The sequence below is a fragment of the Leptidea sinapis genome, chromosome 25 (genome assembly GCF_905404315.1).
Source record: "Leptidea sinapis chromosome 25, ilLepSina1.1, whole genome shotgun sequence".
Classification (NCBI taxonomy): domain Eukaryota; kingdom Metazoa; phylum Arthropoda; class Insecta; order Lepidoptera; family Pieridae; genus Leptidea; species Leptidea sinapis.
This window is the reverse complement of record NC_066289.1, coordinates 3,960,470-4,104,648: the sequence shown is the minus strand read 5'-3', so window position 1 is coordinate 4,104,648 and position 144,179 is coordinate 3,960,470. Positions and strand designations below refer to the sequence as shown.

The 144,179-nt window shown below is 35.4% G+C and overlaps 6 protein-coding genes across 8 annotated transcripts; 1 reads left to right on the top strand and 5 right to left on the bottom strand.

Annotated features, from left to right (window-relative positions):
• Positions 1 to 24,936: 24,936 nt before the first annotated feature.
• On the bottom strand, positions 24,937 to 29,258 carry LOC126972048 (toll-like receptor 7). Its single transcript, XM_050818620.1, has one exon. The coding sequence runs from the start codon at positions 29,010 to 29,012 to the stop codon at positions 25,260 to 25,262; it is 3,753 nt and encodes a 1,250-aa protein (XP_050674577.1). The 5' UTR covers positions 29,013 to 29,258; the 3' UTR covers positions 24,937 to 25,259.
• A 10,640-nt stretch (positions 29,259 to 39,898) lies between these two features.
• On the bottom strand, positions 39,899 to 60,010 carry LOC126972053 (UDP-N-acetylglucosamine--peptide N-acetylglucosaminyltransferase 110 kDa subunit). 2 transcript variants are annotated; one of them, XM_050818629.1, is made up of 10 exons: positions 59,679 to 60,010; positions 59,291 to 59,501; positions 56,606 to 56,789; positions 47,886 to 47,954; positions 46,307 to 46,503; positions 44,583 to 46,224; positions 44,047 to 44,338; positions 42,842 to 43,022; positions 41,596 to 41,700; positions 39,899 to 40,671 (listed from the first exon to the last, which is right to left on the bottom strand). In XM_050818629.1, the coding sequence occupies exons 1-10, from the start codon at positions 59,812 to 59,814 to the stop codon at positions 40,491 to 40,493; spliced, it is 3,198 nt and encodes a 1,065-aa protein (XP_050674586.1). In that variant the 5' UTR covers positions 59,815 to 60,010; the 3' UTR covers positions 39,899 to 40,490. The 2 variants fall into 2 exon arrangements, with proteins under 2 accessions (XP_050674586.1, XP_050674587.1); XM_050818630.1 differs by lacking the exons at positions 59,291 to 59,501; positions 59,679 to 60,010 and adding an exon at positions 46,944 to 47,038 and having other exon boundaries at positions 56,606 to 56,686.
• A 2,893-nt stretch (positions 60,011 to 62,903) lies between these two features.
• On the bottom strand, positions 62,904 to 88,808 carry LOC126972058 (protein inturned). Its single transcript, XM_050818636.1, has 13 exons — positions 88,499 to 88,808; positions 88,247 to 88,416; positions 88,054 to 88,154; positions 86,725 to 87,639; positions 86,340 to 86,581; positions 77,639 to 77,729; positions 74,472 to 74,652; positions 73,471 to 73,690; positions 71,322 to 71,418; positions 68,572 to 68,657; positions 67,260 to 67,442; positions 64,192 to 64,344; positions 62,904 to 63,428 (listed from the first exon to the last, which is right to left on the bottom strand). Exons 1-13 carry the CDS (start codon positions 88,597 to 88,599, stop codon positions 63,323 to 63,325), a joined length of 2,646 nt encoding a protein of 881 aa, XP_050674593.1. The 5' UTR covers positions 88,600 to 88,808; the 3' UTR covers positions 62,904 to 63,322.
• A 1,317-nt stretch (positions 88,809 to 90,125) lies between these two features.
• Positions 90,126 to 99,963, top strand: LOC126972080 (uncharacterized). 2 transcript variants are annotated; one of them, XM_050818660.1, is made up of 10 exons: positions 90,126 to 90,568; positions 90,667 to 90,792; positions 91,384 to 91,470; positions 92,498 to 92,713; positions 92,796 to 92,948; positions 94,380 to 94,605; positions 94,830 to 95,125; positions 95,214 to 95,334; positions 99,368 to 99,418; positions 99,779 to 99,963. In XM_050818660.1, the coding sequence occupies exons 1-10, from the start codon at positions 90,284 to 90,286 to the stop codon at positions 99,835 to 99,837; spliced, it is 1,620 nt and encodes a 539-aa protein (XP_050674617.1). In that variant the 5' UTR covers positions 90,126 to 90,283; the 3' UTR covers positions 99,838 to 99,963. The 2 variants fall into 2 exon arrangements, with proteins under 2 accessions (XP_050674617.1, XP_050674616.1); XM_050818659.1 differs by having other exon boundaries at positions 99,362 to 99,418.
• On the bottom strand, positions 99,846 to 102,223 carry LOC126972100 (uncharacterized). The gene has a single exon (XM_050818688.1). It carries the CDS (start codon positions 101,842 to 101,844, stop codon positions 100,936 to 100,938), a length of 909 nt encoding a protein of 302 aa, XP_050674645.1. The 5' UTR covers positions 101,845 to 102,223; the 3' UTR covers positions 99,846 to 100,935.
• Positions 102,224 to 107,133: 4,910 nt separating this feature from the next.
• LOC126972052 (exportin-4-like) lies at positions 107,134 to 137,101 on the bottom strand. Its single transcript, XM_050818628.1, has 15 exons — positions 136,825 to 137,101; positions 136,466 to 136,744; positions 135,553 to 136,380; positions 134,338 to 134,504; positions 132,795 to 132,962; positions 130,132 to 130,238; positions 124,233 to 124,389; positions 121,839 to 121,995; positions 118,921 to 119,081; positions 118,083 to 118,213; positions 116,384 to 116,535; positions 115,540 to 115,709; positions 113,545 to 113,644; positions 112,343 to 112,525; positions 107,134 to 111,338 (listed from the first exon to the last, which is right to left on the bottom strand). Exons 1-15 carry the CDS (start codon positions 136,873 to 136,875, stop codon positions 110,865 to 110,867), a joined length of 3,285 nt encoding a protein of 1,094 aa, XP_050674585.1. The 5' UTR covers positions 136,876 to 137,101; the 3' UTR covers positions 107,134 to 110,864.
• Between the last annotated feature and the right edge of the window lie 7,078 nt (positions 137,102 to 144,179).

Sequence of the window (144,179 nt, the reverse complement as noted above, 5' to 3'; positions counted from 1 at the left end):
TAGAAGACACACAATGAAGCGACGTCTCTACGCAACGCCAAGAGATCCAGCCGTTCACAGAACACTGAGTCCCCGACAATTCGAGCTGCTCTACGTTGCACGCGGTCAAATGGATCGAGCAGATACAGATACATATCGATGCCATGTTTTAAATAGTATAGTTGCAAGTTGTGGAAGTGATTCAGTAGTTAGATATATGTTTTAATAGTCTACCTTCATCTCTCAAAAAGATTAAGTCGTTAAAAACATTTAAACGTGAGTTATCAGACTTTACTATTATTTCAAAGTTTTTATAAAACACATGTCTGAATTTGTTTGTTATGTGACAGTGACCTGTAAAAGTGTGTAATCATAAATTTTGTGAAGAAGAATAAGTACTATAGTGTATATACTGAACATGTAAAGAACGGCGGATAAATTATTACATCATTTTATGTTCTCATGTAAGTGACAATATTATGTTTTTAATGAGAAGTAAATATCTTTAAACCTAGATATAGTTATGTACTATAATACACCATATTTATCTAATATGTCACTACTTTCTCGCTGGAGGCGTGGCCTCCTGTGAGTCGACCTGTTTATCGCAGCTATGTCTCTTCTTGTACCTTCTTACCTATTTAGAATTCTATGAAGTGCACTAAGATTTCACAGGTGGATAGACAGCTGCAGTGCCCTATAAGAACAATAATCATGGCAAACCGCCCTGATCGCCATTAAAATATCAAACTGGCCCCTAATATGATTAGTGAAACTGAGGAACGATGCATGGAAGAGAAATTAAAAGACTTTTAAGAAAAAAACTAAGAAGGTGTTTTATGAAAATAAGGGACGAGACGAGCAGGACGTTCAACTGATGGTAATTGATACGCCCTGACCATTACAATTCAGTGCCGCTCAGGAGACTTGAAAAACCCAAGAATTCTAGCGAGTGGCACTACAATTGCGCTCGTCATCTAGAGTCATTAGATATTAAGTCTGCCCTTCAAACCGACACACAGTAATTTTTACACATTACTGCTTCACCGCAGAAATAGGCGCCATTGTGGTACCCATAATCTAGCCGGCATCCTGTGGAAAAGTAACTTCCCACTGGTTCCCGTTAGACAAACGTTGGATCTGGAAGGTGCAACAAGGTGTAGGGGAGGTGATATCCAAAGTGAACTTCTGAAGAAAATCGAGCACTTGTTCAAAGTTGTTTAAAATCAAATAAACCTGAGATTGATAAATCATTTATTATTTTTAAATACTCTATATTTAGCTATATTTATATATATACTTCAACGAAGACTGTCTTTTTTCCTAAATTGTATTTATTCCAAAATGTTCATATAGGATTTATCAAACAGCTTATTAAATATTGTAATGAATTCATTTGTAAAGAACATTAGAAAAGTTTTCGCAAATTATTACGACAAATATTAGCAATCATAATAAAATAAAATTACACAAATGCGTAAGCGAAACAGAAAAAGACACAATAATTGGTATGCTTCGGTATACCAATTGCAATTTTCAGATAGATATTGGAACAGAAGAACAATTTAAGACCCCCAATAAATAATATTGAACACAAATCCTATAAAAACGAAACTGTATAGGTTCGGACTGGAGTGAAATTGAGGGGCCGACATAAATTATCAATGTGTGCACCTGTCCTCCAGTCTACGCAATATTACTTCTATCTGCTTACAGGGTTTGAAAACAAGGGTAACTTGTATTCATTCAAGAAGTATTGAATTTGTGAGGAAGATTATATCTACTGATTGTTACTGTATTTCTGCTGTTATTTTTGTATGATTGAGTTGAAGTTTATGACTTCTGGTACGCAGACGTGGTCGCTAGCTATGGGCCTGATAAGAAAGCTCATGGTCGCTCAGAGGGCAATGGAGAGGGCTATACTCGAAGTTTCCCTGCGAGATCGAATCAGAAAGGAGGAGAGCCGTAGGAGAACCAAAATCACCGACATATTCTAAATGATTACGAAGTCTAGAGATGTGGCAGTGTGCAGGGCACATAATGGCCACCATGTACCGGAAGACGCAGTGTTGATAGAGATGATCGGACCCACAAGGTGGACCGATGATCTGGTCAAGATTACCGGAATACGTTGGATGACCAATCATCATCGAGATCTTTTGGGGGGAGGCCTTTTTCGAACAGTGGACGTCTTCCGGCTGATATGATGATGATGATGAGTTATAGTCATGTAGAAAAGAAAGTAAATTGGCTGCATTTCATACGTTGTCTGAAATTGGGAGATCAGTTATGGGAAGTACCGAAAACAGACCAAGTCAAGAGTGCTAAGAATAACAGTATATGTGAAAAAAACTAACAGTGCAAATGACAACCCGTCGGATATTTTTAAGAATGTGATCCTTTAATGCGTAAAAGTAGCTTCTCTTTGGGAAGACCAATTCTTCAACCATCTGCGAGTAGTGTCGAGGAGGAGGTAAAGAACGGCTCTGCGAAAGTGGGAGAATCCCTCTCCCATCTCCATTCTCGATTAGTATTGATTAGATTAAGTATTGATGCGTCCCTTATCATTTCTGTTTTACCTTATAAGATTCACAAACTGAATCCGAAAAGTGCTATTCGTTTTTCATCACCATTATATTATGAATCAACAATTAACGATGATTAGTCAGTGATCATTAGGTAATTAATCTTTTCAACCACCTGATAACCAATATTCATTACTTTTATGAGCCATTTATTTAACCAGGCAAGATTTTTTTTTATTTATTTGATAGTAATCATAACTTCTAAAATAACTAAACTGAGAACAAGAACTGCAGGTTTTTCGAAAACTCTCTAACCCTCTGGAAAAGCTCTTGATATTCCTCTGTTGTTGCGATAGAAAACTAAATAACACAAATTCAATTTTTTATTCACAGAGCAATGGTGAATTATCATTCAACACATCAAAAAATTATTAAACAAATCAGACATCGCGGCGAACAGCTTATTTTTTTTTTATGGAATAGTAGGACAAACGAGCGTACGGGTCACCTGGTGTTAAGTGATCACCGCCGCCCACATTCTCTTGCAACACCAGAGGAAACACAAGAGCGTTGCCGGCCTTTAAGGAAGGTGTACGCGCTATTTTTGAAGGTACCCATGTCATATCGTCCCGGAAACACCGCACAAGGAAGCTCATTCCACAGCTTCGTAGTACGAGGAGGAAAGCTCCTTGAAAACCGCCCTGTGGAGGACCGCCACACATCCAGATGGTGGGGATGATATCCTAACTTGTGGCGTGTCGTGCGAAGGTGGAATTCGGCGGCAGGAACAGCTTATTCAAAAATAAGTTGATATTGTTAGGTAAATCGATACGACGACAAACTACGTAAATCACTTAAATAGCGATCAAAACTAAAAAAGTAATAAAAATATACAAGACTTTTATTTAATAAACACAAAATAAGGTTCTATTTAAGAAAGTGTTTATATTTTAAAGTGGAATGCGAAATATGATGAGTTAGATGACTGATAAGAATTGAGAACGTGCCAAGATATCTTATCTCGTAAATGAAAGTCTAAAATGTTTTCATAACTTTCACAATTTTAAACACATTTTCAGCGCGAGAATTTCTGACAACACAATTTGAAACTACAGTAAATTCTAGATATTACACAGGGTGCTTGCTACCTATACAATCTCACCAGAGAATTGAATAAAAAATATTCAAATAGCAAGTGAAAATTATAATATAAGTATCATTCCTTTGAAGATCTAAGACATAATTAATTAGACATTTATTATAACACTTTCATTGCATTCTGCAATGAAAATCAATGGTTACATTGCTGGGTTATGCTAGAAAGTATTTTCTTTGATAAACGCGAGTGTAGCACATTTAAATGAAACACTTTTTAAAGGATTAAAAGAGGAAAGAGCCTGCAATCATAAGCATTATTATGCTTAAATGGAGACTCTTATACAAATCATTTAAGTTTTCTTTAGTGTTAATTCCGCCAATATTTGTTTTTAAACAATTCAACACGTGTTTCGCCTCTACACGAGGCATCCTCAGGACGTGTTGTCTCGCCAAAATCTGGCACTGCTCGTGAGGATGCTTCGTGTAGAGGCGAAACACGTGTCGAATTGTTTAAAAACAAATACTGGCGGAATTAACACTAAAGAAAACTTAAATCATTTGTATAATTATGGATTTCCGCAAAGTAACGCCTACTTCAATATTTTTTTTTGGAGGCTCTTATGACCATGTAAAGGAAGGTAAAGGAGTGATTGAATACTGTTTGTAGCCCATATCATTTTATTACTTATTTTTCTTAAAAATTTTGAAATACAATGGATACTTTTCTGAACTCGCGACGTCATGCGGAAAAAAATTCACAACGACCAGTTGAGGTGTTTTAGCATGAAAGCACAACAACCAAACTAACATTCAAATTTAAAGTTAAATAACAAAAATAACGTGTTGATCCGATTGCTACCAAACCCACAGGATAACAGAAGTCAGGCACATACACACATCATGGAATCAGACATTTATTATAACATTACGAAATAGCAAATAATAAAATTGTATTCTGCAATGAAAATCAACGGTTACATTTCTGGGATTATTCTAGAAAATATTTGAATAAAACACTTTTTAAAGGATTAAAACGCGTTAATTGTAGCTTTGTTTTTACATTACATTTTTGCGTAAATGTTACATTCTTATTGTTATTTTAGTTAACCCGACATTTCAAGACCTTTCCAGATCTCGTTTTCAAGGGGATTGCAGATTTCTAAGCATTTACTTTTAATTAATTAGTTTTAATCCTTTAAACAAGGAGTAGTAAAAAAATAAGGACTCCGTGTCACCTTACATAACAGTGTAGCACCAAAACAAGCCGATTAACGTGTAAATACATAGCCCTACGCACACACTTACACCACTACAAGCCGATAGGCGGCCATTATGAGAATTGTCATCGTCTGTGACAGATCAGTTTGCGTCTCAATAAAATATTATAAATTTATATTTATATAAGTATTTGTGGCCATATATGATTATTTAAGGGAGAAAAAATTGTGTAACTAGTGTTCCCCGTAACCGCACACACACTAGCATAACGGTGCTTCACTTGCTAATATCACGGCGCGGAGTCGTTCTTTATTTTACTCGTCCGTGCCTTTAAATAGTGATTTATTTAAATTATGATAAAAAAATTTATTCTTCTTTAAATAAAATACGGAAAAGTTTTTAAAGTGCATCGAAGTGCATTGAAGAAAAACATGCTTAATCACCAAAAACAGTAGATATGCTTTTTCTTATTTCCTATTGCAACTATTCCTGGCCGACATATAACAGTTATTAAGTTCCATGTAAGGTTCGGTTCCATAATGTAGAAGCACACGATCAAACGTTTATAAGTAAGTAATAACAATAGAGGTGTGTGTGTCCCTATATTTCACTTTGCAGCTACAACTGCACGTGTTTATATGTCGCAATAGGTACAAGGCTCCCATCGTGCACTATGGTGGTTGCAATGTGGTTGCAAAAAATTTGTGAATGTCATTAATCTAAAATGATTTGGATTATTCTAGAAAATTCTAGAATGATTTAAAGATTTCTAGAATTATTTGGAATTTTTAGAAAATTTTAGTATGATCTAGAAATTTCTTGAATAATCTAGAACATCGATCATTGATCGACCATATTGGAAATGTTCGAAAAATTCTAGAATGACCTAGAAATAGACATTTCTAGAATATTCCAGAATGATTTAGAAAGCTCTTAAATAGATGCCACGATTCTGAAGTTAATGTCAGATGATTTAAGATATTAATATGTACTTACGGCCGTTCCCAATATTCAGTCTATCTCCTACTTGAGATAAAAATCCTAACTATCGTTGTCTTTTCTGTCTCAATAAACTTTTCGACGGTAACTCACCTTATCCGTACACGCTGTCTGTCAATTGGAGGACGTATAACTTACCAGCGATAGAAGTTTGTATGGAAATTGCAATTCACGAATCCCAATAAAAGACAATAAGAATGACTTATCGGGTATATTGGGACTGCTTCAGATTATTGACAGTAGAAGGTAGTAATTTATCTCTATCATAGATAGTATATTGGGAACGTCTATTAGTCGAAAGTTATTTATGTAAAAACAAGTGACATCCTCCAAACCGAAACAGAATACCTACTGCTTCACGGCAATAAAAGGCGCCGTTGTCGGACCCACCCAACCGGCAGCCCGTGCAAACAAGCCTGGCAAAAAAAATGAATTTGTGTGGCAATATGAATAAATAAGTTCGTAAATATATAGACTGAATATAATATAATAAACAAATGATGCAAAGTTGTATCACTAATTTGGATTGATCTCACAAAAACAACCAGATGTTTACGTAATGCGTTACAGACAAGTAGATTTCACTAAGAAAAGCTATTTCAGGGCTTTCCATTACTTAAAGTGGTGTTTCGCAATTTTTGTTAATATTACGGAAACCACTTCAAGAAAACCTCCTAATTATGACTTTCATAATGTATAGCTAATCTATCTATCTATAAAATAAAAAACAAAATAAAATAGCGCACAAGTTGTATTTAAAGGTTAAAATAATTGTTATAAATATTAATGGTGAAAATATTTAAATATAATTAATGCCTAAATTATTTTTTATGAAAATAGTAATTGATACGCCCTGCCCATTACAATGCGATGCCGCTCAGAATTCTTGAAAGAGCCAAAAATTCTGAGGGGCACTACAATTGAGCTTGTCGCTACAGACATAAGTTGTTAAGTCCTCATTTGCCCAGTAATTTCACTAGCTACGGCGCGCTTCAGACCGAAACACAGAAATGCAGTAATGTAATACTGCTTCACGGCAAAAATAGGCGCCGTAGTGGTACCCATAATCTAGCCGGCGTCCTGTGCAAAGGAGCCTCCCACTCGTTAATTTAATTCAATTTAAGTAATGTTTTATTTTATACTTAGTGGTATTTAGCTGCAAATAGTATAATAACTAATATAGGATGTCCCAAAGTTATGGGACATGAAGGGAAAGTACCTTATGGACCGATTAGATGGCCGGCCAAATCCCCGGACCTTACACCATTAGATTTCTTCTTTTGGGGATATGTGAAATATATGCTATACAAAAAACGATACGAGAACGTGGGCGAGTTACAAACAGAATTGTGCCATATCATATCGAGTATTCACCATAAAATGATAATCGGTCCATTCGTACCAATCCAAGTAGGAAAACATTCATTTTACGTTGTTTCTTTCTTTTAAAATACTATGTTACTTAAGAAGAGTTATTAGTTTTTGGCCATTCTTTCGATTGGCATTATAAAAGTAGGGGTGGTTTTTTTTTACATTTCAGCCGGTTCGATTCCCAGACGAGGCAAGTAATTTTTAGAAAATCTTTGAATACAGAAGTACTAACTTTCAAAAATAACATAAAGTCTTCTTTCAGTAAAATAGCCTATATTCGATATTTAAGGTACTTTCCCTTCATGTCCCATAACTTTGCGACACCCTGTATATACAATTCTCATGTCGCGGTGTTTGTAGTTAAACTCCTTCGAAACGGCTTGACCGATTCTCATGAAATTTTGAGTGCATATTGGGTAGGTCTAGAATCGGACAACATCTATTTTTTCATCCCCCTAAATGTTAAGGGTGATCCATGGCAATTTTTTTTAATATTTTTGACATTTTTTTTAAATTTGTATGATTATGAGTCAGCATTAAAAAATACATACAACTTCAAATTTTCACCCATCTACGATCAACAGTTACTTTCGTATCGCGATTTTAATATCGGCAATACAACGTTTGCTGGGTCAGCTAGTTTTATTATAACTATAATGTAGAGAAAAAGGGTTATCCCTAGAGTGAAATTTCAGTATTCAAAGTCAATTGAAGCCTTGAGATTTTCAATTTGACCACATTCATTCAATATAAGTGTGACGATTTAGTCAAACCGCGTCCGACCAAGATTGGTCTAGCCTCAGCTGCACCCTATTTAATATGTTCGATCAAACTGATCTGAGCTCAACTTACACTAGTAGGTAATAAATTTACAAAATAACATTTACCAATATCGTATGTAGACTATTTTGCAGCTATGTTATATTATATACCTATTTTATACTGACATTTTTAGTACATACATACATAAAATCACGCCTCTTTCCCGTAGGGGTAGGCAGAGACCACTTCTTTCCACTTGCTACGATCCTTACATACTTGTTTCGCTTCGTCCACTTTCATTATTCCTTTCATACATGCTCTTCGGTTTAGGGTACTCTTGACCTGGCCTTTTTTCAAGACGTCCCTGATTTGATCTTGAAACGCCCGCCTAGGTCTACCCCTTCCAACACTTTCATTCACACTGACCTTATACACTTTCTTCGTCAATCGTTCTTCATTCATTCTCTCGACATGTCCAAACCAGTCCAAGGAATTTTTAGTTTAATTCATTAATATAACATTACAAAGATTCATATGTAATTAAAGGAACGTTGCGTTTGATACCACGACAGAAGTGAAAAATTTTAAAAAGAGAAGTTAGAGAAAACGAAATAGAATTTTTTTCTGTTATATATTGATAAAAAATTACATTTTCAATGTAACTCTATAAGTCGATATAATAATTGTGAATGAATTACTCTGGATAGTATTTTTTTTAAACTTTTTTTTTCATTGCAAGTTGCTATCTAGCACGATCAGCATTTGTTTTCAAAAGATAATAATGTACAGAAAACAGATTTCATCTCTCTCTCTCTCTCTCTCACACACTCATTGGTAAACTATGCAGAAACACGTAGTATCTCATTCTCGCACAGCCTAATCCTTTATAGTTGTCTCTTTTTCGTTTCATAAAATTCCATTAAGTCCCAAAAGGAGATCGATAAACAATCTATGTATTTCGTTTTTGACAGTTGTCAATTAGTTTGCATTATGCGTAAGTTATTCTATACCATATCAATATATTTGTATGCGGACAGTACCTGATTTGAAACTGTAATCCCAAACGTTTAGCTAACGGAAACCCGATACCAGTGTTCGTATGATAATCCGGTATGTGATATGCATACTGACACCATGATAATTATATTGACTGTGTGGGTGGCAAACAGTAAGTCAGTAACAAGTAAAAAGCAGAACAGTAAACATATGGTGTTTACTGTTCTGCTTTTTACACTTTTTTTTTTCACTTAGATAATCAAAATCTAATCAAATCAAATCAAAATCACTTTATTTATGTAGCTCTAGAAAATAACACTTATGAATAGCAAACGTTTTCTTGAAAGAGCTTTAATAAGAAGAAGTGGAGTGAGAAACTCATTGCCACTCTTTTAACGGCCGTTTTCAATAACCTATCTATCCTTAGTTTAACTTACTAGAGTGAGACAAGTCTATCCTTTTACGCTTACTTACATTTCAATAACCAATGGACAGATAGCATTGCACTATAACTAATAAAAACTATCGGTCGTTCCCAATATTCAGTCTATCTCCGGTTGTGGCCTACTTGAGATAAAAATCCTAACTATCGTTGGATTTTTCTGTGCCAATAAACATATCGACGATAACTCACCATATCCGATAACACTCTGTATGTCAATGGGAGGACGTATAGCTTACCAGCGATAGAAGTTTGTATGGAAATTTCAATTCACGCGTTCCAATATAAGGCGATAAGAATGACTTATCGGGTATATTGGGACAGCTTCAGATTATTGACTTATAATTACTGACAGTAGAACGTAGTAATTTATCTCTATCTGTAGATAGTATATTGAGAACGACCGTATATTGGACATAACTATGGATAGATAAGATCTTGTCATTAAACGTGAAAAAAGTTATTCTTATAGCTTGTACTTTTTTGTGTAGGTTCATTTATTCAGATTAGTAATGAATAACGAGGATTGTAAGCATATAAACTGTTTTCCACCCAAGAATTTTGAAAATATTGGCTTTGTTACATAGATGGCGGGCCGGCAGCCGTGAACTCATATCGCTCAAGGTCGCTGGCATTTAGTGACGCCTTAAGCGTTTTTGAAGTGAAAAATTCTTTAGCGGCGTTGAGCACTTTTCTTGGTATGGGTATTAAATGTTATACTCGCGTCAGGACACGTGGCCTGATCGAAAATTCGTAACACAGTCGTTGAAATTATGCATGAAAGTTGAGAGTTTTCCGAGAGATAAACTTATTAAAGTAAAACTTATTTAGACGCGACTTGGGGATAACGCTCAGTTCAAAAGTCAATTGAAAGAATTTTTTAAGCCATTAAAATTTAATGTTTTTAAAAATTATTTCAAATTGTTCAGTAATATTTTTTTTTATCTCCAGGTCTATAATTTGTTTATTAATTACTACTATTGCAATAAATAATAAAGAAATTTTGTGACATTTGCGATATACGCTAATTTGTTTTTGGTTTCTTCGCCCATTATTAGGACAGGCAAAGGGTTCCAGCCCATACAGCCATATATGTTAATATTCAATAAGAACATCATATTGATATGTGCTAATAATAATTTAAGCTTCAATTTCTTATGATCAATTATTTTATTTAATGAGTGAAATTTTTTAAATGTGCGAATAATAGTATTACATTATAAATAGAATATAAAACGAAAATAATAATCTGTCAAATAAAATGGTGATATCCTAGGAACATTTTACTCTTTCATCAATAAGAATATTTTAAGAAACTCAAGAACCTGATAATGACTTCACCTGTTAAGTAAGTGTTTATTTTCTGATGAATAATTATATCAAGACATAACATTATTGCATTATTTGAAAAATATAATAAAATAATATTAATATGATATTAATGAAGGCATTTTTTTATTTTAGGTAGAGAAATTGCCAACTTTGCTCAAAGATGTAGTTATATCGTCAGCGTTTCCGAGAAAAAAATCTAACAATGCTTCTAGCTCTTCAGTAATACGTGAGTGCTTAGTTGGTAACATGGCTTCGTTTAATGTGTATATAATTTAATATATTATATTTATGTATCTGTAAATTCTTCCTAAAGTTAATTATTATTAAGTTTTACTTCGATCGCGCGGAAAGGTTACACACACAAACTTTTTTTTTAATGTAAAATAATTGTTATAGTTCGGAAGTGTTACATTTTTTATGTAATATAAATTGTCATTTTTGTGTAGGTACGATAGCGCAATAAATAAATATAGTGTTTAACCAGATAAATGCTGGTAGCCAGATAAAAAAAGCAATTCCTGTGAAATTATTCCCTATCCTTACAAAAATATTCAAAAATGGACAACGTTAATGTTCAAGTTCTCACTTCTGCCGTCACTCCCGGAGTGCAACTCGTTGTTTTTTTATGTAAGAGGAGAACAACCGAGCGAACGGCTCACCTGATGTTAAATGACCACCGCCTTTCACATACTCTTGCAACACCAGAGGAATAACAGGAACGCCGGTCTTTTTTTTTAATATGCAAGAAAGCTCAGAAGCTCAACTTGTTCAATCAAAATGGGTTATAGTTACAATAGATTTGCTTACCTTTTCTATCTCGCTGCATCTCCGTTACAGGAGGTATATTGCCGGAATTATTACGAAAGCCGAAATTTCGGTCCGAAACGAAAGAACGACAAACTTCGACTTAAATCCTATTACCAAAATACTTCGGATCCGAATACTGCGGACAGATTTCGTTTCGGAACCATAGACATAACCATAAAAAGTAAATGACAAGTGAATTTGGGAATAACTAAAACCAAAGAAAAAATGTCTTATCGCGAACTTCGTATCGATCTTCAGATCCGTAAACCGAAACTTCGTACTCGATTTTGGGCTCCTGATGTTCTTAACTCTCGCACTCATTGTTTGTATATACGCTAGTCTATTGTAAATCTATAGTAAATACAAACAACTACATAAAGTATTAAAGAGATATTAAGTGTGTCAAGCATTTTTTGCGGTATACAATGGAACGTGTTAACGAGTGTTTACGATCCGAATCAAAACGGTTAATTAAAATGCAGAACCAAGTATGGAAAGCTGTTTAAATATTTTAATTATGTATCTTACCGCTTTTGTGCCAAGACAATCTCTTGGGCTAACAACACACGTTATTTTAGTATATATATTTTACATATTTATATACTACACAATCAAGTATTTAAATATATTATTTCATATTTATATACTTATTAAAACAAAACACAATCGAATTCCACCTTCGCACGACACGCCACAAGTTAGGATATCATCCTCACCATCTGGATGTGTGGCGGTCCTCCACAGTGCGGTTTACATGGAGCTTTCTTCCACGTACTACAAAGCTGTGGAATGAACTTCCTTGTGCGGTGTTTCCGGGACGATACGACATTGGTTCAAAAAAAGCGCGTACACCTTCCTTAAAGGCCGGCAACGCTCCTGCGATTCCTCTGGTGTTGCAAGAGAGTATGGGCGGCGGTGATCACTTAACAAAAGGTGACCCGTACGCTCGTTTGTCCTCCTATTCAATAAAAAAAAAGACATTACACCAAAACACATAAAATTCAGAGATGCATTACACTCATACAAATTAATTATAATATTTATTATTTAATGACAGAGTCGCGGTATGCGCGTAGTATGCGTACCGCGACTAAATAATCTGAAATTCTGCGGGTAGGTAAAAATATTTTTAGTAATAATATGATCATAACTAAATATTTTAACGATATTCAATTTTTAACATTGAACGTATAAACTCACGCATCAAGACTGCTAAGAAGCAGTAAATTCTTATGAATAAGCTTGTTAATTAATTTCTAAAGTATTGTATTATGTTGTATTGTGGGATTAATGTAGTATATATTATCAGTGTTTGCTTAAGTACTTTATATTCTTTATTCTCCTTCTATGTGTGGCGTATTATAATAAGTGAAAAAGTGTTGGTGTTTTTCTAAGGTACTGTACCCAGGTTACATTCACATTCTCATACGCTAAGCTTAGAATTTGCTCAGACTTTAATTACGTAAAACCTAGCTGAATTTTAACGAAAACTTGACTTTTGCATTGGGCTGTCTTATAAAAACGGACCAAAAATTATGGTAAACTATACTCAGCTTAGTTTTTACCAGCGGAGACAACATTAAAGAGTGTTTTACTTAAATGTGTAACACTCACGTTAATCAAAGAAAATACTACCAGTGGGAGGCTCCTTTGCACAGGGTGCCAACTTGATTATAGGTACCACAACGGCAGCTATTTCTGCCGTGAAGCAATAATATGTAAGCATTATTGTATTTCGGTCTGAATGGCACCGTTGCTAGTGAAATTACTGGCCAAATGAGACTTAACATCTTACGTCTCAAGGTGACAAGCGCAATTGTAGTGCCGCTCAGAATTTTTGGGGTTTTTCAAGAATCCGGAGTGGCACTGCATTGTAATGAGAGGGCGTATCAATTACCATCAGCTGAACGTCCTGCTCGTCTCGTCCCTTATTTTCATTAAACTACCAAGATAGTAAATAGTAACTAACGTTACTATATTATTATTATATTTATTATTTGCACAAGCAAACGTTAGTACTAGTATTTGAGCTTTTTTTAGTATTTGTTTTTATTTGTTTGTTACGCATTCACGCCTTAACTACGCAACCAAATTTGATCAAATTTGGCACATACGTTGTCACAGGAACAGGAAATAATACATGTTATCCCGAATTTTCCAAGATTTCCCGAGGGAGCCGATGTTCTTTGTTCGACCAATACGAACCCGTGCAAATGTCGCAGACAGAAGCTAGCCCCTGTAGTATTAAGCATTATGTATCAATTGGGATTTGGTGCAATTCCATTGTTTGGTTGTACTGGAACCCTCAGCCTCGCCTTCATAGCTACTTGGAGCCGTCTATACTCCATCTATTATCATTCATCATCTGCAAAAGGCAGGAGGATAGCAGTAATCACTTGGTGAAAAAACCGGTCAAATCCGAGACAAACTGGCGACCGAAGGGTTCCATGCCCTCATACAAGGTACAACAATAAAACTTTTTGTAAAAGAAACATTTTTATAATTTCCATGACGGCCCATCACCAACAACCAAAACCATCGGCAACACACCGGATCAGACGGATTGAACTACAGCTCACAAGTTAGTAGAATAACAATGTAATGTGGGTTATTAATTTCTTCCACTTAAAACAGGAGGCCTGGACGGTAATTACCCGGTTACTACCACAATACAGTAATAGTAACAGTACTGTAACTTCATACCAGTGCCCTAGAATCAATGCACGCACACATACAAACGATTTACACGGCCACTAAGCAATCTTGGGAGGACAAAACTATTAAGTGGGACGCCGTACGCCGCCGAGACTGGTCGCTGTCCCTGTTAAATTAGCTGCACCGCGTTGTCCGTGTCGTCAACCTTTTTATATGTACCAACCCTAGCTTAGTACATATAGGTATAAATTTCAAGGACACCGCTGAGTAACGCTAGTGTTCTATTACGAGTATTGTGTTGCTACAGTGGAGTGACACGGGGCTGCTCTCCGTGCGTTTCACTGCTGCACGTATCGGTAGGCCAAGCTACCGATGCGTACCACTCCAAAGGAAAGTGAATGTAGTATTTATTCCATGGCGGCCATCTTGGAACCATTTTGTATCTTAATAGCGACAACAGATGATACACACTAATCCAGAAGTGACGGTTATCACTTTAAAAACATAACAAATTGTTTAGATTAGCAAGAGCGACATCTCAAGACAATTAGGTACCTAATATGCAAATATTGGAGTCGAGCAGGTTATCAACTGTAAAGTAGATCCTGTAGATGAAGCCACAACCTGAGAGTTTAACAAAGCATAGAAGATTTTATGACGATGCGTCACTCGAACGGTTAGCTCAGTTGGGAGCGCACTCGCACGGAACGCGACAGGTAGTGGATTCGAGTTCCGCATCATTCATAAAAAAAAATATCAAATTTTATTTGCTGGCAGTGATCTTAAATCGAAGTCTTACAAATAGCGATCCCGTTGATTACTACGTTTCGGTTACGGAATTCGAAAAAGCATCGATAGCTGAAACAATGATCGACTCACAGGACTATTTCTGTCCAGAATTATGTGTGGCTAAATTCCCGTGTATAAAGCCATTGTGATCCGGGCGACAAATGACGTAAGCGTGCATGCAACAATCTGAATAATACCCGTTGTTTCGACTTCATTTGAAACAGGACACGTCTGAGACACGCGCTAACGATTCATTCATATCACTTTATGCTGCTTATCGGAATGCTGATTAAGTTTCATTGAATGTCTTGATACATACAGAGGTATAAATAAAAAAAAAGTGTGTGCGCGTAATCTTTACGTGCGATTGAAGTAAAACTTAATTATAATTAAGTTTAGGAAGAAGGGTGCGATCTGTGGCAGAATTGCTGTCTGTAATCTTTGCAAAGCGCTTACGTTCATTGCTGTATTTCAAAAGTTTGTATATCTACATATATTTAGACAAATTGTAAGTTAATGTACTTCAAATTCACTAAAAAAAACAAACGACTTCAAACACACTATTCCAAAACAATAGATATAATATGCACTAAAAAGTATAAAAATAATTGCGTATTTTTATATAATCTAATTAATTAATCTAATTTTAGTTACGATTATTGTTATTTTTGGAATCGGTGTCCTTCCGCTGCGACCCGCTCTCGCCTCTCGCCTCCTCACGAGTCACGACTCAAGCACATATCACCTATAACTATGTATGTAGTTACAAACCTATCATGGATGACACCTCTGGACCACACGGGGAGCACCAGCTTTCAAATAAAAAATGAATCATCAAAATCGGTTCACCCAGTCGAAAGTTTTGAGGGAAGTACTAACGTTACTTCCGTCAGAACAATATTCTGAGTTACCCCCACGCCGAAAGAAGTTTTACTTCAATAATTAGAATCTTATGAGGATCTATATGTAATATATATTTTTACTATTGCTATTGCGAGCAAGTTGCGTCTCTCACTAACGCACCCAGGTACTCCTGGTTCATTCATTCCAATTTCTGCCGTGTATTGTGTTTAGGTCTGAAGTGCGCCGTAGCTAGTAAAATTACTGGGAAAATGAGACTTAGCATCTTACGTCTCAAGGTGACGAGCGCAATTGTAGTGCCGCTCAGAATTTTTGGGTTTTTCAAGAATCCTGAGCGGCACTGAATTGTAATGGGCAGGGAGTAACAAATACCATCAGCTGATTGTCCTGTTCGTCTCGTCCCTTATTTTCATTAAAAAAATACTAACAATAGTCTGATAATATGTTCATTCATGTATCAAAACAGTTGTCACTCTAAATTGGAAGACGCCCCGTCTCGAACAGATGCCGCTATGTGAGGCTACATCTTCAAAATATATAATTACTAGCTGACCCAGCAAACGTTGTATTGCCGATATTAAAATCGCGATACAAAAGTAACTGTTGATCGTAGATGGGTGAAAATTTGAAGTTGTATGTATTTTTTAATGCTGACTCATAATCAAACAAATTAAAAAAAAATCCAAAAAATTCAAAAAAAATCTCAGACATACCCAATATGCAATCAAAATTTCATGAGAAGCGGTCAAGCCGTTTCGGAGGAGTTCAATGTTTAACACCATGACACGAGAATTTTATATATTAGAGATTATTGTATGCTCTACATACTGGCATGAACAATAGTAACTAAGAAATTTTACCGTCGTGTTTTTTTTGTCATAATTACTATTCATAAATTTTCTAAAAGCAGAAGATTGCAATTTTAAGCCAATTTTTTTACTTTGTGACTAACATTTATAAAGGTTAGATATTAAGATATTTCCAAATACAGTAAGCGAAGATATTTGCATTTTTTCTACATCTAAAATTGTGATTAATTTTGTTGCAGGATGTATATCTGCTTTTATGTATAAATTTTAATTCCTTCACAGTTTTGGTAAATTCAGTAGGAGTGTCAAAATAAATATTTTTTGAAGATTGAAGATAACTACAAAATTACATTTTCCTTCAACTTAATATTTTTTTATTCAAAATGGGATATTATATCACTTATTGAACGTCAAAAACTATTAGGTTTTCAAAAATATATGCCTCATATCTGAAAAGTATGAGCACACGAAACTCTGCGGGTCTGTTTCTTCAATAAAATTTCTTATTTCACAGCTTGAGACCGGTCACTCCACCACTCCTAGTGTGGTTTCACTATGAAAGTCATTAATGTTCATTTCATTTATTTATTTTTAATTCTAATTACATACATTGTTCTTCATGCCTAATAGAAATTACAATCAGTCTCAAAAACAAAGAGGCACCTTAAATGTATTAAATTTCTCTAGATGGCTCACTAGGAAACCCTCTGCAGAGTCAACCAGTGATTACCGTCTGCTATGTAATTTTATTTAATGTTTATAATGCATTCATTATTTCATTAAATCAAGCTAAAACTGACAACAAAAATCAATATTTATCTGACTTTAAAGTATACTTTATATATAAGAAACTTTATACTATTTATAATGTTAAAGTTACATTTACAGAATAAACGTTATTAACAATTCAACACATTTTATTGAATATTTTGTAGGATCATATAATTCAAATTCAAATATTTTTATTCAAAATAGGATGTTACATCACTTATTGAAAGTCAAAAAACTACCACCCATTCCAAAATGAATGCCTCAGACCTGAGAAGAATGGGCGCAACAAACTCAGCGGGCTTTTTTGTTTCATCGAATAAATATGTTTACAAAGTAATATTGTACAATTAAACTTATTATTTAATAGCCCGAGGGCGGTCACTCCATTCCCAATCTGTGGTATCATTAAGAAAGTCATTTATGTTATAGTAACCTTTACCACACAAACGTTTTTTAACAAGTCTTTTGAATAACGTAAAATTTTGAACATTTTCTGGGATCTTGTTGTAAAAGCATATACATCGCCCCACAAAAGACTTACTAACTCGACTTAGCCGAGTAGTAGGCATCATCAGTTTATGTCTGTTCCTGGTGTTAACATTATGGTTATGACAGTTTCTGGCAAATTCACTTATGTGCCTATGAACATACATTACATTATCAAGAATATATTGAGAAGCAACAGTCGAGATGTTAATTTCTTTGAATTTTGCTCTCAATGATTCCCTAGGACCTAGGTTATAAATAGCGCGAATAGCCCTCTTCTGCAGCACGAATATTGTATAAATATCGGCAGCGTTGCCCCATAGCAATATATAATAGCTCCCAACAAACGTCTTAGTCGTGTAGTAGGCATAATAAGTTAATGTTTACATCATAATAAATCGTCATGAGACATATTTTGTAATCGTAAGACATAGCTTGTCACGCACACTAAACTCATATTCCTGAACTGTTTTTAGCGGTTGTCTAACAACAAGAGACTATCTGTACGTATAAATTATCTATGCTTAAGCCCTTAAACAAGAAGATGCAAAAGTAAGTAAATGAATCTAACCTCTGAAAGTCAAATATTTGCTTCCAAATCCATCCAAGTCGATAACTCTATATACAGCGTAGCTCTATAATTAGGATAATATCATTTAAATGAACACACGGATAAAGTTAATTAACTCTAATCATAAAAAATAAATCTACAAATATAAAATAAATAGTTGAAATATTCAAATTTTGATATAATTTATTTAATATTTAGGAAAGAAAATTTTATTATTTTACGTGGTCGCACAAGCAGAAAAGCAGAAGATTTTAGTTTTTACGCTAGCGCGAGGTTACTATATTACTTACAGGGCGCTCCAAAATAATATTATAATATACGGCAAACGTTGTATTGCCATATAAAATATTAAAAAAAATTATTTTTTTTATTTTTTAGAGTATAAAAAATAGATGCAACCGACTCTCAGACCTAACAAATATATTGTACTACAATTATTTTATTCGATTGCCATCTTGCAACCCTATAGCGGATTAGTGGATGGAACAGAATAGTATAAAAATTGCGATACAAAAATAGTTGTAGATCGTAGAAGTGCGAAAACTTGAGGTTGTATGTATTTTTCAATGCTGTATCATAACAAAAAAAAGAAAACAATATATATTTAGAGCTGGGGTACCCTAAGCATTTAGGGGTATGAAAAACAGATGTTGGTCAATTCTCAGACATACCCGATATGCACACAAAATTTCATACAAATCGGTTCAGCCGTTTCAAAAAGAATGTTTTTTTTATTTTTGAAATATTTTTAATGGTTACGGATAAGTAGCTGTATCATGTGATTATTTAGTGTCGCCATTGAACCGACACGCTGTATAAATACATTTTTTACGTCTCCATTGAAGATAGTCTTACAGAGATTCTTTCTATATATCTGTATCGACCACTTTCAAAAATATCACTAAGATATAAACTATCCAAAGCTCTATCCGGTAATAGATTACTTATCGGCTAGATCTCAACAATTTTACGACGACAAAGTGATATTTTCATATAAAATTCATTAAGCAAATACCTTACAATGGCTATTCTATAAAACGCAATAAAAACATGACAATAGACAGATATTCAGATGCCATAAACAACAAACACTCCCGTTGGTTTATGGCGGCATTATTTATACACTTTATATCCGCTGTTAATGTTAATATTCTTACATTCTCTTCCCAATTACGTAACGTTGTTGGCATTTTATATATATATCTGTGGACTGTGACACAAAAAGCGAATCTAGTTCTACAAATATTGGTTTATTTACAAAATACATCTTTAAAACCAATATTCGTGGGAATTTACTAAAATAGTTTTAGTAACTTCTTATATAACGGCATATTTTCAACATAATATCGTACTATTTAACGTTAACATTCATTTTGTACAATTTAATTAATTTGCTCAATTAGAAATCCACTATTCTTTTCATGAAAATAATAAAAATATTTTCGGCATTTAACTCTATAGTCAAATTTGCCCTCTTTCGCCTTGTTTAAGTGTTGTTGCAAGAAAGATATGCGAATTGTATACAATCTATATAAATTTTACAATCCGCCATAATTATTTATTAACTTTGAAATTAATATAACTGTGTTTCGGTCTGAAGGACGCCGTAGCTAGTGAAATTACTGGGTAAATGAGAATTAACATCTTATGTCTCAAGGTGATGAGCGCAGTTGTAGAGCTACTCAGAACTTTTGGGTCCTTCAAGAATCCTGATCGGCACTGCATTGTAATGGGCAGGGCGCATCAATTACCATCAGCTGAACGTCCTGCTCGTTTCATCCCTAATTTTCATAAAAAAATATATTTTAAGATCCTTACTGAGTATTGTAATGTCTTTATCGAAAGTTTGCTCAAGTTTACCGATGACTCCATTCAGCACGTTAGCACTCAACCATTTTCCCACTGTTCTTCTCTTAAAGTGCTGCGATGACTTAACGAACGGACATGGTAAAATATTCTAGAAGGTATCTTGACTCCGTTAAAACCATAGCAAGGACTATTATTTATTTAATGATTATGAACTGTAAAAATGCCTACTATCGTACATTATGCTCAGACTTTCATATATTTGTTGTCCATTCATAGCGACTCTTCGTCGAAGCATGTGGTTTTTGCGTGATGGACACCTTCAATTATGACCCCTATAGCCCAGTAGTTAGTGAACCTGCCTACTGAGCTAGACGTCCCGGGTTCGAATCCCCGTAGGTACAAACAATTTATATGATGAATATAAATGTTTGTTTCCGAGTCATGGATGTTTACAAGTATATTTATATGTTTAGGTAAGTATATTGTATTAAATTATTATTAATTATCTCAGTGAATTCACAAGGATTGCAATGTGGGCTATATGTTATGATAGTTATGCATAATAATTATTAGATAAGGTTCTTTAGTATTAATTTTATAATATAAGATTAAGTGTATATAATTAGATAAGGTACCGTATGTTATTTTTTAGTTTCTGCTCATTTTAAATGTTAATTTATTTTTATAAGATGAATGTTACACTAGCGCATTAGGAATAATCCTGTAAAGCTAGATGTAAGTGTTGAAAACAAATAAATAAATAAATAAATAAATATATCGTTGTCTTGTACCCATAGTACATACAGCCTATGCCTAGTTTGGGGCAAGATAATTTCTGTAAAAGTGTGTCAAAAGGTTTTAAGATGTTTGAAAGGATTAATATAATATATAGAAAAACTACAAATAAGTTAAAAAATAGTTCATTCGTTTCATAACTAAACTCTAACAGAAAATTGAAAGTCTGAAGACTGTCTTAGTACTGCTTCAAATCAAATCAATCAAATCAAAATCAGTTTATTCACGTAGGTCACGGAAATGACACTTATGAATGTCAAAAAAAATTAAATATTTTTCTTATTCAATCTACCGCTACTTCGTAAAGGGTTGAGCTAATGAGAAGAAGTAGCAAGAAACTCATTGCCACTTTTTTATATCAATATTTACATTTAAGTACATCGATTTACAAATCATTTCAAATTACAATATAATATGTAAAATGTAAAATGATGCAACAGACAGGCTTCTGTTTATATATTAGTTAATTTTTTATGAGATATCACGTCTGTATAAAGTGACAGAAATTATTCCAAGGCTTACCCGATTGGATTGGACTCCTTAGGTTATGTACTCTGTGAAATTACATTAGATGTGATTCTAAATTAGCTCCTCGTTTTACAAGCAATAAATTTAATAGGCATTCGCGAGGGGCGACTAGTCATGCTCAAAATTTTAACTAGGCGACAATTTTGTTTGTGCGTCAAGTGGGGCGACAGAATCAAGCTGGCTAATCTATTTTAGGCGTTTATTGATTCAAGTAACCCCAGACAACTGTAACATGTTGTTTAAGATAAACTTAAGTGTAGGTTAGGACATAATCGAGATGTATATATATGATCAGTGGTTGACCTAGATGATTTTTGTAGATTAGATATGCTTGTTGGATGCGATTAATAATTGTGACAGTAATCACGACCATCATTCACGTAGCATTCTTACACAAACAATGAATTCAAGCTCTAAAGGTTGATGCATCCAATATACGATAAATTATATTTATACAGTTTATTACTTCTAGTTTCTTGTATGTTCTTCTCACGAGCTCTACTACTTTTTCTGAATATATGGTATATTCAGAAATTTATAAAAAATATTCATAGAGACGATACAAAACCGCTTAGTTTAAGCTTAATTGAATAAAGTTTATTTGACTTTGATCATGAAATACTACTTTATATACGTATCAAAGAAATCATCATATCTATAAGAATGACGGTAGTTGTGGAAAATAACACATAATTATAATCACGCATTTCTGTCAGAGGATAGGCAGGTGATTATTGACCACCACATTTTCTTTTACATTATTAAATGTTACAGGAACCGATATTTATATAAATAATTCTTCTGTACGTGTGGTGGACAGTGAACTCCTCCTAAACGGCTGGACCGATTTGAATGAAATTTTATGTGTGTGTTCAAGTGGATTCGAGGATGGTTTAGATTTAATTAAACTACCTCCTGGATCGATTTTGATGATTTTTTTAGAGTGTTCCAGTGAATTTGAGATTGGTTTAGTTTCTCAGGTACGTTAGTGATCTCCTCCTAAGCTCTGGACCGATTTTCAAATTTGACACGTGTGTACAGGACAAGGTCTGTCGGGTCTGCTAGTTGAATATATAATTCAAGTATCAAAAATTAAGATTTATTGATCGAGTTGTATGGGTCATAATCACGGCAGACCTAACTAGTAACTGGATCATTAAAAATGTCTTAAATACTTACTTCATTTCCTTGCTTATTAAAAGCTCTAATTCTTGTTACCCTTGCTCCTTTTTGTACCTTCCTAGCCGTCGTGGAATGAACGCTTAAAAGCACACTCCCCACTAAATACTCTATGATCATAAAATTTAGTTTTTTTTTTTCGTTACATGTTTAGTCAATTCAACAGAGTCAGATTTATTTATGTAGGTCAAAAAATTTACACTTGAATGTCACAACTTTATATATTTTACCTTTTACCATCACTTCGAAAAAGACCGAAGTTTAATGAAAAAAAATGCTTACAAACTATTTGCTTCGTCATTTTACAATCTATGCGAAACAATGCATCTGAAATACTCAAACGTCATGACTTATACGAGGAAGTTAAAGAAAAATGTAAATTAATTTAAAAAAACGGCCAAGTGCGAGTCGAACTTGCCCATGTAGGGTTCCGTAGCAGACAATAACATAATATAAAAGTTATGTAGAAAGGAAAACGATATTAAATTATTTAAATGCAAAAGGCAAAAACCATTGCTCAAAATCATACAGTGCAAATGAGCTCTCATCATTTATACGTATTAAAAAAAATATCTTAATAAATCTCGTTCAAACCAATTTTGCGGTGGTAATATGCATGGTAATGTACACCATATATTTTTTAGGAGCTTTGTGTATCCCCCACATTTTACCACTTTGGAAGTGTCTCTCCACATCATTTTTTGAGACCTTGGACCCCAAACGTACGAGTTTGATGAAAAAAAAATTTGAGTTGGTTATAGGAGGCCCCAAAATTTATTGTTTTTTTTTCTATTTTTGTGTGAAAATGTTAATGTGGTTCACAGAATACATCTACTTACCAAGGCTCTGGCTGTGGCAGGATCATCCAACTATCAGAACTATTTAAATTATTAGTAAAGTATATTCCATCTAAACCCTTTACTTAGTCTGATCATAAATACTGTTACAATTAAAAATAAATAAAATATTACATTTGAATTTGGAATCTGTCGTTTTTATGTCATTGTTTATTGAGTTCACTCATTTTGACGCCAATACATTGTACAATATTTTCCAATTTTAAAATGGAGCAATTTTTAAAACTCTCCTTACGCTTGGTCATAGTAAAATGATTGTGTACCCAGCTATTAATAGGTACAATGAGACCTCCTGTCTTTGTGACAGAAAAAGACCGTATTTATGAAGCTTCCCAATGAGTGCAACGTGGGCACTATCCGACTTCAGTCATGGTTTGGTGGGGTATTAGCTATGAAGGAGTGACTGAGCCATACTTTTGTGAAAAAGGGTATCAAAACATCGGCACAAGTATCAAGGTACCATTCTTGAGAAGGTAGCTAAGCCCCTTAACAACACCATCTTTAATAACCAAGAATGGTCGTTCCAGCAAGATTCGGTGCCGGGTCATAAAGCTCGGTCTATGCAGTCTTGGTTGATCAGAGCTGAAGACTGGCCCGATCTTAATCCGCTGGATTAAAAGTTTTTTTCTTTGTTTCAGTATTTATGGCAAGACTAAGTATATATAATAATAATATTGACAATAATATTGACACACTTTTTTTTACACAAATTATCTTGCCCCAAGTTAGCATATATAGCCTGTGTTATGGGTTACAAGACAACGATATATTTAATACAATATACTTACTTAAACATACATAAATTCATATAAACATACACAAATACATTTAAACATCCATGAGTCGGAAACAAACATCCATATTCATCATATAAATGAATCATGAACCAGCCATCGCTTCCCTCCCACGACGATTAATATTTAGGAATAGTGTAGATATTGTGGCCAAACAATTATTCAATGTCATATGACAAGTTCGATGTGCAATGATAAAACCGAGCTCGAAATAGCGCAATATTATTCTATCTTCAAAACCATAATGAAAGTGCTCTGACAGCTGCGACACAGTTTTAACTAGTTTAGCTGTCTCTGTTGAATACTATGTAGAAAATATTGAGAAAATATAATATATATTTGTATTATTATAATTGATATTCAATGATCTAATAAATATTATTTTTAACTTTTTTAGTTATGGTCCAATAACGACCTAATGGCGTTCAGAATATTATGGAATTTTAATGTCTAATGTCCTATCCTATGTTTATGCATCAAGATTGTCTGAGTAAAACGAAACACAAGTTATAAACATTTTATTTTTAATCTATACATACATCAGCCATTATTCATAAAATCTACAATAATTTACAGTCTTTCAAATTAATACTTACAAAAATTTCATTTCAAACAAATTTAATAAATAAGCAAATCGTTTTGAAATGCGAAATTTGGTATCGTTATTGTACAAAAGTTACACAACTATTAACACTATGACGTTTATTTACATTTAACAACATGGAACGACACATTCCATTCACAAAATTAACAAAGCGAACATGCCTACCAATATCCATTATCAAAATGAGATCTATAACATTCCTACTTACAATATACACATTGCTCATACCAGGTAGGTTTGTACAGTGTGTTGGAGAATAACAGATTGTTGGTGATTGTGGCGACCTTGGATGTCATTAGACGGGTAATCAGAATCAATTGTTGAATATATATGTTCAGACAGTGGCCGGTCGCAGGGAGATCTCTCAGCGGAGTTTGCAGACTTGCCGCAAAGCGTTTGACACGTGCTGTTCAATACCGAAGCGTCCATTGTATACGTATTTGAGTTTCTCCCGTAATTGAGTCTTTTTAACTTGTGACCGCGACGCTTCGACGACGGCATCGCGTACCGTAACCTTTCCCAAAACCGTTTCTCCTTCCATGTTATCTCTAAACCAGTTTTGAAATACGACTTCAATTCCGGATCGCGCGGCACGGGCCCTACGGTGACAATTAATAATTTGTGTGGATTCTTACGAAGCGCTCGCTGTAAGGCTTGTCGGAATTCTATCTGAGACCACTCAGTTAAGATAAAATTCTTTGTTAGAACCACTATAATGCGCCGCGAGGCTTCGGTCGCTTCGACTACCAAGTCGGGGAATTGAGCGTATGTCGCTTCGAATTGTGGAACATCTCTATAATGCAGACATAGATGGTACGACGGATAGCCGTTCTCAAGCTCGCGCGCCAGCGTTTCTATAATGAACTCTTCGTCTTTGGGGCTATAACAAATATAAGCGTCATAAAGCTTATCAGCGTCGTTAAAGGCGCTCGCTAGGGGAGAGAGCTTAATGCCGCAATTTGAGTATAACCACATTCTGCAGGCATATCTAAATGTGAATACTAAAGCTAATATTAATAAAACAAGCATGAAGCCAGTGAGGATTGAGGCCAACAATGGTATATTGTTAGACACGAAAAACGCGCTTATAACCGAACCGTCACTTATTTCACTACAAGCTGTAATATTGAGATTCAATGGCTTCTTCAACAAACTCTCTTTTTCATTTGCGCACCACAAACTACGAATATCTACAACTTTCTCAACATTCTGTGATATATACGTAAGGAAGCCCTGTAAATATTTACAATTACATGACCAAAGGTTGTTACCGATAAACAGCGTTTGTAATTTTTTGTTATTGTCTAAATGCCACAGGCCATAATTTACGAGTTTGTTACCGTCCAAACGTAAAACTTCTAAAGAGCTTAGATGTGTGAATGTTAAATTAGAAATGAACTCAATACCGTTGTTCTGTAAGTACAATTCTCTTAAGTTGTTCAATTTGGAAAACTCAAGGCCTTGTAACTGTTTTAATTTGTTATTGTCTAAATGCAATATTCGGAGGTCAACCATTTCACGAAACGTATTATTCTTTATGTTTAATATATTACTCGAGTTGAGGTATAATACCACAGCTTTTCGTATCAATTCGAAAATTGTTTCATTTAATTCAATGTAAGAGTTTCCATCTAAATAAATATGAGTTGCAGCTATGGGAATGTCACGAGGCAGCGTATCAGTTTGTTTCGCGGAACAGTCAACCACATTAGTAGCCTTTGTTGAATCATGATAACAGGAACAACCAACGGGACACACGGCTTTACAATTACAGAACGTGAAGTCACAACAGTTACAATCTTCGGGACAATGTTGGTCATATTTGCAGAGAAAATCCTTTGCATGTAGTGTAGTGACGGGTTGGTTTTTAGCACCACGAACATACGACTCTTTACATGCAACATTATTCAAATCCATCACGTAGGGATACTGTCGGGAAGAAACGGAGTTTACGAGTAAAAGCCATTTCATCGTACAGTCACACCGAAAGGGATTACCGCTCATATAAAACTGTGGTAATGCTTTATCTTTATCAGAAGATCGCGAAATTCGCAAGCTATTTGCATCCAAAGTTTCAATTTTATTCGAATACATATCGACACGTGTTAAATTCGTTTTTTCAGTGAAGGTATCCGGCTCAATATTTGTTATTTCGTTATTGTTTACAAACAATAACTCAACACTATTCGGTATGGATAACGGCGCTAACGAGACTATCCTATTATGACTCACGTCCAATGTTCTCACGCGTAACTGGTTTTGTATTTTATAGTAATTGCCTAGAATTTCAATAAAATTCGCATGGATGTCGAGCCACTTCAAGTTAGGAGGAACAAATGCATAATCAAACCACACCAAATGGTTTTCGGATAGATTGAGCCATAACAATTTTGTCAATGACACAAATACTCCATTTATATCGGATATGAAATTGGTATCTAGACGTACGGCTTCCAATTGAGTATTTTTCTGAAAGGTTTCGGTACCGATGGCCTGAATTTTATTTTTAGCTATATTGAGCACTTGTAGACTAGGCATGTCCCAAAACATACCGGCTGTGAGATTTCCTATTTGATTGTCAATTAATCGTAGGCCAGTTAGCTGTGATAAATTTTTAAATGAACTGTTAGTTATCTCTGTCAATAAATTCTCACCTAAATCCAATGATTTTAAAAACGGCAACTGTAATATTGCTGCGGGTATTTCGGTTAATTTATTAGAGCTTAAGTCCAACTCTTTTAAATCGGAACAATTTTTGAATGCATTTTCGCTTACATAGGCCAATAAATTGTTATTGAGATTCATTTTATTGAGAATAAATAAACCATTAAACATGTGATCTTCGACTGTTCGTATTTTGTTTAATCCCAAATTTAAAGTATGAAGATTAAAAAGTGGGGAAAATGCATTGCCTTCTATAAATCCTATGGAATTGTTGCTTAAGTTAAGAATTTGCAAGAAGAACAAATCTTTGAACATATTTTTGGATATACGAGCAATAACATTATTGGACAGATCTAGCACAATTAATCTAATTAGACCACCAAATGTTTCAACTTCTATTTGGTCGCCCTTTAATTTATTCACTGAAATATCTAAAACGAGTAATTGTTCCAACCTGTTAAATATCCTTTTCGGCAATAATTCCAGTTCATTGTTCCTCAAATAAATTTCACGAATTTCCTTCGAATTTTGAAACAAACCCTCTGGCAGATAATTTATGGCGTTTTCAGATAGGTTGACAACTTTTAACGATAGCAGGTCGCTGAAAACTTCTGTAGGTAGCTCGCTTATTTTGTTATTTTGCAGGAATAGCTGAGTAAGCCGCCGCAAATGTAATATTTCAGAGTCAGCCGGCAAAGACATGATGTCATTGTGGCTTAGATCAATAGTCTGCAATGTAGAGCCACACTTGTGACCGAAGCCTAATTCATCAACAAACTTTATTTTATTGCGGGTTAGATTTAAGGTTATTACATTTTCGAGCGCGCAGAATAAATCTGATGGGATTTTCCTAATGTTGTTCTGGGCCAAATCCAACGTATGCAATTCTCTTAATCCGTTAAATGCGCCAAAAGACATTTCCAGTTCTCTATTGTATCCCCAATCATTGTTCATTGTACGCAGAGAGAGCGTCTTTAGGCCCCGAAGACCTTCAAAGACATTTCCAGGAAGACGAAGTATTTTGCAGTTGGCGATATTGATTTCTGCCAAACCTTGCATTTTTCCGAACTGGTGGTCTTTTAGGGTGCTCTCAAGAAGGTCGGAGGCACAACTGATAGCGAGTTTTACCGCGCCATCCGAGTGCATCGAACCGACTACATCCCGGTCCGACGACAGGGTCCTCACATTGCACTCCACACTCTCCTTGGTCACTCGAACACAATCCGATGCGTCGGGCGCTTCTGTAAGCGCCGCACCCATCACTAAACAAAACAATACCACGTTCATAATCATTTTAAACACTTTATCCATTTCATTTTCACTTGTCAACTCTTTTTGATGAATGAAAGTTTAGTTCGTTTGCGGCATACAATCATGTTAGCGCTGTATACAAATGATGTGCGATGAATGATCACAATTCAATATTAACGAGACCGTGTTAACTAGAGCATTGCGCGACTATTATTGCAGCACACCGGCTCAGCTGATACGTCGACCCCCCTCGGCGGCGGGTCGGCAACTGCCGCGTACCGCGTTGCTTATAGATATCTAAATGATGACTGAACAGGGAACAGTGAACACTGCACTCGCGTAAAATGAACGGCGAAACACCATGAATGCGCGGCTACGTAGAGAATGGGGAGTACTTGTAATATTATTGTTATTCTTTGCCATGAGTCCATCATATATCGGTTTTACCGTTTTGTTATGACAAAAAACATTATTCCACAAATGAATGTTCGTAATACGTAGTTAATTCTTTGGTGTTATTGTTTGAAACTGGTTCTTGCAAGTGTCCATTCACCGTTGTAGGTAATTTTATTTACTAACTAAATAGTAAGATTACTGATTTAATGATTTTTTCATTCTCATCATTGAATAATTAATAAATTAAATTTTGAATTGTCATAACTATATAGAGGAGGTTCTTTATTTTAACGGCGATGAAAAATGATACGTCTCTTTTCGCTCCTATCCTACCTTTATGGATTTAGGTACCTAAATTCAAAACTCCGTCAAAGTCAGTCGTTTACCTAACGGTTCGAAACACGTGCGAACTGCGAAAGCTTTTTTTCGTTGTCTTGTCAACAAGTGTTTTCTGGTCAACTTAAATTAATTTATCCCGGATAAATATTATATTGAATAAGTTATAAAACCTTATTGATTATATACCTACTTTTAATATCGAACAAAAAAATTAAAAAAGGGTAGAAAAATTTCTAAGAGAAGGTCGCAACTTATGCGAGAAAATATTATTAATTTAATTTTTAAATATTATGTATTCAGGTATATAGTTAAAAAAACTGATTTTTTTTTAATTTTTCAACGGAGATTCTGAAATCTTAAATATTTTCAGGTCTTGTCAACATAAAAAACAAATGGCGAACGAACGGTATCCCGTTTTTTCACTCACCTCGCTACATATACTCGGATCCATTTCGTTTAAAGTATATAATTTCGCCGAAGTTATTATAAGTGGAACGGTCCAGTAAATTCTCTGACCCGGCCTCACACTTGCAATGTTCATGTCATGTCAAGCAGCAAAAAAATTTTAATTAAACTGTAACTTATTGCAAAATTGCGATAAATTTTTTGGATGGATGTTTATTCATTCATCTTTCCGGTGCCTGATTGGTTCATTTTTAAATCTTCAAATACTTTAATTTTTAAATAATTTGCGTTTTTAAGTGTCCAAGTGAGCGCGGCTTTCGCAAGCGTCTGTTGTTTGGACTCATTATAATGGAATCCGTGAGGATTTAGGCAACTCTCTGTAAGGGGAGAGAGATTTTTTTATTAAAGTTATTATTTTATATGTTATGGGTTTAATAAGAATTTAAATGAGTTTCTGGTGTTTGCCAGAATATGACCTATGTATAGGTATAGGTGTTCACGGGCTACTTTCCTCAACTCGACGACTGCTGTGCGCCTATTTTGCGTCATAGGGTTGGGTGGCTAATCTTGCCATCCCAACTCCTCAAGGAAGTTACTCAAACCTCTAATGTCACCCATGACCTCGGGGAGAGTCCTCGGTGACCCCAGGTGTTTGGCCCGGTATGTGGCCACACTGCGGCACTCCAGGATGAGGTGTGTGGCCGTTTCTTCTGTCTCCATGCAAGCCCTGCACAGGGGACTGTCAGTGACACCTATATTAAACAGATGTTTGTTAAAGGGGCCGTGACCCGTTATTACATGAGTTATCTTACGTAATCTTGATCATGTGAGTTTCACCAGCTTACGAGATAGCCTCTGATCTATGCCTGATGACCTATGTATCTATAGTAACAATAATATAACAAGGTAAGGTATTGGTAATTCGACGTATTCACGTTATTAACAGGTGATAGGCGTGACAAATTGCGATATTAAAACCCCATGTGCATTATGCAGAATTAAGAGAACCATTTATGAGTTATCGAAAAAAGACATATATATCTATAATCTATATAGAAAAAATCTTAAAAATATTATGAAATAATATTATAATATATTGAAAAAAATAAATTTGGACAGATAATTGTTGTTTCAATGTTAATAAATAGGTTGTAACCGTAAGCTAAATAAATATTTTTTTATAAATCGGAAGAAAAATCGTCGGTTTACTGCACGAACTTATTTACCTTAAATAAACCACTTTTAGTTTTAGTATTGTTTTCCCTATATCATGTGAAATAAGATTATGTTTGTTTTTGAATATTTACAAGTAATAATTAAAAAAAAAATTAAAGGTAATGAATTCTTGCCATTTGGGCCATTGTTCGAGGTTTGAATTAAGTATTTCTTAAAATAGAAGTCTATTTAAAAATACCTACTCTTTGAATAGAAATAATGATTTTTTTTGCGGAAAAAGAGGGCAAACGGGCATGTGGTTTACCTGATGAAAAGAGATCACTGCCACCGATGGAAAACTGCATCACTGGAAGGCTTGCAGATGCGTTACTGGCCTTTCAGGAAAAGGTGAGGGAAGGGAAGCAGAGTGGACCTACGGGGCTCTGGGGAAGAAAAGGGAGTAGACCAAACGAGACACGATAACATAGCTGCCACTTGACGCCGATTGTCTTCGCATGGAGATTTATCTACAAATCATCCGTGCTCTCTTCAGAGACAAACAATGAAGCTACATTTCTACGCAACACCAGGTGATCGAGCCGTTCACAGAGCACTGGGTCCCCGCTAATTCAAGCAGCTCTGCGTTGCACGTGGTCAAATGGTTCGAGCTGATACTGGGGCGCGCCAGACCAGAGATGACAGTAATACTTATATATGGCCGGACCTACGCTTTGAAGAGTGCTAGAATGTGGGCTGGGTGGAAGTACTGCCATGCTCTATTTATGTACGCCCAGCTTCTTCGAAGCTGATTTGCCTTTGCCCTCCAGATGACCGCGGAATTGGCAATCGTTCGAGATTTCGAGCCAGTATTCCCATACTGGGCGAGGCATTAAGGGAGGTGTTGTCGAAAAGCGGTGATACGACAAATGGGATTTTTTTAGTAGTAAACAAACAAACTTGATTCTTCTGGGAGTCAAATTGGACAAGGTTCATTTTACCCCATTCCGCGACATTCTCAAAAGAGGATTCAATGGAAGACACAAGTTTCATCTGGCACTGTTCGACAATTTCCCGAGACAGACCTGCATGGCCCTTAAATACGGCATCACCAGTACTGTCGTTTGCATAGCAAAGTATGTCGGAGGTGTCCAACATATCACTGACATACAGAAGAAACAGTGTAGGAGATAGCACATAGCCTTGGGGCACGAGAGATGGGCCTTGTGCCATACATGATCAAAGGCCTCCGCTTTATCCAGGCGAACTAACAGACCTTCTCCCTTCCTTTTGATAGCCGCATCTACAGTTCTGTCTTTTTCTCTAATTTACTGTTTGATAAAGCTAATCTTACAACATAACTAGTGGCTAGGGTGGCTATGAAAAATGGTGTTAAAAATGCATAAAAAAATATTTTTGTATTTTTTTTTTTATATGAGAGGGGACAAACGGGCAAGAGGCTCACGGGATGGGGAGAGGTGAGGCAACCGCCCATGGACATCCGCAACAACAGGTGTGTCAAGAAATGCATTTCCGGCCTTTAAGGTGGGAGTATGCTTTTTTCTTGAAGGTCCCTAAGTCGTATCTGTTCGGGAAGACCGCTGCCGGTAGTTGATTCCACAAAGTGGCTGTGCGAGGCAAGAAATTTCGAACAAAACGCGCGGTTGTGGAATGCCAGACGTCTACGTGATGCGGATGGTACTTTGCACGTAATGTCCGATAGTGAAATTCGGCCGCTGGAATCAACCCGAACAGCTCCTCTGAGCACTCCCCGTGATAAATGCGGTAAATGCAGAGAGAACCCACATCTCTACGCAATGCTAAAGAATCAAGCCGATCGGAGATGACTTGATCGTCGATGATTCGAGCCGCTCTTCGTTGTATGCGGTCAAATGGAAGAAGCTGGTACTGGGGAGCACCCGCCCAGAGGTGAGAACAGTACTCCATGTGAGGCCAAATTTGCGCCTTATAAAGTTGCAGGCGGTGGCTTTTAGTGAAGTACTGTCTCGCCTTACTGAGTACACCAAGCTTTTTAGAGGCCAGTTTGGCCTTCTCTTCCAAGTGACCACGGAACTGAACGTCGCTCGATATATCGACGCCAAGTATGCCTATACAGGCTGTGGCAGTTAGAGGAGTGATCTCGAATCGAGGGGATACGACAAAGGGAGACTTTTTAGTGGTGAACGCACAAACTTGTGTCTTCTTGGGGTTGAATTGGACTAAATTTTGTCGGCCCTATTCCGAGACTTTGCAAAGCATAGTCTCGATTTCAGACACAAGTTTGATCCGGTTCTCGTCGACGCTATCCCGGGACATGTTGGCACGGCCGGTGTAGGAAGCATACCCTGTGGTGTCGTCTGCATAGCAATGAATATTGCTGATTTGCAGCATATCATTGATATGCAGAAGAAACAGCGCAGGGGATAGCACACAGCCTTGCGGGACACCAGCACTCCTGCTTTCGGCGAGAGGCCATTTTGCAGGAGATTAAGTCCTCCTCATACCAATACGTGAATTTTTGCATTTTATAAAGCTCGTCAAGTCGATGTTCGCGCAGTTGTTAACTATACTTAATGTTTTTTTTGCCATTAGTAAGTTCTTGCAGTAAACCGATGAAATGAGGATTAGTGCTATAAGCCATGAAAACTCAAAAGTGGATTACTTTTGCATTATGCATATGGGGTTTAAATTTCACACATAGTCACCCATATCATCTCCTAACGGGAATACGTCGAATTACCCTGTAGGTACCGTTGTAGGTATTGAGCTAACTGCCACTTTCAATTGTGAACAAAGTTCCTATATTCCTAGCTGAATTGGTGGAGATTTAGAAAAAAAACTCAATGTCAATACTTAATAAACTTTAAGGTTCCGGATAACATTCATCTACTTGGTTCGAAGCTGGAAGATAGACGTCAGAAGTCCATAATAAAACCAATATGTTTCCTAGCTGTACTTAGGCTTATTATGAGACACATAACTCATATTCGTAAACAGTGGCACTAAAAGCACTTGTTTTCAAATCCAAATAATTAAAAAGTTTAGAGACATTGCTTTGATCACCTCCATTGTGTGAATTATATTAGTCCCTCCTATTAGAAACTTTACAACCCTACTTTGGCGAAAGCTATTGTCAGTTAATGCTCAATTGTAGATCCTCTCCATTATTTTTGATGCCACGTTAGGTACCTACCCGGGTCTAATATGGCTACCTTAACGTTTCGTATTTACTTTTTTTTCTAATTTGTGTAGCTTTGTCTGTTGTAACATTTTTGTAATAATAAGCATTTTATAAAAATACTTTGTACCTAATAATAACCTCGTAATATTAGGTACATACCTAAAAAGGGATTGAAGTTGGGTTTTGAGATTATTTGCATTAATATATTTTATTGCCTAACATTTCGCTGAACAACTAACTGAACCTTAGTAAAACGTATTAATTACGTTTAGAGAAGTTGCTACTTTGCTTTTCCATACACTTTGATCTTAGCCAAAAAGCCGAGAAGCGATAACTCATATATCTTCACGGCAAATCCACTCGATTCGACGCACCCTGCGATGAATACCTAAAACATACATCGTTTGAAGAGGAAACAGACCAATCAGGAGTAAATGAACTAAGAATTTACACAGACGGCTCCAAAATGGCAACCGGAACTGGCACCTTCTCACAGGAACCAAACATACACACACCAATACTCTTTGGCACACACAGCTCCATCTTGCAGTGTAAGTGTGTAACCATCGAGGAAACTGCAAACGCTATACTAAGAAGGAAAGTTCACAGACACAAAATCCGAATAACACCCGATATTATGGCGGTGCGGACTGCGCTGGGCAATACCTACAACTCAGCGCTACTATACGAGTGTCATCTGTCCTTGGAGCGAGTTGCCTCTAACAACTGGATAACTCTGCAATGGATCAAGGGACACAATGGTTCGTTGGGGAATGACGCAGCGGACCTAAGTGGCTGGCCCTTTACCGCTCCTGCCATTGCCCTTCAGCCAAATGCGGTCATGGATACGCTCTCTCACCAACATCCTACACATCAACCCGATGGATAAATGTCTCAAGCTGTAGACAGTCGAAAGAAGCGATTACTGCACTATCGCCCAAACTGACACTTGAACACTTAAACAGACAATTATGGTGTTAACGGGTCAAACATCAGTCAACAAGCACCTTTTCACCATCGGCGTAACGGACAGTCCTAAGTGCAGAGGCTGTCTGGCCGAGGACGAAACGGTCACTCATGTAATCTTGGAATGTGCTTTGGTGGCCAACCAATAGACAAAAACCGTCGTGAATACGAGGTCGCTCCAAAAAGTATGCGAACACCCCGGGAGTGTTTGGAACTGGGAAGGGAAGCAGAAAGCAGGTTATTGAGCTGGACTGGTGGGAAAGACTGGTCAACACTGCACGCGAATTGGGCTGCAAAAAGTGGTCTTATGGCGGTAACAGGAGCCCATGTACCATACTGAATTTTAGCATATTTACATAATGAATCATAAACTGCTCTATTTTTGTTCTAAAGGTGTTTTTTCTTTGATTAGGCGGTGAAAGTGCTTAATACACAACGAATGCCAATTGTTTTTATTATAGTCTAATCAAATCTAATTGTATTTGTCGTATTCCATTTAGTAAATAACCACTTGCTGCCAGACATACCTTATCTTCTCCTAATCCAGATCAGGAAAAAAATCCAAAATTCAATAATAGCTGACCAATAGTCCTCAAATTACGATGTCGCTCCCAAAACTGCGAATATCCGAACAGGATCTGAACTTCTAGATAGTGCCGAGCTCTTTGGAGTTACCAGAGAACCTTGCACGCACAATGGACTAATCGAGAGGTTTAATTGCGGCAACAGGTGCCCCTTTACCACTTCATGCCACATCATAATAGCATGTGTATTCCGTTGTTGAAGGATTGTAGTTGTAAATGATAAAACAGTGAAACAACATTCAGTTTTTATGTATGTATTTATTTAACATACCTACTTATCAGAACGTATAGCAATATTTACAAGCTTAGGTATCAGAAAATTCGTAAAGTCAACAAGCATAGGATGGATTATCTTAATAAAAAGATAACTAATAGATCGCATTTGACATATAGACAAATTTACGCAAAGTACTTTGTAATTACTCTAATTTGAACACAAAATATGATTAACCTAGGTAGATTTTATACTAATAAATTCACAAATAACGGAGTTAATAGTGTCAAGTTGAATAATTGTTTCTACATGGACTTCACAGAAATGGAAATAATATGTATAAACATTCTGGATTACGAATGCTGCTGACTAAACAGACATTTGCATATAATCACCACGCGTTGAGCGAGGGATAGGACGCCATATTAGTGAGCTCCAGGAAGATATTTCAAAAATTACTGCAAACTGATTAGGCTGCATACCGGCGTCAGTTTGAAGCCGCGTACGTACGTAAAAACAAATTAGGTACGTTACGTGATATGCAGCAATGCTGTTGTCATGTGTATACCACTAACGAACATCTAAAACTGCACACTACACGCTCATAAATGTGGCGCGTATCACCGCAACTAATTGGTTCAAGGCTCCACCCTTGTTCCAACTGACGGAGATCATACCAGAGCGCTCAGCGAATGTCACAGATGTAAATTAACTTTCCCATCAATGCCCCCACACCGTCTTGGAGCATATATGGGCATAGGATGTCTTGCCCCCAGACCAATAGGTCTTGGGACAATGTTGGAGCATATCTGGGCATAGAATGTCTTACCCCTTAGACCAATTGGTCTTGGATCAGTCTTAGGGCATAGATGGGCATAGCATGTCTGAAATGGGTTGCACTCTCTACCAAACAGAAAAAAGTGCAGCTCGCTTGGAACGCGAGTTATAAATTCATCCTAAATGTTTTCGACCGTGTTATTTTATAGCCAATACTGATTCATTCCGATTAGGTAACGGGCTATAAGTCTAAACAATACAAGTGTACTTACCAAAAGGTAGACATGTATGTATGCCCGTTTCGTGTAGTGATGGTAATCAAATTAAGACCAGTCTAGACCGGTTTATTCAACAAAACCTCGTATATTATAAAGTTACGAATGTCATATATATATTAAATCAAATATTTCTCTATAAATAGGTACCTGTTAGTTTTTCTTTTTTGGGTTTCAATGCTTGTTGGCTGACAAAAACATCCAACGAGCCCTGAGAATCCAGGCTCATTCAATATTAGCTTAAATTTGTTTGAACAGAACATTTATATACCCTTTAAAAAAACTATGTTTGTGGCTATCAAGCGCGTCACATAAAATGTGGCCAGCTTTATACTAAATTCCTAATTTTGCCGCACCAATACTTTAACCAAGAGTTGTTTTGCCACGCACATAATAAACAAATTGATCACATTTTCGGCTACACTTAAATTTAGTGAAATATTCACATCTTAATGACAAAATCGCTCAGTTCATAATTATAATTTAGTGAACTTATTTTACATTTATTGCGTATTTTATTATTTTGACACTAAATAAATTAAATCCACATCGGATTACAAACCATTAAAACAAATATTTAACAATCATTCTAATCTATAAATATCTAATAAAGATAATTCAGTCTTAGATAATTCATATGTCTAGATAGTCTCTTGCTGTAAGACAACCGATAAAAACAGGCCAGGAATATTAGTTTAGTGTGTGTGACAGCGTCACATGTTTTACACTCGCGATTTGTATGACACTTTTGCGTTAGTGTGCGTGCATTGCTCAAAATAGAGGTTAGTTCTATTTTTTTTGACGTTTTCACAGCTGTCATATTCTATCTAGATGTATAAATGATCTAAGTTCATAGTTATGAAACTACATGAAGCTGCATACCATTCACTCTCATACTCAGTCTTACATAATTTAATTGGTATATTAGAAATTGGTGTTACAGAACATACATTAATGATAATGAAACACAATTTAATGTTTATACATGTCAATGGGTGTATAGCTCATGCAAATAAATAATGAAACTATTAATTTACTTAAACAATTTTGAAACGGCAGAAAAATTTATTTTATCATATGTAAATACAATTTGTATTAGAATAAAATCAATGACAAGAGAAATATTGCCACTCTTTGACAATTAAATCAACATTTTACCTTCGCTTTTTAGCTAATTGTCATACTACTAGTACACCGCAGTCGCTCGTCATACCGCTCCGCTGCGTCGTATATTTGAGCGAAGCGAGGTAAACTAAGTCTGTGTACAAAAACTGATGCTATTAGATCATGAACACTCGAAAATGATCAAAGGAGAGCAATGTTACATTTAAAACTTATTGTGATTTGATCAATGGGCTCAATTTTTTAATAAACATAAATAGCGCGTGCTAATTTAGAATAATGTATAATTTAAGTTTGTTTGTAATTATAATAATTGAATCAAGTCGAAATTAAAAATTCTTCAATTTTTTTTAAATCGGTCCAGAAATGGCCGAGAAACAATTTAACACAGAAATCAATTGGAGTCACCCGGTGGGAGCTCCGATCAGCTTCGCTTCGCTCAATTAAACATGTTATTAGAACATATTCAATATTGAATTCTCACAATTTTAGTGAGATTCTTTAAATATCGTTTTTATAGTCAAAATATCTCAACCTTTGCTTTGATTTCTTAAAAAAATATATGTCAATTTCATTCCTAGTTCATCAAAAGCTATCATAATAACTTGATACAAATTTCATAAAGAACAAGACTGTTATATTAGAATCTTGTCAATTGTGACTTTTTTGTTATGGCAATGTTAAGTATTTCGCTTAAAGATTTTTAGCGGTGGGAACTAGGTTTATGAATCACATCCTATAAATTCCTACATTTTTTATTTAAAAGATTCATGTAACTCTACCAATAAATTCAATTAAATAAGTCATAACTTTACCAACATTGAACTGTTGTCTTAGTGTCTAAGATGATGAATGCATAGTGTTATACAACACTTATAATCGAATTATATAATGATCACACTATATTAGTTCATATCATCATCATGACATCAAATAAAAAACTGTTGGTTATGGTGGCTTTACATTCTTACTCAACTTATTCAACCAACATTCATTCATGTTAATCAAATAGAAGTGAAGAAGGCCACAATATGCTCAAATTATCAGATATACCGTCATTAGGACAATTTGATTTCATTTATATGTTTTGTCTAAAAAAAAATTATTTACTAAAGAATAGTATTTATTTGAAAAACTTTTACTCATTCATAAGCCGAATGAAAATAAAATTTAAAAGAGGTTCAGCAATATGTAAACTTATTTTTGTAGGTTTTTCACATAGTTCTGCATTTATTTAATATTGCTTTTTACTTTAGTCTTCTGCGGAATTCTTAGCAATTTCCACATAAAACAAATAGTAATAGTTGCAACAAAACATAGAATTATAATAACTTAAAATCACATATTTGACTAATGAGTACTTAGTTAAAGTTAATTTTAAAAGTAGATTCTATTTAGTTTTCCTAATGGAAAAGGCTATAAGTAACACAATAATAATTTAATTCATCAGCTTTCTTTAATAAATATTAAAATCGTTATGTTCTTTAATTGTATTTCTATAAGCCTCTAACATTCATTGCTTCTTCAGTTTGTAAGGTGTCTTGTACATCTTTATTACCACAATATTCAGTAACTTGTCAAACCAGTTTCATGAATGTCACAAACCTTGAGATATTGTCCACTATTTGGTATATCCGACACATATACAAGACAGAAGATTTATATACATTTATGCATTACAACACTGGTACATTACTTGTAACTGGTTATCGCTGTCTGATGACACTGCAACACCATGTTATCGGCAGCAATTGTTATTTGCCATCTACTCTGACTTAGTATTACATTTCACATTGTTGATACCACAGATGTTTGAATAGTCATACGGCTTATATATTGTTTCCAAGATCCCGGCGCTCCGCAGGAAGAATTTCGTACTAACCTGTTATTAGCTGACCCTGACGCGGGGGGCTGCGTAAATATGCGTCTCATTTAAAGCGAGCAAGACGCATTATATTTACGCGGAAGTGACAGAGATAGGTAATACGAAATTCTTCCTGCTTCGCCGGACTTTATACCAACAGAACACTAACCACAAGTCCACCATGTACAATTCTAATTTGTCACACATTGTTTGTAATCCAAGTCTTTTCAATCTTTTCACATTCTCACATATTTAATGTCGCACTACTCGTATTTGTCACAGGACTTCATTTTGATAGCTTGAACATGGTCAGGCCGGTCTCCACACGCGTGCCTCGACCACATCTTGCAGTAGAGCATCTCGAGTCCCGATGCGTACGCCTTGCAGTCGAACAATGGGCTTTCAGTACGCGCTGCCCATACTTTTGCACGAATAGCCTTTAGACTGAAAATATAACAAAAATTTGTTTTAGGTAAACAATAGAGAATAATTGTGATATTAATACCAGAAATAAATAAAAAACTTGTTCTTGCAGTTCCAACGAAAGTCGAATTAGAAAGAATCTCAGAAAATGCAAAAATATATATACATAGATAGATAGATAACTGTAACTAATTAAAAAAAATTAACAGTGTGCGTGGTTAAAGGGTTTCTATAACAAATATGATTTTATAGATGATACCACATTTTGAGATCTCAAACAGATTTTTAGGCTTATCTCTCTTGGGACGTTTGACCATTAGATGGCCACTACATCATAAGTGTAGACCTATGCAGATTGAAATAATCTAGAGGTGTCGGGTTCGCATCCAATGGATGTTTGTTAGTTATCTTGCACGCATAACCGAGACTATGCTTAGTTTGGGGTAAGATAATTGTGTAAAAAAACTTGTGTCATTAATAAATTGACGTCAGTGCTATCATATTCGTTAAAAAGCCTAGTCCCGGAACCATGGTGTTAGCCATGTCCATTTGATTCTTAAAATCAGTGTCAGCTCAGGTCCGGCTAACTACAGGCTTAATGCTACTCCCCCAATAATAGTATAGTATTGTTCGACGAACAGTACTACTTTCGCTGTTTCTTCTGCACACCAATGATATGTATGATGCCTCCAACATACATATAGTTATGCATATGCAGGTCTCTCCTACGAGAGCGACGACCAATGCCGGAAGCAACGTGTGTCGAGTTCTCTCTTGAAAAGGTCGCGATACGGAGTACGATTAACCTCTTTCAATTAAATTAAATTCAACGCTGTTCAACAACACTCCCCTGAATGCCTTGTCTAATATCAGTCTTACGATTGGCGGATCTGAGATACAGACAGTCGCTTACAGATAAAGGTTTAAAGTTGTCAAAGTACTCACTATTCTTTATCAGTTCCCAGTCTCACTGCAATGTCTTGATATTCCTGTCTTGTTCTTGCTATGAGGTCCGGACAGCCAAGTGTGTTCAATTGTGAGGCGGCAACACTGTGGACAAATGATTGAGAATGAATTATTTATGATACAAGACCACCTGTCTAGTATGTTATTATAATTCTCTTTTTTTTTAATGTGCCAAATAAATTATAACTTCCAATATTTTTTGAACTAACGTCACCAGCATAAACAACTCTCGCGATCTTTACTAACGGGTGTCTCGATAGGCTAATCGTCCTGTGACACATCGTACGTAACTCTTGGGATGTTCGTTCAACTCATCAGTCGCTAGCAAGTTAAGCAACAACAGGAGCTACTCTACAGTTTAGAATGTTCGAATCATGCAATTATCATAAATGTTGGAACAAATTAAAATTATGATAATATATTCCTAAAAAATTAAGAAGTTATACTTCTTTAGACGCGTTATGAAAAAATTATGAGTGAAATTTTAAGATACGCGCGCATCACTGTAACACAAAAGTAACAGGTTGATTTTGGTTCCTAAATTATTCTGACGTTTTCTACATTAGTAATTTTTTTTTGTTTCTTCGTCCATTATTAGGACAGGCAAAGGGTTCAAGCCCATACAGCCGTATTCATTATTTCATAATTAATTGTCAAAGCCATCATTGCAAGATTTTTACAATATTGTTCTTTCTACAAACGTAGAATAGCAGAAGCAATAAATAATTTTAAGGATTTTTGCTTTGTTACGCCAAAGAAGTATAACTTCTTGCGTGCATGCAATATAAGTATACACACACTCTTTTTTTAATAACTAGTTGACCCGACAGACGTTGTTCTGTATATAATAAATAAAATACTGTTTTTTTATGAATTTGTCAATAATATTTCATAACATCAAGAATTATTGCGTTAAATATGCTCCCTGTTGTTGTAATGAAATTGTATCACAGCAGAACTGTCAAACCGTGCGTCAATAAATTCTCTCATAGAAAATATGTCCGTACAAAACAGATATCGGAGAACGGGGGACACATCAAAGGAAAAACAAAATTGTTGTTTTTATTTAATTCCGAACACTTTCATATTTATTCACATTTTAAACCTTCTCTGGAGTTCCACGAATAACTCAAGACCAAAATTAGCCAAATCGGTCCAGCCGTTCTCGAGTTTTAGCGAGACTAACGAACAGCAATTCATTTTTATATATATAGATAAGTGTTACCGTGAAGCTAATGTCTCTCCAGGCAAGGTGACTACTGGAGTCCCAGTCCACAAGATGTCCATACTGGTGGTGTGACCGTTACATAGAGGGGTGTCCAAGCACACGTCAGCCAGTTGTCCTCTACGGACATGCTCCTCTTTTGCTGCCACGTTTGAGAATATAATGCGGCCTGGCGGGAGTCCTGTAATTTAAAATAATATTCAACTATGTGTACACTCATGTGATTCAATGTAACAGTATTGATGCGTGTAAGTTATATTTTTGTGTGAAATTGCAGTTGAATCATGGCGCTATACTGGCCACATTAAATTAACGCACGGGTCGTATCTACCCTTTCGAAAAAAAAATCTCAAAATAAAGTAAATAATTAAAATTTTGATATTTTTCAACAAACAAATTATAAGAATAAACTAGCTGAACCGACCGCCGTTGTTCTGTATATAAAAAATAAGAAAATCAAGAATTACTTCGTAAAATATGCTGCCTGTTGTTATAATGAAATTGTTTCACAGTAGAACTGTCAAACCGTGCGTCAATAAATTCTCTCATAGAAAATACGTCCATTCAAAACAAATAATGCAAATAAAAATAATTATGGATCCCAAGTCGAAATAAAAACTATCCTATCTCTGAAGTTGGACTAAACTGCACTCCCATAACCTGGACAAACCCCATTAATATCCATTCATTAGTTTCGGATTTCACTGGAAACAAACATCAAGGCACCGGATTTATATATATATGTGTATATATATATAAGATTTAGGAAACAAAATTATAATCACCCTTACGTAGTCACATAAAACGGCACGTGGGCACGAAGTAGCTGGCGTGCGACTACTAGATTTATTACAGGATGTTCCGAAATGATATGGAAAATTGATTTATTTAGGTGAATTATGTATTTTATTTTTGAATTTATTTTTTTATGATAATGGTTAAGTAGATCTACCCGTGTTTTTTATTTAATGTCGCAATAGTGGGGCCACGCTGTATACGTATAAGTATATTTTTTATATTTTCAAATTATTGTAATTTTAACAATACAATGACTATTATATTTTATGAACAAAATTACAAAAAACTGAAAACTAGCATTATTTCACATTCGATAGCTAGGCTGATCTGTTAGTTAAAATAAATGCCAGAGACAGATTAAAAAAGATTAGTTTTTTAAAGATTTTTCTAATCAAAAATATTATTACCTAATTGTTGAGCTGTAGCTTGTAGATTCGGTTCTCCAACAGCAGGGAATCTTAAAAGCCAGAGCACACTATTTGGCACATGTTTCAGTATATAAACCCACATGTGAAGTGTCAATGGATCAATCTTGTAGAGTTGGTTAAAGTTGCAGTATACTACGGCATCATCGGGCAGGCCATACTGTTGTCTGGTTGTTATGACTATTGATTGGGGCACTTCTTCTCCTGTCGCTGCTTTGTTATTTGTTTGTGTGGTAGCTAATCCATTTTGTAATATAACACCATTCACTGATGTCTGAAAGTGAATATAAGGTTTAATGAATGCTGACTTAATGGATTAAAAGTTGGTAGAAGTCTACGACCACTATCTAGCCGTATTTTACTTGGATAAACATGGTGTTGCAAGGAATTTGTAAAATTCCCTATATTTATTATTTAATAATATTGAAATTTTAGGGAAACCTCAAAAATCCTGTTTCAATTATGAAACTATGCCCTTAAGAGTCGACAATGACATTTAAATTATTATTAATAATTACCTGTATTTGTCCAGAAGCAATCATAGTTTCAATTGGTGTAGTTGTGGGCAATTCGGCGACTTTCATTGATATTTCGACAGGCCTTGCGGCTCTTACAACTTCTTTTATTTCCTTTATGTCCGTATTCTCAACTAAAGGCGATAAATCTGTAGCATTGATGACGGCCACATTATCCGCAAGACCACCCAAGCTATTATGGGACTTTATTTTGTCACTGAGAATCAAGCGCTCTTGCAAATGCGGAAACATTTGCTTGTGGTCTCCAACGAAGTATGTATGAGGCATGTAGGCGAGCTTCTCACTGTACTGGCTTGCGAGTTCTAATGGTGAAGTCACCGCATCGGTGACTATATAGTCCATATAGCTAGCTCCACTGGTACCTGGATAGCCAAGCCACATGACTTGAACTGGCGCAGGCCGCAAAGCGAATATCTCATTCCGCGCTCCCTTTGTGTAGCCATTCATGTTCACCAGAATATGTATTCCATCGGAATATATCTTATCTGCTGCTTTTCCATTACAAGGAACTAAAGACAAGTCAGTAAAATGTTCAGCTTCTCGTGCTATCTTCGAACGGAATGTCGTCCCATCGTCTGTGCTTAAAGCGTAGCAGAATACCTCAACTTTGCTACGATCATGCAGGCCGGGGACAGACTGCATCAAATGAGAAGTAGGATGATTCCCGAAGTCACTGCTTACGTAGCCTATGCGTAAACGTCCTTGTAGTTCCCGAGGGAATTTGTAAGGAGGCTTATGCAGGACCTGAACCTTCTCTAGGCATAGATTGGCATGACGAGCGGCAATAGCCTTTCTGAACTCGTGAGTCAATGGATACAACATTGAATGATGTGGATGTACTGAAGGCAGTCTATTCTTCTCAAGCTGTTCAGCAACGATACTGACCAATTTCTTCATTCTGGCCTCATAATCAGTCCAATCACATACGATTTGTAAACAGTGTGCCAAGTTGCAATACGCATCAGGGAAGTCAGGTTTCAGCTTGAGTGCAGTCCGGTATGACTGAATAGCTTCCGGGATGTTGCCTGAATCCTTGTGAATGCTGGCGAGGTTGCTGTGTGCATCAGCGAAAGCTGGGTTGATCTGAATAGCTCGTGTGTAACATTGCAGCGCACCTGCGACGTCTTGCATCTCTTTAAGAGTATTTCCCATATTACTGTAGGCATCAGCAAATGTAGGCTGAATGCGGATGGCTTCCTTATAATGCATGAGTGCTTCATTGAGCTTTCCTTGCTGTTGCAGAACGGATGCCAGATTACTATGAGCTGCGGCAAACTCTGGGAATACTTCCAAAGCTTTGAGATACAGCCGAGTCGCTTCTTCTATATACCCTTGTTCTCGTTTAATGTTTGCTAAATTATTAAGAGAATCCGCGTGCGACGGACACAGTCTTAGAGCGGTGTTGTAACATTCTTCAGCATCAGAGACTTGTCCCTTCTCTTTCAGAGCATTGGCAAGATTACAATAGGCATCTGGGAAATTTGGCTGTAGTTCGATAGCTCTTCTATATGTATCGATTGCTAGATCAATTAGTCCTTGCTCATAATAGACACACGCCAAGTTTCCGTGTACAACGGCGTTGTTAGGAGATAAGTTAAGAGCGCGTAAATATGCAGCTACCGCTCTGTGGAAAATAAAATAATTTTATTACTACACATAATAATAGTCAGAATGAGTTTTAATGTTGTAGTAAAAAATCGTCTTACCTGTCGAAAATCCTAGCCTCTTTGAGAACGTTTCCAAGGTTTATGTATGCATCCAAGAAATTCGGATCCAATGCAACGGCCTTCTCAAAATGATGAATGGCCAACCAGATTTCACTTTGAGCGTTAAACACGCACCCTAAATTACTCCATGCGACAGCGAAATCTGGTCTTGTCTCAATTGCTTTCAAGTAACATGCCTAAACACAGAGAGGAAAAATGTTACTAAAAACGAATCTCATATAAATAACACAGTGATGAAATTCGAGGTGTTCTTTACGCAGACTTTGAAATTACACCAGAGCTATGATTGGTAAATGGGTGATCTGCGTAAAACTGCCTATCACCGATTTCCAGCCACAATCATAATAAATTACGCCAAATGCACCCTAAAAGTAACGGTAATGCGCCAACTGCGAGGACATCATCAGTAGGAAATGCAAACGAACAGAAGTACCAAAATCCAAATAAATCAAGAGTCATCATCACTAAACCCAAGAATGAATGCAAAATTTAGAGAATACGAGAACGCTTCCACTTCCTAGCCGACGGAAGATGGACGACAATGAAATCAAAGAGCTACGCGTTGCGTCGAATAAACCTGCAGTAAACAACATCTTGCAAACCTTGTACACTTTACCTGAAGTACACAGACTGTGGTCATCGGGGCGTGATAGCGTGTCGTACCCACCGTAACACAGCAGCGGTCACACCTACTGTCTTACCAGACAACACCTTTTGAAAATATAATAGAATTAGTCCATTTTGAGTCTATACTAGTTCAGCCGTTGTTCATCTATCATCAATTCAAAAAACATTACATGTCTTATGGTTCGAGAGGATCGTTGGCATCTCACGCTGTCATCAGAGAGAGTCGGCCAGGCATGATGTGTATGACAAAATATTCGTACAAAACAACTCACTACGTCATACGGCTAATGATTACTCTACTTCGATCCTCTTTTCATAAAAGAAGTAATAGATCTCTACAAGCAAGATATTTGAGTGGTTAATTTGGAGCAATCAGGAACGTGGTCATTTTCATCAGTTTACATTTACTTTTACCATTAGAATACTCTCTGTTACACTTAGGTAAATCTACCGCACAATGTTCATGATTCCACAAAGGATATAATTTCTGTTAAATAATCAATTATGCAAATATAAGTTGAATAACATTGTGTGGAAAATTTAATAGGAATTTTTACGCAACGTCTGTCACAGAATACCTGTGTAAAATCAAATCGAGGTATTTCATTACAGACGCTAATATGAGAGAAAGAGCGAGACAATATTGGCTTCCACAACATCTCGCTTTTTCTGATACAAATGGTTTTAACAGAGTTCTCATTCGCTACTCAATTAATAAATTAACAAATATTAAATTCGGACATAGTAATTGTTGAAACCATTATGTAGTTTACGCTCATGCAGACACAATGTAATAAAGTTCTACGCAATTGCAATTGTACGCTGATGGAACAGAAAGTACTCTAATTTAATAGCAGACAAAGGCAAGAAACAATTGAATCCCGTTTACTCCAGTGTAAAACAAGAAAGCGCAGAGCTAAATTCTATTTACCTTTGCCTCGTCGAGGCGTCCTAGAGCCTTGAGCAGATTGCCCAAGTCGCTTCTAACACAGTAAAGTTCCTGAAACAATATTACATTATTGTACAGCGGAAGGGGATTAAGACGTACTTTACAGGGAAATCTAGACTACTGTTTCTTCATACAGATATATCGTCGGGCCATAAATATTGTTACAAATTGAAATCTGCAAATTTCTATTGAAATTTTTATTTTCTTCAATAAAAATTTTGAACGCGTTTATTATGTTTAAAAACTTAGATAATTTACCGCCATCTCACATATTTTAAGTAAGCCTCACTTTGATTGAATAAAGTTTATTAGTCAGAATTTATTTAAAATAATTTCCTTGAAACTAGCTGTGTTTAGGAAAATCATTGATAATAATACCAATTAAAGTAATCAAGAACTTGGCTCAATTATTTTCTTGTGGTAAAAACTGTATTGTTACTATTGTTATTGTGAAATACAACTAGAACAATGTTCTTTGTTCTTTTTTTACCAATGTTTCTGTTCAGAATTCACAAACTTAATTTCAAACGTACGGCTTGTTTACACAGTACGAGCTACTGCCTAGCTAGTGCACAGTTTGATAACCTACGGTTTACGCTAGTAGCTGTGCTCACCTGAGCTGTCTACACGACACATAGTACCTACTGCTCAATCTTACGAGTTAGATATCGTCAGCGTCCTTTAATTTAAATTCAGTTATAAAAATTGTCTCTTAAAACTTTAAAAAAGTAAAGAGGGAATGTAAATGGTTTGGAAACATAATATAGCGTCATCATCATCATTTCAGCCGGAAGAAGTCCACTACTGGACAAAGGCCACCCCAACGATCGCCTTGACGATCGGTCCTGCGCTGCCCTCATCCAACCAATTCCGGCGTTTTTGACCAGATCGCCGGTCTTACTTGTGGGTGGCCTACCAACACTACGTCTTCCGGTACGTGGTTGCTATTCGAGGACTTAACTGCCCCAACAGCCATCTGTCCGTCGAGCTACTTGATTTCAGTCATTAGTAATTACCACTAACTTCAAAATGATGCAGCGAAAATAAGTGTTTACTATACAAATGTTTGAAGTCAATATTTTTTTAATTCTTTTTTACATATTTTAGTTGCCTTAAATGGTTGGATTAATTGATTAAGGCAAATCAAATCCACACATAAAAACATTACATGTATAAAAAATGAGTATACTACAAGTTTTTATAGAATCGGGCGTTTCGTATTCAGGGAAAAGGGGTTCAGTTCGAGTGGGGGTAAAACAATTTCATTAGACAAAATTCTGATATTAGTTGTGTGGGATTGTTCAGGTACATGTATAACATATAACATATATTGCGTGATGTTAGCTGATGATTGATCCTATTCGCCACCCGAACTTTTTAAACCTAAAAATGTTTTTATTGCATTTTTTAATTTAGAGATATGGTAAGTTTTTTTGCCTGATTAAATTATAAATTACAGCAAAAGACGACTGTATTATATATCCAAATTTGTTTAAAAAAAACTTCAGCGAATATTGTCATTGCCCTATATTGCAAACAAACGCTTGGTTAACATCATGTAGAAAATAAGAGTTATAAAATATTACGGCGTTATTCAACTACAAATTTACTTAAAAGTTTTGAAGTAATAGCTTAAAACTTTTTTTTTTTTCAAATTAAACTACGATTGCTACCAAAATGTAAGTTATCTAACACTTTATAATAATAAATAAATCATTTTATTTCAGGCTACAATACCCATAAAATAAATACCTTATAATCTAACATATATATTTTTAAAACTTAAATCTACGTCAAATTTTTGCGTCGATGTGAGGCGCGGGTTCGGTAACTTCCGGCGGTCGGCGACGTCCGCGATACTTGCGGCAACACGACCCCCTTCAGCCACAGCTTCACGTCCAGGAAGGTCGATATAATATGTTCTGTCTGGACGCGAACAACAAAAGAGTTAAAGTCTACTGCGTGACGCGTCATCAACTTTTCGACCCCCAACCGGAACCTTGTCTTCTCCACCTGAGTACTGAATAATGTCGGAGGCCTTGGTGGTGTAGTGAAAGCGGGAGACGTAGATATACGTCGCTGGGACTACGGGACGCAGGGGCTGGTTCTGTCCTATCGGTGCTGTGCCACATTGATTATGACTAGGAGGTCTCTTCTTCCGCTCCACCTTAATGAAGCCATCCTTATCGGTCTGACCCTTCGACACAGTTCTACAAGCGGGTTCCTTGCGGGCGTGCCCGCTTCCACTTTCTGTCCTCAGCACTGTCCGCTTTCCAGGTTGCTGGCGGATGGCACTTTGTTTATATTTTACCTCAAAACGTAATCAGTTATTACTTTTTCTGAATGATTTTGTTCATTACGTATTGTGATAATACCTCTTTAATATTGTAGAACTCATAGGCATAACATCCGTTGTTGTTTTATCATGAAAATTTATAATTTGTAACATGGTGTAATTTTTTTTTAAACAAACTGTCTGCATATTTTAGGAACAAGTCCTAGTCATAAAGATGACCATGTGAATACATAAAGCACAAATCTATCTAAAGGCACAAACAACACAGAGTTATTTACACATGAAACTTTTAGTAATTCATTACCAGTACTCCACACTGAAAAACATAAATTATATTGCTTCACCGACAATTTTATTTCCCGTAAATGAAGCTGAATTACCAGAATTATCTAATATATTATATCAATTATCAAGTGTTCAACACCTTCAAAGTACATCTGATGAACCACAGCAACAGGATATAAATATAAATACTCTAGATAATCTTAGCCCGCCACTTGTTGATCCAGCTACTGCAATATGCAAACATCCTTTACAGCGTGTTAGCCTACATCTAAAATATTTTAGATATGGACTCTCAAATAATGATTTCGCCACCATCTAATTCTTTATCAGCACAACCTCTGAATAATGCAAGCTCTGCTCGAGCTAAGACATCAACAGGGGTTCCTGTTGATTAAAGCTCAGTTAAAGGACGTTCAACACAAAGAAAAAAAAGAAAAAGTTCGCCAGAAAAAGGGTCAAGAAAAGGTACATTTTGATAAAGTTTCACAAACTCTGGCATTATTACATATTCCTCAAACAGAAATGAGAAGTTTTTATTACAAACGAAAATATCCCATTTCAACTTTTCATATTGACCAAATTTGGGTAGTGTTATTTATGGCATTTCCAAATAGCGAAGAGAGTGGCTGTTAAAATAGCTAGCTGCCTTTTACACTATCTTAAGCAAGAAGCTGCTAATGGTAAACATATTATTTCTTTTTGGCAAAACTATATTTTTGCTATGTAACAATACGCATCTAATATATTTGGTGTAACAATTACTCAAAGGCTTTTCGTTAAAGGTCATTCTCAGTCAAAGGGAGATAATATAATGCACCCAGTCATAGAGAAAGCCAAAAAGCGACACATAATTTACACTCCCGATGCAAAAATTAATGGTGAATAGTTTAAGCGAAAATAGAAGCAACAGACAGATATTTACGATTTCAAGAAGCTGGTTTCCGATAAATCTAAAAATATGTTACAGGATGATGCTGGCAATTAAATTATTCAAATAAAGGAAGTGAAGACTACCCCAGACAATTTTTTTAGGGAATAATCTCGAAGATTAATATCTTTGCGAAGAGTTTACTTAATAACAGACTTATGAGCATTTACCACCTGTGCCAAAACCATTGTACAATGAATTATTTATTAGTTTTTTGATTAGTTTGTGCTTTCTGAAGCTATTCCAATTCAATATCAGTGTTTTTATATGAATTTGATACCACAAATTCAGTCTTTAGTTACTACAAACAATGAAATAGATGATAGTAATGTTAACGAAGAGAAATAAAAATAATAATAACAAAAGTACTGATTTAGTTACTGCTTTGGGCAAACTAAAAACTGTTTCGCAAGAAAGATTTTAGTTTGGCCAAAACTATGATTAGTTTAGGTAGTTTTTTTATGTTATTTTATTGTTTTATGTTTTGTATGACTAAAGAAGTTAAGTATCTTTAACTTGTATCTTTATATGTATGTTCATAGGCACATAAGTGAATTTGCTTGAAACTGTCATAACCATAATGTTAACACCAGGAACAGACATAAGTTTATAATACCTACTACTCGGCTAAGTCGAGTTAGTAAGTCTTTTGGGGGCCGATGTATATGCTTTTACAACAAGATCCCAGAAAATGTTCGAAACAAAAGTATTACGTTATTCAAAAGAATTGTTAAAAAACGTTTGTGTGGTAAGGGTTACTATAACATAAATGACTTTCTCAATGATACCACAGATTGGGAATGGAGTGACCCTCAGTGTATTAAATAATAAGTTTAATTACAGTATTACTTTGTAAACATATTTTTCGGTGAAAAAAAAAAGCCCGCTGAGCTTGTTGCGCTCGTTCTTCTCAGGTCTGAGGCATTCATTTTGGAATGGGTGGTAGTTTTTGACTTTCAATAAGTGAAGTCACATCCTATTTTGAATAAAAATATTTGAATTTGAACGTAATTAAAGTAAGTAAGAAGTGCGATATAACCGCATTGCGGACAAGCTAATCTCATAGCAACTATACCAGCAATTCTAGTAAATATATGATGGTGATACACGCAACCAAATTCATTTAAAACTATTGGATATGCTCATACTACCACGTATTATGTACATATACAGCACATAAAAGCGACATCGACGATATAATACGACACTCTTGATTGACATTGATCGTAAATAGTTATGAACTGTATGATCTCGGTGAGTCGTGGAGTATATAAACAAAAGGGACACGGCAAAAGCAAGAAAAAACGGATTAGGTATCATTTTTTTAGGAAGATTACGGTATATTTGAAGTTGAAACTTTATTGCGCGTGAGGGTAATTTTTTTACAAATTAAACGCAATATTAGTGATAGGAAAATGTGGGACATCTTGTCCAAGAGGGAGAAGGCGTAATAGAAATGCGTGAATAGCATGAAGCACATAGCCATGGAGCGTGAGTAGGGAGACAACGAGAGAGAAAGGGAGATCGAGAAAGAATACACGCTATTGGTTGATGTATTCGTTTAGTAGTTAAATATTAGAACTTTAAATAGCAATTCTGTCGCATAGCATCTTGTAGTAGTACACGCAGTAAACGCAGATCTTTTTTTATTTTTTAACCGACTTCAAAAAAGGAGGAGGTTCTCAATTCGTCGGTATTTTTTATGTTTGTTACTTCAAAACTTTCGACTGGGTGAACCGATTCTGATAATTCTGATGATTTTTTATTTGAAAGCCGATGCTTCCCGTGTGGTCCCATTGTAATTTGGTCCAGATCTGACAATGGCACCCATGAGAAAACCATAAAAGTCTTAAATTTGCTATACATACGTGGATGATAAATTTACGAATAACTCAATATCGCGCCAACCGATTTCGATGATTATTTTTATTGGAAAGGATATAATTCAAAGATAGTTTGGTGAGAGTTTGGTTAGGTTCTGATTACGGAATCCATGACAAAGTAACGGAACTCTTCAATTCTTAGGAGCAAATTAACGATACTCGGCCGAATCTTTTTTATGCTATCTGGATATTTAAGTCATCTACCATAACATAGTTATGGGTCAAGTAATTACCGTAGTCGAATATGATGATCAATGGGACTCCTTAACGATTTACAGTAAGGGTGCAATCTGTGGCAGAATTTCTGTCTCTAATAAAATTGCAAAGCACTTACGTTGATTGCAGCATTGAAAAATTTAGTGTATCTACACATATTTAGACAAATTGATAGTTATATGTAACTGTAAGAGAGATGAACTTGAGTCGTGGGTAGGCGAGAGGCGAGAGCGGGTCGCGGCGGAAGGAAACCGATTCCAAAAATAACAAAAATCGTAACTAGAATTAGATTAATTAATTAGATTATATAAAAATACGTAATTTTTCATAAAATATAAAAATAATATCTCTTCTCTTAATTCGAATTTAAAAAAAATAATTAATAATTTCTAACATTGACAAAAAGCATTAAATTTAGAGAACAGATTATTTAGTATTAATATAATCGAGATTTAAAAATTTGTTAGCCAAAGAAGTTTCACTTGTGACATGATGTGCAGTATGTACGCACGCTATTTTTTTTTATTTAAATAGCCTCAAAATTCACCTATACTCATTTCTACGATCACTTCGTTCATTTTATGGACCTGTAACCAACGGCCGTTCCCAATATACTATATATCTACAGATAGAGATAATTTACTACCTTCTACTGTCAGTAATTAGCTTTTTTTTTATGGAATAGGAGGACAAACGAGCGTACGGGTCACCTGGTGTTAAGTGATCACCGCCGCCCACACCCTCCTGCAACACCAGAGGAATCACAAGAGCGTTGCCGGCCTTTAAGGAAGGTGTACGCGCTTTTCTTGAAGGTACCCATGTCGTATCGTCCTGGAAACACCGCACAAGGAAGCTCATTCCACAGCTTCGTGGTACGAGGAAGCTGTGGAATGTCTGTCTTATATAGCTGTCAATAATCTGAAGCTGTCCCAATATACCCGATAAGTCATTCTTATCTCCTTATATCGCGTGAATTGCAATTTCCATACAAACTTCTAGCGCTGGTAAGCTATACGTCGTCCCATTGACAGACAGCGTGTACGGATAAGGTGAGTTACCGTCGATAAGTTTATTGGGACATAAAAGTCAACGATAGTTACAATTTTTATCTCAAGTAAGAGATAGACAGAATATTGGGAACGGCCGTTAGAGTACTTACTCGTTACCTTCTTAGATTCTTAGTTAGATACTTATTTTATATACCGATATACAAAATTTATAGGCGATAGAATAAGAAAAAAAAAATATCTAAACTAAGCATTAATTTATTTTTCAATTCCTTTTGCGTAACAGCTAAGAGTTGCAATTTCGAACACTGCCTGTAAATCACACTAGTCAATTACGTCTCCGATTGGTCAAATACTTTAAGGCGCGCATCGTGCAACCTTGCCTACACATGTTATGGAAAATTGTCAGCGCGTTGAACGAGACAATGGAAAAATTACATAGCCGCCAATAACATGATAAGGATTATATACTTAAAATTGTCAACGTTATTTTCCATTGGCAACGCTTCTGTGATGCCTCGGGTGTTGAAGAAGAATGTGTTTACCATCGGGTGACCCTTACGCTCGTTCGTCATTCTTTTCTATAAATAATGTTAACAATAAGTTATGTTTTTTTAAAGTGACAACCCTCACTTCTAAGATTAATACACAAATAAAATTGATGATGTAGATTGTAGATATAGCCACAAACTGAGAGTTGAACAAAGCAAACAGAATTTTATAACGAGGCGGTACTTAAACGTTTAGCTCATTTGGTTAGAGCACCGGCACGGAACGCCGGAGGTCGTGGGTTCGAATCGCGCATAGTTCATAAAATTTTGTTTTTCAAATTTTATTTGTGTATAAAGAATGTTGTCACTATAAAAATATGTCTAGATGCCTGCGACACCAGAAGCCATTGATACTGCTTTACTCTCTTTTTTGCTCTGCTAAGAACATCATTTTTAATATAAATAAAAGTTTCAAGGACCTTTTTTTTAACTAAATAGTATGATTGCCAGTTAAAACACCTATAGATAACTAGTAGGTTTTTCCTGATTATACTTTATCTTCTTACATTTTTCCTCCTAATTACTGGATGAAGTAGGAAAACTTAGAAAATATTGGAAATGAATTGAATGTATGTTTGTTACACTTTATCATGTAATTGCAATTGCACACACTGTCACTTTTGACAAGGGTACTGGAGAGCATTTAAAGCTTACATTTGATCGGGAAAAAAAATCTACTAATATTATAAATGTGAAAGTTTGTATGTCTGGATGTATGTTTGAACTTCTTTAACGCAAAATCTACTGAATAGATTTTGATGAAACTTTACAATAATATAGCTTACACACCAGAATAACAAATAGGCTATAATTTATAAAACTATAGTGTGAATTATACAAAATATAAAAGAAGTGTGATTGTTACTAATGAATACAACTAGCGCCATCTCTTATCAACTAGCAAGGAACAGATCAATACAATTTATATGGCAAAACAATGTTTGCCGGGTCAGCTAGTTATATATAAACTAGCAGTTGTCCGCAATATTGTCCATGTGGACACTATAAAGCAGAAAAAGTACTATACTTGCAAATAGGGTGATAATATGTAGCCTACCGATATGTTGTACCAACCCCATGTTAATATTCATGCAAAATAAAATCATCTATTCAGTACTTTTTAATATATAACTACTTCATTATAATATGTACATATTTACAAGACCAGAGGGTTAATATAATAATTTTTAACTGAGTCAAAAGTCACATGCAGAAGCTAGTCTGTAAAAATTTTTTAGTATCTTTCAAGGAAGTTTATCTGCGTGCTATGTTTAAGTACACAGTAGAATATATTAGTTGTTAACCTTTGTGGTTTTTTTTAGATGCTAATTTGACCTAGTTTTATATCGGTATATGTAATATGATAAATAAATAAATAAAAAAAAAAAAAAAAAAAAAAAAAATAGCAAAGTATCAGTGTCAGGCTGCAAGATTAATGATTCTCTTATTCCACATCTCCTGTAAAGTATGTTAGTTGAAGAAGAACCCGCTGCAATAAAAGCCACCTTAAAAAATAAACAAAATATGACAACTCACCGAATTGTATTGTAGAGCAGTGACATAAGCTTGAACAGCCTGCTCCATATCCCCAGCCGCCACAAGAGCTGCTGCCAAATTGATGTATCCATCAATGAAGTCTGGCTTTAGCCGCACTGCATGCTTGTAGTTGTCCAAAGCGTCTTGGAGTTGACCCCTCTCTTTGTATACATTACCCAGGTTGCTATGAAATAAAAAAAATTTAAACATAAAAAATTTACTTTTTAATGTACTAATTTGCTTCTTAATTATGAATGTTATTTGCGCCTATAATTGAAGTAACATGCAGCTTGTATTTTTGTCAATATTATTTTCTATGTATTAGTGTATACTTAGTTGGTGCAATAAATAAATGAATAAGATTATAAACAATACATGTGAAATATTTATTCACAATTTTTTTTTTCATAAAAACGAGATAAGCTGCCTGCTAAATTTGGGGTGCTAGCCTCAAACACACACCTGATGAGGTTTGAGGTGTGGTATAATTTTCATCATAATTATTTCAGAGCTTATTAAGGGTTTCCTGGTATACACTCAAACAGCAGAATTATGTATATTATATAAAGATAAGTATATTGCTGGCTGGCTCGAGTTAACCCACTTGAGCCCTACTTTGAGACTTTATTCGTTGCTGTACTTTGCAACTGTCCCTGTGGTATCGGTCGAGGTTGTAAAGCAGCAGAGACCAATCTTTAATCTAAGACAATCTACTTCAAATTTCATGAATCTTAATAAATATCAGAGATCATAAGATACAAAATTTTACCAATATTGATATTACTCGCAAACAATAGTGTAATGGCCATTATATAATTTTAGAATGATTCATAAACTAGAATGTAACATTATTTCTTTTGAAAGAAGTAAAATACAAGCTCTAAAAATATATTATAATTTGAGCCATGAGCAAGTCTGAAAATATAATATTTATTTAGAATGACATTTAGTGTCATCTCAATGTCATGATACATTTGCCAAATACAATAAAATGTAAAGTCTACTGCATATATTTGAATAAATACAAAGTGAAGCTACAATTAATAATAATATAATTAGTATAAAATTTTGAGATGTGGCTGAGCATATTTTGGCCAGATCAAATCTACTGTAGTTTTTTGAACGAGTATCTACTAGAATGACCTCTAACAGAGTGAGAGAGATGGCGAAACATTGTGAGGTGCATCACATCTTTCCCCATTTAACTTCTTGTCAACCACAACCAGTCTGTTAAGAGTTTATCAACCAAGAAGAGATGAATCATGTTTCCAAGCTAAATATGCTTAGTTAATCCTTCAATATATTTTATCTACTGCAACGTCCGATTAATGACAGCTGGCAGGTAGCGGAACGTCCGATGACGCGATTAAGATTATCCGACGGCGAGCGCGAGATTCATCATTATTAAAAGCGATATAATTACCTAACGACTCCACCTATGGCTATATAAAAAATACATTCAAGTAGTTAAAAGTATAGAAAATCAACGTGTAAAATCATAAATTATGTTTTTGAACACAAGTTATATATAAATAAAAGGTTAAAGCTCGAGATTATAGGTAGAAATGTGATAACATTTTCATTATATTAAGTTTTTATGTAAAATATTAGCGCACACATTAATAAAACTTGATTATTATTGAAATAGACTATATAACCTATTTTTTGATATTAATATGTCATTACTTCGACTTACGGGATTGTTGCATTAAACTAAAATAAAGCACCCATTCTTAGTATATACCTACAATTTATCTGCGGAATGCACAAGTAAAACGTGAAATACTTGGTTGTCTCAATACATCCAGATTATTGAATATTATAAACATTATATTTATGATATTTTGTCCCTATTACAAGCAATGATTTACTGTTAATTTATTGGATTACAATAAAAATTTGATATTTAAACCAAATCGATAAAGTAGTATCGATCATACTGTTATAACTTGTCGATTTAATGTCGTAAGAAGAATTTTATATGTAATTTGTAGATAAAATCGGAAACTAGATATCATGAGGATTAATTTCATATATAAAACAAATATAATACGTAATTAAAATATTACACTTACATGATAAACAAAACAATAACAAAACACTTGACACTACAAAAATAAACAAATGACAATTCCCCCCGCAAAGCGATTTTCACTTAATTATTTCTTTTAATTTTTGCTCGGATACTTGATATTTAAAGATAAGCCTATTACAATTACTTACCATAGAGTCTTAAAAATCGTATTTGACAAGCTAATTCACTCATACTACAGATTATAACACAAAATAAATACGCAAGTCGACTGGGCCACTCTGGTTGCCTGGACGTTTGACTGTCTAAAGAAAAAAGCCGCTCTAGTTGCCCGGACGTTTCAGTAGTTATTAACATAAAATAACCAACCTTTAATAATAATTTCACAGATTATTATATATAAATAAAGATATATATTGTCTGCCTCAGCATGGTGTTAAGAGGGAGGAACAGTAGTAAAAGTTAAACAAACTCCAAAGTTACACTTTTGCTGAGAAAATAGCACATAAAGACACTCATTATATCATAGGTATTGTTGATATTCATAATCACAACAATACACTCCATGAAGTCTGTCTCAACAACTAGTAGCATTACATTAATAATTTTTGCAGATTGATAATATTATTATAATGGGATATTAATTATATTACCTGTAAGCTTCTGCCAATAACGGATTCTGTTTGATAGCAAGTGATGAAAAGTGGGCAGATTTGTCCAAACGCCGACATTGAAAGTGTATTGACGAAAGTAGTAACAGCACACCAGTGTTAGTCGAATCCTGGCGCCACAGTTGCATGCAATGCAACTCTGCGCTATCGTAGTCACCTGCTTGGTATTCCCTATGCGCTAGCTCCAAAAGACCTATCGTAACAAACAGAGCATAGAATTAAAATATAATTTAAGCCATGACGCGTGAAACGTATTTGCATGGCACTATGCGAACGTTTAACATTTACGACAATTTGGCGAATATTACGTTGATTTATTGACGTCAAGCGAAAAAACAGTACTCAAATTCTATTATATTGTTGTACTCACCCACAGTAGAAATTTGTTGGATATCCGACATCTTTAAGATTACGGCGTTCGCTGGAACACCTACAATTTGCTGAGGTTGCGTTGTGACAGCTTGTGGCACGGCAACATTTGCTTGTGCTTGCATCTTTGTTATCATATTGAATACGATCACAATGAAAAATAATTATGAAATACTTTAAAACTATACACAACAAAAGTATACTTGTAAACTTATTTGTTTTCCATTATAACAGTCCTAACCCGTTGTAAATCTTCCTCATGAAACTTCAAACTTCCGCAAACTGAAGCGCGTTAATCGACTTTTACAGACTTTTAATTTGCTATTCAAGCGTTAGCGACCTGCGAACACGAGCAGTAATTTTTGACATTGACATTTGATTTTGGCGTTTGCCCTTTGCATGCTATAGTCCGCACAGATTAACGGATACGGATAGCACAAAGAATATAATATTTATTCTACCGGGTTAGAAATAGTAAGCAGATATTTATGGAAACCTTCAAAAAAATTTCTTCCTCTTGATATAACAGGATAATGCACGATTAATTTTCATACGTTTATAAATAACTAGCTGACCCGGCGAACATTGCTCCGCATTAGAGGCAATAAATGAGGAGATTTTGCATTTTATTCATTTTAATTTTTTATTAGGGTAATAAATATAAGTAAATAAAAAATCAAGTATTTTATATAATGATTCTTTATTGGCCATGTATTATGGTGCATGGGTTGCACTCTTCAGTAAATCACCTTGTGATAGATGACATTTTTTGTTTTATTAACATGCGTAAGAACAAATAACGCAGATGATTTTCCGACCCATGAACATGACTTATTAAACATAAATTTTCTAGATACAGGCCACAAACTATGTGGTGAGTGGACTTTAAGTGAGTGGAGTTTAATTTGTTAATGGTCCTGGTAAATGCATGACGGATCGGAAATTGAAGTCGCAAACACATTCTCTTGCAACATCAGAGGAATCACAGGAGTGTTGCCGGCCTTTATGGAAGGCGTACGCATTTTTTTGTTAGCTGTTTGTTTAAGATTTCTTGCTACTGGTGATTCATATTCTTCTCTATTTGCATCGGATATCAAAGGCAAAAAGTAGTGTTAAGAACATGCATGTTTTATGTTGGTGTGAATGCTGTCAATATATTAGACTGGTACAAACATGTCATAGACCTTTATGGGTTCAAACTTCAAGCGCCAACTTTGAGCGGCAAGCACACGCCAAGCGCCTCGGACAAAAAAATGGCGCGCGTGCCAAGTGGTTATATAATCTTAGAATGGAGCTTAATTTTGATAATCAGTGATTTGAAATATCGTATATAGTAAAAGTAGTTTTAAATATGAGAGTTAAGAACAAATATATTTATGGTCGGAAATATAATTCGAGATCAAAAATGTAAACAATGGTGCTGCCAACAACAAATAATAAGCTTTTCCATTGTGCGTGTTGAAATATACTAAAATATCATTTTAAAATTATAAGCGTAGTCTATATAAATATAATTAAATATTGCACAACGTTTTCTTTTTGTAATATAGCATAAAATGCATCCAAAATTTAAACTGTAAATTTATTGTGCAAACTTTGCTTCGACACTGGCAACAAGATAGAAGCTCTAAACATTTGGCTCGTCTACAGAAGAAATATGTAAATAATGTTACAACAAATCTTGGTAGTAGTGACAGGTATAACTGGTCGCCATATTGTTTTGTACATTCGGTTTCTGACGACCATTATGATTGTATGAGCTCTTCTTGCTTTTCATTTATATATTAAACTTTATTTTATATGTTTATATAATTAATATGGGTCAATGAAGAGTGGGTATTAATACGATAATCCGATACTATATATATATATGTTTATGCAGCGGTATATTGTGTATTTGCAAAAAAGTGGAAAGTGAATTTTTTGCTTTTATACAATGTGAAGATTTTATGATTACAGTTAATAATAGTAAATACTTTTACAGGTAACGCAACATCGAAAATATGGTTTGATATTCAAATTAAAACTCAAAAAAAGCTTACATAGAGTGCCTTACCACAGGCGTAAAAGCTCGAAGAAGGGGTCTTATAATATTTCATATATGCAGCGAGGACGGTTTTGTAGATGAAGCATATTCGAATCCAAAAATAAGACTGAAAATTCACTCATTATGAAAAGTGGTTAAAGGGCACACTGTCAAAGCTAAAAACCAATGCGGTATTTGTTTTATTTCCCTTACCACTCCCAAAGGTTAGAATCGAACCGCACAACTGCCCTACGGACAGCGCAAATTATTGAATAACTCATATCCAAAAATAATAGAATAAAAGCTCAGTTACTAGAAATCGTAAAAAGATAACAACTGAATTATCGAGCTTTTGCTGGGGACAAGTTGGCTGTGGATAATAAAATTTAACTATTATAAAAGTAACCAATTCCGATTCGTCGACATCAAGCTATTCAGACCCCGAATCAGAGAGCGAATATTAATATGAAAATTATTTATTTTATGTTTGGTAACCATTATCAAATTAAGACATTTGTAATTAATAATACATAAATATATGTTTATATATATATATGTTTTGTGTATTATTAATCAAAATAAGTTTATTATTAAACTACCTAGAAAAATGTTGATAGTCTCTGAATTGTCATTTTGACAATTACTCTGATGATTGATTTTGATCTCGAATTACATTTCAGACTATACCTACTCTAACGATTGTGAACGATTTTTTCCCTTATTACCTATATCAATGCAAGTCATATTTAAAATGTTAAACATGCTCTAATCGTCTTGAAACTGCTAAAGATGGAACAAATTGTACAAAAACTTTTAAGTGGTCAGCAAAACATATTTTGATAATCAGTAATTTTTTTTATGTAACACCTAAGAAATGGCGTTCTTTCAATTCGGAGAGAAAAAACATTCCTACTGTAAAATCCATCCCTACAAGCGTAGAACTCCTACCGTGATGTGAACAGCTTTCTCAACATTCATGCAATTCCTGTTCGTTGCAACATTTGCGCAATATTGATAACTGATGAACGATTTTTTAATTCACACTGGACGCACCACTGGAGTTACATTCTGTGGCAGGCCAACAGAAGGTAGTTTATAAGTACTTACTGATATAATAACATAACGTATTTTCATAGACATGGACATTAAATTATTTGTTGAGATTCAGAATTAATGAGCAATAAATAAAAGTCATTAAAATTATTGTATAAAAATATAATACTTTTTAAGTACGTAATAATTATGTGGACGGATTGTGATTTCAGTCACAATTAAAATGCCTAAAAATATAATTATTTACACATATCATATAAGCTTATATTCTAAATACGGGACCAATGTAACTCCCGTATTTAGAACCTTCAAAATTATATGTAACATGGCTTTCTGTTGTCTCATTTATTTTCTATAATACAGATATGATGGTATATCACAACGCAAGTTCGATGTGTATTTTGAATACTCTTGCCATGCTGCCAGATGTATTACGTAATCCATAGATAGATGTGACCGGATATGTCGGGTCAAAAATATTTCCAAGCCGTTAGCTGTCAAAAGGTGCTTGGTACTTTAGATGGTGTTAGTAGTTTTTCCGGCGAATCCATTGTGCACCGAGCACATTATTCTAAATATGATAGCATATATGCAACTTCTGTCAGATCCTGAGGAACAGATTCGTGATAGCACACATATAGCTCCCTTGGTTCAGGCTCACTAAATACCCGGCTGTAACAAAAATTAACAGATCTGAGTTCGATGTCATGTAGACAAAGCGTGCAAAAGAAATGAACATTTAAAACGGAGATATAGCAAGATAGGCCAGCAAATCTATTGTGAATGTAACCGATTTTGATGAGAGTGAAATTTTAAGATGGGCGCGCATAACTGTAACACAAAAGTAACAGGGTGAAGTTGGTTCCTAATATTTTCTGACGTTTGCGACATTCGTTATTTTTTTTTATTTCTTCGTCCATTATTAGAATCGGTAAAGGTTTCAAGCCCGTACTGCCATATTTGTTATTTAATAATTTATTGTCAAAGCCATCGTTGCAAGATTTTTACAATATTGTTCTTTCTACAAACAATAATTTAAATAATTTTAAGGCACTTTTTGCATAGTAACGCACTAGCTAATGCACTTAATAATGTACACATTGACAAAACAAAATTGGTCACGCATCGTCTAGTGCATTAGAATTATATGGTAAGGGTATGTTTGGGAATTTGAATTTTGCAGTAAAATGTGATATTTTCAAACAATCTAGGCCAGTTGTGAAGTATTCAGTTATTGTAAGATTTTCATGTAGTTAAGTATTAAGAACTTAACTGTTAGATGTTTTTCTATCTATCAATGATGATTTTAATATTTAAATGTAAGTCAAGCCTGTATCACAATAGGTTAGGTACCCTGTGAGGATAGAGAATTTACGATTGAAAGTGTCAAAAAGAAAAGAAGTTATTCAAATGATAGTGTTACTTTTAAACATACCCAACAACCCAAAAAGAGAATGTCTCTGGATGTTTCTTACTAACTCCACACTGGTTTAATATCTCCTGAGGTGCTTCAAACAATATGCCATACTCTTTAACAGCGACTAAGATTTTATTGAGACACTCTGAAGCAGATTGGTTGATTTTGAATCTGAAATTAAAAACATACCTTCGAATTTTCACTGAGATCATCAACCTTATAGTCCACACACGCTTGATAAAGGGTCACCACTTTCCGATGCAACATTATGAACACAGATCGAATAGTGACTATGAATGACTAACGGCCGTTTTCAATAACCTATCTATCCTTAGTTTAACTAACTAAAGGTAGACAAATCTATCCTTTTACGCTTATTTACATTTCAATAACCTATCGACATAAAGCATTTGACTATAATAATTATATTGGACATAACTATGGATAGATAAGATCTTGTGATTAAACTGGTGACAGCAATGTATCCGTAACTGATACGATACGTTATTGAAAACGGCCGTTAATAGATAGCATTACACAGTTATAATTAAAAATGCATTCCTAATTATAATATTTATAATTTGTGTCATTTACGATCATAAAAATCAAATAATATACATTTATCAATTATTTATATGAGGGTTCTTAAAAAAGTGCTTAAAAATTACTTTTTACATGTAATCTTTTCAAAATGATTTTTTTGAGGTCCATTAATATCACTAATACACCTTCGGAACTAAATGGCTCTCTGAAAGAGAAGAAATAGCGCAATAAATTAGGATATTATCCCCACCAACTGGATGTGCGGCAATCCTCTACAGTGCGGTTTTCAAGGAACTTTCCACCACATATTAAAGCTGTGGAATAAGCTTCCTTGTGTGGTGTATCCGGGATGATACATCATAAATCTACCTTTAAAAAATGCGCGTACACCTTAAAGGCCGGCGACACTTTTTTTTTATGAAATAGGAGGACAAACGAGCGAACCTGTTGTTAAGACAACAGGTGACCTGTTGTTAAGACAACAGGTGACCTGTTGTTAAGACAACGGGTGATCACCGCCGCCCACAATCTCTTGCAACACCAGAGGAATCACAGGAGCGTTGCCGGCCTTTAAGGAAGGTGTACGCGCTTTTTTTGAAGGTACCCATGTCGTATCGTCCCGGAAACACCGCACAAGGAAGTTCATTCCACAGCTTTGTAGTACGTGGAAGAAAGCTCCTTGTAAACCGCACTGTGGAGGACGGCCACACATCCAGATGGTGGGTATGATATTCTAACTTGTGGCGTGTCGTGCGAAAGTGGAATTCGGCAGCAGGAATCAGGTTAAACAGCTCTTCGGAACACTCCCCGTGATAAATGCGGTAGAAGACACACAATGAAGCGACGTCTCTACGCAACGCCAAGTGATCCAGCAGTTCACAGAGCAGTGGGTCCCCGACAATTCGAGCTGCTCTGCGTTGCACGCGGTCAAATGGATCGAGCTGATACTGGGGTGCGCCAGACCAAAGATGACAGCAATACTCCATGTGTGGCCGGACCTGCGCTTTGTACAGCGCTAGAATGTGGGCCGGCTTGAAGTATTGCCGTGCTCTATTAATGACGCCCAGTTTCCTTGAAGCCAATTTGGCTTTGCCCTCCAGATGGCCACGAAATTGGCAATCGCTCGAGATTTCGAGACCCAGAATTCCGATACTAGGCGAGGCTTTTAGGGAGGTTTGTCGAAGAGCGGTGATACGACAAATGGGGTTTTTTTTGTGGTAAACGCGCAAACTTGAGTCTTCTGGGGGTTAAATTGGACAAGGTTCAATTTACCCCATTCCGCGACCTTCTCAAGAGAGGACTCGATGGCTCTAGGACTCGGAGTTTTATGCCCCGGGGAAAGTACAGGGCAACTCCTGTCATTCCCCTGGTGTTGCAAGAGAATGTGGGCGACCGTGATCACTTAACATCAGGAGACTCCCACGCTCGTTTGTCCTCCTTTTACATAAAACAACAATCTCTCCCAGTATTCTTTCTTTGCGCTCTTTTAATAATATTACCATTACATTTCATAGTTTGCAGTCAAGTGACATGATTTACTGCAGAGCCATTACTTAATTTTTTTAATTCATATAGACACATTGTGTGCGCATAAATACATAAATATTTATAAAACCTTTTATATTTCATTTGCATGGCGGCCATATTGGTTTTCATTATTGCCTGACACATTCCATCAAACATTAAAACATTAACTATTTAGTGCAAGAGGGAAGATAGAATGGAGATACAGCAATATAGAAAAGGAAAGGGAATCTATTTTTTACTGTAACCGATTTTGATTGACAGATCGTAAGCAGTCAGCCACGCTTGGCACACTAGGTCGATAGTATTCTTTTTATATAAGAGGGGGTAAACGGGCAAGAAGCTCACGGGATGGGGAGTGGTGAGGTAACCGTCCGTGGATATCCGCAACAACAGGTGTCAAGAGATGCGTTGCAGGCCTTTAAGGTGGAAGTATGCTCTTTTCTTGAAGGTCCCTAAGTCGTATCGGTTCGGGAAAACAGCATCTGGTAATTGATTCCACAAAGAGGCTGAGCGAGGCAGGAACTTTCATGCAAAACGCACGGTTGTAGAATGCCGGACTTCAACGTGATGCGGGTGAATTAGGCCGCTGAAACAATCCGAACAGCTCCTCTGAGCACTCCCACGTTATAAATGCGGAATCCACATCTCTACGCAACGCCAAAGAATGAAACTGATTGGAGATGACTTGATCTACGATGATTCGAGCCAGTCTTCGTTGTATGCGGTCAAACGGAAGTAGCTGGTACTGGGGAGCGCCCGCCCAGAGATGAGAACAGTGCTCAATGTGAGGCCGAATTTGCGCCTTATATAGTTGCAGGCGGCATTGCGAATACTTTAGTATAGAAGTGGTTTACCAGTAGTTAATGTACACATTGACAAATCAAAATTGGTAACGCTTCGTCAGATGATCTACACACTATATATATTCTACGTCTATGGTTTGAGACGCAGAGACGGAGGAATTATGGAGTTTTAATAATACAGTTCAGTTATGGAGCCCAAAAAAGTATACTTACTTTATTCCATGTTGCAGTAATTCATGTATCCTTTTACAAGCCGACCTAAAAGTTGCCACTATGAACGAATACAGAAGGTTGTTCGCTTGGGCTTCGATACTTCTGACTGGCGCAAGCAAAATTCCACGTTCAGATTCGAAATTCACAAAATGGAACAGTACGTTTTCTTGTCCAGCTGTTATCCTGAAAATTAAATAGTCTATGTAAAAAAATCTTGCTAAGTTTAAGAAGACAGCACCTACAAGTAATTACCAAATTTAGTTTTAAATATTGCTTTCTTTTGTAATAAAACGGTAAAACTATTTTGATGTTTTTTTTACATTTGTTAACAACAACCAAAATTGTCAGCAGACCATAATATGAGACATAGGCAAATAATTTTACGTATTTTTTTACAGTGTAATATGCAACCATTATTGTGTTTATCCGTCTAATTCTGACGAAGCATCACAAACTACACAAAGTGTTCAGGTACACTTAAAGAAACGGAACGCACTTGTAGTCAGACTATTTGATGACAGATAAATAACATTTATCATCTATTTATCACGAACGAGTAAAAAAAGAAGGACTCCGCGCCGTGATATTAGCAAGTGAAGCACTCTTATGCTAGTGTGTGTGCGGTTACGGGGGATACTAGTTACACAATTTTTTCTCCCTTAAATAATCATATTTGCCACAAATACTTATATACTATCGTTTTTACACTTTACGCATGACGGCATCATTAAAATATTTTATTGAGACGCAAATTGATCTGTCACAGACGATGACACTTCTCATAATGGCCACCTATCTGCCTGTAGTAGTGTGTGTGCGTGGGGCTATTTACACGTTAATTGGTTTGTTTTGGTGCTACACTGTTATGTAAGGTGACACTGTGTCCTTATTTTTTTACTAGTCCGTGCTATTTATAATGTTCTATATGAATATAATCAATCCGATGCAAAAGTCACAAAATAGAGGTCTAACCTACATCAAGATTTTTTAAGCGCACTAACGTGACGGGAGTTTTATATGGAACCGAGTATGTTGAAAACTTATTTAAATATTCTTCTTTTATTGTATTATGGTTTGAGTCTTGTTACCAAATATTTAGATATTTATTTATTTATAAATTTTAGTTTTTTTTTCTTTATTCTTTAATCTATCCCTTAGACACACCTTAGACAAGCTTCGACTCGTGTTTAAATATAAGCACTTTTTTAACATAACTTATTTTAAACAAGTGTTTAACTTTTTTGTAATAACACAGTAAATGTTTAATTCAAATTGCATTTGATTATGTTGTATGTACGCCTCGTACTCTTACCATTTGACAGCAACATTGTCCAGTTCATTCAACAATGACTTCCTGATATCCGACATGTTATCCATGTTACTCGAACGGCTTCCATCCTGAAACAAAAGATTTAAAACTTATTAAAAGTGAAAACACATTTGCTGTGCTGTTATCTATAAATGAAATCATAACGACAGATATCTCACGACTATTTTAGTGAAACTATAATTATAATTTCAAATTTGAACATACCTAATATTAGTTATAGATCGTTGGATAACTTTTGTAGGATTAAATAAATACAGACAGTTTCTAGTTCTTCTGCGTAGGCCCCCCTCACGGGCCCTGGGGTAACCGTATGGGGCGATGGCCCCTTTCAGTGATGTCATCGCCGCCTGGAACTACAGGAAGGACTCTGGGTGACACCAGTTGGTCCGTGGTTGTCGTATCTGGTGGTAGCCTGCTGCAGTGCGATCGAGGCCGTGTAGTGTCGCGAGCGATCTGCGGATTACGTCAGGGAAATAACACTGAGCTGCTCAGGTAACGAACGAAGTCGTCCAGGCTGTCCATGCGCAGGTCTCTGGAGATGACCTGATTCCGTACAAAGCGTGGTGCTCCGGAGATGGTGCGGAGCGTCAGCGACTGCTGCGCTCGCAGCAACTTGCAACCCCTCTCGCTTGTCAGCGCTAGGCGGGGGTCGCCTAGGTGAGTCGCGTGCGAACGTACGCCTTGTAGACGCACAACTTCGTACGGAGAGGCAAGTGGGACACCAGCACGGGGCGGAGAAGGTTCCATGCGGCGCGCGTCTGGGCGACCACGTTCTTCTCATGGAGCCGCATTGAATTCGTCCTGTCGATGGTCACGCCGAGGTGTTTGGCCTTGAGGGACCATTCGACGGTCACGCCCATGACAGTTTTGCCGCGCCCGCGTGGGCGTGGTGAGGGAATGCTGATCGTGACTTCTCGTCCTCTGCAGCAGGTGTCACTCGCCGCCCGTGGGGACGGGCGGGTCATTGGGGTGGGAGCGGTTGCTCCCTGCTGTCGTCTTATTCATTTCAGCACGGTTTATTTCTTTGTGGTCATCCTTTTAGAGCTGAAGGAGTGCCTGTTCCCTCAGCTCGGGTGTCAGGTCTGGTGAGTTGTCGCCGGTTTGCGCGGGACCTGGCTATCAGCCTCCAAGAAGAGAGAGATCAGCCGGGCCAGGCGCAAACACGTCACTCTTCATCCTCGTCCCGCACGATATCGCGCGGGTAGCGGCGGCCGTCAGGTGGCCGTGCGTGCCAGGGGGCCAGATCTCGCAGGTGATGGAGATCCGACGAGTCGGCACCCTCGAACATGTTGACGGCGAGACGACGAGTGAAGTCGTCCAAGCTCTCGACTCTTAGGTCCCTCTGGATTGTTTGGATCCTCAGGTACCATGGTGCGCCCGTGATGCAGCGGAGGATCTTGTTCTGTTGATTTGTAGGGTTTGCAACCTTTTCCGGTTAGTTATGCTCACGAGCGCGTACAACGCAGGCGCAGCGTAGGTGGGTCTTGTACACGAAGACCTTCACCCTCAGAGGGAGGCTTGAGGAGAGCACTGGGCGAAGAAGGCCATCGCGACGTTTGTCGACGCAATGGTCTTCGTGACTTGCTCGTTCATGTTGAGGCGAGTCATGACAGACAGTACTACTCCTGGGTCATCCGCGTAGCCCTTCACGGGCCTCGGGGTAACTGCTCGGGGCGATGGCCTCTTTCATTAATATCATCGCTGCCTGCAACTACAGGCGGGGCTCTGGGTTGGACCAGTTGGTCCATAATTTCCTGTCCATGTCATATCCGGTGGTATCCTGCTGCAGTGCGATAGATATGGAGATAGGTTTACTTGCGCCCGCCGCTCAGCGAGGTCGAGCCCGCTGGTAGTGTACCGGTGAGCGCCCATCGGCAAGCGGCGAGGGAGCAGTCGTGTCCTAGGAAACAAGGTGACGGTGGTAGTCCTCCAGTAGTCCGGTTTGGTCTTAAGCACAAACAATTTTTTTTTGTCCTTTCCTCCAAATGATTTGAGTTTTCTTGAGTGTTAATTCCACTAAGAGTCTAACCAATTCGACACGTCACGAGGCATCCTCACGAGATGTTCACTCGCCGAATTATGGCACAAGACAATTTCTCATTTCTTAAAAAAAAGTTGTATTAAGACATCACATCATGCAGAAAGTACAATTATTATAGTAAGTAACAGTATATTTTAAACAGGTTCTTTATTACTTTTTTCTTTCGACATAGTTTTAGTCTTCTAATTTTTGATAAAAGACGAGTAAAATGTTAACTTGATAGTAAGTAATACACCCGACCCACTACAATGCAGTGCCATTCTGCATTCTTCGCGTTGAGCCTCAATATTTTAGGCTCCAGTAGGCCAATCCTTTCACTAATGAGTGAAGCGAAGCCCTTCAAACCGAAACACAAATAATGCTTTTGTTTTAAAATCAATATACTGTGAGCTAATGCCAAGCATGGCTGACTGTTTACGACTTGTCAATCAAAATCGGTTACAGTAAAAATTCGATTTCCTTTTCTGTCTCACACGCTTTGTTGGTCTATACGCTAGTATATTTTAAATCTATGGTAGACACAACAAGAGGATCAATAGAGGTAGCGTAGAGGCGGCGTGGCGTCATGAGAGAGCATCATGCCGTTTGCCGTGACGGTTAAATTTACTGCCAAAGCAAGCCAATATCTTCAATTAAAACTTATCAAACTTAGTGTATCAAAGGAACTAGGACATGTGTAGTATTAATATACCTGTTTGTCCCAGTCAGAATCAGATCCAGATGAATTTCTTCTGCTCTTCTGTTCTCTGTCTGCCCGTCTGCCAGCCACACGGTCTTCACTTACTTCACTAAAATTTTACATGAAGTTTATATTGTGTTATTAGTGACTATATTTATGGATTTTGTAGATTTTATTCAGTTCCGATAATATACTATTTTTCTTTATTACTATCTTATATATATATAAAAATGAATTGCTGTTCGTTAGTCTCACTAACACTCGAGAACGGCTGGTCCGATTTGGCTAATTTTGATCTTGAATTATTTGTGGAAGTCCAGGGAAGGTTTAAAAGGTGAATAAATATGAAAGTGTTCGGAATTAAATAAAAACAACAATTTTGTTTTCCTTTGATGTGTCCCCCGTCGTCCGATATCTGTTTTGTATGGACAAATTTTCTATGAGAGAATTTATTGACGCACGGTTTGACAGTTCTGCTGTAAAACAATCTCATTACAACAACAGGGAGCATATTTTACGAAATAATTCTTGGTGTTATGATATATTATTGACAAATTCATAAAAAAACATTATTTTATTTATTACTAGCTGATACCCCGCGAAGTCGTTCGCGTACGTATTTTTACACCTTGGGTTACATTACGGGACTTTTAGAAGGGATCCCTAATTTTTTTGAAAATATTATATAGCCTATAACACTCGGAGATAATGTAGCTTCCCAACAGTGAAAGAATTATTCAAATCGGTTCAGTAGTTGCGGAGCCTATTCAATGCAAACAAACAAACAATCAAATCTTTCCTCTTTATAATATTAGTATAGATATACAGGACAACGTCTGTCGGGTCAACTAGTAATTCATAAAAAAGTTTGATCAAAATTAATTTGAATTCGACAAAAAGTTGTTTAACCGGTATACATCACTTAATTCGAGCCCATTAATAGATCAGGATAACTGAAAACGGTTACGATTCAACATTTATTTTTCTTCTCATGCAACTAATTTCGATAAAAAAACCATTTATGTATTTATAATTATTATGGTCGTATCACCATGGGTGATTATTTGGCAGTTCTTCGTAATATCCTCTCCGTTTCAGATCATTCAATTTTTTTTTTTTTAAATAAGGGACGAGACAAGCTGGACGTTCAGCTCAGATGGTAATTGATACGCCCTACCCATTACAATGCAGTGCCGCTCAGGATTCTTGAAAAACCCAAAAATTCTGAACGGGATTACTACAATTGCGCTCGTCACCTTGAGACATAAGATGTTAAACCAGTCTCGAGTTTGGGTGTTCGAAAATTAGTTAAAGCCAACAAAAATTGTTCGTTCACGGAGTGTTGCAAAAAAAATGGTGGCCACGTTTGTCTCCAAAACCGGCCATGTTGCGACTATTCCTCTTGAGGGACAAAGAACAGTTAATGCAGAATAGTATCCTAGCATTTGTTTGCCACAGGTCGTTTCTGAACTCCGCGAAAGAGAACTGCAACCGCCGTATCATCCTCCATCACGACAATGCGAGTTCTCACACCGCGCACAGAACAAAAGAGTTTTTAGAGCAAGAAAAGATAGAATTATTAGACCATCCGCCGTACAGCCCCGACCTAAGCCCTAATGATTTCTATACTTTCCCTAAAATAAAGAATAAATTGCGTGGTCAGAGATTTTCCTCACCCGAAGAAGCTGTGGACGCCTACAAAACGGCCATTTTGGAGACCCCAACTTCCGAATGGAATGGTTGCTTCAATGATTGGTTCCATCGTATGGATAAATGTGTAAAATTTCGCGGAGAATACTTCGAAAAGCAATAAATACGTTTTTAAATAGTAATGTTGTGTCTCTTCCTTGATTCCCGAAATTATCAGTGCCGCCCACGTAGTAGATAAACACTTAGGTATTTATATAGGTAAAAATTCTTGCAACACAGTATATACATATACAGAATTCAAAATAGCTGTACCGATTTAGATGAAATTTTCAGATAAGCCTTTTGAGTGATTCTGTGAAGTTTGGAAGCGATCTGATCAACGGAATTAAAATAATTATTATTATTAGTGAGATGCAATAATAAGCCTACCAGCTTCAAGCCTAAGGCATACTACTACATAACGTGAGCCTCTTTTCCATTTCCCCCCTCTTATATAAAAAAAAACACTTACCTAGTACTCTTGAGGCTCCCTGAATCCTCAGAATAACTGACATCCAAACTAGAATGTCGGTATTGCTTGCCATACCACTGCGCGTACAAGTTGTGATGGCTGACACTGTGTGTATGATGGATGGGTTCAGCGGTGTTGATGTGTTCAGACGAGTTGTGACGACGTTTGTCGGTGTGGGACTTCGACAGCTTCAAAGTTGCTGAACGAATTATTTCTTTTGCTGAAATACAGTGAGGAAACTCAATTTCAATTTAACTAAATACACTTTTTAAAAGATTAAAACGCGTGTAATTGTAACTGTGTTTTTACATTAGATTTTGCTTAAAATATACTTTTTTTTAATTTTAGTTAACGCGAAGTTTGAAGACCTTTCTAGATCTCCTTCTTAGGGGGACAATGTGTAACACTCGCATTAGTCAAATACTACTATTTTAATGTTCACGATATTATAAAGAGAAAAGCCTAATAGCCTTAAAAATAAAATTGGCATAAAATTATAATTGGAATAAACCATGAATATGCTAAATGTTTTCAAATAGGCATTTTGCCTGCGATTTGTTTATGTGGACGTATAACGTTTCCCGCGTTTATTTGCAAGGCTACTTGACTTTGGAAAAACTTCAGAATTGTCATTTTCATTTTTTTTTATTTAGGGACATATGATGCAAGTCCATAGGCCAAGAATTGTCGTAGTATTGACAGTGTTGTCAGCGATATAGTCAACGTTTGCATATTCTTGGATTATTCTCAGGTATAACTATATGCCAAGTTTATATTTTGTAACTGGCCGATGATGTTTTATGTATTTGTTCAGCAGTGTTGATGACGTCATGTTTACCTATAAAAACAGCGCGTAATTTAAAGACGAACAATTGTTTGTATTTCGTCTGGTGTTGTAAGACCGTATATGGTCGATGACCAATGTACACACCTCCATATTTATATTTAGCATAATAACCACAAGTTTTAGTCAAAAACAATAAATTAAAAAATTTACTTACAAGCACTGTCCTTCTTTTTCCCCTGTTTAGTTAACGTTTCTGGCGACGTCTGCACTTGAGGTTGCGTGTTGGAAATAAACATGGTAAACAGGTATTTGTCAAGGCCCATGTCGAAAAGGAGTTCCAAGCAACTTTCACACTCTTCAACGTAGAAAGGCGAGGGTGGGGTCACTCCAACGGCCTGTAATCATGCAACCCCAAAATCAAAATTCAAAATATACAGGAAGTTCCAAAAATATTCAGCGATTTGACATTGTTTCGAGTTTCATATTATGTAACTCAATTTTGTTTCGTGTTTTTGGTCATATATATTTTTCTGTATACTAGGCATACTGAATAGTATGGCGAATACGGTGAATTCTATTCCGAACATAAATGACGACTTGGAGTGTAATTAACAATGAAACTGGTAGATCGAATTGCCGTAACACCTCTTTAAATATTAATAATCGCGTTATAAATTCGAAAATAGAAATTGCAAATGAATTTGATAAATACTTCTCCGAAATCCCGATTATCACGACCAAAGACCTTAACTCTTCACCAAAAGCAGCACATGATATGCTTAAATTACACGTACCAGTATCTTCCCCTGATTTGAAATTTAAGTATGTTACAGGTAGCGATATAATAAAAATCTTCAAATTAATTAATCTAAAAAATACATAAGACCTATGGGGCCATTCGACTAATATTGTAAAAATACGTACTTGACATTAAAGCACCTGAATTAGCAAAAATATTTAACGAATGCATAGATGAGGGTGTGTTCCCTCACCTCATGAAATACAGCAAAGTTGAATGAAATATACCATTGTTTAAATCAGTTCTTTTGACCCTGCTAATTTCAGGCCTATTTCAGTGCTGCCTGTTTTTAGTAAAAAAAAATAAAAACTTTTGCTTCAGCAGCTACAAATGCACTTTTGTAAATTATTGAACAAAAATCAATTTGGTTGCACTAGGGTCTTATCAACAATAATGCGGGTACTAGACTCATTGAGCACATCTTTGACGCCTGGGAAGAGTCACAGGATGCATTGGGCATTTTTTTGTGATTTGTCAAAAGCATTTGACTGCGTCCACCATGAAACTTTACTCCTAAAACTAAAGCATTATGGAGTAAAAAATAGAGCCCTTAATCTGTTAAAATCCTATTTAAGCGAAAGAGTTCAGATAGTCGATATAAATGGCAAACGGTCTTCGGGTAAACCTGTGGGAATAGGTGTTCCGTGGGGTTATTTTCTCGGTCCTTTCTTGTTTCTTATATATATTAACGATCTACCGTTTGTGGTAGATGATAGCCATGAGATTGTATTGTTTGCTGGTGATACTTCACTTATTTTTAAAGTGAAACGAAGTGCAGATATTGATGACGAGGTAAACAATGCACTCTCAAAGATAGTGAGTTGGTTTGAGACGAATTATCTGCACTTAAACAGTTAAAAAACCAAGTGTTTACGGTTCATTACACCAAACACAGCGGAGGTACAAACCAACGTACTTATAAATGACCAGAAATTGGAACTTGTGGACACTACGGTCGTTTTGGGTATCACGTTAGATAAAAAGCTTCAGTGGGGTTCACATACTGCCAACTAGCAGATAGATTCAGTTCTGCGGCATATGCTGTTAGAAATATTAGAGGGTGCACTAATGTTGCGACCGCTAGATTGGTGTACTTCCGTTACTTTCACAGCATCATGACGTATGGTATTTTACTGTGGGGTCATGCTGCTGACATTGACATAGTGTTTGCTCTGCAAAAGAGAGCTGTTCGTGCTATATATCAGCTTATAGACAGTCTCTCAAAGAAAAATTAAAAAAAAAAATATTATGACTGTTCATTGTCAGTACATTTATGGAAACTTAATATACGTTCACAAAAATCGTCACCTTTTTGCTCTTAATAGTGATTTTCATTATTATAACACTAGAAATAAGGGATTGCTTGAAACTAATTCTAGTAGGCTTCATAAGATACATAATAGCTTTAAGGGTAAATGTATACACTTTTATAATAAAGTCCCAGCCACTGTTCAGGCATTATCTATAAATAAATTTAAATGTTTTATAAAAAAATGCCTCTGTCGGAAATCCTATTACTCCACAGCTGAATATCTAAGTGATCGGAAAGCCTGGGACTAGATTATGATTATTTTATAGCTATTGCTATTGCAATGAAAGTACAATATTGTATATTTTTATTAAAAAGAGCACAAAAAAGGAATGCTGGCAGAGTTTCTTGCGCCGCTTCTTCGCTCTCAGAGCGCCATTTGTTTCCGAAGCGGTAGTAGTATCTAGCCCATTAGAAATGACATCAAAAATAATTCTAAACGAATCAATTTTGAGAAAATATATGCCTTTTAAAACAAGGACATATCTTTATAATAAATAAAATAAATTAATAAATTTCGTTTACTCAAAGATTACATATACATTATTAGTGGTTGAGACTTCCCATAATGAAAGGACCTGTCTTGTGTAGGTATATTATAAGTGTTGGAATAAAAGGCATTTATTTTCTCAAAATTGATTCCTTTAGAATTCTTTTTGATGTCATTTCTAATAACTACTAGATATTACTACCGCTTCGGAAACAAATGGCGCTCTGAGAGAGAAGAAGCGGCGCAAGAAACTCTCCCAGCATTCTTTTTTTTCTCTTCCCAGGCGTCAAAGATGTGCTCAATGAGTCTAGTACCCGCATTAATTGTTGATAAGCCCCTAGTGAAACCAAATTGATTTTTGTTCATTAATTTACAAAAATGCATTTGTAGCTGTTGAAGCAAAAGTTTTTCAAACATTTTACTAAAAACAGGCAGCACTGAAATAAGTCTGAAATTAGCAGGGTCAAAAGAACTGCCCGATTTAAACAAAGGTATAACTTTGCTGTATTTCATGAGGTCAGGGAACACACCCTCATCATATGCATTTATTAAATATTATTGCTAATTCAGGTGCTATAATGTCAAGTATGTATTTTACAATATTAGTCGAATGGCCCCATAGGTCTTTTGTATTGTTTAGGTTAATTAATTTGAAGATTTTTATTATATCGCTACCTGTAACATACTTAAATTTCATGAATGGTCAATGTGCCTTTTATTTTTCAATTATGAAATTACAGTATAAGATGTATGAAGAGTACCATTAAAATTGTTAGATCTTACATCTTCAGTACAGCCTCCAGCTTCCATAAGTGTAGCCAATACAAAATGTCCTTTACCAACTATAAGCATAAACCAGCGGCCATTTGGAATCCTGTCAAAAAGACAATGCTATCTTTAGTCTAAGATATTCAAAATATTTTCAGAATCATCACAAAACCTACGATCTAAGACCACTTCTCCGGAAATTTAATTAAAAATTATAGTGAATATGTTATAAAATTACCTAAAATTTATAGGTATTTTTTTTTAAATAAACAGGCAAACAAGCCTACAGGTTACCTGATGGTTAGTTGTCAGTACTCTTTTATAATATCTTCCATTCTCATTTGCAGAACCAGAGGAATCACAGGAGTGTTGCCAGCCTTAAACGGCTGATATATATCTAAAGATAGTTGTCAACTCCTTTTGAAGGTGTCCATATAATATTGTCACGTCAAATTTCCCGAAACTTTTACTACGGAAGAAAACCCCTACATCATGTTTGTCATGTGATGGCAGAATTGGAGGCAGAAATCAGGAAAACCAGCTCTTCTGAATACAAACGGAGATAAATGTGGTAGAAGACACACAATGATACAACATCTCTACACAATGCCATGTGCTTCCCCGGAGCGTAAAAAGAATAGGGGAGGAACGGTTAGCTCAGTGGATTAGAGCACCGGCACGGAACGCCGGAGGTCATGGGTTCGAATCCCACATCGTTCATAAAATTTTGTTTTTCAAATTTTATTTGTGTGTAATGGCTTTTTAGAAGTGGGAGAGTCACGCTGCCATCTTATGACGTCAGCACAATCGGACCAGATTCGTCCGGGTTAATTACCACACTTGCACAGAATACCGGCGTGAAGTATGGGTCTAGTGCCGCTATGTTTCGCATAGCTTAGTGTCGAGGACCGGAGGCCAATATTTTTTGCATTGGTGTATGGTCTGTCCCAATTGTCAACGACGATGTCAACCAATTTGTTGACTCGCCAACGCGGCTCCCGGATGTGGATGGCCACATGCCGTTATTATTAGACTTCTACTGACTACAAATCCTAGTTACTAGGTTTCTGTCGACGCCACTGCCACCAGCGACCCGCCGCTTTTGGCACTACAAGTCAGATATTTTCATTCCAAGCTCTGTAATACGGATCGGTAGTAGATCACAGCCCTGGTTAGATGCATCAGTTAAAGCAACATCTGAATGCAAAAAACAGGCGTATCGAACTTGGATTGGCGCTGGGCTCTAAAGAGGAAATATAACCAATCCTCCAGATTCTTTATGCGGCAAATCACTCGGGCGAAATCGAAGCACGTTGTCAAAATCGGCGAGCAGCTTTAAAGTTACCCGACCGGAACACGCAAGTTCTGGTCGTTATCGAAAGCTGCTTTTGGTAACTTCAACCAGCCGTCCCCGCCGCAGTTGCACATGAGGAATGACACCCTGGCCCATACGGCAGAAGATAAGCCGATCTTCTTTTTGCCTCTAACTCGACTCTTGACGACAACGGAAAAACACCGCCGACCATCACGCGGTGTCAGAGTTCTATGCTTGAAGTACAACAGTTCAGACGGAAAACTGTTCGACGAGCTCTGTTTTCGATGAACGTCAGGAAGTCGAGCGGGCCGGATGGCAGTTCTCCAATCGTGCTCAGAACGTGTGCCCCTGAGTTGACGCCGGTGCTAACGCGTTTATTCCGGCACTCTTTTTCAAAAGGCGTATTCCCTGAATCATGGAAGTCAGCCCTTGTCCATCCGATCCAAAAAAAAGGAGACAGTTCGGATCCGGAAAACTACAGGACTATTGCTATTACCTCCCTGCTCTCCAAAGTCATGGAGAGCATAATTAAGCGCCACCTCTTGGTATACCTAGAAGGTCACCAGTTGATCAACGACCGGGGGATTCGCCGGTTCTGCCTCCCCGGTTCTGGCTCACTCGTTTGGGATGCCAACTAAAAAAAAAAAAAAGTTTGGTGTCAATCTGGGGGTTTTGCTGTATTTCCGAGCGATTGCGCTGATCCGTTTTTCGATATCTCTTATAGTTTCAAAGTTAGCTTTTTAAGTTAAACAGATCCATACTCATTACTAATCAGTGGTAATTAGCCTAATGATTGGTGAGCGACTCAATGTCGATTCATTGAAAGTGATAGATGTAATTAGTAAATCACCTCTCACATTCGTTACTACGATTAAAACGACAATTTTGTGCTGTGTTTATTATTAAATTAACAGATGATATAAATAAAGTATATAATAAAACATCGTTGCAGATTGTATCATTTTAAAAATATTTGATGAAACCAACTCTTCTTATTAAACTTAAAGTATATTTAGATACATAGATACATTAAACAGTACTCGCAACACATGCTGCGGTAAATAAATTCTTTACTCTTGTAGTATTGTAGATATACATTCTGCAATTGTTTTGTAAAAACCTCAGCTTGAATCCCTGAGCTGGACGATCATATGAATTGAAGTATTGTCTAATACCCTGCTCACCAATGTGTATTTGCAACCCAGTGAGAGCCTGGCTTATTTTCACTATCTACATGGCTAACAATATAACAGGGCGTTACAACGTATATCGACAATCGGTTTGCTCTGTAAACATTATTTTGAATACTGAGATCAATTTTGTTCAAATAATTCTGTATCTCGATTGTATTCATATTACCTTAGAATAATGTATTTAAAAGTTATTGGAATACAACTAACAATAAAACAAAACAACATTTTAAGTAAGTACATATTTAATTTCAAGTAGTAAGTTTAACTAACACTAATACACACCCTTACAAACGATCAAACATAAACATAACTGCGGTAATCTACTGAAATATTATGAGTTTTATCAATTTTATTGTATAAAAGCTTATTCAAAATGAACTTTGATTTATGAAATATGCAACTTGAGTTAAGTGATAAAGCTCTTTGTCATTTTCTTAATGTAACAAATTTTGAGATAAATAAAATACACTTTAGTTTCTGTCATTACTTCCTTTCGCGAATATATCAACAATTCGACCATCAGATTTTCTCATCGGGCCATTAATTATTTTTAGTATTAGTTTAAGATTTTTCTTCTGCCAAACATATTATAGAGATCAGGTTGTTATATCTTAAAACTAATTGACATTGTTGAGATTGTATAAAGGTTGCATTTCATCTAAGCATCAGGTGATTTAGACACAATTTGTGTCACTGACATCATTCAAAAATATTATAAAATTATTTACGAAAACTGATTTTCCACACCCACACACAATGCACCCTCTACTACAAAAAGGTTTCATATAATATAATGAGACGATTTATTGTTAAACTACCATTTACTGATTATATTTAAATAGAACAATTTATAAGTAAAATAATATACAGTACCTACATCATAACTTACTCCACAAGTCATATATCTAAATAAAATATGTATCTACTCTCATTCTTTTCAAAAAAAAAATCAAACTTAAAACTTATATAACATTTATTTTATTTTATGATGACTCCAAGGTAAGGTATCAATATAATTTGCTTAAATATACCGTTTGGTATGACAAACTAGATTTATTTATTCGTTGAGTGAAAATATTATGCTTTATTGACTTAAGTCTATGCATTGAACAATATTCAATCTTATTTTTAAATATGCATTATTCATTTTCATATACTTACTTAGTCACACTTATAAAATTTGGAGTTGCATTTTCCTGCAACATCTTACGCATATATTTAGATCTAAGTCCTAGGAATTCATTAAATATGTTAACTTTGTTCCATCTTTAAAATAGCCTAACTTCTTATTATTGCGTTTTAGATAACAAAATATTTCTTCTGCATTGTCAGATGTTTCGAAACGCAAATGGAAATCAGGTTTTATACCTCTTTAAAAATTTATATTTTAAAGTATAAGTATCAGTGTACAATAATTTTAATATATTTCGAAACTTATTTAACATATAGTTATAGTAAAAGTCATCGTATTAGAGTTTTAGAAAAATCCAATATACCTGCAATATACCAAATAAATATGTTTATTGAGGAACAATTTAGTCTTTTGTAATTGAACTGCAACCAATTTTCTTTTTAAAATAGATAAACTATGGAATTCTATCTTGGCAATTAAATCATACAGTGCGATTTTACATTTACTCTTTATCAATATTTTCCATTGTTATTTAAATATTTGGTATTATTAATAAGAATTACTTTAGGGCTTTGCACAAATAGCTTTTATTGGATCGGGTATTTGAGACTGTATATCTCAATGTAGGAATCGTTATGAAAAAGCGAATTTAAACAAATAAGTATAGGTTACAATATTATAAAACGAAACCACTGAAATATTTGCATGTCTCTCATGACGAAACATGTGCCTACTCTTAAATTTGTAACAATTTTACTTGTGAATATTTCTGGCAAATAAAGAACTTTGACTTTGACTATGCGAGAACAGGACAAAGAAAAACGAAAGTCGTTGATAACTTATTTTGATGCTAATAACCTTTACGGACGGGCTATATCTCCATTCCTTCCTACAGAAGGTTTTGAATGGGTAGATGTCCCTATAAATTTTGACGTTCCGGATGATTTTGAATTTGGTTTTATTTTAGAAGTAGACCAAGAATATTCAATTGAACTGCATGATTTACATTCTGACCTAACCTTATGCCCCGAGAATATAAATATATATATAGTATATGAAAATGGAAAATTATAAGATATGCCTATTTGAAAATAAGAATGAATATTGTTCAATGCATAGATTTAAGTAAATAAAGCATAATATTTTCTCTCAATGAATAAATAAATCTAGTTTGTCATACCAAACGGTATATCTAAGCAAATTATAGTGATACTTTAGCTTGGAGTCATCATAAAATAAAATAAATATTATATAAGTTTTAAGGTTGAATTATTTTTTTTTTTTTGAAAAGAATAGATTAGATATATAACTTGTGGAGTAAGTTATGATGTAGGTACTGTATATTGTTTTATTTATAAATTTGTAATATTTAAATATAATCAATAAATGGTAGTTTAACAATAAATCGTCTCATTATAAAAAAATCATAGAATTTTAAAATTCAAACAAAGCGCATGGTTATAAAATTACATAGATTTAAATACAAACATCCATAAACAAGCTACCTACATCTGATTTCGAAAAGATTTTTATAAATTAATGAATACCTTAAATATTTAAATAACAATGGAAAATATTGATAAAGAGTAAATGTAAAATTGCACTGTATGATTTAATTGCCAAGATAGAATTCCATAGTTTATCTATTTTAAAAAGAAAATTGGTTGCAGTTCAATTACAAAAGACTAAATTGTTCCTCAATAAACATATTTATTTGGTATATTGCAGGTATATTGGATTTTTCTAAAACTCTAATACGATGACTTTTACTATAACTATATGTTAAATAAGTTTCGAAATATATTAAAATTATTGTACACTGATACTTATACTTTAATATATAAATTTTTAAAGAGGTATAAAACCTGATTTCCATTTGCGTTTCGAAACATCTGACAATGCAGAAGAAATATTTTGTTATCTAAAACGCAATAATAAGAAGTTAGGCTATTTTAAAGATGGAACAAAGTTAACATATTTAATGAATTCCTAGGACTTAAATCTAAATATATGCGTAAGATGTTGCAGGAAAATGCAACTCCAAATTTTATAAGTGTGACTAAGTAAGTATATGAAAATGAATAATGCATATTTAAAAATAAGATTGAATATTGTTCAATGCATAGACTTAAGTCAATAAAGCATAATATTTTCACTCAACGAATAAATAAATCTAGTTTGTCATACCAAACAGTATATTTAAGCAAATTATATTGATACCTTACCTTGGAGTCATCATAAAATAAAATAAATGTTATATAAGTTTTAAGTTTGATTTTTTTTTTGAAAAGAATGAGAGTAGATACATATTTTATTTAGATATATGACTTGTGGAGTAAGTTATGATGTAGGTACTGTATATTATTTTACTTATAAATTGTTCTATTTAAATATAATCAATAAATGGTAGTTTAACAATAAATCGTCTCATTATATTATATGAAACCTTTTTGTAGTAGAGGGTGCATTGTGTGTGGGTGTGGAAAATCAGTTTTCGTAAATAATTTTATAATATTTTTGAATGATGTCAGTGACACAAATTGTATCTAAATCACCTGATGCTTAGATGAAATGCAACCTTTATACAATCTCAACCATGTCAATTAGTTTTAAGATATAACTACCTGATCTCTATAATATGTTTGGCAGAAGAAAAATCTTAAACTAATACTAAAAATAATTAATGGCCCGATGAGAAAATCTGATGGTCGAATTGTTGATATATTTGCGAAAGGAAGTAATGACAGAAACTAAAGTGTATTTTATTTATCTCAAAATTTGTTACATTAAGAAAATGACAAAGAGCTTTATCACTTAACTCAAGTTGCATATTTCATAAATCAAAGTTCATTTTGAATAAGCTTTTATACAATAAAATTGATAAAACTCATAATATTTCAGTAGATTACCGCAGTTATGTTTATGTTTGATCGTTTGTAAGGGTGTGTATTAGTGTTAGTTAAACTTACTACTTGAAATTAAATATGTACTTACTTAAAATGTTGTTTTGTTTTATTGTTAGTTGTAATCCAATAACTTTTAAATACATTATTCTAAGGTAATATGAATACAATCGAGATACAGAATTATTTGAACAAAATTGATCTCAGTATTCAAAATAATGTTTACAGAGCAAACCGATTGTCGATATACGTTGTAACGCCCTGTTATATTGTTAGCCATGTAGATAGTGAAAATAAGCCAGGCTCTCACTGGGTTGCAAATACACATTGGTGAGCAGGGTATTAGACAATACTTCAATTCATATGATCGTCCAGCTCAGGGATTCAAGCTGAGGTTTTTACAAAACAATTGCAGAATGTATATCTACAATACTACAAGAGTAAAGAATTTATTTACCGCAGCATGTGTTGCGAGTACTGTTTAATGTATCTATATATCTAAATATACTTTAAGTTTAATAAGAAGAGTTGGTTTCATCAAATATTTTTAAAATGATACAATCTGCAACGATGTTTTATTATATACTTTATTTATATCATCTGTTAATTTAATAATAAACACAGCACAAAATTGTCGTTTTAATCGTAGTAACGAATGTAAGAGGTGATTTACTAATTACATCTATCACTTTCAATGAATCGACATTGAGTCGCTCACCAATCATTAGGCTAATTACCACTGATTAGTAATGAGTATGGATCTGTATAACTTAAAAAGCTAACTTTGAAACTATAAGAGATATCGAAAAACGGATCAGCGCAATCGCTCGGAAATACAGCAAAACCCCCAGTTTGACACCAATTTTTTTTTTTTAGTTGGCATCCAAACGAGTGAGCCAGAACCGGGGAGGCAGAACCGGCGAATCCCCACTACTGTGAGCCAGAACCGGCGAATCCCTACTACTGACAGTACGGCTTTCGCCATGGTCGGTCGGCAGGAAATCTTCTGGTATACCTAACACATAGATAGGCGGCGGCTATCGAAAGCAAGGGGGAGGGCCTGGCAGTTATCCTGGGTATAGCGAAAGCCTTTGATCGTGTATGGCACAAGGCGCTCCTCTGAAAATTCATTCATCATTTGGGCTTCCCGAGAGCTTATGCAAGTGGACCTCCAGCTTTCTCAATGGGCGCAGAATAAAGGTCGTTGTCGACGGTTATTGCTCGAACCCAAAGCCCGTGAACGCTGGAGCACCTTACAAGCTTACACCTTACTCCCCCAAGGCTGTGTGCCATCTCCCACGAATTTTACTTCTGCATATCAATATGTTGGAAACCTCCAACATACATTGCTATGCAGACGACAGCACTGGTGATGCCGTATACACGGGCCATGCAAGTCTCTCTCGGGAAATCTTCGACCAGTGCCGGGAGAAACTTGTGTCTTCTATAGAGTCCTCTCTTGAGAAGGTCGCGCAATGGGGTAAATTGAACCTTGGCCAATTTGACCCCCAGAAGACTCAAGTTTGCGCGTTTACCACCACAGAAAACCCCATTAGTCGTATATCACCGCTCTTCGACAACACTTCCCTTAAAGCCTCGCCTAGTATCGGAGTACTGGGTTTCGAAATCTCGGAGGGCAAAGCCAAATTGGCATAGCGTCATTAATAGAGCACGGCAATACTTCAAGCCGGCCCACATTCTAGCGCTCTACAAAGCGCGGGTTCGACCACACATGGAGTATTGCTGTCATCTCTGGTCTGGTGCACCCAAGTATAAGCTGAACAGCAAATTTGCTGTATGCAGTCAGATATAAGCACTATAGTAGTGTAGAATGCTTTGTAGCAAAAAGTTACCAGTTTTCTTCTAATTTATCTGTGTCTTACATATGTTCAGAAAAAGTTGAGCTCTTGAGAAGAACATACAAGAAAATCAACTGCAACTCTTTTCAATCAAATAGAGTATTTTGCAATGGCTGTAATATACATAACAAATTAGTTTGTAAGGTGCTGCATTCAATATATGAATCTTGTTTAAGAATATCAAATATCTCATAAAAAGTAATAAAGATAAACAGAATAGATATAAATTATCACATATTTGATGCATAAACCGCTTGAAATTGTTTGTGTAAGGATGCCTCGTGAACATGATGATGTCATAATTAGTAATTTACCTGTAATCAGTATTGTCAGAACTACTCTGATTCCTGTGCTCGTGTATATACACTTCACGCCACATTACAAGTTTCTCAATCTCTTTATCAACACTTAATTGCAGTATTCCATTCAATCTTAAATAAGCATTAATTTCTTTCAAATCGTTGTCTTGTAAATGTGAGCTTAGTAAATGTCCAGAGTAATACAAACAAGCACCAATAACTGTGTAAAGTCTTTGAAAGTTTTCAATATCATCAGTCTGAAAGTAAAAGATAGTAAAGTTTTATTTCAAATTCACACATTTTATTCATCGTTGCATTTTGAAATCACGAATAGATGTATGAATGATCTAAGCTTTTCTGCATAAAAGTAAAGTAAAAAAAAATATTTTTTATTACATACCCATTCTTGATAGTCTGCTGCTTCTAATTCCGTTATGGCATCATCAATCTGTATTTTGACTTCAGTCGGCAAAGACACTGTAGAGGCTCCAAGAATATCTTCAACAAATACCTCTTTATTCAAATTAACTTTTTCCTTATCAATTTTGTACATTAATGATACAAACATCCGTGAAAATAGACAATCTAACTTGTCAACATTATTCGGCTTTGTAAAACAGGATTTCAAAGAGCCATATAGAAACTCTATAACTTTCACTATGCTGACAATAAGCTTTTTAATACTGAATACATCTACAACATTATTTGGAATTGCAACAAGCAACAAGTCATTATAATTTCCTGCATATGCTATGTTAATCAATTTAGAATTGTATAGAACTGTAGAAGCAAGAGGAGGACTAGTACCTAATGATTTTGGGGCTAAGTGATTTAGAGTAACATAGGCCCCTCTTGTGTTGTATAAAAAATTTTGACCGTAAGGTCTTGGATAGCAATACAGAACTCCATTATCATCATTACTCTGATATTCCATTTCATTACAACATAAATATAGCACAGAGCATAATGATGACTTTATTACATTTGTAACAGATTCAAGTACAATTTTTTTTGTTAGAAGTTTTTCTATATCAATATTGTGTTCTTGCGAAACCACTAGGAATGTTAGTTTTGGGCTATCAACATCTTCACTGACTCTCTGGAGTACTTTATTTATATTATATGAAGTGACTTCAATGCCATTTATTTTGTGTAAATAATACCCGACTTTGACTTTTGTATAAAACTGTTTCGCTTCAGTCATAAAATCATCAACAATTAAAGTCTTTCCATCTATGTGTGTTGCTAGCCTAATGCCAAAAAGTTTTTCAACTTCACAGTTTGTTTCGCTATTAAATATCATATTCTTATTCACCTGTACAGAAACAAATTAAAATTGTAATATGTTATAAAATGTATGCATTTAAATCAAATATTTAGGATTAAAACAAATAATATAATTATAACTGAATTTTCATATTGGTGATTTGGTGAAAGTTAACATTATTTATTGAGCTTAATATTTGTCGGCATTCCAGAACATATTTTTATGAGAAAGAGCAGCAAGAAATTTGAAACATCCACCTGATGATGTGTGTTACCCCCAGCCACAGTGTTACTTAGGATGCTTGAAAACCCAAAAATTCTGAATGACATTGCAATTGGGGTTCTCACTTTAAAATTTAAGATGTTAAGTCTCACTATCAGAGTTATTTCATTAACTACCTTTGAAACCAGTATGAAAAATAGTGCTTGATGGCCAAAAGAAAATTCAATATAATATACATACTTGAATAATAACAAATTTATTGTTATCTTCAACATCCTTTTTAGTGGCACTTATATCTTTGCCTCTGCTCTTCTTAGATTTAAGTACCTTGAAAATTCGACCTGACAAAAATCAAGTAAGAAATTAGTTTCAATCAATATTATCCACTGGAAAACATAGTTACAAAAAATATAATTCACATGAGAAATTATACCTCTGGTAGATCTACGAGTTGATGATCTTTTGAAGTCAGTACGAAATTTAAAAGGTTCATAGTTCTCTAGGAGTGCACCGCTCCTATCAGTTACCTCATTAGTGTTTTTCAATAATAGGTAAATTAATTCACCATCTTCGCCGATGTCCGAATCCCATTCAGGTACTGAGCTATTTGGAAAAGTTATGATCATTATAAAAATATATATGTAACTGATGAAATCCTAGCGATCAATTGGGTATTTTGATATACCTCTCTCGGTCAGAACACTTTGAATCATCTGAGGATTCGGTCCAATCGTTATCAGAGTCGCACGGACTTTCGTAGTTCATTTTGCTTTTATGACTTAACATTTTCGAATAAGAAATCGAATAACTTTCCGAAGGAAGATTATTACAAAATAAAATATTTTTTACTTAATGTGATGTAAAATATTTATTCTATTGTTATTTGTTTATTAAACATTTTATCATTATTTATCATAGCAAATTGCACTGAGCTCTTGAGTTTTTAACTATTTAATACTAATTAATAAGTGGTTTTTATTTTTAGCTAACCTCGCCTAACATGACAACAAAACAAAACAAAAGGTAAACAAATTTACTTTTTAAATTTAACATTACTGATGATGTGGATATAGGTCAATCAGCCACAAAACATAAAAACATTCTATCATGTAATGTGTAAAATGTAAATGTGTACTATGTAAAATGTAAATATGCAAGTAATAATACAATTCGGTATCCCGTTTAATACGCCAACAACAGAAAAATAAGAACGCCCCAGCCCCTGTTACCGCAGGTTTTTCCTGAATATTCTTCCATATTGTTGTGGCACAATGAATAATTGAAGATCTTATTGAGGATGTGAGTAACACACAAAAAGGAGCCCTAAGTGAGAATGATAAAGACGAAGAGGAGTCAACTCCGATTTTGTCAATCACCCAGGCTGTTAGTGATTTAAGATGCTTTGCAGCTTCTTTGAATCAAAGCAAAGACACACTGTAAGCTACTATAATATTATATAAATTATTTTTTATATTACAAATTTATATTTTACAAAGTCCAATCTACTTAATTATCACAAAAAATTACGCATACCGATTTATACCAAGCAAGATAAGAATAAAGTTACTTAGATCGTTCAAATCATAAATGTTCATTTAACTCTAGATCTTCATTGAGAATGTTCTGATAAATAATTTATACCATGCTTAGAGAAGTGAAATTCTTGAAGAAATTCAATAAAAATCACTTGATGGAGTCGTCCTCATTTATTTCCAAGTCGGTATAAAAGTATTTTTGTTGTCCCTTGCACGTTAAAATAAGTTTATCATTTTATTTTTTCGATATTTCAAGAATTTACATCAATCACGTTTAATTTTAAAATGCCCACTCAAAAGCGATTACTATCTTTATGTTACAGAAGAGAGCTCATAAGAACTTAACTGTGGCTTCTCAATCTTTATAAAATCTAAATAATGTACTTAATGTGTACAGGCATATTAGATAATTTACTAGAAGCTGTGATAGTTATAATGTCGAGATAGTTGCTTTTTATTGGGCGATGTAGCTACCAACAGCATATAGGACAGGATCCCGGAAATTTCACAAAACATATTGTGTTGCGAAATTGAAAAAAATATCAGTCATATTTTGGTTGGAAGACTTTGAGTTGAATAGCTCTGTCCAGCATCAAGATAATCCTATACATAGGCCAAGATAATTAATTACTTACGCCTTAGATCAAAACTTTTAACATCTTCGACAATAATTATAGTGTATGTAGCAAAAGAGGTTTTAATAAAAAAGGCCGAGAAAAAAGAATATGATCCGACAGAATATTTCTAGTACCTTTTTTATTCTACGCTTGTTATTACGCTACCTGTAAACATGGCGTAAATATAACGAAATTTTGAGCGACAAGCATAAAAAAATGTATGCTACAAAATTTATTTCATTGCTTAACAACAACAAAAATAATATAAATTAATGTGGAAATACAGACTAACCTCAAATTACACAGATATCCCTTTAAATGGGATTAACATTTAAGATAACTTTATCAAAAGATACATTCATTCCCATGAACCATGAGAGATACGAAGAAAAGAATTGTTCTTTTTATACATTTCCAAAACAAGAAGCGTTTAAAAGTAATGAAAATAATATGATTTGTCCAAAAATACTAACTCCAATTGCTAGCATTTCTCGTGCTTCAAACGATTCGTTACGTTGTATGGTATCTTCTGCTGATGTTATTTCCACTGATTGCGATACAAATAAACATGTTTATCCAGAAATGGGGTTTTACTTAAAACAGGTTTGAAATTTCACTTTAATATTTCCGTTTCATGCAATCTCAATTGCAAGCCAGCCTGCTTACTTCATGCGTTGATATACTTACTTATGTATTTTCAGGACACAGTAACCAAATTGAAAGATAGTACTCGAAAACTAATACGAATTATAGAAGAAATACAAGCGAAGACACGTAAACGACCAGCCACAATTGATGGAGATACCAATTCTATCGCAACAGTTATCGTATGATTTATTTTATATTTATATACCAAGTAGAATTTCTTTTCAATAGTAGGTACGGCCTATGATATGTAATAAAATGGTAGGTACTTAAATACGAATTAATATTAGGAGTTAGGACTAACTAATTAAGTACTTGAATTAATAGGTAATTTACAATTATTCTTTTCTATACTCACTATTATATTATTTTAATTTATAATGTATACTTCTATATCTCTGCTATATTTTGCTGACGTCATGCATTAATGGATTACAATTGTGATTATGTAGATACATACACTTGCGTCTTAAAAGACATTTAATTTCTTACATAAAAGAAAATTACATATTATTGTATGATTTGTTTTCAAACTCTCCATAATTCATTAAATTAATGCTAGATCTTATGACGATAGATAATGTCTCATACATACACACTAGCACTCGCTCGGCGATTAGTTGACTCGAGCCGACCTACTCTGAACGAGTGGTACATAGCTTAACGTAACGGCTCAGTCTCATGTAAAACCCCAAAATTCAATGCTTATTGCACATATAAAAGTGTTCAATTCAAAATCCAATGGATAAAAAAATGCTCTTCTTTATGTACAGGATGAAAACAACACGGACCACTTTCCATGTGATGAATTGAAAAGTCTCGAATATCAAACGAAAATGTTACAAGCAATTTGTGTAGAGGTATGACGTTTATTGAATTATGCGATTTAGATTGTTACGGTAAGTTAAAAACATTTTTTTTATGGAAGAGGAGGCTAAAGAGAGGAGAAATCCAGCAAAATTAACCAATATTTTTGACTCTCGGGTGTTTGACATTAGACTGTGATAATATGTATAATATTTACTAGCTGACCCGACAGACTTTGTTCTGTACTACATAATAAATAAAATAATAAATTTGTCAATAATATTTAATAACATCAAGAAATATTTCGTAAAATATGCTCTCTGTTGTTATAATGAAATTATTTCACAGCAGAATTATCAAACCGTGCGTCAATAAATTATCTGATAGAAAATGTGTCCATACAAAACAAATATTGAAAAAAATTATTATAGGTCCAAAATCGTAATAAAAATTATCCTATCTCCCACGTTGGATTAAACTGCTTTCCATGTACCCATCAAAATTCGTTCATTAAATTAGGAGTTCATTAGAAACATCAAGACACTGGATTATTATATATATTAAGCTTTAGGTATTGGTAGGTCTAAAGAGTACAAAAATGTAGGTCTATTAAAAGTTAAACATCTCAATCCCATCTGATTTTGATATCGACTTGGAAGTTGTTTTAGTAACAAGCAAGTGCCTGCGACAATTCACTCAAGTTGACCGTTTTTCACAAAATTAATTTAACAAGTAGTTCTTAATACTTTCAATATTATAGTGTATCCTATAATACGTCGGATCACTGTTGTAATTTTTATTTTTTCAAATCACATGTCGTAGTAACTAAAAAAAAGATAGACTTCGGATATTAAGTTTAAACCTAAACGTTCGTTTATTACTCCAAATAACATAATTTATGTTCCCCAAAAAGGTAGAAACCAAAATTACATCGGGTGGTTATCTTTCTTTTTATTTTGTTTTAGTTATTCTTAATTGATAATTATTTTAACCTGTAAATACGACATTTACACCCGTCACCCAGAAGGTCACTGGCATGTATTAACGCCTTATTAATGTATAGTTTTGTTTGATTAATAGCACGAAGAGGATGACTGCTCAATTTATAAGAGACTTACTAGGAAATGTAGCTGCTTAAATAATGAAATTTTTAATGATTTTGTTATTCACTTTAATGAAAAATCAAAATACACAACCAATAATTTAGGAGAAATTGTGAAGAACTTGCATATCCTTAAAAAGTTTCTGTATATTGGTGGCGAATATACTAAAAATGCGCTTATGTTCTTAAATCAGGTAAGTGTATTTAAGCTATGCTTTTAGTCACATTAGAAATAAAAAGGTATAAAATATTTAATTCCGATAATTTAATTTTAAGGGCTTGGCTCTATCGCAATACACGGAGAAAGTTGAAATTGCTCAAGGTTGTGCTCACGCAGACATTTGCAATATTTTCGAGGAGTACTCCATCGTAACAGCGTGTATATCTTGGCCATTCGTGGCCGAATATTACGGAGACGCAACCAGCCAGGTTAGTTTCCAATGTTACGGTGTCTAATTCACGCTGTGTTGCTCAAATATGTCATTCAGTGCTTCGGAAATTAACACCGTACCTGAGGATGCGTCACGTGCGGTGGTGATGGAACTCATTTCATTACCACCGCACCAGCGATGCAAACAAGCGTACGAGTAATCTCAATTACGCTTTTTTGCATTTCTATTTTTTTTTAAATAACTTTTTTTATGCACGTTTTCTTCTCCAAGTTGTTACTGGTATTTAATTCAGTGACGCACAGTTTTCATCGCAATATTAGGTCCTTACATATGAAATTGGCGTTTTGTATGGGAGGAACAAAAAGTTGAATATTTTTAAATATAATATATTTAATTAATCAAAGTATGAACCATTGTTTTCTATGCACTTTTGCCATTTCATAGGTAGTTCATTGATCCCTTTACCAAAAAAACCAGTCGGACGGGAATCAATAAAATCTGTGAAGGCGATTTGGACTGCCCCATCAGAGTTAAATTTTTTCCCTTCCAAGAAGTGGTCCACATTTCGAAAAAAATGGTAATCTGTTGGAGCAAGTTCCGGGGAGTACGGAGGATGTCTTAGAAATTCCAATTGAAGCTCTTCTAATTTGGTAGCCGTCTGTTGTGCAGTGTGTCGTCTAGCGTTGTCGTGAAGTAGCAGTGGCGTGGAGCGATTGACCAGCCTAGGTTGTTTAGCCGCTAGCTTTTCCATCATGGTTTGCAATTGCTGACAATAGACATCAGCCGTAATAGTCTGGCCAGATTTGAGAAAACTGCAATGAACAATACCGGCACTAGTCCACCAAACGCTTACAAGTAACTTTTTTGGGGTTAATTTTCGCTTGGGGCAGGATTTGGCTGGCTGGCCAGAATCCAACCATTGCGCTGAGCGCTTCCGATTATCGTAAAGAATCCATTTTTCATCACAGGTAATGATTCGGTTTAAAATACCTTCATTATTGTGCCGGTTCAGTAATGTAACGCAGCAGTCGACGCGCGTTTGGCGGTTTGCTTCAGTCAATTCGTGAGGTACCCCCCTTTCAAGCTTTTTAATCTTCCCAATTTGCTTCAAGTGAATTAAAACAGTTTTATCACTAACACCGCAGCCTGCAGCTAGCCTCGGACGTGGTTTGCGATGGATCCGCTTCCACAATAGCCTTCAATACTTCATTATCAACTTGGGTCTCAGGCCGTCCACGGGGCTTGTTCTGCAGGTCGAAATTTACAGAACGAAAAAGTTGGAACCAAAAACGAACTGTGTTTTCTTTTGCAACATGACCGCCATACACATCATTCACCCTTCGAGTCGTTTCCGCAGCACTAGTGCCACGGCGTTTTATTCAAATAATATAATTTTTTCTCAAGTTCATTCATATTTTCTAATGCTTGATATTAATTACTTACTAGTTGATAGTTACTATTTTTCTAGCTTTGGACCGCTCAATTACTAAATAAACTTGCCGAAATCGAAGAAGGCCGCAGATACTTACGCTTCAATTCCAAAATATTAAACGACATTAGAAAAGTATTGCGAAAAAAAGGATCAAACTTAGATATGAACACAGTCGATGCCTTAAATGCAACATTGAACCTACTTACACCATCATTTGAGAAGAATGCGGATATAAAATATTTTTGCAAGTCAGCTCACGAAGGTAATATTAATAAAATGAAGTTTATTAGCAGAGGTCAGAACACTCAAACAATAAGGCTTCGCAGATATGAAAGACAATCATTTCAGGCAGATATTACAAATAGGAGAAAAATTTTGCCAATTTACACAGAATAGAAATTTGGAAAGCAAAAGCGTAGGTATTTATTTTTAATAACATTTCAATTGCGCGTGGTGTACTGAATTACTTTGTAAACTTTATTTTAGGAATTGGGAATAACACGATAAAACATTTACTGGAATATCGCCAATATATGACGTTAGACGAATTAAGAATGCATCTGGAATTATTGAAAAATTTTAGCAAATTGGAATTTGGCAAGGAGGAACTTTCAGGCATTTTAAATGTAATGCTGGTACTTTTTAGGGCGATAATAACAGACTATAATAATAGTGAAATAAACATACTAATCACAAGTACATTAAATAACATTTTAACCAAGCATGTCCGAAGGAATGTAAAGGCTAATCCTATTGTGACTTTAAGGGATACTGGCACAGAGGTAATTTATTAGGAATTGTTTATTTATACTTTCAAATATTTGAGTGTTGTTAAATTATCACAGTATGATTACACAGTATTATTTGTAGGCAATAGAAATAAAAAGTCCAAAAATGACAAAAAAACATAATAAGAAATACAAACGCAGCAATCATAAGAATGGAATGGGTTATTCGCCTGTTAAGGATATAAATATGTCTAAATACAGTGGTGAGTGGCAAAAACATTACGTTAAGAATTAAGTTACAATTTTTTTAAACACTGGATATAATATTTCCGAGAATAATCTCGCAATATTATGTACCACAGCTAGTCTATCAAATACCAATTTGTAAGTTTGGTCCAAAACAAATCAAAATTGGCAAAGGAAAAAAATCAGTAGGTCAAATAAATGACGTTCTATACATATGGACATATCATTCGCAGTCTGACAACGAAACGGCAAAAGTGTGCTTAAATAATAATAATAGTCTTTATTAAAAGGTACCCAATACAATGTAACTTAAAAATTAAATAAAAATAAAAATTAATAATTAAAAATGCCGATGGTAATAAGCTTATCATAATGAACATTTTGTCGTCACTCTTAATGCAAATTGGTCGTACCTGTTTGGTACCTGTCGTATCAGGGCTATTTTTTATTCGCCTCCCGGTGCACTGAGTGCCAGTTCCTGAAAATGGAACAGTTCAAATCCACCGCCAATGTACTGAGGATCTCGTTACTAGAAGTACGGAGACGACTCCAAAAAGATGCTGGTCGTGATCTTCTGATCGCGAAGAAGTCCGACGTGCTACAGTAGCGTGGCAACTTCATCAGGATACGATACGTGTCATTGTATAGCACCCTGATGTTGTTGACAGCACGCCTGGTGAACTTGACCCAAAGTTGACATGTATAGAAACATAAACAATATGCTCTAAACAATGTCACCCTTACTTCGTCACTGCACTTTGCGAAGCGACGTGCGAGCATGTTGCATTTAACGGCCAGAGCACGAGGTTCCCTCTCTATATCTTCACCGTCAACCAGATCCTCCGTTAGTATATGTAAAGACTGCTTAAAGACAATGTAAGCACACTTTTCTCATTAGTCATGTGTCAACTGTGTGTCAATCAACAAGCCTAAGTATGTTTTAAAAAGTGCTTAAAAATACATTAACGACTCAAAAAAAAGATGGTGTGACTTATCATCGGCAAGGTTATTTTATTTAAATAAGATAGATATTCAAAAAGCGGAAGAAATTTAATAAAACGAATATATTTTCAATAAATATGGTACAATATTATTAACAAGTCCCCAAACAAGACCCGCTTGTCAGAATGGGATAGATGAAAGGACAAAGTCAGAAATGAAAACAATAGAGTCGCTCTTTTTAACCGACTTCGAAACAGGAGGAGATTCTTAATTCGTCGGTATGTTTTTTATGTTTGTTACCTCAGAATTTTCTACTGGATGTACCGATTTTGATAATTATCTTTTAACGGACTTCAAAAAAGGAGGCGGTTCTCAATTCGTCGGTATATTTTTTTTATGTTTACCTCAGAACTTTCGATTGATTGAACCGATTTTGATCATTCTTTTTTTAAAGCTGTTGTTTCCCGCGTGGTCCTATAGCAATTTGGTCCTGATCTGCCAATGGCAACCATGAGAAATCTATAAAAGTTTTAAATTTGCTATAAGTATGTGCACAACAAATTTACTTTTTTTTCTCTTTTTATTGGAAAAGATATACTTCAAAGGTAGTTTGGTGATCGTTTAGTTAGGATCTCCATATGAGATCCATGACAAAGTTACGGAAGTCTTCAATTCTTAGGAGCAAATTAACGATACTAGACGGAATCTTTTTTTGCTATCCAGATATTTGAGTCACCTACCGTAACGTCGTTGTAGTCAAGTAATTGCCGTAGTCGAATATGATGATGGTCAATGGAACGCCTTAACGACTTACAGTAAGGATGCGATCTGTGGCAGAATTACTAACTGTCTGTAATAAAATTACAATACGCTTACGTTCATTGCTGCATTGAAAAAATTTGTAGATCTACACAAATTTAGACAAATTATCAGTTAGTGTAGTTCAGATTCACTAAAAATGTAAAATTTAAAAAAAAATACAAAAATACAACCGACTTCAAAAACACTATTCCAAAACAATAGATATAATATGCACTAAAAAGTATAAACATAATGACGTACTTTTATATAATTCTAGTAACGATTTTTGTTATTTTTGGAGTCGGTTGTTTTTTTTTGTTAAAAATTAATATTTTTAAAGGCCTAGTGAACAATGATTAGCAATATTGTATTTTATGTAATGTGAACGGCTTAATTGTACTTAATACGTGAACAATTACATGCTGGTGCTATTTACACGTTATCATGGAAGTATTTTTACCTAGTGAAAATTGATACTTATTTGCATCGCAAACATGTAAAAGCTAATATTCTTCAGCTTTCCCGTACACGAGATAGTGAAAGAGAATTGGCGCCAGTTGGTAGCAAGAGAGAGAAGTGAAGAAATTTACAAACCATATAAGCATATTTATATTTCACCACTACAGGATTTAAGTTTTTTGGATTTAAACACATTTAAAATTTGACAAAAGCTGTCACACAAATATATGTTGATGTCCACTTACACCACATTTTTTTATGGAAAAAGGAGGACAAACGAGCGTATGGGTCACTTGGTGTTAAGTGATCACCGCCGTCCACATTCTCTTGCAACACCAGAGCAATCACAGGAGCGTTGCCGGCCTACATATACCAAAAAGAGGGTATCTTTTTGGTATAGGAAAAAGGAAAAGATATCTAAGTGTAAAAGACAAATTTTATTTAATTCAAGGAACTCATCACTTAGATAACCAGTTTAACTACTTATTTTATGTAAATAAAAATATTATATTTGAGTATTAGTTTCTCTCATTAAAGGTTACCTTAATATATTAAATCCAAATCCTTTTAGAACGTAAAGAAGTAACAAATATAAACACAAGCCAATAAATAAACATACAAACTTTCTTATATATGAGTGTGACATTTGATCAAAAACGTAAAAAACCTCCGACTGAACAGATCTTGATCGGAAATTAGGGACAGACTGACGAACGTAAAACTTATACCAACCCTCTTTTTCGCCTGGGTTTAAAAAAATACCTAACCGCTACTCCACTGATGTCACTGTCCAAATCGGGTTCTAATGTCAAAATACACACCGGAACTGAAATAGTGTTTACATTGCTGCCTATTGACCAAAACTATTTTAAACAACTGGAGTACACGCAGAAATGTATAAACATAGCAGTCGAAGCTTCTTATGGTGTCATTTCACATTTGTAGCATGTGCCATATTTCGGCTTTGATTTTGTATGAGGTGCATTGTCTGTATAGAACGTCATTGGGTCAAATGGCACTTATGAATGACAAAGTTTTTAGTTACCACCATTTCGGAAAAGTCGAGCTTTAATCAAAAGAAGCGGCAAGAAACTCATTGCCACATTTATTCAGCATTTTACATTATATTTTATACTCTGTATTTTAAGTGATGCACCAAAATTACTCAAACGTTTTGAATTGAACGTAACGTTTAAGTTAAAAATAAGAAATAGAAGTAATTAGTTATAAAAAACTCGAAAGAGTAACGAGTGAAGATGTATGTGGGTACTTATAATAATAATTAGCAGTATAATGCGATCACTTACGTATATATTTACACGAATCAAAAATAAAAATGATATAGGTATATAAAAATGAAAGTCCCCGAAGACAAGACCGACCAGGCACCACAAGCAGCACCCGTTCGTGACCATGACGCATGGACCAGCCACACACACAAAGATGCTTTTAGTAGAGAAATCCTTGTTTTATCAGTTATAAATATCCGATCGTCCGCAATCACAGTGTGTGTGAGTTTGTAAGCCCTTCCCCCTACAATATAGTTAGTAATTTTAGTTGCGTTATTTTGAAGCGTCAGAAATACTTCGATGTTTTATATGCGTTAAGTGAGCATGACCTATATGAAGAGAGAGTAGTGATCCCATACCACACATTCCTTATTTATTCTCGCGTCCTTTAGTACTTTTTTACAAAACCTTTGAAGTAAAGATTCAGAACGTCTACAATTTTATTATAAGTATAGATGAGACTACATCACATACGGAGGGATCACCACCAAAATCTTCTCGCTAACTTATTGTATGTGTATGTAATTTAAGTATAGAACTAACAATATGTCAGTTTCAGGATGGGAAACGTCGAGAAGTACAGTTATTAAATCAAGAATACTCCCAAAAGGTTAGAAACAAATTATGATTTTTTTGGTTGCAATATAACTAACTGTAAAAAAACGGAATCCTTATAGCATCACTTTTTTCTCTATCTGTCTGTTTGTCCGTGAATGTGTCGAGGTATCTAGTTGAAATTGTTGAAAAATGATACACTGAAGTCTTCAGTCTCTTGTGAAAAGAATCATTTATGTTAACGTAAAAAGGATACTGCCCTTTATGTCACAAAAAATGTATATTTCAGCATTCTCAAGGGATTTTCCTTTAGGGAAAAGTATCTTACAACTAAACATAAAGAATATTATGATATATTCGACATAGAAGATTTTTTTGATATTATAATAATTTATAGCATATTGTAATATTTCAGACATGAAAGACGAAGGAAAGATGAGGTCTCCAGTTATAGTAGTGCCGATGGAAAAATAGCCAACAACCACAGTAAACATTTTATTGTTGATAAAAATTATGAACCACCTACAAAAACAAAGTTAAATACTTTACAATAGTTTATGTACATATTTTTAAATAAATAATATCACAACAATCAGCTCAGTCTAGCACTGTTTGAATCTGATATTATTTCTTACTGTTTTGGTCAATAATGAGTTTGTCATTTCCTTTTTTTTGTAAGAACGAATGAGACAAGGAAAAGCATCATGGTAAGTGACCCTGTCAATAATGATGCAGTGCAGATCAGTATTCTTGAAAAACCTGATTATCTGAGGGCAATTAGAATTGTGTTTGTCACATTGCGACACAGAGAACATATCAAAGTCACATTAGCTCAGTAATTGCCCAGTGATAAAAGAGCTATAAATATATTATAAGCTGCTTTAAGAGTAATTTTATAAATAATAAGATAATAATTATTCTTATCACAGCAGGACCTCTTTAATCATAACTCTGAAACATTTCCCCTTTTTTTCGGATTTCTGGAGTGTTCGGTAATCCAAATATACTATAATTAGTACAGAGAACCTACATTTTAAATTTATCTAATATTATTGAGGATCTTTAAATGTATGTTAAATTTAAAGATCCTCAATAATATTTTTTTTATTTTTTAATTAATTTTTAAATACATTCAATATTTTATTTTGTCTATAGGTAATAAATCATAGATAAGTGTTGTATTGCACTTTACGTAAAAGCATTTTTTCTGGCAGGAATGTTTACTTGGTCAGCCTAATCAAGGTATTAATACCTAAGTATGTGTAATTAATAAACGAGAAGTAAAGTAATTCAAAATTTTAATTTTTTTGTCTATATCTTGCCTTTGTCAGTACAGAATAACATGACAGGCAGGGAGGACAGACATTTTACACTTGCAGTAACTTTACATCATATGTATTAATAAGACAGGGTGAGTAGTGCTCGGTTTAGAAGAGGTTCTGATTATAGAGGCCCTGCTGTACTTCAGGTGTGTGAACATCTGAGTTTACTTCCTTCAAACCCCATAAATCAAATTGTAAATTCAACAAATTGAGATCTTTATTTTATGTGCTCCATGTTTCACTTAAAATATTAATCAAGGTTTAAAGAATTGCTATTGTCATTGTAATAATTATATCCACCATGCTTATTGGGAACCACAATATCTCTTTTGTTTGGAATATGTACTGGTCTACTTGGTTTGAACATCATTGCCATTAATATATAGAAACCACCAACTATTTTACTTATAAAATCAAGGAAACCCAATACCAATGGAGTTGAATTATTCACAAATATTGATATCTCTCTTAATAACCCCAATGTGAAGTCTCCAATAAAACTAACAAATGAAGTACCTCCTGTAAAAATTGCCACAACTAATGCAAATATAAATTTTAGAAATTCCTTAACATTACTAATTGCTACTACACTTTTTAAAATATCTTTCAAACTGTCACTCGAATTTGTTACACTATTCCCTTCAAGTGCCAAATCACATTTTACTATAGGTTTCTTTATGGGACCTGACAAAATTGGCTCCAGCTCTATGAATGCATCAGTTATATGCCTTAAGCAATTTAAGGCAATACATATCTCATTACATCTATATTTAAGACCTTTTATTTGAAACCAAAATGTACCAAATGGTTGATTATCTATTTCAGTCCAAATGCAGATGCTTGATGAAATACCAAGGTTCAACAAATCTGAATCTGTTATACCTATCCAAAGTGAGCTTGTACCTGTAGTACAAAGTTTTTCATGAGCTTCATGCAAATCTCTCTTCAATTCCGTTTCAGCGGCACTCAACAAGACAATATCTCTGTAACCAACACATTCATTTACAAGTCTTCGTTCTAAATACCGACCCAGAAATATTCTTGATTTCAATAAGTCTTTTAAATACGATTTCAAGCTTGTAGTAATAGTATTTTCAGTCAGTTGGGAAGACATCGGTGATGAGTTAATCGACGATAGACTTTGTGTTCTGTCACCCATTTTGTTATAATTCCTTGTTACTAATTATTATGAATATTAAATTATTTTAAAAACCAAAATCATAAATAAAAATATGTAAATAGAAATCTATTTAAATTATTTCTTTGTTTTATGTTAGATTTCGCAAACATCTAAAATATTGCTATCAAAACAAAATTGTTTTTTTTTTGGGTTCTTCGTCCAATATAAGGACAGGCAAAGGGTTCAAGCCCATATAGCCATGTCTTCTGCGTTTTCATTGCTTTTTTTATCTTATAAATTCTTCGCAGTATTATGGTAGTTTTCCAATTAAAGAGCATAATGCGACTCAGTACCGCACAATGCCGAATTGTGCTGATGCTTAAATGGAACATGAATTAGTTTTAACCTTTCCGCATCGGCGCGCTCCGGATCTCGCTGTACACTGTAGATCGGCAAGCTTCCGGCATTTTCGCGGCAATTTCCCCGTGTGTATTATTTTACGTGTAGTTATAAAATACACGTTATAAAATGCTTATAACTAGGGTGATTTGGGTGACTGTCACTGAAAGCTATTGAAACAAGCTATAAGACCATGTATAAATTATTCATATTGTCTTTCTTTTTTATTTCACAAAGACTTTTCATTCGAAAAAAAGTGTAAAAATAGGTATATTTTAAAATAAATATTGTTATTATTGTTAATTACTTGTTTTATTTATTTCCTTTTATGTTTTTGTAATGAATAGTATATGTTAATTATAAAATTAAGCTTTAATCTCCACAAAGAACGATCTTTCTGTAAAGTCTTGATAACGACCGCTCGCTGCGCCGGCCGGGAACAAGTGCACCAGCAGAGTGCGTGTGTACTAAGTTCAATGTTGAAAAAATAATATATTAGTATTGAGTAAGCAATCTAATAAGAAAATAAGATGTTGTCTTCTTCATTTTGATAAATATCTTTATTTCCACGACAACATTTATGATGTCTGCTTTATTAAATGATTCGATCAAGCCATTGCAATTTTGACAAGAGTATATTTCTGTTCAATAAATTTGTGTATACTTTAGAATTCTAAAATGAAATACTTGTATTCACATTTTAAATGTGGTATATAAAATTAAATAGTTAGTGTTTGTACCTTCATTAGATCTAATTTTATTTATTTAGAGCATTGGTAACCAGACCATCAGCTCAAACCAAAATACAATAAACGAAGAATATTGAAATAATTTTTCAGTAAATTTGTGGCGAAAAATATTTTTACGCTATCACACGGCTTTGTAAATAGTAGCTATGACACTCTTTTTTTGTTTTAAAACTACCTTCAAAAATAACATCGAATTATCGGTAAATTCAAGTCTTACCAAATTAAGTGAACTTGAATCCTTTATCCGAGCTTCGATGAGCCTCCGTATTGTTTTTTAAAGGTAAAAATGTATATGAAATAGTGGAAAACAGTGCCACCGATGAGGAGCTATATATCTTGATGATCGACGGTACGGTACTCTACGGTGATTCACAGTGTGAGGACGTAAACAGATGGTGTGAAACTTTACAATTACATAATAGTGGTCAAACAGAAAAATTTAAGCTCGATACCGGGTCGGACCTTAACGTTATGTCTTTGGAAAAGTTTAAACAGCTAGGATGTCTCATGTCATCTATAACTCGAAATAATATTAGTGCCCCATCCTTTTGTGGTAATAACATTCCTATATTGGGTACATGCTACATTATTTGGATGTATAAGAATAATGTATATAACCTTAATTTTTGTATTTGTGAGAATGAATGTCAGAGTGTATTAGGTAAATATGCCTGTGAAAAACTAGGTATTATTGAACGGGTGTTCACTATAGATATAGATAGGTATTCTGAATTGTTTCGAGGATTAGGTAGGTTACCGGGAACGTATAAAATTAGTATCGATCCAGCGGCACAACCGTCGGTCTGTCCGGTCAGAAAAATACCTATCGGTGTTCGTGATAAGCTACAAGTGGAATTAAAGCGTATGGAAGATATGGGTGTCATGAAGGAAGGTATTACATCCTACGGAATGGGTGAACGCGATAGTAGTAGCAGCCAAGAAAAACGGTACTATTCGAGTGTGTCTCGATCCGCCACCGCTAAGCCGAACGGTGCGGCGCGCGCACTACCTGTTGCCGACCCTCACAGCAGCCAAGTGGCAGGGCGCGCGATACTGGACGCTCGCTCAGGGTTCTGGATGATCCAGATTGATAATGAAATTGCGGATCTGTGTACGTTTGGAACGCCCTTCGGGCGATATCAATTTTTACGTTTACATTACGGAATCAATTGCGCCTCTGAGGTATTCCACGCTAGGGTGCGGCAACTCTTGGAGGATCTGGAAGGTGAAGACTCGTTCGTAGACGATATCTTGGTATGGGGAGATACTATAGCGCAGCACGATGAAAGATTAAAATGTCTATTAGAAAGGGCCGGGCAGGAAGTATAAGATTTAATAGAGAAAAGTGCAAGTTTAAGGTCGGAACGCATTACAGCGGCGCTGCGCGGCCCATCGCTTCACGTCGCTAGACGGTACCTACCGCACTACAACTGCAGTAAGCGGCAGCTCGCGTCATTACTCATTTCTATAGCACTCCTCTTCGTTACCGCCATTATTGATGTGAAAGTCAGCCTCCGCTAAAATTTAAATTTAAAATTATAACTATTGTTAAATTTATGTTACCTCAGTTTTCAAAACGTTGATTGGTGTCCTTGCTTGAACATTCGTTGGTGTTGACCCATATTTTCCAGTGGATCTAGCACAAAGCACAATCAAAATAATACCTCACTATCAAGCCTACGGGTATATTGTGTGATTAAAGCAGAAGACTTGAAACTATGTAAAGAGATACGTAATCGAATCAACGCTTGGAAGTTATTTACCATAACGCGAAACCAATCGTCGCAGTGTATATAATACGTTACTGTTAAATACTTTCTCAGTTTTGTGTACAAAAACTCAAGTGAGCCGTTCAGTGTAGGGTACTTTTAAAAGTGTAAACTGTATAATTAACTTTGTACCGATGTGCCATCGCTAGGATTATTCATATTCTATAGAGGTACTTCGAGTTTATTAATAAGTATTCTGTGGCAAAGAGACGTAAGCGTAAAATATTGATAAAACGTTCATTTCCTTAGTTATGCCGTATCTAATTTGAATAAAATAAAATAATTTTAATAAGAAATTAAGAATAATTTATACGTTACTTATTCGGAAAATCATATTTCATTGCTAAATTACTTATCAGTATATTTTAACAAAAAGTTAACAATGTAAGTCGGCACTGTCTGGAGGCACTTACATAGCTTTCTTGCACTGCTGCAACTTTGCTATGGAATTTATGGCAGGTTCTAAAATGAATATTATTTTTCTATATACATATAATCCTTGAAAATAGAGACGCGCTTCTAGGACGTACTATTTATATAACCTTTTATAATGGTTGAGTCCTTAAAAACTATAAAAGAAATAGTCACTTTCGAACTAGCGCGGTCTGTCTGAGTGATCTGACTATTGTTTCTCAAAATATAAGAAGTATATACTCTAACTTTGACGACTTCATATTAACTGTGTTTCACTTCAATTTTGATCCAGATATACTTGTTTTAACATAATGCAGACTTAGTAGTAACAAGCCCATACCTCAACTTCCTAATTACGACTCTTACTTTACTACTCAACAACTGAATCAAAATGATGGGGTTACCGTCTTTATAAAGTCATCCATAAAAGCTAAAGTAAAGGAGATTAGATTGACACATGCATATCTTGTATACAGATTGATATTTTAAATAACTCATTACTATGTATTTATCGTTCTCCATCAATATCGAACATTGAACCGTTTTTAAATTCAATATGCTGTCAGCTTAATACAATTAAAACACAAAACAACATAGTTATTACCGGAGACTTGAATATAAATCTTAGACCAAGAAACGATCTCTCTCAAGAATACAGGAATAGAGTAAATTATCTCAATACACTCTCAGATTATGGAATACTTCCAGGTCACACGTTGCGAACTGGGAAAATTCATGTTTGGATCATGTTATGTTAAAAATAAATAAACAAAAAGGCTCGGCTTTTATCGCCATATTACATTTAGAAGGCGTCCGGGGATCATCCAAGCGGGGTTACAATTGTAGTCCGGGTCTAAAAAACCGACTCTTCAACAGCACAATACAAAGGATTAAAGAAAGAAATATTTGGTTGAAGACAGAAACAGTCACATCAAGGATTTAAAAAGATCAATTTCATAGATTATAACTGATAGAAGTTGTGTAACTACGGCAAAATTGTTAACTTTATGTATAGATTTTTGGATGTAGACCTACATATATTTGTCCCAGGCATTTCATATACTACAATACAAAATATAAACCATTACTTACCTAATATTACAAATGTTATAACACAAGACGAACTGGCGCGGCGCGAATTTGTTATAACGAATACGTAACCAAAGAAATAAGAATGAATGAAAACGTTGATGCTGTGCGTAAGCTGATTGAGGAAGATCGACATGTGACATACCGCGAAATTCAGGTAACTTTAGAAATTGTCATAACTCTCGAAAGATTCCACGCAGGACCCTAAAATGCTGTATACATCGTATCAGGTGACGAATCCTGGATATACGCGTACGAACCCGAAACAATAAACCAGTCACGAGTTTGGGTGTTCGAAAATGAGTTAAAGCCAACAAAAATTGTTTGTTCACGGAGTGTTGCAAAAAAATGGTGGCACGTTTGTCTCCAAAACAGGCCATGTTGCGTTACTATTCCTCTTGAGGGACAAAGAAAGGTTAATGTGGAATGGTATGCTAGCATTTGTTTGCCACAGGTCGTTTCTGAACCCCGTAAAGAGAACTGCAACCGCCGCATCATTCTCCATCACGACAATGCGAGTTCTCACACCGCGCACAGAACTAAAGAGTTTTTAGAGCAAGAAAACATAGAATTATTAGACCATCCGCCGTACAGCCCCGACCTAAGCCCAAATGATTTCTATATTTTCTCTAAAATAAAGAATAAATTGCGTGGTCAGAGATTTTCATCACTTGAAGAAGCTGTGGACGCCTACGAAACGGCCATTTTGGAGACCCCAACTTCCGAATGGAATGGTTGCTTCAATGATTGGTTCCATCGTATGGAAAAATGTGTTAAATTTAGCGGAGAATTTCGAAAAGCAATAAATACATTTTTAAATAGTAATGTTGTGTCACTTCCTTGATTCGCGAAATTTTCAGTGCCGCCCTCGTAAGTATAAAAATAGGGAAGTAAGTACATAATGAAAATAATTTTTATGAAATATTTTATTTAAAGTTTGGAGTAGACATCAATAGAGCAATATAATAAATCGATGACAAATATATTTGGAAAAGTAGTTACTTAAGTACTGACAATTTTAAAATTCATAGCATCTAGCTCTAGCCATATCTATGTACATTAATATATATAGTGTATATAAACCGGAGCATGTAGGTATCATTACAGCAAATCACCTGAATTAAACAAGACAAGTTCAAGGCATTATAATCCACGCGAATCAAAATAGGACGACACAATATCAAAGAAAATAAAAAAATATATTTCTCAAGTGAAGTTTTTCAAGCTTTAGCAAAAAAGTTCTTAACAGTAAGTCTCTACTAGCAATAGGTCTATCCAATGTGTCAGATTTAGCGTAATCAGTTCTTTAAACACGCCTTCCATTTTGATCGCGCGTGAAATATACAGGAAAACATTGCTTTGGCAACCATTATACAGAGATATATTTTGTATTTTACAGCGAATATAACATACAAAATATTTAACCTTAGATTAATGATCGGTTTATTACTCATTACCGACAAACAAGACAGCGAAGGACTTACTTTCAAATATACTCGGTAAACTACTCGCGAATGATTTTGTTGTGCTCTCAATAGCACAAACCGCAGATGTAGGAACTTGCACAAACTTATTGACAATCATAATATTGATACTAAAAGACGCGCTAATTTACCGGGCGCATTCCACAAATTTATATTTTATAGGTATCTTGCCGAAGCCGCTAGATATTTTATTAAAAAGTGAAACTTAAATAAAATAATGCGTTTTTTGATACTTTTAATTAGTTAACCGGCTTCTAGCCAATACATAACAAAATCAGGCAGAGGGAAAATAACGGCTCTGCAGAGCTAATCTACTAAAAATTTCACTTTAGCCCGACACCTGTCAAAAAGATAAACTTTAGACTTATCGATATTCCACAAAGCAGTTATTAGTTAGCAGTTAGCAGTTATTTTGTAGGAACGTTGTTCTAAAGGAATATCTATTCCACTAATAAAACGGCACTGCAACTGCAAGTTAGCAAAGTATTCTGCTAGATTATTTTGAAATTTGTTAGTAATGACTGCAGTTTTTGTGTAGTTATTTTGCACTGTTTTTTTAGGAACTTACAAGTCAATAATATAAATAATTTTTGGATTGATATGACAGGATGTTGCCGATAGATAATGGAGAAATTTTAATTATGTTAAATATAAATTATTAGACTCAATTTTACGCATTTTTAGATTTAAATTTAAAATATATTAGTAATATTAAATCTTAAATATCAACAAATATTATCAGAACAAACTTTATCCCAATGAGATTACCTTAATTTAGGATGTTTTCTAATAAGATAATATGTTTCTATAATAACATAGTTTAGTAGCAAAGTAAGAACCTTCAAAACTCCCTCACATATATTAATTTAAATGCTTGAGCAAGTAGATGGCATCATTCGGTGATTCATTCATTGCTAGAATGGAAAATCAATTGATTATATGGTTATTGCAGGATTGGTGCAGTTGCAGTGCAGTATAATTAGTAAAATACGTCAACTAGTACTGCACTGTGACTGCACGACTCAAAGTAGTGCAGTTGCAATTACTTAACAGAATTGCCCTACAGATTAGGATTGACGTAACGCGCGCAAATTAAGGTAGCACCTGAAAAAAAAGTAAATAGCCAAAATTAGAACAAAACAGACTAAAGGATTTCTATGACCTTTCCCTGTAAATGAAATGGGTCCAAGTTAAAATAAACACGCTCTAGTTTCTACATCTGTGGTAAACACCCTGTCTTAATTTTAGGCCTAAGTTATACACAAGTAACATTATACAATTCTCCCTTAAAATCTTACATCACTGCATTGCTTCTGTCAAAACTTAAAAGTGTGCACTAATATAATATGTAATTATGTACAAATTGTAAATAAAATGGCGCCGTACACTTATAAACAATATTAAGCCCTTGTTCGCGAACGACTAACGAAGAGGTAGGTAGAAGAGGAACGAAAAAAGCCAGATAAAGATCTCCTATCTCTTTCCCTCGCACCGCCCCACAATCTTTCGTTCAACTCAGCCTTAGAAGTAATACTCTTGTTTAGACAATGGTCGTTATTTATATATTCGTCGGTATTTTACAATATACAACTTAAGTGTGCTACATCTTGTTGCACAGGGATTCTGTTTTCAAAACTCGCAATAACCCGTAATGGCGCACAAGTCTTTTAATAAAATAAATTATTATAGAAATGCTTTAGCTTTAATAACTAGTAGAAGAATTTTTGGCAATTTTTTTAAATTCATGAAACAAGAGTTTCGTTGAGGCTTGTGATAAACAAGCTGTACGAGTATTTTTGGGAAGCCCGTGCAGCAACCTAATACCACCAAGGCAATACCAATGTTGATAATTTTTGTGGGATATTCATATAATATGTACCACATACCAGAGAAGATTGTTTATGTCACGCGGTTTAGAAAGCTGTATTCAATTCACACAGTCTATGCTATGTGTTTGCAGCAATACAAATATATTTGAGTAGCGGGTTTTGTTTAGAATATGGCTTCGTGTGTATTGAGATACTGTTTTATTAACAAGTCAAGACACAAGTAAAAGTCAACGAGTGACCTGACACGACTAAGTTCAAATAATCTGTCATACTAATAAACGCAGTGTAAAGTTACTCCATGTTTAAAATTACTTCTCGTCACAAATGTAAGATTAGGGCAAAAAGTTTCAAACTCGGAATAACTTCACTTCGCATTTATAAGTAACACAGAATATGTTTAAATAACGCTTAATTGAATTGTATTTTGTTGATTTTACTGACGACGACATGTCGTCGCGGTGACAATTACCGGCAACTTACATATAAACCATAAATAATTTATACGCCTATATAGAGCCTCTAGATCTAGCCTCGCGATATGTATGTGCTATACATTTTGTTTTTGTGCACGCAGCGTTGCTGACAATAGAGGCTAACAGTTCGCCGCTGTTTTTTTTTCGACGTTTTCACAGCTGTCACAGTTCATCCTAGACATATAAATTATCTAAAATATTAACATTGAATGAATGTAACTGTCAAAGCGCTGAAGCTCTCTAAGTTTCGCCCTATATTTTTTTTTAATGTCTTTTCTAGTACGTAGTACATATTACTATATAATACTATAATGTGTGGGGAATGTTTTGTATAATTTTAATTTTGTTATTATGCTTCCAAAAGTGGCATATTTACACGTCAAAAGAAGTAAAAATTTAAAGATAACGACTTATTCGAAGAGATTAATTACTAAACACAGCCCATGGAAGGACTTATTTAATTGCACCTAATTAAAACATACTTCAGTACTTTTGTCATAAAATTGCAGTTATTTAAAAGAACTTAAACCTATCATCTTCTCATCGTCGACATAAACAACATTATTACATTAGAATTGTGTCAACTAAATTAAACTTCTGTGGAAGGCGAAAAGAAATAATTAATAGTAGATAATATAATATTTACAAATTGTAATGTCAATATTTCGTTAGCAACAAACAACTGCTCGGAGTAGAATCACCTTGTCCGCGCCAGTGGTGCCGCCAAAGGCAAGGTATACCAGACTTCCGTCGGATTCTATGCCGTCATTCACAACTCTTACAAAATTCTCATCATCTTATCATTGGGCTGGTATTGTACCGCCAGCACCTTGATAAGAAAAATACAGAGTATTTATTTTATGATTAAAAATCCGTGCACACTCGCTAGGAACTTATCAAAATTGTCTTGAAACCGTACTTTATGTGTTCTGTGGCCGTCGAACAGCACACGATTCGTTAGAACACGGAACGCCTCCTCCAACTTGGGCACATTGGCCGGATCGTTCATAGCGAAGGAATCTATGAGTTGTCTCGCCAAGCCTTCTAGTAAAGCCGGTTTCACACAGGTAAGCGCATAAATCGCTCCGCCGGCGGCCGGAATTGAATCGGGAGGTATTTCCATTTTAATAATCAGCATTAACAATAACTCTGCTAGTGATAAGATGGAGTTTGCGTAAGGATTGTCGGCGGGCATTGTTCGCACTTTGTTAGCGACACCGACGATCGTGTCGCAGCAGAGAGTCGACACGTCACACGACACCGCCGTCAGACCGACGCGCAGAGCTGTCACCACCATGTTGAAATCTTCTATGGGGAGGATCGTTAACTGAAAATAGAACTATTATTGAACATGTGTCTATCAAAATATTTATTAGTGATAATTTCAAATTTATTTATGTATTTTTATTCAAAATAGGATTTAAAATCACTAATTAAATGTCAAAAACTTAAACGTAAATTTATACCTCTATTCTGAGTAGAACTTGCGCAAGATACTCAGCGGGCTATTTTTTTTTATAATAAAATTTTGTCACTATGTAATTCCGTGCATACAATAAAAATATATTAATTTCCATAAATTTAAAGTATAATAAAAACATAATAATTGAACATTTGTTTTTCTAAATATTTAGTGGTGACAATATCTCCAAAAATTTAATTTGTTGTGATAATTGTAAGGGCCGTGCATCAACTTATCATACATACATTTATTATATACCAGCGCAAATAATAAAAAAATATTTATTCCCATCCACGAAATCTTAGTGCGGTCTATGACATAATACAAGTAATAGAACAGTAGCGTAACTCAGCCCTAAATCTGAGCGGAGCCTTAGGGTTGGTACAATAATATTGACGCGGACAACGCGGCGCAGCTAATTTATCTCGGATAGCGACTAGTCTCGCCTGCGTATGGCGTGGCACTCAATAGTTTTGTATACCCAAGATTACTTAGTGGCCGTGTAAATCCTGTGTATGTGTGCGTCGAATCGAGCTCACCAGTATAAAGTTAAGGTACTGTTCTATTACTGTATGTATTATGTATTTTTTTTTAATGAAAATAAGGGACGAGGCGAGCAGGACGTCCAGCTGATGGTAATTACTAATGCAGTGCCGTTTAGGATTCATGAAAAACCCCAAAAATTCTGAGTGGCACTCCAACTACGCTCGTCACCTTGAGACATAAGATGTTAATTCTCATTTGCCCAGTGATTTCACTAGCTACGGCGCCATTCAGACCGAAACACAGTTATGCTTTCACATAACTGCTTGACGGCAGAAGCAGGCGCCGTTGTGGTACCCACAGTCTGTGTGTGTGAGTGCGGTCACCTGGTCGGTGGCGTCCAGGTCCCGCAGCACGCGGTAGGCGTGGTGCGCCAGCGCCGGCATGGACAGCAGCGGCGGTGTAATGAGCGGCAGGACCAGTCGCAGGCCGCGGGTGCACGTGTCCTTAGTGCCGTGGATGCCGCCCCGCGCGACACCGCTGATGAGTTCCATCAGAGCGCAAATGTCCTGTAATATGGATATCGACATTACTACACGGCCACATTACCTCTGAACCTCGCTGGGACGTGAAGCGCCCCTCCCGTTACCCTTTCACCCCGTCGCGCTCGTCCTGTTGTACCAGTACGGCTTGCAGTTTCATTGCCGTTAGGTACATGTGATATTTTCGTGCTATGACTGCTTCGTTACGTTTTGATTTTTGTTGTTAATAGTTCGTTAGTTGTTTTGTGTCGCACTAATAGTACCTCCTGCCACAAAAGATTTTAACAAAAACAATAATTGACTTAAAAACACTATTCCAAAACAATAAATATAATATGCAATAAAAAATATAAAAATAAATACGTTTGTTTAACCAATTTAATTAATTAATCTAATTCTAGTTATGATTATTGTTATTCTTGGAATCGGTGTACTCCCACGGCTTCGCTCTCGCCTCCTCACGTTGCGCGTGCGACTCAAGCACATCTCACCTATATCTATGTATGTAGTTCCAAACCTACCTAGGCTCACACCGGCTTTCAAATAAAAAAAGAGTTATCAAAATCGGTTCACGCAGTCGAAAGTTCTGAGCTAATAAAAAAAAACATACCAACGAATTGAGAACCTCCTCCTTTTTTGAAGTCGGTTAAAAATAAATAGTTTTTTACTTAACCCTGATTCTTTTATTGACTTTTCATCATTATAATAATAATAATCAGTATCACAACACAATACCTGTATCTGTAATACTGAAATAATAAATTGCTGTTTATTTATTAATATTATCGTAGTGATGCTTATTTTGCACACCCTAAAAAAGCGATGATGTGACGTCATCCACGTCAGCGCCAGAAACAATTTAATCGAGTAAGTGTAGGTTATGACTTTTGGCTAAATAATCATAATAAAACAGCCTACAACAACATTTACAATGACAGAAACAGTTATTATGACATTTCAGCGGATTTATAAATTAGATACGTATTACTGGAATGCTTACGTAATAATATTTTTTTCTTGTATCAATGTGACATAAGCATATTCACCTCATAAGCTTCCTCTTCAGCATCTTGGGGTATACTTGAAATCTTATCTGAATTCCATAAATTATACACATCAAACGTTGCATTGCACACTTCGAGAAATCTGAAACAAGAATTCATTTTGAAACAGATTTTAGTTTAGATATTTGAATTTTAACGAAGGATTTTTTATTTTTAACATTCCTATATTTCATAATAGCAATTATTTATAATGCCTGCTCCACAGAGGTAACTGCTGCGACAAACTTATTTTTTTGTTTTTTAATTTGTCAATGGATAATTCCATCAAGGTGCTAATACGATTTTTTATATCCTACAAAACCGGCTCTGCTAGAAACTATTCTAGGAATGTCAATTATAATTCGGTCGGCCAAATCCGGCTCATAAATAAAACGCAAAACTATTATAGTCGAGGAGTCGCTCGCTGCCGACACTGAAAGACATGCGAGTGTGGAGTCATTAGAAGCTCTCGTCTGATCTCGCGTTCTCGCGAACTAGCGTCAACTGGTCTTAAATTAATCCTGTGCTATGCAAAGTCTGGGAATAGAACCATCAAAATTACTCCAGTTTAACCATAAGATTTGTGCGTTCACCGCTAAATCAACTCCCTTCATCGTATCTCCTCGATCATGCGTTTAACTACTACAGCCTAGCGACATTTACTTATGAAGTCACATAGAAGAGAGGCAAATTTGCCCCAAAAAAGCTAGGTGTCCTACTCAGTAAGGCGAGACAGTACATCACTTCGACGGATTCATCATTCTTCGGACGGCGCAAATTTAGACTGGCTGGGGTCGTGGAAATCATTCTATTTGATTTCGTACAGCGGAGCTCGAATCATCAACGATCAAGTCATCTCCGCCTTATGGTACTTGGTATCTGTGTAGAGATGCGGGGCTCGCTCTCTCTATCAGAGGAGATGTTCTGGTTAATACCGGCCACTAGATTTCATTACCAGAAATGCCATCCGCATCACGTTGATGTCCGGCATTTCACAAACGCGTATTTCGCCAGAAAATTTTGCCCCACGCAGACAATTTATGAAAACACCGTGCAGCATTCTCGTAACAATATGACTTAGGCACCTTCAAGTTTAGAACATACTTTCACCTATAAGGTCGGCAACGCATCTTTGGACATCTGGATTCCCAATTTCCATTAAGTTAACCTCTTGCCCGTTTGTACCCTCTTACAAAGAAGGCACATTAATGGATGTGGATTTTAAAAGGCATTTCAAAAAAAAATTAGGCATCAATAACCAGAGGACCCCAGAGAGTCAACAAGAGTAAGAGAGAAAAATACAAAGATCATGTTGTTATCCATTTTTGGGCCTATATATCGCAAAAACTTTAAAAATTCCACGTAATGATGGTCCAAGACATAATTAATGTAACGTGAGTAATGAAAGTCAAACGCCACTGTGCGTATTGATTGATGTCTGTAAGCATTCGGAATGTCGAATAAGAGAGCGGAATGATCATTACGCTACACGTTAGGTCGTTGTGCTGCATTGTAAGAGACATAGATGATTCCGCTAACACCTGCTCTTTTTTGCTTTTTTTGCATGAATATTGACAAGAGACTGGGACAATATAATAAGGTTACCATAGTATCACGCTAGATGCAGACAACAGCTAGTATTTTATAAAAAAAATATAGGAAAACAGTTGACCCTAAAGGACATCCCTGCAACTTCCCGCTAATTGTACTTATGACGATTTTGTTTTTTTTGATTGCCGCACGTGACTAGGGATAGTAAAAAATGTTTAATAAAATCTTAGATAATACGAATACACAATATAAAACCGGAGTTATTTTGATGTAGATGGACATAATAAAATCTAACAATGTCGACTGAACGCTCAATTATTTTTTCACGTGGCATAGTTTTTGCTCGTAAATATGCTGTGTGGGCGCTCAAATAACAGATATTTTTTTAGAGACTGGTTTCGGGTAATTCGGAGTGGCGTTACTTAAGTTATTATTGCAGGTGCTCACTTGTTATAATTATCTTGTGGGCCAGAGTGCAACACCCGCCGGGCGCTCTTGCTGAGCAGGTTAATCGCCGGCAGGACCACGCCGGGGTAATTGTGGTATTTGTACACAATGTTAGGGATGCGCTCCAGGGCTGCCACAAGCATTGTGAACTGCTCATCCACTGCACGTGTCTGAAAATTATTAGTCACTGAAATAACAAAACGGCATAGACTATAAAGTGTTGTGCGTGTTCTAATAATACCCACATCATTAAACTGCTCTATCTATTCATTCGAAAAATTATGTCTCAGATCTGGGAAGAACGGGCGCAAGAAACTCACTCAGCGGGCTTTCATTTTTTTAAATAAAAATATGGTTACAATGTAAAATCGTACAAAATATTTATTAGTTTTTTTAATAGCCTTATTGTATAGTAACATTTACCACCAAATATTTTTTAACAATTCTTTTTAATTTCGTAATACATTTGTTTTGAACATTTTCTGGGATGCTTTTGTAAAAACAGGCAACAGAGGATTAGATGAATGATTTTATCTGATTAGGTGAAATAATAAAATTCGTGAGGTGTGTCATGGCCACAAGGAAATGTATTACACTAAAACGGTTTGTTAAGAACAACCGATTTCTTACAGTTGTAATGTTTTAAGTACTTATGTTAAATGTGAATTTTAAGTACTAATGGAGGTGTTGGGGTTTTAAAGATCGACTTACCAATGTGCCACGTAAAAAGGTCCCATTGTATTTTATCTGCGATCTAAATTTTTTTATCAAATGATTATCGTTCTTTTTGTTTGTCGTTTTTGAACTTCCTTAGTAGTTGAATTGAGTCGCAAATAATATCTACCTGACTGATACCTTCAGATATCCCGGTGAAACAGTCGAGCGTGTCTGCGAGCATGTTGCGGACGGGTTCCGTATCTGACTCTATGTTCAGTATGTTCTGTAGTTTCACCTGCAGAGCCGCAGTGCTCGACAACAGTCTATTCCTAGCTTCATCTGCAAAATGAGATCGTACAATAAAGGCACATTGTTCATGAATTTTAAACAATTTGTTATTTTTAAAGTGCTTCTGGTATTAAATATACAAATTAAATTTGTAACCAAAATGTATACAACTACTAGGGCCTAAAAATCAAAAACGTTTTGTCGCATAACATCGTATATAAAAGTATATTATGCATATAACAGAAATGAAAAGCACATCGTCAGAAAGATGCACGATTGTTAAACTTACAATAAAATCCACTAATTGCTATTTTTAGATAAAAAAAAATGGTTTTAGTAGCTTATGGTGTGGATTTATAGTCTGCAATAACACGATAACTTATGAAAATATTTTTTTTTAACTCAAACAATTTTTTAATCTCTTCATTAATTATGTGGGATGCCATGGAATGTAAATGGCAGTACCATTTGGTTTAGTTTAGTTATAATCAATTATTTTTCGACTGGGACTTCTTCAGACATTGAGGAGTCAAATTTTATATTTTATTTTTTAAATAGAGCTTAAAGATAGTATCAGCTGGATACTATACAAACTTATTTCTTTTGCTTTATTGACGTTTATCGCAAAATTTTCAGAAAATAAGAATTAAAGTAATAAGGTTATATATCAGTGAAACCTTGTCTGTATTTAAACAACTTTAAAAAAATACTTATAATATGAGCGCTTAAGCACAATTGGATTTACAAATTTTCCAAATGTTTTGAGTTTTCTTTAGTGTTAATTCCGCCAATATTTGTCTTTAAACAATTCGACGACAACAATACGAGTGTAGAGTACACTGGGCATCCTCAGGAGATGTTGACTCGCCAGACTCTGGCACGAGGTGGAATTAAATGAGCCGGAAACCGCTCTTTTATACCCTCGTCCCATGAAATGAAGCGCTGTGATTGGTCTCCTGTTGTTACGTATTACCCCCGGAAGAGATACCTAACAATGGTGAAGGGACCATATTTGTTTGTTCATTCAACAATTAACACTAGAGCAAACTCAAAACATTTCGATAATTATGGATTTCCGCAAAGTAACGCCTACTTCAATATTTTTTTTTGATCGGATTCGGAGCAAATTTGACAGAGTGATACGGGATGTATGATGTTTCTCGTACTCGTGCATAGACCTAGAAACTTGGGATGCAAAAATGTTGCACAGCACACTGTTTGCTGTACCCACGGTACATTTGGGAATTCAATACATACAGAATTCAATACCAGTGGGAGGCACCTTTGCACAGGATGCTGGCTATTTTATAGATACCACCACGGCGCCTATTTCTGCCGTGAAGCAGTAATGTATAAGTATTACTGTCTCTCGGTCCGAAGGGCGCCGTAGCTAATGAAATTAGTGGGCAAATGAGACTTAACATCTTATATCTGAAGGTTAATTTTTCACGAATCCTGAGCGGCACTACATTGCAATGGGCAGGGAGTATCAATTACCATCAGCTCAACGTCCTGCTCGTCTCATCCCTGTACTGTCATTAAAAAAATGCATCTTAACAGGGTAAAAAAAGATACTTTAAATTAATTTTCTGACATACCTTTAGCGTAACCTACTGCTATAGCGAAGGCTCTATGCAACTCTTTCCTCAAGTCACCGGGCAAATTATTCCCAGCCGCCTCCCAAGCCACCAAATCCAAGAACTCTTTGCAATTGGGCAAAGGTCTTTCTCTGTAATATATATTCCAATGAGTACAACATTTTGAACAATTTGAACAGGAACAACAAAAATTTAAAATGAAAAAAGCTTATTTCAAAAATAGGCTGCGAACTTGCTTTTGCTTATTTTTTGGGTTACAAAGTCTTCTGAATAATAAAAAAAAACATTGTTTCTATAGTATTTTCTTTGATTAACGCGACTGTTACACATTAAAAAAAATACTTTTTAGAGGATTAAGACGCGTTTTCAGTTCCCTTCAAAACGTGAACTGGAAAGGTCACGAAACATCAGGTTAACTAAAATAATAATAAAAATGTAATGTAAAGTATAATGTAAAAACAAAATTACACGCGTGTTAATCGTTTAAAAATTATTTGCACTGGAAGCCGGATAACCTATATGGGTACCACAACGGCGCCTATTTCTGCCGTGAAGCAGTAATGTGTAAGCGTTACTGTGTTTCGGTCTGAAGGGCGCCGTAGCTAGTGAAATTACTGGGCAAATGAGACTTGGCATCTTATGTCTCAAGGCAACGAGCGCAGTTGTAGTGCCGCTCAGAATTAATGGGTTTTCAAGAATCCTGAGCGGCACTGCATTGTAATGGACAGGGCGTATCAATCACCATCATTTGGACGTCCTGCTCGTCTCGTCCACTAGTTTCATAAAAAAAAGTTTGATTTCAAACAGTTTATAGGTATCAAGGGGAAATCGTACTAACTCGCGCGGTATTGATGCGAGGGTAGTGAGAAGGCGAAGCGAGTGCCGGGCGGCCACGGGCTGAGACGACAGGTGGCGGAGCACGCAGGCGGCGCGGGACGCGGCGCGACCCATGACCCACGTGGCGCCCCAGCGACTCGCGCCGAAACACTGCTCGTACACCTGCGACGGTATCTTACAATACACGGGGCAACACGCAAATAGTTCATCACATGTGTAAACGAGTTTATCTACACCCATGCTTTAAATCCTCTATTAAAGATTCTGAAACAGCTTATTGCCAACATTAAAACACCCAATGTTCTAATAACCATTACATCATCCAAAAGAGTGTTGTAATGTACTGAATTTCATAACAACACTCCTATGTTTTTTTTATCCCTTCATGCGCAAAGAGTTTCAACGGACAGCCACATTCTTATTGCTCGATGTGTGGTATCTGTATGAATTTAAAAAAAGAACATTTTCGTTTACGCGCGTTTCACACTACCAGAACGTCGCGCGCCGTAAAAAAAAAAGTAGGTTATTCGAATCCCCACCATTTTTATTCGATATTTTTATTGTTTTGTTTACAAAAAATGAGCGATTCATTTTAAACGCTGCGAAAGAACATTATATTCGAGTGAATTTTAATTATTGCACTATACAAAATGTAAATTACTACTAAAATAAATAATTGTTTCATTAATACTTACTTTATTTGTATATAATCAGTAATGAATGATTTTAAGTTACTACTAGGACGGGTGTTTTAATGTTAGCAGTAAGCTAACTGTTCCAGAATCTTTTAGAAGATTCATATTCTGGGTGTAGATAAAGTCTTGTATGCAACTGTTGATAATTAGGTATTAAAACACTCATGTGATACTATTATCAAACTCGGCTTCACCTCGTGTGATAAATCCACATTCGTGTTTTAATACACCTTATTACACAACAGTTGCATAAATAACTATTAAAGCCATTTATATTTCATAATCTGAAAGAAGAAAGGATGTTTAACGTAATTATGTGAACTCATTTAAGAGCTGTCACGAGCTTTATTGTTTTCAGTTTGTTAATACCAAGCTGGCTGTGGTGACTCTAATAGTCTCAGGCAGATCTGCTGTGAATATTAGATATACCTAACATGGGTCCCAATACTGAACCCTGTGCAATACCAGCTAACTTTATATAACTTTTACTTTGTTTAATAATAATTGCTTTATTTCAGGCTACAAGGCCCATAAATAAATACCTTATAGTCTAACATACATATGATATATAACTTAAATCTACATTTTCGCGGCGATGTGAGGCGCGGATTTGGTAGGTTCCGGCGGTCGGCGGCGTCCGCGATATTTGCGGAACACGACCCCCTTCCGCCACAGCTGCACGTCCAGGAAGGTTGATATATGTTCTGTCGGAACGCGAACAACAAAAGAGTTGAAGTCTACTGCGTGACGCGCCACCAACTTTTCGACTCCCAACCGGAACCTTGTCTTTTCCACCAAGTACTGAACAATGTCGGATGCCTTAGTGGTGTGGTGAAAGCGAGAGACGTAAATATACGTCGCTGGGATTACGGGACGCAGGAGCTGGTTCTGTCCTATCGGTGCTGTGCCATGTTGGTTATGACTAGGAGGTCTCTTCTTCCGCTCCACCTTAATGAAGCCATCCTTGTCGGTCAGACCCTTCGACACAGTTCTACAAGCGGGTTCGTTGAGGGCGTGCCCGCTTCCACTTTCTGTCCTCAGCACTTTCTGGGTTGCTGGCGGATGGCAGCAACATAGTCACGTTGAGGTGTTGACGTAACGACAGCAGGCGACACCTCCGAGAGGGGAGGAGGTGAGGGACGGGCGGCAAGTACATGACCGCTTACACGTGCGGGCACAGCGGCCGGTGTCGAGTCGAATTCCGCTGATTCAAAACTCGCTGGCGAAGCAATGCAAGCCCCACGTCGTGTGTTGATGTTATTGGCCTCCATTGACCTACTTACAACAGTATTGTTGCGCAAAGTCGCAACTTCAGCTTACAGATCCCTGATGATGTTCTGAGATGCCTCTAATTTCTACACTACTTCTGCCAGGCCTGCCTTGAGGTTTGTGATGTCCTTCAGCAATCTGGTGACGCCGACATGGTCGAAGGTGACGGGCGGTAACTTATTCAAGTTCCTTGCCACGAAAGACGGACGTCAGGATCTGTCACCTTCAGGAGATTTATCATGTCTTAAAGACTTCTCTCTCCCCTTTCATCCCTCCTGCGGGACGGGATCTCGTCGGTTTTCATCAAAACCTCGTACAGGAGCGTCTTGGCGTTGATGATCTCCTCACTCTTGAAATTTGATGCACAGATCTGGATGATGCTGATCTCGTCCATAGTATCAATTGCGTGCTGAAGGAATGCCAGCAATTCATTGGCTATGAGTTTTTCGGAACTCATAGTCATAATAGCGTGCAGCGGCGGTTGCCGCGCAGATCGCGAATATAAATTATATTCGTAAGTTCAGTGAGCATGTACGTTACCGAGCGCGCTCGGAACTGAACTCTCTCTGAAGTTAAAGTTAAAGAAATCTACAATTTTGAAATCACAATATCACGCTAACGGTTGCCTTTTCTAAAAGGCAGGCGGTGATCACTTAACATCAGGTGACCCGTACGATCATTTGTTCTCCTCTTCCGAAACAGAACTTAATATAATGTCAATTTCACAACACAAATATCACTAAGTGCCCGCGGCGCCGGAAGCTGTCGGTATAAAAAGGCATTACTCTCCTTTTTGGCCCGCTCAGAACATATACGTGCGTTACTTGGAAAAAGGTCAGAAAACATTGGACAGGCAACGTTTCCATCAACATACATACATACACAAAATAGAGCTCCGCGGGCATCGAGTATTTGACATAAGTATAACATACAAGTTGATAGTTGGTAAAATTACCTCAGCGATTTGTGTTTGCGGCGCTAAGTAGGAATTTGACCAAATCTTGAGCAACCACGACACACTGGCAGATAGCTCCGGGCTGAACACAGATCCGAGACCGGCGTCTAGTGCCGCACATTCGTACGAGCTTATCCTGAATATCTCACCAACCAACCTACAGTCAAATTTAACATAGTCTTTTAACACTTTTTAAAGGATTAAATAAAAGGGGGGCTGTCCCCCTGAAAAGTTATCTGGCAAAGTCTTGAAACATCGGGTTAACTAAAATAATAATAAAAGCGTAACTTCCACGATAAATTTAATGTAAAAAGACAGTTAGAATTACACGCGTTTTAATTATTTCAATAGTGTTTTATTTAAAAGACAATATTTTAAATATTTAATTAAATGTATCAGATCCACATACTTACATCAATATTTTTTATTCATCAAATACTTAATAGGGAAAAGCTATTTAAGATATAATCAATAATAATAGATTTAAAAAAATGATCTTAGCATAAGTTACATGCACACATCCTATTGTGATATTCAGTTTAGAAAGAAGAAAGATTGGTCACCAATAAAAAAACTCGCTTTGGAATTTTCCTAAAGCTACTCTAAGAAAAAAATCTGTTGCAAGATATTCCACGCATATTATTCAAATTTTTTATTTTTACCCAAAAATACCGCCAATTTACCTCAATTGACATCACGCTCGTTTGTCAAAACATTCATACCGATATCGTTGGTTGACCTGTGACTTTTTGGCCTGTACGAGAAAATAGGCAAATTTGGAACATTACATAAAACACTTTCTGTATCTCTATCATGTTCTTTCACTAACCTTCTTTACATCGCTTCTTATATTTGGACTATGGAGGGCATAGGTAAGGAGAATCATCTGTGTATATGAAGTATTTCCGTCATGCATTAAATTAGGGAGACGCCACATAAGAGTAAATCTTAAAAGAAGCGCCAATTTTTTTACAACTGAAATTTTTCCCATAAGTGTTCTGTTATACACTTACTTTTTCATAAAATTAAATGTTTATAAATCAATAAGCGTACTATTCACAATTTACGAAATAACATCACTCTAGGTGCAAGTTTCGCTATAATAATTCTTTAGGGTTATATACATTATTTTGTGCAACGCAAGTTGTTGAAATTTTCAATAATTTAGTCTTTAGAGTTTAGTCGACAGTAATATTAAAATTTTAACTCGACATACATCAATTCATCTACAATTGCTACATTCATACCATACCCTGTGCCTACACTAGCGCCATCGTGGAAACTTTTTCAACTTTGCTCCCTTATATGATCATTTTGTTTACTTCTACCCCCCATAGCCTGGACAGAGTTAACAATAACTATTTTATTGTAATATATGATTCAGTAAAAATATATACCATCAAACTTCTATTTTTTTAACATTAACAATGAATGGATTACATACACACATACACACACTCACGCCTTGTTCCCGTCGGGGTAGGCAGAGACAATAGAACGCCATTTGCTTCTATCCTTACAAGGCTCACACGCTTCCTCTACATTCATTACTCTTTTCACATGCTCGCCGGTTGCGGGTGCTTCGGACGTCTGCTTTTCTTAAAACGTCCCCAATTTGGTCGACGAATGTTCTAAGAGGTCTCCCGCGACGGACTTGCCCCAAACACACTTGCCTTATATATTTGATGCGTCATTCTTTCTTCACTCATTCGCTCCACGTGTCCAAACCATTTCAGCATTCCATTTTCATTCCTTGTCACAACATCCTCTTTCAAACCACAGCGCGCTCGTATTACCGCATTCGGAATTCTATCAGTCACTCTTACCCCACACATACTACGCAGTGATCGCATCTCAACTGCGTTAATTCTGCTTTTATGCTTCTTCTGCCATACCCAACTCTCACTTCCATACATTAACGTGGCGACAAGCACTCCATTATGTACAGCCATTCGCGCTTCTATTGGCACAGTCTGACCGTTTATAAAGGCATGCAGCGCTCCATTCACACAATTTCCCGCAGTCACTCTCCTTTCAATATCACCTTCATATCTTCCGTCTCTTGTAAACATGCTACCCAAATATACGAATTCTGTAACTTGTTCTACCCTTTCATCTTCAATCGTGATAGTACACCCAGTCAACCTTTCATCCTTCTCAAATACCATCACTTTCGTCTTTCTTGCATTTACTTTCAAACCTCTCTCTTTAAAGCTCCCGTTCAAGCAGTCCATAAATTGTTGCAACTCATTTACCGATGATGAAAAAATGGCTTGATCATCGGCGTACAAGAGGCACTTAACATGAATGGATTATTTAAATTAATTTAATATTTTCAACTAAGAAATACGGGAAGCTATATAAATTAAACACAACATATGAAGCAAAACTTACATTATAATAGGATCCACATTTTCCGAGTTTGTACTTTCACCAATAAGATAACGTAATGATGCCTCAACATTGGCATTCTGGGATTTACTGTGTTCTACTATATCTGGTTGTATCGTCACAATCTCTCCTTCTGTACAGTCAATTGCGATAAAATGACCTAAAATTTATACAAGTATAGTTAATACTTTTTTAATACAGTTCCTCAAAAAGTGGCATATTGCAGTGACGTATAGCGTTCAGGATGTGGGCTATTACATACTCGAGCTTTTTCTTTACCTTTTCCGAACTCGTGCGTTCCCTTTCCTAACTGTCAAAATAATGTCTATTAAAAAGAAAAACCAACCACGAAGTTTTTACCCAAAAAAATTCATAGAAGTTTTTATGGTTCATGCTAATATTTCTAAAAAGAAGCTACTACTAATTTGTTTTAGTTGATTTAATGATTTGATTCAATGTTTGAAATTAATATGTTTCATTTCATTTCACCTCATTAATTTCATTTTCATTTCATATCAATAAAAAAAACTACTGAAAACTTGGCTGTATGGGAATAGTTCCCTTTGTCTACCCAGAATGGGCGAAGAAAACAAAAAAAAATCTCTGCTTATATTCTTTTACGGTTGGCGCCATTTTCCAAAAAAAATCTTTGGGAGTTTAGTTGTTTTTGCACAAAATGAGTAATTTCGATTTTATTTTATCTGAATTAACCCCACCGGAACTCAGTATAATTGCACAAAATGCTTTGGAGAACATCTTACCGGAAAAGTCAAAAAGTCGCTACGTACGACGTAGTTATTGCGTGGAGAGAAGAGAAAAAAGCAAATAGTTTTTCAGAAAATGTTATGTTGGCATACTTTTACGAATTCTCAGCAATAATAAAACCTTCTACGTTATGGTCAAGGTTTTCGATGATAAAAAGTGTACTGCAAATAAGGAACAACGTGGATATAAGTGAATACCCAAGACTAAATGCTTTCTTAAAACGACAATCAGACGGTTTTACAACTAAAAGTCGAAAATATTAACATTTAGCCATAAAGGTAACTTATTAATAAATACTTATGTTTTTCTTTAGTATTTTTTGGGTCTATTCTTGGACCCTTCCTCTTCCTAATTTATATAAATGATCTACCTAACCTTGTAGAAAAAAAACACAAGGTGGTTTCAAACACAAACACAACACATTGTTTGCGGATGACACTTCACTTATATTCAAAGTGAAACGAAGGCAAGTTTTATATGACGAAGTAAACAATGCTCTATCTGACATCGTGTACTGGTTTAGCGCCAATAACTTATTGTTAAATAATCATAAAACCAAATATATTAAATTCACCGCGCTAAATGTCAAAAATGTAGATGCGAATATTTTATTAAATGGAGAGGTGGTAAAACCAGTGGAATCTGCTATATTTCTTGGCATTACTCTTGATTCCAAATTGCAGTGGGGCCCCCATATTGAAGGATTGGCGAATAGGCTTAGTTCTGCAGCATATGCGGTTAAGAAAATTAGACGGTTAGCTGGCATAGATACGGCGAGATTAGTATACTTTAGTTATTTTCATAGTATTATGTCCTATGGTATATTGTTATGGGGCAGTGCGGCCGATATTAATATTATCTTTGTGCTGCAGAAGAGGGCTATTCGCGCGATTTATAACCTAGGTCATAAAGAATCATTAAGAGAAAAATTTAAAGAAATAAACATTTTGACTGTTGCTTCTCAATACATTTTTGATAATGTTTTGTATGTTCATAAGCACATTGAGGAATTTTCTAGAAACTGTGACATTCATAATGTTAACACGAGGAACAAACATAAACTTGTTGTGCCTACTACTCGGTTGGGTCGAGTTAGTAAGTCTTTTGTTGGGCGATGTATATGCTTCTACAATATGATCCCAGAAAATGTACAAAACAAATGTGTTACGAAATTTAAAAGAATTGTTAAAAAACGTTTGTGTGGGAAAGGTTATTATAGCATAAACGATTTTCTTAATGACACCACGGACTGGGAATAAAGCGAACACCCTCAGGCTCTTTAATTATAAATGTTTATTGTACGATATTACATTGTAATCCATATTTTATATTTAAAAAAAAGCCCGCTGAGTTTCTTGCGCCCATTCTTCTCAGGTCTGAGGCAGTCTCTTTTGAATGGGTGGTAGATTTTGACGTTCAATAAGTGATTTTAAATCCTATTTTGAATAAAAATATTTGAATTTGAATTCAGTTTATGAAATAGCATAATACAGTGAATATATTATTTTAAAAAAGATTAATCAAACCCCTTTTTTTGTAGGTTGCGCTGATTTTTGGCGTTGTTGGAGCTTACCGCAGAGAGGAGTTATCCAATATTACTTTAAGAGATATTGAAGCTCATGGAAAAATGCTACTAATCAAGATTCCGAATATAAAAAATAAGATACCGAGAAGCTTGGTTGTTGAAGGTGATTTCCTTAGAGAATCAGCGGTCCCAAAAAGCAAAAGCCGACCGTTTATTCCAAAATTATCAAAAAGGGAAGTGTACAGCTCAAGCAATCGGGATAAACAAATTTGGTAATATGCCAAAAGAAATAGCTACGTATCTTGGTTTGCCGGATGCTTTCAATTATACTGGGCATAGCTTCAGAAGAAACTCTGCTAAAGTATTCGCAGATTCAGGAGCCACAATTTGACGTCCTTAAAGCGGGTTGGAAGTCAGACAAAAACTAAAAACTGGGAAAAAAATCACACAATCCATTGATTTAAAGTCCAGTCCGTCTCCTTTACATGACAATACTGAAGAGAACGTTCGTCGATCTACCTTCGTTAATAATGATAATTCATCAGATCAAATTCCATCAACTACCAAACGCCATTGTATAATTACACCTTTGACAAATATACATGAACAATCATACGAAATTAATAATAGTTTGTCTAGTAAATATGCAACCTAAAACTTCCCCAGTTACTATAAAAAACTGTACCAATTTCAATGTATATGTGAATTATAACTTTTATAAGAAACAAATGATTAGTTAGTTGAGTTTATTGATTACGAGTGCGGAAAGCCGGTCATCGCAAAGAGTAACGACAAATGTCTACCCGAGCCGAGGCGCAGCCGAAGGTGTGGGTTGACAGTTGGAACAAGTTGGCAAACAACAACAATATTTAATACAGTTGCGAAAAAAATAAGCAATTTAATAGAATAATAAAAACATTATAAACGCTTATAAAAGTTATAAGAAATGAAACCTATCTAACTCATTGAATCAAATCATTAAATCTGATATTGAAACAAATCAGTAGCTTCTTTTTAGAAATATTTGCATGAATCATAAAAACTTGTATGATTTTTTTTTTTGTAAAAACTTCGTGGTTTTTTCTATGATCTGACATATTTTTGACAGTTGGGAAAGAGAATGCACGAGTTCGGAAGAGGTAAAGCGAAAGCCCGAGTATGTAATAGCCCACCAGTCCCTGCAATACGCAACTTTTTGAGCAACTGTATTAAAATATACTATTTCATCACACTTGCTCGTAAATTGAGCCTTATTACATCGTTCTTAGTGCCACAAACCGAACTATAACACACGCGTGCATAATAATATTACACACTAGTGTGTAATAGAATTATCCCTACAAATTTATAGTTATTTATGCAACTGTTGTGTAATAAGGGGTATTAAAACACGAATGTGGATTTATAATGTGGATAATAGTGTCACATGAGTGTTTTAATACCTAATTATCAACAGTTGCATACAAGACTTTATCTACACCCAGAATATGAATCCTCTAAAAGATTCTGGAACAGTTAGCTTACTGCTAACATTAAAACACCAGTCCTAGTAGTAACCTAATATCATTCATTACTGATTATATACAAATAAACTAAGTATTAATGAAACAATTATTTATTTTAGTAGTAATTTACATTTTGTATTACAATAATTAAAATTCACTCGAATATAATGTTCTTTTGCAGCGTTTAAAATGAATCGCTCATTTTTTGTAAACAAAACAATAAAAATATCGAAGAAAAATGGCGGGGATATCGAATAACCTACTTTTTTTTTACGGCGTGCGACGTTCAATTTAACCGGGTAATACAGTTTTATATACCGCTGAAAATCCAATTACATTTTGGAATAAATAAATGTGTACCTAATTATGTCGAAAAAACATTTATTATAATCAAATTATTTATAATTCACAATAATTTGTTATAAAATATATGCGTTTGTATGTAATCAATCGCCATACATTTATCGCGTATGTACAAAACACTTAAAAAAACTGGCGCGCCATTTCAAATAATTTTAAATTATGTTTGAACGATCTATGCCATACATGTTTGCTTTTTCCTCGCGAATGTATTGAAAAAGTGCTTATGAAACTCGTGAGCAACTTGCTCACTAGACACTCAGCTGATTTACACCCTCGCCTCCGGATCGAGCTGCAACCCACAGCCTCATATAATGAGCAATTTAGCTCACTTGTATTATAATGAGAGATATATAGAGTTTCTTGCGCCACTTCTTCTCTCTCAGAGCGCCATTTGTTTTCGAAGCGATAGTAGTAGCTAGTATGTAACGAATGACATCAAAAAGAATTCTAAAGGAATCAATTTTGAGAAGATAAATTTTATGCCTTTTATGCCTTTTAATATACTATAGAGGATATTGAAGAACTACTAACACGTTTGGAAATAACCAGCTTTGAATTCGGACTGGCCATCAACAGAGTTAAAACCAAGATGATGATAGTAGACCGCGTAAATAACAACAGGGTAGAATTTCAACACATTGCTAACTGTGAGGTGGTGCCAACCTACACCTATTTTGGTTCTACTATCTCCAATACCGGAGGTTGCGAGCTGGAAATCCGAAGGCGATGTGCTATAACCAGATCTGCGGTAGAGAAGCTCAATAAGATCCGGAAGGACAGAAGGTCACCAAAACCACCAAGATTCGACTTATGAGGTTTCTTGTGTTTCCAATCTTCCTCTACGGGGCTGAAACCTGGTCCCCTAGACTTCAAGACCGCCGCAAAATTGATGCCTTAGAGATGTGGTGTTGGAGACGACTCCTGAAGATCCCTTGGACGGCTTTCTGAATCAACAATTCCATCTTAAAAGAACTGAAGATAAAAGAAAGGCTATCGTCGACTGTGCAACTACGAATTCTGAAGTTCTTTGGTCACATCTCCAGAAATGAAGGATCGATTGAGCGGTTGATAGTGCAGGGGAAGGTGGAGGGGAAAAGAGCGAGAGCACGCTCACCCACACGATGGACGGACCTTATCAAAACAGTGACCCAGACACCTGTTGTGGAGTGCTCCCGTAATGCTGCAAACCGTCAAAAGGAGAGGAGCAGCGCGAGGGAGGCAGTGCGACCCATAACCGTGGAGACCAACGGCGACTAATGTTGCGTCATCTTGGCAACCACGACCACTCTGACAAGAGTGAACGATTGAGAAGAAGAAGAATATACTATAGTATTCAGGTACCTCCCTCCAGCAGCTGTAGCTGGTCTATCATTGAATATTAATCATAATTTATTCTACAGCTGTAATACAAAGCAAAAATCCTTAAAATTATTTATCCCTCGTGCTATTCTACGTTTGTAGAAAGTACAAAATTGTAAAAATCTTGCAACGATGGCTTTGACAATTAATTATTAAATAACAAATACGGCTGTTCGGGCTTGAACCCTTTGCCTATCCTAATAATGGACGAAGAAACCAAAACAAAATAACCAATGTCGCAAACGTCAGAAAATATTAGGAACCAACTTCACCCCTCACTTTTGTGTTACAGTGATGCGCGCGCATCTTAAAATATCACTCTCATCATTTTTTTATAACGCGCATGCGTATGTGCATTGGAAGCAAGTAAATTCTTTCACCATACCAGTAATCATGACAATCCAGTGAAGATCTTCAAACAAAGACACCAGCTGATCACTGGAACCAATGGGTATCTTTCCCGCGTGCATTAACTGAAGTTGAGCCTCTAATCTGGAAATGAAACCAAACATTAGTATATTTTGTAATAATTAACAACTAATATGAACCATTTTTAACGCATAACCTTAAGAGTTAAAAAAATTTGGATGAAATTAGATTGACTGCACAAATTTATAGGGTAAATGTACCGCTTATCAAAGTTATTATATTACAAAATGGAATAATTATATCAACTATTTTCTTGCTCATGTACAACTGATACGGATCCTGTGTGAATAAAAGAGATACATATTAATATTTGATTGCGAACGGTTCACACTGCCGGACTTGCGTTTGTTGCAGTGACAAGATCTGTGAGAGATAATAATCGCTGAGCGATGCCCGCTTGGCTGTCAGAAACACTCGCCAAGAGAATCCAGTGGGAGGCTTCTTTGCACCGGATGCTGGCTAGATTATGGGTACCACAACGGCGCCTATTTCTACCGTGAAGCAGTAAATTGTAAACATTACTGTGTTTCGGCCTGAAGGGGCCGTAGTTAGTGAAATTACTGGGCAAATGAGACTTGACATCTATGTCTCAAGGTGACGAGCGCAGTTGTAGTGCCGCTGAGAATTTTTGGGTTTTTCAATATTCCTGAGCGGCACTTCATTGTAATAGGCGAGCAGGGCGTATCAGCTGAACGTCTTGCTCGTCTCTCCCCTTATTTTCATAAAAAAAAATCCCCGCTCACATATTCTACTACGGTGCGATAGTTTGATAAGAATAACAATGCTAGGCGGTAGGACAAGTAAATTCTAAACCGATTCTCACCGATTGGCATTCTAGAAAGTCCCAATGTGTTTTCTTATTCATAAAATTTATACGTTTATTCGTCACTTGTAGCGAAGGGAAGCATCCTGAGGAACCTACCTGAGAAGAAATTCAAAGGTTCTGTGTGAAGTTGAACAACTCTGGACTGGGTCAGCGTGGTCTATTGAAACCTAAAAAGGTTGAGCTCCTTGCCATTAACACGCAAAGTAGGCGCACAGTAGACGTCGAATTGTGGTAAATAGCCTCCGAAAACACTCAGAATTCAATGAGAGATCTGCATGAGAAGGAATTGATGCGAAATAATTGCAAATAAAAGTTGGTAATTCTAATCCCAGAACTGAGAGGAATCGCTTAAAAAAGAAAATAGTCTATACGCGGTCACTGTCGAATACTCTGGATGAATCTATGAAAATGTCTGCAATGCAAAGTTTGCAACGAGCTAATTCAATGAAATGTTCTATCATTGCATTGACGTACCTACAATAAACAATTAGACTCACAATCACAAAAACTGTCTGAAGCAAAACTCTGCCTACGCGTCTACTAGGCAGAGTTTTATACAATAGACTTTGAATATCACTGCCACGAAGTAAGGTGTTAATTTGAATGAATGTTTTAATATTTTCTGTCTTAGATCAGTTATACGTCTAGATAGACTATGACAGCTATGAAAACGACGAAAAAATTAAGTTTAGAACTAACGTCTATTTTGAGCAATGCACGCACACGAACACAAAGTGTCATACAAATAGCGAGTGTAAGATGTAGGTTGTCACGCATAATAAACTAATATTCCTGGCCTATTTTTATCAGTTGTTGTTAGACAACTGTGTAAATGTATACGTAATAATTATAGGTATACCACGCCGCTCGGATTTTTTTTTGACAACCTTTAATAGACGATTTGGAGTCTAGTTATTTATTGTACGTCAATGCATGATTGACATTAAATTTTGTAAAATGTGCACGCTTCGTGCGAAAATCTGTGCCAGCAAAACAAAATGGTGCAGGGAAGGTGCGCGCCGCACATGCGCGCGTTGTGCATGCACAGGCACAACGTACCCAGCTCTGCTGTATCCTGCACTGAACTGAGTTGTCTGTATGCCAGCTTACGCTTTGCATAATACAAGTATGTGTTGCTGTATATCTACCCCCTTATTCATAATAGTCTGCTAACTTATTGCATTGCTAATTCTCACTCTGTCTTCTTCTATTGACCTAAGTCAGAATGAGAAACAACACTCCTTAGCGGCTGTTTTAAGTTAGCGGACCATTATGTATAAGGGGGCTAATATATAAAATTCTCGTGTGCCTGTGTTTGTTACCAAAGTCCTCCGAAACGACTTGTATGAAATTTTGTGTGCATATCAGGTAGGTATGAGAATCGGCCAACATTTATTTTTCATACCCCTAAATAATAAGAGTAACCCACGCCTAAATATTTTGTTTAATTTTTTTTTATTTTACTATGATTCAGCATAGAAAAATACATACAATTTCAAATTTTCACCCTTCTACGAACAATAACTATTTTTGTATCGCGATTTTATATAATTCTGTTCCGCAGGGTTGGGTTCTGTGCATGGAACAGGTTTGCAAGATGGCAATCGAATAGAATAATTGTAGTACGATAAATGTAATGTATCTACGATATATTTGGTAGGTCTGAGAATCAGTCGTCATCTATTTTTTATACCCCAAAAATATTAATTATTCATTTTTTTTATCACTATAAGGCAATACAACATTTGCTGGGTCACCTAGTTATGTATAAAATATTATCAAATTAATCTCACTTTTTACTCCTATCGGTGAGTAGAGTGTATAGGACATGACAGCAATGAGCAGTTGCCTTTCTGGCAATGGACCCGATGGTGAGCAATACATTGCAATGTAGAGTTCTTTCATCTTCTTGTATATCTTCATTTATATCATCTGCACAGCCATCATTGCTTTCCGTTCCCCTGTAAAGAAGGTAAGGAAGAAAAAAGCTTTTTGTGAAATTGTGATTAACATTCAAATTGTAAAGTCAAAACCCATCTACCTATTATTTATTGAAACTGATTCACCTTAATTACACCCTATATTGTACATAGCAAAGCATTTAAATTCCCATAAAAATGAATGCAACAGTTACAGAATAGTCTCGACAGACAAGCAATTATTTTAAAATTAACCTTAAGTACTGTGTAAACTTTTATTACGCTAAGGAACGAAACGATACGCCCTGCCCATTACAATGCAGTGCCGCTCAAGATCCTTGAAAGATTAAAAATATCTGAGCGGCACAACATCATCCCATTAGCCTAGTAAATTCACTAGCTATGGCGCACTTCAGACTGAAACACAGTAATGTTTACACAATACTGCTTCACGGCAGAAATAGGCACTGTTGTCGTAACAAAAATCTAGCCCGCATCCTGTGCAAACATCTGCAGATACAGGCATTAATAAAGTCATATGCAGGCATTTATTGCTGTTATTGTACCAGTTTAATGCACAACACAAGGAAAAGTTGTTTGCCGTCTCGACACTTGGCCTGTGGCACCCCAAAACAAGAAGATTTCACAAAGTACTGTCAATGGAGCAACTATTTACAATAGTCGAAAATCAAAAACCCTTTTGTACTATTAAGTATAACTTTACCTTAAAAGTTAATGTTATGTACAATTGAATTGTCATACTAGTATTACAAAATGGTATTCTTAGCTTCAATTGATTTTATTATTATTAACTAGTTTAGTTCATTGTTTATATTGTTAGTAATTTATTGTGTGATATTTTTTTTATAGAATAGGAGGACAAACGAGCGTACGGGTCACCTGTTGTTAAGTGATCACCGCCGCCCACAATCTCTTGCAACAACAGATGAATCACAGGAGCGTTACCGGCCTTTAAGGAAGGTGTACGCGCTGTTTTTGAAGGTACCCATGTCGTGTCGTCCCGGAAACACCGCAAAAGGAAGTTCATTCCACAGCTTTGTATGTGGAAGAAACCTCCTTGAAAACCGTACTGTGGAAGACCGCCACACATCCAGATGGTGGGGATGATATCCTAACTTGTGGTGTGTCGTGCGAAGGTGGAACACACCCCATGATAAATACGGTAGAAGACACACAATGAAGCGACGTCTCTACGCTACGTCAAGATTATGCTCTATTCTTTTTTTTGTTAGATTTTTATTAATATTATTAATTCAATTATGCTTTGCAGCTTCTCACCCGCTTTGATATATGTATTTTTGTTACACTGGGATCTGTTATTCGTTAGGTTATGTTAATGTATTTCTATTCTATATTTATTGTTAACACTATTTGATTCCATAATAAATTACTTTACCTTGTGCCATCAGGCGGAGCAAGTCTGCATTGTAAGTAAGTGTTGAATATTTCAATACATGGGGTCCTCAATGTATCATTGGTAAAGCCATCCACATCACATACCAGAGAACTCCAAGTGTGGAGGAACTTGTTTAGAGCCTCCCTCCAAACTGTGTCTTCATTTATCTAAAATTTTTGTATATTAGTTGTTTCAATAGAATAATATTTATGTAGTAGCTATTTACAAATTTTACTTCCTACATAATTATATACTTGATGGTGTATTCATTTATCAAATATAATTTTGTGCCATTACTGACCGTGCCTGACTTTATTAATGTTCTTTATGTTCATAAGCACATCACCAAATTTGCTAGAACATATGGCTGTTAAGCCTAGGCTCTGAATTAAAAATATTATACTAAGAATGTGCCAAAGGGCAATGAAGCAAAGCATGAAGTAAGTCTCACAACCAAAGTAGAAGACATATTACAAAAAAATAAGCTCATATAGCGGTAAAGGCCCTATGGAATCATCTAATTTTTAAATTAAACAGTCTGCTCAGTACACTACTGAATAGGTTTTGTTTTTGGAATAGGAGGACAAACGAGTGTTTGGATCACATGATGTTATGTGCCATCACGGCCCACTTCCTCTTGTATGACCAGAGGAAGAGCAGCTTGGTTGTAGGGGGAAAGAAAATTTCCCTTGAAAACCAGTGTGGAGGAACGCCACAAATCCATTCACAAAATAATATAGTTTATTTTGTGGTGTGTTTGACTTAGATCAAATTGTCACTACCAAACCAGATGATTTTCATTTTGATAATACATATTACCAACTGTGCATGTGACTTTGTCTAATGTCCTATCATGCTAAAACTGATGATGGATACAAAGGGTTGCAACACAACACATATACACAATGCTATGAGTTGAAATGTTACTAATTTTTAACTCCAGTGAGTGGCATAGACAATACAACAGTACACATGTTGTATCATCCCGGAAACACCACACAAGGAAGTTCATTACACAGCTTTGTAGTATGTGGAAGAAAGATCCTTGAAAACCGCACTAAGGAGGACTGCCTCACGTCCAGATGATTAACATTAGATAATATTACAGAGATTAGTAACATTATATTATATGCATCAACTTCACCATGTAACCACCAAAAGCACACACAACCTTTTTTAAACCAAAAAAAAAAGACAATAAACTTGGGTACTTACACCTTCTTCAACCACTGAACCTCTAATACAATAGCAGGTGTAGGTTGTTAAATTCTGTAGAAATGCAGGAGGGGAGGCTGCTATCAGTGGAGGTGTAAAGAACTGGACCAATCTCCTGTAAATATCAGATATTCCCAGCATCTCCCTATCTATTGGCTGGATCATTGACAACATTCTCATAAAACTGTTAACATAATTTTCTAAATACTGCTGCTTTAAATTACTTTCTGATACCACAACACCTGTTAAGCTTGCTAATTGTACAAGACAAGTCAAAGATGGATTTGCAAGTTCTGGGATTAATCTCACATACATATATATTTCAAAGAAAAGAGCAATAAGTTCTGGCTTCATTATAGTGTCTTTCCAGTTCAAACTAAGTCTTAATAATGGTGTACTATCACTTTCATAAATAGCCTCAAATGCACCAGTGAGTCTTTTTGATAAAAACGGTGACACATGACTCCAACATAAAACTGACTCAACAATGGTTAGCAATTGCTTTGTCAATATCGCTTGATCTCCTTCAGGACAGACTCCAGATCGTACGATTTGTTCTAAAACACCTACAGTGAATCTAAATATTCGCTTCAAATCAGTTGCTTCAAATGATTTCTTGAGCCAGAAATGCACTTCCCATGTCAATCCAACATCAGCAGACTTAACTGTTATAGCATATTCTTGCATTATAGCCTGAATTAAAGCACATGCTAATTTTTGCTGACCTATTGATGAGCCTAGAATTATCTTTTCCAATTCATCAAGTAATGCTTTTCTCTCTCTTCCAGAGTCATTTATACTTCCCCTTTTAATCATAACAGCAATAGTCTAAAATAATAAAAGAGATAAAAATTTGTAGTTGCAAGAGCTAAATTATATGAAGAGTAAGTAAGAGTATAAGAGAGTATTATACCTGTAACAACTTCTCTCTTATAAAGGGTGGAGTATCACTTCTTAATAAATAACTTAATAAATACTCGCGCAGCGAGCATAGATCGCTGTCGGAGAGTAAATTCCATTCTCTAACTAAAGCAGATTTTATTAAGCCAGTTGCTTCAAACAAAACATAGCCTGAAGAAGACTTCTCAAGAATTTCTCTGCATAGCTGGTATGGATTCTTAGTACTTCGGAATTCCATGAAGACACTTTCAGCTTGGTGTCTTTGCTCTGAATTTACTAAATTTGGTGGAGCCTAGAAGAATGTATAATGTATTTTATTATTAGATTTTTATGCTCAAACCAGAACAATATTGTTTAATACATAATATTTACCAGCAAGACTTGAGCTGCAGCTTCCAAGGTTTGAATAGCAGAATTATCCATTGTAGACTATTTCAATTATTTACCAATTTTATATTATAAAACTATATTAAATATTTATTTATTTTCTCATTTTTATTCATTATTATTTTCTGGGAGATTAACCATGCTCAACCAAGCTCAAACTTGAAAAGTTGAAATATGTTGTGTTATTATTAAATTTAATTCAACTTTTCAAAAGGATGTCAATTGTCAACACAGACTAGAAAGGAGATACCTACTAACTAGTAATTACCATAGCTACCAGTTAGCACGTCTCATCTGGGGGCACGGAAGTGCCCCCGCGAAAAAAGATTATATAAATATTACGTATTTAGAGGCGGGACTGCCTAAGTAAAAAAATAAATTTAGTTTACTATGAAATATGCAGTCATTTGACATAAGTTTGAAATAGCAATAATTACAGTATAATGCGATTGGTGACGATGTATTATCCTAAGGCTAAGTTTAATAGCAAAAGTTGCTTTTAAAACGTAGTAAGCTTCGGCAATCTCCGTTTTCTACATGATTATTGCCGTTATCTGTAAATCTATCAATGACTGCACGTTTCATACAATAGAGTGAATCACTTTTGCCGTTTTTTTAAGGCGAGCAAAAACATCATAGTTACGACATACCACCCTTTTTTCGAAGTAGTTCAGGCCATTTTCAAGCTAAGATAAGGAAGTCTGAATTTTCAGTACGCGAGCAGACATTGTGCACGGTATATTTCATCAATTTGAACCAGTAGTTTAAGAATTATAACTACTCAAAGTTTCTTAATTTTGTCAATCACCAACTGGCTGACTGACCGATCCTCAAAAGTGTAAGGCACTTCTAGCAGACATAGAAGCTTTAAAATTAGAATAGAATTAGTGTTTAGTGTATTGATCAAGAAAACCCAAAATATTTTGTAATTTTAGTCCAGTTATCAAGAACGAGAAGTTATAAGAACTGCATAAATAACTTTGTAATCCCGTATATTATATTAGATTACAAAGTTTATTGTAGTTAGTGTTTCTGTTTGCAAGTTTACGTGGCACTTTCGAGAGTCACATCTAACTAATGTCGACTTTGGAAGTATTAAGGTGCAGAAATTATCAATTTGTGAATACCATAAAGTAAGAAGAATTTACCGTCCAGATTTGTCAAAAATTGTAACATCAAGCCGAGAAAAACCCATGGAGATATTGATGAACTTTGAGCAAAACTGTAGCTGAGCTCTCAATAAGTAGTACTTACCAACCGGAAAAGAAAGAAAGGAAGACTACCTACAAAAATAAGAAAAGCTTATAAGACAAACAGTGCAGTGCTTTAAGAAAATCCTGTTGTTGGAATTCAAGAAGTAGAAGGTACCGGAAAGGCATAGAGTTGGATTATCTACAAAAAGAAATAAGATACCATCAAAAATATAACTTGTAAAAAAAAACCAAGTCTCGCAACTCCGTTCTTCTACCGAAAAAAGTTATGAGATCCATGTAATACCAAGTATGTCAATTTATATACCTAACTAGTATTATACGTACTTGTAGGTATGTAATAGTTGGCGGTTGTCTGGATAATAGCGAATTCGTATAAACGAGGGCCGGATAATCGAGTTTGTAATGTATTGAAATTATTTTATGCTTTAAATAAATAGATTGACTTGGCCATCGAACTAAATAATTTAATTACTTATATAATATGTATTATGTGTTTTTCATAAAAATAAAATAAAAAAACATGCACTGCGTATTCATGAGATGGCAAAGTTAGTCTATATATTAAGAACATTAAAAGTCTTCGACATTGATGTGGTCACTATAAAATGTTGTTAGGTTAGCTAATTAAGAAACTTACAATTAACTTTAGTATGGACTAGGTATATAATTTGACAGACTTCGTAATAGGGGTTAAAAATTAAAATATAAAATTGCCGTTTAATTGTAATAGATAGTTCGAATTGACATAGAACCTTTATGGTTTCAGATTTTTGAGTAAAACTTTTTCACATGGTACCTATGTAGCTCTTCTTTTAAAAATGGCTAATGAACGCACCGTGCGATTTTGGTTTTAACGCTTTCGTGATGGATAACTTTGATTTGAAGAACGAACCACATGGAAAACCGCCCACACAGGTGAATAACAATAAATTGAGAGAGATGTTGCGAGGCAAACTACCCAGGAATTAGCGCCATGGTTTAACGTTACCTTACTAACAATATTGATTTATTTGCATCAAACAATGACGTACTATGTATAGAACGTCATTGGCGTCAAATCAATAAAATAAAAATATATGAAAAATAGGTGCCTCATGATTTACTCAACTGCAGAGAGAATCGCGTGTCGAAACTCGTGTTGCCTTGTTGAATCGATATAGAAATGAAGGAATATTGGATCAAATTCTAACATGCAATGAAAAGTGGATTCTTTACGATAACCTTAAGCGAAAAATGTAATGGCTGACCCCAGGTCAAACGCCGCACTAGTGTCCTAAAGCAAAGCTTACCAATAAATAGGTATCATAGAGGTCTTACTCATAGATTAAGAATAGTGACTTTTGGTTGCTATAACTACAAAGTAGTTATTAGAGTTATTACGTTGTCATGAGAATAAAAAGTTGTAATTAATTTATAAAATTGTTTTCTTATCAATGATATTATATACAATAAAGAGGTAGATATCGCACAAGCGCGCGTAAAATGTTGCAGACAAGTTCAGACAATTGTCGTAATTTCATTTAGTCTGCTAATAGCAGCGAACTAAGCCGAACGTTTTCATGGCGTGACAATAATAATCTAAAATGCCAACCTGTGTCTTAAGAAAATGTAAAAACTATGTTTGCAAGATATATAAGAGTGAAGGTATTTCATACCATACGAAATTATATAAAAGAACTTCGTATTTGTATTTTATCACGATTTTATTTCTTATTTACAAATAAATCTCGAATTATTAACGTGGTGGTTCGAGCGATATAGAGAATATGATGTCAACTGCAGCGCGACAAAGACAAATAATATGTGTCATAGATTAATCAACCAGAAGTGAAATCGTAGGCAGAATACATAACGTTCGTAACCGCTTGATTGCGAAACTTGAGTTTTCTAGTTAGTTAGGGAGCGTCTTTCTTAAATAATATTATGATGATTATAATAAGTTCTGGCTTTCAAAGTCTTATAATAAAGGTGGTATAGAATGAGATTAGTTGGGGGTATAGATGAGCAGGCTATTTGATATTTTATTAGTACTTAATCTTGGAATGTATGTAACGTACCAGGAGGTCTACTCGCAAAATCGACAACGACACATTTGGAACGATACGATAATACTCCGAATATACCGCAACTGCCCTGTTTGCTGCGGGATGATCGAGGTAGTATATTTTAGGACAATTTAGGAAATGATGTAAAAAAGGCGTTGTTGCAGTGAATGTAATACGAATTTTAATATTTTTTAATAAACAAGTGCGTATAGCTGAACTATCAAACTACAAAAACAAGTTTTAGGGTAGATAGCGGACGTAGACAGTAAGTGCTATCTGCTTGAGTAGGAGCTTTTTCAGTAACACTGCCCTTTCGGTATATCCCTTGCTAACTGCAGAAGAATCAATGGATCATTTTCTGTTTCTCCCATTATCTTATTGTAATAAACCATCAATAGAAATATATTCATAAATAATATAATATACAAGAAATAATAATTGTAAACTTAAAACTTTTTGGGAGCCGTCGTTAGTAAAATTGTAAAAATGGAACCCTTATTGTTAATACATTTTACGCCTTTTTTTATACCTTATTGTTACGGTTTTGTTTTCATATGTCTGTATGTTTTTTATTATTTACTGTACAAATAATTTTTTTTTTTCTTCTTCTTTTGGCAATGTACAAATAATTTATATCATCATTATGGCTATATATTATAATCATATTTTTTTTTTAAATCAATAACACCTAATTTACCTAATTTAAATGTAGATTTACCACTTTAAAACTTTTATTACATAAACTCATGAATTAATCGTATTTTAGGGATAAATCACGGTGTACGGTAAAAAATCATATCTGGTGAATGATTCTGTGTTTTTGCTATGCAAATACGAAGTAATTAGCAAATTAGACTTCTCTTTTTCACTTGCGATAATTGCATTTACTATCCTTCTTTGACGTGTAATCGTAATGTAGTGTGCTATTGCAATGTTAAATTATTCATGTGTGCGTTTGTGTATCATTTACAAACACCGAATGTTGTCTAGGTAACCTATCTATACTTTTAAATATTATTGTTTCTTATATTAAATAATGGTGAATCCACTGATTTACTCATAGTCTACTGCTGATAATCTGCTCTATCTCATGTAACAAAAGATAATGGTAACTGTTTGGTGGTCTCAGCATAGAGTTAGAAACCTTTCGTCACCCTCCGTATTCGCCAGACCTTGCTCCAATGGCCTGTCTGACAGTTTGGCGAGTCTAGATCACCACAGTTCTATTGCAAAGGCATAAATCACCTTCCTATTAGATACCAGCAATGTATTTGGTATAATAATAGTAGCTAAAAAAAATTAAAATTTTTCAGTGCATATCGGCAATTTCATACTCCCAGCGCTCTTCCAACTAAGCCAACAGTCCGCGTCAATTTTCATAATTTTAAAATCTACATCTATGTGACATCCCCTTGGTCCCATACTGTATATTATATAGCTATAATGAAATATAATAAATATCTGAATGCTTTCCATGTGTGCGTATGTGTGTTCTGATCATGGCATTTATATTATTTTTATGTAATAATAAATTCATATAGTATAGACACGAAACGAAGGTAAAGAGCACGACATCTTTCTCAGCTGCATTAATAATTTTGATGTTGAATAAGAAAAAAATATCAATTTGAGTTCGAGAATGGATTTCTACGAGATGTGAAGCTGGTGCTTACCTTCATTTATAACGTGAAATACAACTGGAAAATCATTTCATCACCGCAGTTCATTTAGAAGTGTTATTTTAGTAAAACTTGGTGACATTATAAAAAAAAACAAGTCACAAAGACACACGAAAGTCGAAAGACTCATTTTGATGTTGCAAATTTTCGGACTTTATTCTCAGTTGTAGAGAATTATTTTACGATAGAATTAAGCACAGAGCTATTTTGAATTCGGTTTTTATAATCCGCATGCCGTTTGTCCCACAAAGGATTGCACTCATAAAATACAATTAACTTTATAGTTTCTTCACGAGACCATTCAAGACTTTGCCGATGACTTATTATTTTCAATTTAAACAAAAACGTAAGCACGGGGGCGATACTTGCTGCGACATATACGAAACTAGACCGATAAGCAGCGAGATCTGTCGCGAGTCGATGCAGACATGTTTCCCAACTACTCGCAAGAAGCGCTTGACAAACTGTCGCGACAGAACTTGCAATGGGGTTTACACTTGCAAGCTGTTGTCAGACAGACTGTCGGACATTTCTCGCGGAACTTATCTTGCAGATGGAAACGCGGCCTAAGTCACAGAATTTAGCGGGAGAGCCCGCGCGGGAAAAAATTCGCAATGCGTGCTAGCACTTGTTTAATAAACTCTTTAATAATCTCTTTATTACTGCATAATTAGAGTCTTCTTTTCTTTCTAGTAATTTAACAAATGTATTAACCCTTGGACATTGTCGTAGGTTATGCACTTACCTAGTAGTAATGTTATAAGTAAGTAATTATTTTGTCCTAAATAAAATAAAATAAATAAACAAACTACTTATTACTTTTTATGGAAATTTCCAATACCATACTACTGGCCGAAGACAGCAATATCACATATAGCAATATAAGGAAAAAGTACAATGCTTGGACTTGGTCTGCAGGAGACAGCTAATTTCAAGTTCCTGAGGATGTGTTACAAATTAATGCGACAATATTATTATAGTGTATCCATTAGGCAATCCTAATAATATGTTCTTATTACACATACTTTTTAACCGACTTCAAAAAAGGAGGAGGTTCTCAATTCGTGGGTATGTTTTTTTATGTTTGTTACCTCAAAACTTTCGACTGAGTGAACCGATTTTTATAATTCTTGATCTAATTGAAAGTTGGTGCTTCCCGTGTGGTCCTAATGTAATTTGGTCCAGATCTGACAATGGCATCCATAAGAAAACCATAAAAGCCTTAAACTTGCTATACGTATGTATAGCAAAGTGGATGATGAATTTACGAATAACTCAATATCGCGCCAACCGATTTCGATGTTCTTTTTTTATTGGAAAGGATATAATTCTAAGATAGTTTGATGAGAGTTTAGTTAGGTTCTGATTACGGAATCCATGACAAAGTAACGGAACACTGTCTGTAATCAGATTGCAAATCACACTTCACATCACTTACGTTCATTGCTGCATTGAAAAATTTAGTATATCTACACATATTTAGACAAATTGTTAGTAAGTGTACTTCAAATTCACTAAAAATCATAAATTAAAAACAAAAATAACAAAAAAACAACCGCCTTTAAAAACACTAGATATAGTTAATGTGCACTAAAAATATAAAAATAATTTTTATACAATCTAATACAAGTTACGATTATTATAATTTTTGGAGTAGGTGTCATCCAAGATAGGTTTGTTACTACATACATAGTTATAGGTGAGATGTGCTTGAGTCGTGAGGAGGCGAGAGACCGATTCCAAAAATAACAATAATCGTAACTAGAATTAGATTAATTAATTTGATTGTATAAAAATACGCAATTATTTTTATTCTTTTTAGTGCACATTAACAAATCTATTGTTTTGGAATAGTGTTTTTGAAGGCGGTTGTTTTTTGTTCAAATTTTTTTCATGAACATTGTTCAAGCCATTCCTGAGTTATAGAAGGACATACAGGCAGACAAAAAAATGTAATACTGACCCTACTGGTTTATATATTAAATAGTAGTTTAAATAAAAACTATAAATAGATTTAAGTATAAGATACATAAATAGAAAAATGCTCTGCTTTAAAGGCCTGTTTAAATCTAAGTGGTATCTGCCACCGCCTGCGGTAGAGAAAACCGAGTTTCGTTAGCGCTAACGCTAGCCTTGTGGATACTATACTGCGCGGTACCTATTACCGCGCGGTTATCGAGTTTTGCTCACGAAGGTGAAGTTTTACTTTTATTAGCCTTGATTGACACACCAGCAAAGAAAAGAATTTCGATTCATGACATCAACAGACAACGCCGAACTATTCCGCCCTAGCACTTCTACCCAGTGGCAGTGAATACCGCTCAGGTCGCTCTAGCCGCGAAACTAGAAGAAGACCTAACAAGTACATAGTTTGTTCATTTATATTATTTAGGACATAAAAT

Coding starts and splice junctions, on each gene's coding strand:
- LOC126972100 (XM_050818688.1), bottom strand. CDS start 101,844: ATGGGTGACAGAACACAAAGTCTATCGTCGATTAACTCATCACCGATG.
- LOC126972053 (XM_050818629.1), bottom strand. CDS start 59,814: ATGATAACAAAGATGCAAGCACAAGCAAATGTTGCCGTGCCACAAGCT. Junction 56,790..59,290: donor TTATTGGCAGAAGCTTACAG/GTAATATAATTA, acceptor TTTATTTCATAG/CAACCTGGGTAATGTATACA. Junction 40,672..41,595: donor CTGGGAACTGATAAAGAATA/GTGAGTACTTTG, acceptor TTATATTTTCAG/TCTAAAGGCTATTCGTGCAA.
- LOC126972058 (XM_050818636.1), bottom strand. CDS start 88,599: ATGTTAAGTCATAAAAGCAAAATGAACTACGAAAGTCCGTGCGACTCT. Junction 71,419..73,470: donor GGGAGCCTCAAGAGTACTAG/GTAAGTGTTTTT, acceptor GTAAAATTTTAG/TGAAGTAAGTGAAGACCGTG. Junction 68,658..71,321: donor ATTCTGACTGGGACAAACAG/GTATATTAATAC, acceptor CTTTTGTTTCAG/GATGGAAGCCGTTCGAGTAA.
- LOC126972052 (XM_050818628.1), bottom strand. CDS start 136,875: ATGGATAATTCTGCTATTCAAACCTTGGAAGCTGCAGCTCAAGTCTTG. Junction 134,505..135,552: donor GTTCAGTGGTTGAAGAAGGT/GTAAGTACCCAA, acceptor CAAAAATTTTAG/ATAAATGAAGACACAGTTTG. Junction 115,710..116,383: donor TATCTGAAGGTATCAGTCAG/GTAGATATTATT, acceptor AATAATTTTCAG/ACACGTGCAGTGGATGAGCA.
- LOC126972048 (XM_050818620.1), bottom strand. CDS start 29,012: ATGGATAAAGTGTTTAAAATGATTATGAACGTGGTATTGTTTTGTTTA.
- LOC126972080 (XM_050818659.1), top strand. CDS start 90,284: ATGGGATTAACATTTAAGATAACTTTATCAAAAGATACATTCATTCCC. Junction 91,471..92,497: donor TACAAGCAATTTGTGTAGAG/GTATGACGTTTA, acceptor TTTGATTAATAG/CACGAAGAGGATGACTGCTC. Junction 95,335..99,361: donor AAATATGTCTAAATACAGTG/GTGAGTGGCAAA, acceptor ACAATATGTCAG/TTTCAGGATGGGAAACGTCG.